The sequence below is a fragment of the Sapajus apella genome, unplaced genomic scaffold, assembly GCF_009761245.1.
Source record: "Sapajus apella isolate SASKATOON/1434 unplaced genomic scaffold, GSC_monkey_1.0 scaffold22, whole genome shotgun sequence".
NCBI classification, from domain to species: domain Eukaryota; kingdom Metazoa; phylum Chordata; class Mammalia; order Primates; family Cebidae; genus Sapajus; species Sapajus apella.
The window spans coordinates 4,507,762-4,620,401 of NW_022436962.1; the positions used below are offsets into that span (position 1 = coordinate 4,507,762).

The window sequence follows — 112,640 nt, forward strand, 5'->3', positions numbered from 1 at the left end:
ATTTCCTGGGGAGAATGGCCCAGTGCCTACATTTTACCACTGGGCCTGGTCCAGTCTTCACTGATGCCAAGAAAGGTCAGCACCAAGGAAGATCAGAGTGTGGCCGGTCATGAGAGAGGGAATGCAGGGGAGGCAGAGCCAGGCTGGCCCTAACTCCTTCCTCCTGAGGTAGGGGACAAGGAGATGGGGGAGTGCCCCCAGGGAGCCGAGCTGGCACTGTGGCAGTCTGTTCTGGACCCTCCCTGTCTCTTCACTTGTCAGACGGTCCAGGCCTTAGATGACATGTTGCAAGCTCTTGTGATGGACGACATGAGGCCCAACATGCTCATACTGCAAAACTTCCTGGAGGTAAGTGCCCGTGGAAACTGAAAACTGGGAAACTGATCAGGGAAACTGAAACTCCATGTTAATTCCAGCATGTTTGGGAGGAAAGGCAAAGAAGGTCAGGGTAGCCTGGGTGTCACTCTAGTCCAAAGACCACTGGTTCTCAAGCCTCAGCGTGCATAAGCATCACTTGAAAACAAATTTCTGTGTCTCCCATGATATATTGTTTCGAGGATCACATTTTGGAAGCCCAGCCAATTAAGCTGAGGACCCATTTCCCCCCAGAACTTGGACATACTAGGGCTTCAGAGGTAATAACATTTATATCCATGTCAGACTTTAATCTTCAAAGTATTTTCCCCTGTGGCAGAGCCTGCCGTTGCTCTGTGATAGAAATTTCAGTGCTTCACCATCCAGGCTACTGTTATATCCCTTAATGTAATCCCCACCAGAGACTCGAGGTACTTCCTTAACAGTCTTTAGAGATTTAAAGCGTTTCAAATATTCTTAGTTACAACAAATTGTTATCCCTTGAGAGTAGTTTGAGTTGGGAAACAGCCAACAGTCACTTGAAACCGACTTTCATGAACAGGATGGTAGTCAATTAGGGTAATACAATTTTGCATAAAACATTAGGTGTGACTGCAAATAAGGAGACAGGGTTGCCGAGGCATCTTCTAAAAAGACCTTGACAAGGGCTTTAGCTGGAGGGAGATTTGTCCACATTTGGATGAGTGACACAGTTCTTTTGGAATGTGCCATCCCTGGTATGTTTGTTGAGAAGGATTTTTGTGCTTTTTAGTCAACCTTGCTATAAATGTAAGAACAAATGTTCTTCTGTTGTACTTGGAGTCTGTGGGGAACAGAGATGCAAAACTTTGGTCCTGGTCAGGGTAGAGTCTTCAAGAGATTCATTACTAAGGTTCTCATTATCCAAAGATAAACGGTGCCCTGCAAAAGTACCACCCAAAACAGGTTCCAACATTTTGTAGGAGGAATCAATTTATCTTGATAAATAAAATAGAAAGTATAAAAATGAGTTATTTTTATGTGTAATAAAATTATATTTGCTCTGGACGCCGTGGCTCACACCTGTAATCCTGGCACTTTGGGAGGCCAAGGCAGGGAGATCACAAGGTCAAGAGTTTGAGACCAGCCTGGCCCATATGGTGAAACCCCGTCTCTACTAAAAATACAGAAGTTAGCCAGGCGTGGTGGCAGACAGCTGTAGTCCCAGCTACTCAGGAGGCTGAGGCAGGAGAATAGCTTGAACCCAGGAGGTGGAGGTTGCAGTGAGCTGAGATCATGCCATTGTACTCCAGCCTGGGTGACAGAGCCAGACTCTGTCTCAAAAAATTAATTAAAATTTATATTTGCCCCAGATGCTGTGGCTCATGCCTATAATCCCAGCACTTTGGGAGGCTCAGATGGGCAGATCTCGAGGTCAGGAGTTCGAGACCAGCCTGACCAACATGGTGAAACCCCCGTCTCTACTAAAAAATCAAATTAGTCAGGCATGGCAGCACACACCTATAATCCCAGCTGCTCAGGAGGCTGAGGCAGGAGAATCCCTTCAACCCGGGAGGTGGAGCTTGCAGTGAGCCAAGATCACACCACTGTACTCCAGCCTGGGTGACAGAATGAGACTCTGTCTCAAAAAAAAGAAAAAAATTATATTTGCTGTCTTGAGATAATTCTCAGTCAAGTGTGTATACTTTAGACATGTTTTTTCCTACAAGATGATATGATAGCATAATACAGCATCATTTATTTCACATTTGACTTTGCATAGCTGGATCAGAAAGGTCAAATTTGAGGGCTATATGTTTTCTTAAGGGACCTCCTTTTCTTTTGTCATCTTTTCTTTTTTCTTTTTTTGGGGGGAGGGATGGAGTCTCGCTCTGTCGCTAGGCTAGAGTGCAGTGGTGCGATCTTGGCTCACTGCAACCTCTGCCTCCCGGGTTCACGTGATTCTCCTGCCTGAAGCGATTCTCCTGCCTCAGCCTCCTGAGTAGCTGGGATTACAGGTGTGCGACACCATGCCCAGCTAATTTTTGTATTTTTTAGTAGAGACGGGGTTTCACCATGTTGGCAAGGCTGGTCTCAATCTCCTGACCTTGTGATCCACCCACCTTGGCCTCCCAAAGTGCTGGGATTACAGGTGTGAGCCACTGCACCCGGTTTTGTTTTCCATTTTTAAATTAAGGTATAATTTCCATATGGTATAATTCAGCTTTTAGTGTGTAGACCTGTGGGATTTGACAAATGCATGCAGTCCCGTAACTATAGCCACGATGAAACTATAGAGCAGTTCTATCACTCCCCAAATTCCCCCATAACTCTTTATGGTCAGCCCCTTCCCCATTCCCTACCCCAGGCAATGGCTGATTGGTTTCCTGTCCCTATATCGTCTAGGTGCAGTGGTTCATGCCTATGGTCCCAGCACTTTGGGAGGGTGAGGTAGGCGGATCATCTGAACCCAGGAGTTTGAGACCAGCCTGGGCAACATATGAGACCCCACCTCTACTAAAAATAAAAAAATACATATTAGCTGGGCATGGTGGTGTGCACCTGTTGTCACGGCTACTGGGGAGACTGAGCTGGGTGATTGCCTGAGGCCCGGATACTGAGGCTGCAGTGAGCTGTGACAGTGCTGCTGCACTCCAGCCCGGGCAACAAAGCTAGACCCTGTCTCAAAAGTAAATAAATAAATAAGAGAATCAAAATATTATCTAAGGCCGAGTACTCCAGGCAACAAATTGAGACCCTGTCTCAAAAATAAATAAATAAAAGAATTAAAATGTTATCTAAGTCTGGGTACAGTGGCTCATACCTGTAATTCCAGCACTTTGGGAGGATCTCTTGAGCCCAGGAGATCAAGACCAGCCTGGGTAACAGAGACTCCATCTCTACAAATAATAAAAAAGTCATCTGGGCATGGTGTTGTGTGCCTGTGGCCCCAGCTGCTTGGGAGGCTGAGGTGGGAGGATCACCTGAGCCAAGGAGGTCGAGGCCGCAGTGAGCTGTGATCATGCCACTGTACTCCAGCCTGGACAACAGAGGGAGACCTTGTCTCAAATTAAAAAAAAAAAAAAAAAAGTCATCTAAATGGAGTTATCTAGTAGACAGTCTCTGGAGTCTGCTTTCATTTAGCAGAATGAATCTGAGATTTATTCACGTTGTTATGTGTGTCAGTACTTTGTTTCTCTTTATTTTTTAATTGGGTAGACAGATCACAGTTTGTACATTCATTTTGCAGTTGAGGAACTTTTCGGTTGTTTCCAGACTGGGACCATTACAAATACAGCTGCTATAAATCTTTGTGTACAGACTTTTACATGAACATAGGTTTTTATTTCCCTTGGGTAAATCTCTTGGAGTGAGATTGTTATGTTGTATGGCATGTGGGTGTTTGACTTTATAAGATTCCTCCTCCAGGCTGTGCACGGTGGCTCATGCCTGTAATCCCAGCAGTTTGGGAGGCCAAGGTGGGCAGATCACCTGAGGTTGGGAGTTTGAGACCAGTGTGAACAACATGGAGAAACCCTGTCTCTACTAAAAATACAAAATTAGCTGGGCGTGGTAGTGCATGCCTGTAATCCCAGCTACTCGGGAGGCTGAGGCAGGAGAATTGCTTGAACCTGGGAGGCAGAGGCTGCGGTAAACTGAGATCATGCCATTACACTTTAGCCTGAGCTAAAACTTTAGCCTGAACAAAACTCCACCAAAAAAAAAAAAAAAAATACTTCCAAAGTGTTTTCCCAAGTGGCCATACCATTTCCATTCCCACTAGCAATGTGTGAGAGTTCCGGTTGCTCTGCATCCACGCCAGCATGTGGTATTGTTAGGTTTCCCTGTAGTCATTCTTACAGATGTGTAGTGGTATCTCTTTGTGGTTTTCACTTGCATTTCCTAGTGACTTATGTTGGGTACCTTTTCATAGACTTACTTGCCAGCCGTCTACTTGTGTGCTTTGATGAAGTGTCTGTTTAAATCTTTTGCCCATTTTTTTTTGTTTGTTTTGAGATGGAGTTTTGTTCTTGTTGCCCAGGCTGGAGTACAATGGCATGATCTCTGCTCACCGTAACCTCTGCCTCCCAGGTTCAAGCGATTCTTCTGCCTCAGTCCCCCAAATACCTGGGATTACAGGCACCCACCACCATGCCTGGCTAATTTTGTAATTTTTTTAGTAGAGACAGGGTTTCTCCATGTTGGTCAGGCTGGTCTCGAGCTCCCAACCCCAGGTGATCCGTTGGCCTCAGCCTCCCAAAGTGCTGGGATTACAGGCATGAGCTAACACACCCAGCCTGTCCTTTTTTTTTTTTTTTTTTTTTTTCTTTAAGGTTATTTGCTTATTTGGGGATTTGAGAGCTCTTTATTTTATTTTATTTGAGATAGGGTCTTACTCTTGCCCAGGCTGGAGAGTAGTGATACCATCACTGATCACTGCAGCCTCAAACCTCCCCGAGAGACATTCCCACCTCAGCCTCTTGAGTAGCTAGGACCATAGGTGTGTGCCACCATGCTCCACTAATTTTTGAATTTTATGGACCAGGCACAGTGGCTCACACCTGTAATCCCACCACTTTGAGAAACTGAAGCCAGCGGATCACTTGAGGTCAGGAGTTCAAAACCAGCCTGGCCAAGTGGCAAAACCCCGTTTCTACTAAAAATATAAAAATTAGCCAGGCATGGTGCCATGTGCCTGTAATCTCAGCTACTGGGGTGGCTGAGGCAGGAAAATCTCTTGAACCTGGGAGAAGAGGGTTGCAGTGAGCCAAGATCACACCACTGCACTCCAGCCTGAGCAACAGAATGAGACTTCGTCTCAAAAAAAATAAAAAAATAGGAGGCTGAGGCAGGAGAATTGCCTGAACCCAGGAGGCGGAGGTTGCGGTGAGCTGAGATCGGGCCATTGCACTCCAGCCTGGGTAACAAGAGTGAAACTCCGTCTCAAAATAAATAAATAAATAAATATATAAAATAAATAAATTATGTAGAGATAGGGTCTCCCTATGTTGCCCATGCTGGTCTTGAGCTCCTGGGCTCAAGCAATCCTCCTGCCTTGACCTCCCAAAGTGCTGGGATTACAAGTGTGAGCTACCATCCCCAGCCTTAAAAGCTCTTTGTATATTTTGGATATAAATCTTTTGTCAGATATATGATTTGCAGACATTTTCTCCCATTTTGTGGCCTGACTTTATATAGCGTCTTTTTTTTTTTTTTGAAATGAAGTGTCACTCTGTCAGCCAGGCTGGAGTGCAGTGGCGCGATCTCAGCTCATTAATCTTCCATGTTCAAGCAATTCTTCTGCCTCAGCCTCCCCAGTAGCTGGGATTACAGGCACACGCCAGCATACCCAGCTAATTTTTGTATTTTTAGTAGAGACAGGGCTTCACCATTCTGACCAGGCATTTATTGAAAGCCGACAACATATTGAACTCCCGACTTCGGGTGACCCACCCGCCTTAGCCTCCCAAAGTTCTGGGATTACAGGCGTGAGCCACCACACCTGGCCCTGTGTGTTAAGATACCCATCTTAACGGTATCTTTTGAAGAGCAGGTAGTTATTCATTTTGATAAAGTCCAAATTATTATTTTTATAGTTATACTTTCTTTGTATTATGTAGGAATTTTTGCCTTCCTTAAGTATTTTCTCCTTTTCTTCTAGAGTCTCATCGTTTTAGATTTTAAGTCTGTGGTCAATTCTGAATTCACTTTTGTATTGGATGGTTAGGTATACATTGTGGTTCATTTTCCTTTTTTTGGCACATGGCTGTCCGTGACGGGGTTCAATGCCTTGGGAGAAAGACTACCCTGAAGGACACCTGTCCAGCAGCTGTGATACAGGACACACTTTTCCAAAAGTTTGCAGCAAGCAGGGCACAGGCCTCTCTTACCTGGTGGGACCTCAACCTGGTGTAGTAATATAATGCTTACAGGGTTTCTGGGAGGATAGAGTGAGTTATTCTATTCAGAATACTTACCTGTGTCACGATTATCATTAACCTCCAGAAATGAACGGCTCTGAATCTCATCCTTCAGAGGCCACTTTACCCCTTCCTCTGGCCTAGCAGGTAGGGGTTTGTATGGACATGCTGTCAAGAGAGCCCTGTCTCCCCACCTTATCGCATTCCTGCTTGTCCATTGCCTTGTAATTCTACATCTAAGGCACAGCACTGTCTGTCAGAAGAGACCCAGAAGGTAGCAGGTGAAGCCCCAGAGACTTTTTTTTTGAGATGGAGTTTCACTCTTGTTGCCCAGGCTGGAGTGCAATGGCATGATCTCGGCTCACCACAACCTCTGCCTCCTGGGCTCAAGCGATTCTCCTACCTCAGCCTCCTGAGTAGCTGGGACTACAGGCATGTGCTACCACACCCAGCTAATTTTGTATTTTTAGTAGAGACAGCGTTTCTCCATGTTGGTCAGGCTGATCTTGAACTCCTGACCTCAGGTGATCCGCCTGCCTCAGCCTCCCAAACTGCTGGGATTACAGGCATGAGTCACTGTGCCCGGTCAGCCCCGGAGACTCTTAAACACACCTTTGCTTTGCCAAGTTCATGGGCTGTGCACTCTGGCGCCTGCCATGACTTCCTCCTTTTTGTCTTTCTGACAGTCAGGAATGTGGAATCAAGAGAAGGAAGGGAGCAGCACTCCCACAGCAGGTGTCACAAGGTCTCTTTGCTCCTTTTCCAGATCATCTTGCCTTGGTCATTACTGTCAGACAAAGTGCACGAACAGACGCGGGCCTTGGGCACTATTTCCCGGCTGCTGAGGTTTATTTGCAATTTCCCTGAACTGTCAGTGAGTGCTTGGAGTGGGGGAAAAGGCTGACCCAGTGGGCCCTGCTTCTCTGCACATGGGGTATCTGAGAGCCTATGGCTCCGCAGAGGGTTACTGGGGGGTGGGTGATCACAGTGTCCCTCTTTTTTTTTGCATTAGTGCCTTTTCTGTTCCTATGGGGTATGAGGCTTAACTTGTTTGCTTGCTCTGCCCTTGGCCAAGTGAGTTCCCATTGGCTGGACACATCTCAGCCTTGTTGGGGAACCTGGGCCTAAACAGCTGGGTTGGGTCCACAGCTTCCCATTGGCTACATGTTTCAGGGATCTGCCTGCTCATTTCCCTGGGTGCTGCTTTGAAAAGTTTTTCTTGGCCAGGGAGAGTGTGGAGCTGGTGAGGTGAGGCGATGCATGCAGGCAAATGATTTAGTGGTGTGGAGGGGCAGAGAGGTTGAACAGAGGTGGTGGCCACAGTGCAGGGAAGTCCCTTTTGGGATGGTGGGGAGTTAACCAGTTTCCTCTTCCGGGCAGCACATGGAGAAATTCGCGATGAGTGGGAAACTGATGAGCATCTTGGGCCTCTTCTGCATGGACTGCAACCAAGAGATCAGCATAGAGGCATCAGAGGCATTGCATTACCTGTTCAAAATCCTTGTGCTGCAGAGAAGTAAGCACTATGAGCCTGGGTGGCCATTGGGCTGCAGCCGTGGGGATCCATGAATAGCAAAAGCATATACGCACTATTCACTGAATGCTCGCATTGTGTCAGGCACATGATAAAGGGCAGTTTCTTCTCACGAGGGCACTGGAGTAAATATGCTAAGATGCCCCAAGATGAGGGAGCCCCGTTACAAGTAGATCTGGAAACTGTCTGGATGAGCTACACCCCCTTGGCTGATGCCATGCCCTCTTGTATGAGATTCTCGGGGAAAAGTGGAGTTAGGCTTGCAGCCACCTATGGAACCAACTTGGACACTCGGTGTTTTCCAGTGGTCCCAGCCTTACTGCTAGGCCTAAGACTGAGAAAATGAACATATTTTCTTAGGGAATAAATTGAGCCCGTCTTTGCTCAAGGAAAACAAAAAATACAAATAGCCATACATGCTTACAGAGGTGCCAGGAGGATTTGCAAATATCCTTAAAAGGAGTTTCAGAAACTCTGACTTCTCATGGTTCCATAGGGCATACTTCTCATGAGGGCATTTGCTCAGCACTCGTAGGTAGAACAGCGCAGGGGCAGCTGCACGGATCAGACTGAGTCCCCAGCCACATTCTCCCTCCACCCATTGGCTGGTGCTGGGGAACCCTCCCCAATCTGTTGAGCAAATGTTATTTCACCCATTTCACTCTGTTGATCTTCTCTGAGGTTTGGAGCAGAAATAAAGAAGGGTGTGTTCCTTTTTCCCTGTTAAGGCCCTGCCCCTTAATTGTTGTTTTTGGATTGTAGGTGAGAAACAGAAGACAGAGACTATCCTGAAGGATTTACAGAAACATTTCCGTGGGGAATGGCTTGCTAGCCTGCAGGATCTAACACTGGTAACCCTCACTCTCCACAGTGCATGAAACACCCAAATGGGGACCTATGGCAGGGAAGAAGGAGAGCTGGGGTGGGGAGATTGTAGAGGGCCTGGGTGGGACCACAGAGGAGTAATCCTTCACCCAGGGGAGTGTCTCCAAAGCTCAAGGTCTCCTGGACAGCAGGCTGGAGGGGTAAGGCCCATCCTCTAGCTGCACTTGAGTTGACTGAGGCTTGAGGTCACTGAGAGAGCTCTTTTTTGAGACGGAGCTTTGCTCTTGTTGCCAGGCTGGAGTGCAGTGGCATGATCTCGGCTCACTGCAACGTCTGCTTCCCAGGTTTAAGCAGTTCTCTTGCCTCAGCCTCCTGAGTAGCTGGGATTACAGGCCTGTGACATCATGCCTGGCTAATTTTTTGTATTTTTAGTAGAGATGGGGTTTCACCATGCTGGCCAGGATGGTCTTGAACTCCTGAGTGATCTACCTGCCTTGGCCTCCCAAAGTGCCGGATTACAGGCATGAGCCACCGTGCCTGGCCGAGAGTTCTTTAAAAGAAGTATAGTCGGCCCTATTCTCCTCCTACAGATTGTGTCCTTGTGCCTTGTTTATAGCCTGGCCTTAATTTTGTTCATTCAGTAAAGATGTATTGGTGGTCTTAGATATGGCATCTTCAGGCTCAGTCAACTCAAATCGCTCCATTCAGGAGTCCTCCCTTGCTCTCTCCTCTCCCTCACTCTCCACATCCAGTTGAACGCCAGGTTTGTTCGTTCTGCCCTCTGGATATCTCTTCCTGCTCCAGCCATACTGTAGGGCCCCCAGCGTCTCTTGCCTGGGTCACTGCAGCAGCCCCTTACTGATCATCCTGTTTCCGACTATGCGTCTTGTCACAGCATTTTCCATGCCACAGTCAGAGAACTGCGCTTCTAAAATTTATTATTTTTAATAATATTATTTAAAATAATAAATAAAACTATAATAAATACATAATGAAAATTATTATTCCCCTTCAGACTTTGCACTGACTTCCCACCGTCCTCAATCTAAAGTGCAAACTTGGCCAGGCATGGTGGCTCACGCCTGTAATCCAAGCACTTTGGAGGCCAAGGCGGGCTGATCACCTGAGGTCGGGAATTCAAGGCCAGCCTGACCAACATGGTGAAACCCCGTCTTTATTTAAAAAAAAAAAAAAAGTGCAAACTTGCTCACTTGACCCACAAGCCCCTTCATGACCTGGTCTCTGCTGTAACTGTCCTGCCTCATCTTGTCTCAGCCTCTCTTTTCCACTGGCCCAGGTCTCCCTTGCAGGATTCAGTAGTGAGGCTGAACTTTCCTCCACTCCAGGCCTTTGCACATTCTGTGCCCTCTGCCTGGAACTCTGTCCTTCTTTTTCCTGGGGTCTGAATCATGGCAGAAGGGGAGGCAAACACATCCTTCTTCACATGGTGGCAGGAAGGAGAAGTGCTGAGCAAAGGAGAAAAGCCCCTTATAAAACCATCAGATCTTGTGAGAACTCACTCACTGTCACGAGAATAGCACGAGGGTAACTGCCCTGACCCACGGGGATTATGGGAACTACAATTCAAGATGAGATTTGGGTAGGAACACAGCCAAACTGTATCACTCATATGGCACTATAACTGCCTGTTTACTTGCCCGTACTTGATGGTAAATTCCTTGAGGGTAAAGGCATTGTATGTCTTAGTCGCAGTTGTCACCAGTTCCCAGCAATAGAACCAGGCACAGAGCTCGGCCTGTATATTGTTTGAGGGAATGAGCTCACGTGGATATGTAGGTGTGCACTCAGAGGCGTGAGGCATGTCTGCTGTACATAACAGCAATCCTACTTGCATGGAATGCTGCAAGCTCACTAAACATCAGAACTCATTTCTAATGTACTCACTTACTTGCATTCCAAATCAAAGAGGAAATGGCTTTTGCATTGTCCTCTGGACCACTGCTCCTTCCTGGAGACTTTGGAGCTGGTGGCACTCTGAAGCTTGGCTCACACCATGGAATAGCCAGATGCTGGCCAGGGACCGCCTCCACTGGCCCCTGGTTCATTGGTCTCTTTGGAGACCAGAGCCTTTGGGGCAGACCTAAGTTGGGATGCTGGCATTGTGGAGACAGCTGTTCTTCTTTCTCCAGTTCTTCGGGAAATACCTGACCCCTGAGGAGAGAGCGGATGTGATCATGGTGACCATGGAGGCCATGACCAACACCACCAGGCATGACATCTCCGCAGCTTCCAAGATGTTAAAGATGATCCTGAAGTACATGATTCCAGAGATTGGGAAGGTAGCAGCTCTGGGGACCTAGTGGGTCAAGGTCAATTTAGGAATTCTTCCTTTCTGTTCTCTTTTGGGTCTTGTTCTATCTCCTACCAGTTTGGAGTTTAAAGAATCACCATGCTTCAACCCACAGGAGAAAAGGTTGAATGAGGAGTTGTTTGTGATTGTGGAAAAGACTCTTCTGTGGGAAAGGGTGACCATCTGGCCTCCATCTCCACCAGGATGGGAAGAAGAATTGAGTCAATGCTATAGCAGACTGCTAGGGGCTCCTAGGACCAGGCAAGACCTCAGTCATCCTTCCTGGGTCCAGACAGTATTTGATATGTTAGATCTATAGGTGCCTTCTTCTTTATTCAGGAGGGAAGATTCAGGGGTGTATAGATATTTATATTTGTACATATATATATATATGTGTGTGTGTGTGTGCGTGCGTGCGTGTGTGTGTGTGTGTTTACATACACAGCCATAAACTCATGAGACTCTAATGTAAGTAGAGATGAAATACAGAGACTCCTTTATGACAGCTGGGACTGGCTCTCAGTAAAATGAAGACTGCATAGGGCTAGGCAAGTGGCTTACACCTGTAATCCTAACACTTTGGGAGGCAGAGGCAGGTGGATCACGAGGTCAGGAGTTCCAGATCAGCCTGGCCAACATGGTGAAACCCCATCTCTACTAAAATACAAAAAATTAGCCAGGTATGGTGGCAGGCGCCTGTAATCCCAGCTACTCAGGAGGCTGAGGCAGGAGAATCGCTTAAACCCATAAGGCGGAGGTTGCAGTGAACCAAGACCGTGCCGTAGCACTCTAGCCTGAACAACGGAGCAAGACTCCATCTCAAATACTAATAATAATAATAATCAAGTTAAGACAGCACAGTTTAGCTGTCCTTTTTATTACAGTGTTTTAAAAGATCTTATGGGATGATGGAGTCCCTCTCATTTCAATGGCCTAACCCACTTCTCTACCTCCCTTACCTCTCCACAATAGGCCCTATTAGCAGTTCAGGAATCTTACACTTTCCACTTCTCTGGCCTGGATTTCCATTTGATTGAATACCTCAGAGCAGACCACAGATAAGCTCCTAGAGTTGAAGGGGACCCCAGAGGTCGACTCTAACTCCCCACTTGATGCTTGCAATCTCTTTTGAATGTTTCAAATCTATTTTGTATGGAATGCTTCACGAATCTGCATGTCATCCTTGTGCAGGGGCCATGCTAATCTTCTCTGACTAAAAATCATCCAATTATAGCGTATGTAAAGCACGCACAATGCTTGTAATCTCTTGGAGAGCACCCCAGACCACTGGACAGCCAGACTGTGCTGAAAGCAACCTTGAGGTGTTCACCACCTTAAACCATAGCTCATTTGTATTTGTAAACTATTTGCTTTTTTTATAAAAAAAATAATTTTTAATTTACAAAAAGGATATATATTTATGGCATACAACATGATGTTTTGAAATATCTATACATTGTGAGATGGTTGAGCCAAGCTAATTAACATACCCATTAATTCACATGCTTATTTTTTTGTAGTGAGAACATTGAACACCTACCATCTTCGCAATTTTCTTATACAGTAGATCTGAACTTATTTCTCCTGTTTAAATGAAATTTTGTATCCTTTGACCAATATCTCCCCAATCCTCCTAACCTCCAGCTCCTGATAACCACCATTCTACTCTCTGCTTCTATTAATTTGACTTTTTTAGATTCCACATCTAAGTAAGATCACCCAGTATCTGTCTTTCTATACCTGGCTTGTTTCGCTTTTCATAATGTCCTTCAGGTTCATGTATATTATTACAAATGACAGGGTTTTCTTTTTTTTTTATTTTGAGATGAAGTCCCGTTCTTGTCCTCCAGGCTGGAGAGCAACGGTGCAATCTCAGCTCACTGCAACCTCTACCTCCCGGGTTCAATCGATTCTCCTGCCTCAGCCTCTTGAGTAGCTGGGATTACAGGTTCCTGCCACCACGCCCAGCTAATTTTTGTATTTTTAGTAGAGACAGGGTTTCATCATGTTGGCCAGGATGATCTTGAACTCCTGACTTCAGGTGATCTGCCTGCCTCAGCCTCTCAAAGTGCTAAGATTACAGGTGTGAGCCACTGGGCCCAGCCTCCTTCATTTTTAAGGGTGAATAGCATTCCATTGCATATAAGTCACATTTTCTTTATCCATTCATCTGTTATTGGAAGCTTAGGTCCTTTCTTTATCGTGGCTATTACAAAAAATGCTGCAATAAACTGGGGAGTGCAGATATCTCTTCATTTTCTTTGGCTATATACTTATAAGTGATATTGGTAGTTTTAGCTTTTCGAGTAACCTCCATAATGTTGGAAGTTTCCTTTTTATTTTTTCTTTGAGATGGAGTCTTGCTCTGTTGCCCAGGTTGGAGTGCAGTGGCTCAATCTCAGCTCATTGCAACCTCTGCCTACCGGGTTCAAGCGATTCTCCTGCCTCAGCCTCCTGAGCAGCTGGGACTACAGTCATGTGCCACCATGCTTGGCTAATTTTTTGTATTTTTTTTTTTTTTTGAGACGGCGTTTTGCTCTTGTTACCCAGGCTGGAGTGCAATGGCGCGATCTCGGCTCACCGCAACCTCCGCCTCCTGGGTTCAGGCAATTCTCCTGCCTCAGCCTCCTGAGTAGCTGGGATTACAGGCATGTGCCACCATGCCCAGCTAATTTTTTGTATTTTTAGTAGAGACAGGGTTTCACCGTGTTGACCAGGATGGTCTCGATCTCTTGACCTCGTGATCCACCCGCCTCGGCCTCCCAAAGTGCTGGGATTACAGGCTTGAGCCACCGCGCCCGGCGTATTTTTTTTTTTTTTTTTAGCAGAGATGAGGTTTCACCATGTTAGACAGGATGATCTTGATCTCCTGACCTAGTGATGCACCCACCTCTGCCTCCCAAAGTGCTGGGATACAGGTGTGAGCCACACGCCCAGCAGGAATTTTCCATAATGGTTATGCTAATTTACATTCCATCAACAGTGTGTAAGGGTGAACCACTTTCTTTACCTAAAAGTTCTAACTTACAGAGCACTGAAATCCGCATCCCTATAGTTTCTAGTCCCTGGCTCGAGTTTGTCTTCTGGGGTTATGCAGAACACAGTTAATATTCAAGTGTTCCTAATGCTAGGTGTTATATACTATGCTAACTTCTTTTATGTTCTTTTATTAAGTTCTTACATGTTCTTTTATTAAGTTCTTACAACGTATCTGTTGTAATTATTATTTTCTCTTTAGAAATGAGAAGGCCCAATACAGTGTCTCACACTTGTAATCCCAGAACTTTGGGAGGCCCAGGCAGTAGGATCGCTTGAGTTTAGGAGTTTAAGACCAGCCTGGGTAATAGAGCAAGACCTCATTTCTACTAAAAATCAAAATAATTACTTGTGCATGGTGGTGTGCACTTGTAAGCCCAGCTACTAGGGAGGCTGAGGTGAGAGGATTGCATGAACCCAGGAGATGGAGGCTTTGCAGGAGCTATCATTGCGCCACTGCACTCCAGCTGGGGCAACAGAGCTAGACCCTGTCTCAAAAGAAAAACAAAATGAGAAAAGGCTCAAAGAGGTGACGAGCCTTAATTACTGAAGTTCTTGAGCAGTTATTATGTGACAGACACTGCTCCAACCAATTCAGATGCATTAACTCAGAACTGTTGATGTAAGTAAAATTGTCCTCATGTTTTGCTGGAGGAAATAGAACACAGAGGGGATGAAAAGCTTTTCCAAACTTGCACAGTGAGTAAGTGGGGAAGTAAAATTCACATCCAGGGAATGTGACTTCAGAGTTCATGCTGTCCACCACCTGCTGCCTCCAGCCCACGTGGACAGTAAACAGCAAGGACTGACTCTTCCCTCCCTCCATAATAGTCTTGAGACCCCTTGGAGGCAGCAATTCTATGCCCTCTGTCTTCCTTTCTCTAAGTTACTCATCCTCAGATTCTTCCTTCATTCTTCATGACATGTTTTCCAGACATGGTTCTGGTCTCCCCCGACTGCTCTCTATTTTGTCCCTCTTAAAATACGGGGGCTGTTCTGTGGTGGGCAGGTCTGTATGAAGCTACCCTTAAAGTCCAAGGAAGCTGAGAGGTCAAAGAAAGAGGTTGATTAATCCAGTTTCTGAGAAACATTTAATACTGACTTAAAAGCAGAAGCCATGCCGGGTACAGTGGCTCACGCCTGTGATCCCAGCACTTTGGGAGGCCGAGGTGGGCGGATCACTTGAGGTCAGGAGTTTGAGACCAGCCTGACCTACGTGGCGAAACCCTGTCTCTACTAAAAATACAAAAATTAGCTGGGCATGGTGGCATGTGCCTGTAGTCCCAGCTACTCAGGAGGCTGAGGCAGGAGAATAGCTTGAACCTGGTGGGCAGAAGTTGCAGTGAGCTGAGATTGTGCTGCTGTACTCCAGCCTGGTGACAAAGTCAGACCAAAACAAAACAAAACAAAACGGAAGCCATGTCCACCATGAGATGGTGGACCCAGCCACCACCCATCACGGCCCAAGGCTTCTGCGCAATAGGAGTTGGGCATGGTGGGTGTCCCCTCGTCCCAGCTACTGGGAGGCTGAGGTGTAAGCCCAGGACTTCAAGGCTGCAGTGAGCTCTGAGCATGCCACTACCCTGTCTCTAAGAAACAAACAAACAAACAAACAAATATGCCTTAGAGAAGGAATGTGTAGGACAATTAAAACCAACCCCTCAGGAAAAAGCAAGAAGGCTATGCAAATCTGCCGTAAGGGCAGGATTTATGGTTAAGATTGTTTTGACCTAAGGACAGGATTTACAATAGACAAAGTAGAAATCTTAGAGGCATTCTGGGAACAAAGCTTAATCAGAAGTCAGTATGGTGGCCAAAACGAAAAGAACAGAACAAAATAAAACAAAAAGAAAAAAAAAAGCCAATATGGTGGGCCAGGCGCTGGGGCTCACGCCTGTGACCCTAGCACTTTGAGAGGCTGAGGCAGGTGGATTGCCTGAGCTCAGGAGTTCCAGACCAGCCTGGGCAACATGGCAAAACCCTGTCTCTAATAAAAATACAGGCTGGTCGAGGTGGCTCACGCCTGTAATCCCAGCACTTTTGGAAACTGAGGTAGGTGGATCATGAGGTAATGAGTTTGAGACCATCCTGACCAACATGGTGAAACCCTGTCTCTACTAAAAATACAAAAATTAGCCAGACTTTGTGATGAATGCCTGTAATCCCAGCCTCTCAGGAGGCTGAGGCAGGAGAAGTGCTTGAACCTGGGAGGCAGAGGTTGCAGTGAGCCAAGAGCATGCCATTGTACTCCAACCTGGGCGACAGAGTGAGACTCTGCCTGAAAACAAAACAAAACAAAAATTAGCCAGACATGATGGCATGCACCTGTGTTCCTAGCTACTCAGGAGGCTGAGGCAGGATAATCACTTGAACCCGGGAGGTGGAGGTTGCAGTGAGCCGAGTGAGCTGAGATGGCGCCACTGCCCTCTAGCTCCGAGGGCGACAGAGCGAGACTGTCTCAAAAAAAAAAAAAAAAGTCAATATGGTAGATTAGCATCCAATCTGGAGTTTCTTCAGGCCCCATAGGGTCCAAGACAGTCCACAGTCCCGAGGGTGTGGCCTGACCAGGGCAAAGTGCAGTGGGACGGTGACTTCTTTGGTCTGGACATGCTATGTAAGCATTGTGTGCAGCCCTACAAGCGAAGCGGGTGCCTAGTTATGTGAATGCTGGTGAGCTGATGCTGAGTGTCTGGAAAGAACCTCCTTTTCCCTCATTTCAGGTGCCGGAAATCATCCAGTACATTTACTACCACATGAACAGCATTACGGAAACCACGGCCCTAAAGACCGTCAGGAAGATCCTGTATCTGCTGTCCCAGTCCTATACTGATGAAGTTATCCTGACACTATTTAAGATAGAAGATCAGTCACAAAAGTAGGTGACTTTCAATTCCACACGTACATGCCCCCAGTAGTTTATTTGCTTCTTTTTAACACATACTCAGGCCGGGCGCGGTGGCTCATGTCTGTAATCCCAGCACTTTGGGAGGCCACGGCGGGTGGATCACTTGAGGTCAGGAGTTCGAGACCAGCCTGGCCAACATGATGAAACCCCATCTCTACTTAAAATCCAAAAATAAGCGGAGCGTGGTGGTGAGCGCCTGTAGTCACAGCTACTTGGGAGGCTGAGGCAGGAGAATCGCTTGAACCTGGGAAGCGGAGGTTGCAGTGAGTCAAGATGGCACCACTGCACTCACTCCAACCTGGGAGACAGCGTGAGACTGTCTCAAAAAAAAAAAAGTAGCTATTCTAACAAGTGTGGGGTAGCCTCTCATTGTGATTTTAATTTGCATCTCCCTAATTCAATTGCAACTAAGGAAGATGGGCATCATTTCATGTCTTTCTTTGCTGTTCATATGTCTTCTTTGTCAAGCATTCAAGTCTTTTACCCATTTCATGGTTGGGTTGTTTGTTTTCTTATTGGTGAGTTTTGAGAGGTCTTTATATATTCTATACACAAGTCTTTTGCCAGATGTTTGATTTTCATGTATATCTCCCATTTTGTGGACCATCTTTTCATTCTCTTAAGAGTTCAAAAGTTTTTAATTTGATGAAATCCAACATTTTGTTTCTTATGGATCATATTTAGGGTCATAGGTATTTCTTTCCATGTTTTCTTCTAGAAGCTTCAGCTTTTGTGTTTTATATTTATGTTTATATTTCATTTTTGCTTAACTTTTTGGAAAGTGTGAGGAATGGGTCAAGGTTCAGTTTGTTGCACATAGAAGTCTCATTGTTCCAGCACCATTTGTTGCAGAGATTATCATTTCTCCACTGAATTGTCTTTGCACATGTATCAAATATCAATTGATGGCTGGGCGTGGTGGCTCACACCTGTAATCCCAGCACTTTCAGAGGCCAAGGTGGGCGGATCACTTGAGTTCAGGAGTTGGAGACCACTCTGGCCAAGATGGCGAAACCCCATCTCTACTAAAAATACAAAAATTAGCTGGGCATGGTGGCTTGCACCTGTTATCCCAGCTACTTGGGAGGCCAAGGCATGAGAATCACTTGAACCAGGGAGGCGGAGCTTGAGGCCAGCCAAGATTGCACCATTGCACTCCAGGCTGGGTGGCAGAGACGCTGTCTCAAAATAAAAAACAAACCAACAACGAAATCAATTGACAATATTCGTGTGCCTCTAATTATGGGCTCTCTTCTGATCTATATATCAATTCTTTAATCAATATCATACTGTCTCTAATAGTGTAGTTTTATATTAAGCATTGGAATCAGGTAGGATGAGTTCTTCAATTTTATTACTTTTTCTTTTTTTTGAGACAGGGTCTCACTGTCACCCAGGCTGGAGTGCAGTGGCGCAATCATAGTTCACTGCAGCCTCGAACTTTTGGACTGAAGCAATCTTCTCACTTCCTCCTGTGTAGCTGGAATCACAGGAACCTGCTACCTCACCTGGCCGTTTTTTTTTTTTTTTTTTTTGTAGAAACGGGGTCTTGCAGTGTTGCACAACTGGTCTCAAACTCCTGAGCTCAGCTGATCCTCCTGCCTCGGCCTCCCAAAGTGCTGGTTTTACAGGTGTAAGGCACTGCACCTGGCCTATAACTCTTTCTCAAAATTGTTTTGCCTATTTTATTTTCTTTGCTTTTCCATATAAATTTTATAATTTATATAGTTATTTCTTTTAAAATATTCTGCTGGTATTTTTGTTGGGATTATGTTGCATCTGCAGATAAGCATAAGGAGAATTGACTTCACAATACTGAGTTTCTGGTCCATGAACATGGCATATTTCTTTATTTATTTAGGTCTTTAATTTCTTTCATCAATCTTTTGTATTTTTCAGTACACAAATACTGCAAATATTTAGTTAGTTTTTTGTATTTTTAGCAGAGATGGGGTTTCACCATCTTGGCCAGGCTGGTGTTGAACTCCCGACCTCGTGATCCACTCTCCTCGGCCTCCCAAAGTGCGGGGATTACAGGCATGAGCCACCGTGCCTGGCTGAATATTCAACTTTTTAATGGAGTCCTATAAATTCCTGAAGTTCTGCTAATTTTTTTCTAATTTCTTAGTTCTTTAGATTGTATAATTTTTATTGATTTGTCTGCAAGTTCATGAACTCTTCTATTTATAATCTTCATTTTCCTCTTGATCTCATCCAGTGAATTTTTGTTTTAGATACCATATTTTTCAGTCCTAAAATTTCCATTTTGTTTTAAAATAGCTTATTTCTCAGCTGAGAACATTCATTTTTCTATTTCTTTCTTTGCTTTTCTCTCTCTCTCTCTCTCTCTCTCTCTCTCTCTCTCTCTCCCCCCTCTCTCTCTCTCTCTTTTCTTTCTTTCTTTTTTGACAGGGTCTTGCTCTGTTGCCCCAGGTGGGGTGCAGTGGCATGATGCTAGCTTACTGCAGACTCAACCTCCCAGGTTAAAGTTATCCTCGCATCTCAGCCTCTTGAGTAGCTGAGACCACAGATGTGTGCCACCATACCTAGCTAATTTTTTAACTTTTTGTAGAGACAGGGTCTCTCTATGTTGCCCAGGCTGGTCTTGAACTCCTGGGTTCAAGCGATCTCCCACCTCAGCCTCGCAAAGTGCTGGGATTACAGGTGTGATCCACCATGCCCAGCCTTTCTACTTATTTCAGTTATGTACATCTTCACCTCATGGAGCATGGTTAAAATGCCTATTTAAAGTCTTTTTTTTCTTTTTTTTTTGAGGCAGGGTCATGCTCTGTTACCCAGGCCAGAGTGCAGTAACATGATCATAGCTTACTGCAACCTAGAACTCCTGGGCTCAAGTGATCCTTCTGCCTCAGCCCTCAAGTAGCTAGGACTGCAGGCATGGTCACCATGGCCCTATATTTTTTAATTTTTTTTTGAGATGAAGTCTCACTTTGTTGTCCAAGCTGGATGCAGTGGCAGGATCCTGACTCACTGTAACCTCTGCCTCCCAGGTTTAAGCTATTCTCCTGCCTCAGCCTCCTGAGTAACTGGGACTACAGGCATTTTTGTATTTTTAGTAGAGATGGGGTTTTGCTATGTTTGCCAGGCTGGTCTTGAACTCTTGACCTTGTGATCCTCCTGTCTCGGCCTCCCAAAGTGCTGGATTACAGGCATGAGCCACTGTGCCCGGCCTTAAATTTATTTTTTAGAGAATGAATTTCACTGTATTGCTTAGGCTGGTCTTGAACTCCTGGCCTCAAGGGATCCTCCTGCCTTGGCCTTCCAAAGTGCTGGATTATGGGTGTGAGCCAGTGTACCTGGCCATCTCTTAAGAGTTTTAGCTGCCTGTGCTGCTACAACTACACTACTGGATCTGGCTCCAGGGTGATGAAGTGAGGAAAGGAGAGAGAAAAAAAAATAGCACTTCCCCCACCCCTACACGCACTGGGCCACGGTGCCCTGTGTTAGGCGGTTGTGTCACCGCCCAAACTACTTCTACTGTGCAGCTGTGCATCTGGAGTCACTCTTGGGACAGAGCTGGGAGAGAAAAATGACAAAGAAAGAAACAGATTCCACCCACACTTCTCCAGCTCACAAGGACCCGCTTTCCCAGTCCTCTGGCCAGAGAGACAGAGTTTTACTCAGAGATTTTGTTGCCTGTGCCTGCTGCACAGTTCAGTACTCCGGTCACTTTCGGTCAAAGCTGGGGAACAATAGAGAAAAAAGAATTCTGGGAAACTCACTGAAATGCTGTTTTTTCCAGTGTTGGGAGGTAGTTGCTTTTTGTATTTGTCCAGTACTTTTAGTTTTAACTGGTGTAAGAACTAGGCTGGAGTGGGTTTGCTCTGTCCTAGCAGATTGTGAGGGGAATTAGGATTGCTTGTTGTTAATTTCCTTTATCATGAGAAGGAAGTGCCTATCTATTCTATATCTGCTGAGTTTTTTTTTTTTTTTTCACTGATGTGGAATTATTTTTTAAAAAAGGTTTATATCATTAGAGTGTGTTTTTTTGTGGGCGAAGGGCAGTTTGAGATGGAGTCTCTCGCTGTAGCCCAGGCTGGAGTGTAGTGGTGCAGTCTTGGCTCACTGCAACCTCTGCCTTCTGGGTTCAAGCAATTTGCCTGCCTCAGCCTCCTGAGTAGCTGGGATTACAAGTGTGTGCCGCCATGCCTGGCTAATTTTTGTGTTTTTAATAGAGATGAGGTTTCATCATTTTAGCCAGGCTGGTCTCAAACTCCTGACCTCAGGTGAGCTGCCCGCCTTGGCCTCCCAAAGTGCTGGGATTACCGGCGTGAACCACTGCACCCAACTGGACAAACAAAGTTATAATATAATAGGAAGAATAAGTCCTGGCACAGGAGAGTGACTGTGATCAACAGTAAGGTATCATATATTACAAAGCAGCCAGAGGAGAGGCTTTTGAAAGCTTTCAACACAAAGAAATGGTAAAATCTGCTGAGTTTTTCAAAAAATAAATAACAGACTTTGAAATATACTGAATGCCAGTACAACATCTAATGACATATTTATTCAAATTTATACAGATTTCCTTCTTTAATATTTAATTTCCAAGTGTTTAGGTATTTTGATAAACTTTTTCTAGTTTTATTGGATGATAATTAGAGAACATGATGTAAATATCTTCTCCTTTAGAGAATGTGTCGAGGGGTTCTTTTGTGTGCATACTCCAGGGAGATTAATGTTAACAATTTTACTACATGTTTAATGGATATTTGAAATAATATTCTCTACTACATGCAAAGTCATCTATTAGACCAGGCTTATTTGTTTGTTTGCTTATTTTGAGATGGAATCTCGCTCTGTCTCCCAGGCTGCAGTGCAATGGCACAATCTCGGCTCACTGCAACCTCCGCCTCCTGGGTTCAAGTGATTCTCTTCCTAAGCCGCCCGATTAGCTGGGATTACAGGTGTCTGCCACCACATCCAGATAATTTTTTTTTGTTTTGTATTTTTAGTAGAGATGGGGTTTGGCCATGTTGACCAGGCTGGTCTCAAACTCCTGACCTCAGATGATCCACCTGCCTCAGCCTCCCAAAGTGCTGGGATTGCAGGTGTGAGCCACCTCACCCAGTGGGACCAGGCTTATTTAATTGTTTCATATCTCATTTTATGATTATTACAAGCTTACTTTACTCATTCTTTTTTAAATGACTATTTGTTGTTTCCAGCTTCCTGTTATTTTTAACAGTGCTGTTATGCTGTTATGCACATTCTTACTCTAATATTGTGTTTAGATTTATAGGTATATTTACCATTCTATTTGCTCACCACCCTTTGCACCTCGAACTTTCTTTAGGAAATTATTTTTCTTTTCCCTAAAGGGGAAAGAAAAAAACAATACTCCTAAAGGTATTATTTAGAAGTTTATCCTCTAGTGTAACTCTATTAAATCAAACCATTTATTTTTGCTTATCTGTAAAGCAAATCTGCATTAAATGATAGATTTGCTGGGAACTTGTGGGTTTATTCCACTGTCTTCTGCTTTCCACTGTTTCTGTGGAGAAGTTGGCTATCAGTCTCATTGCCATTCTTTCATTGACAGCCCATTTTTCCCCTCTTGTCTTTGTCCCCAGAGCATGCTGTGAAAGTCTGTCTTCACCTTTTATCTCACCTTTACTTCCTCATTGCTTCCTCCTGTTTCAAAAAGGCCATGACTTCTTGAGGACACTAAGCAGATTTTCCTAACATTTTATGTTATTTGTAGCAAATGCTTTTCAGATATGTACTTTTCTTCTGAGTGTCATTTTGCCAGGTAAAGGTGAGTGGGGAGACATGCCAGGCAAAGGGAATGGCATGTGTCTGATGATAGAGGAGAGTGAGTGGGTGCATGAGATGAGGCATGGGTGCTGTGCAGGGCTGGTGGTCAGAGCCAGCCTGAAGAGGAGTGTGGTCATGCTGAGTATTAAGGACGACAGGGGAAAGCCTGGAAGACAGATGCAGTGGTCTGAGGGTGGGTGGGTTCTCAGAGCTTGGACGGGCCAGAGAGAAGGGACCCACGGGTTGCTCTTCTGACCAATCTGACACATTCAAGTGTGGCCAACAAGCTTTGACCTCAGGTACTTTCTCAAACCAGGTTCACAGAGCAAGGGAACATTTCCAGATTTGTGTGAGATGACAGGGAACAGGGAGGTCTGGAGGTGATGGCAAGATGAAAGGGACAGAAGGAGAAAAAGAGAAGGGTAATGAAGAGAGAGGCAAGAAAGAAGGAAGAAACCAGGGGACCTAGGGGCCTAGTGTCACCTCCCCTGGAAGCACTGTGGGACCTGTGGAGAGTGGGCTACCTGAAGCGGGTAACTGTGTTGGTGGGTTTCTGACTCTGCAGAGGGGTTTGCAAGCCCTGGGAAATCCTGGCATCCTTCCCCAAAGGCTACGAAATGATCATGGAATATCTGCTCCAGAGGCTGACTCCACACCAGAGATCAAAGGACCAGGAGCCCAGCCACGAGGGAACAGATATCTCACCATTGATTGTATGGAAAGGTCAACGGGGGGCCCGGGGTAGGGAAGGGGACTCCCTGCGTCCTGTCCTCGGCTGTCACGGCTGTCACGGGCTCTTTGGGCCTTGACCTTTTAGGTATCAGTGTTTGGTGGAACAGTCTAATGGCAGTCTTGGAGTTGGGTTGCAGGGAGGGTTTTCCAGTTGACTTTGCTTTGTCAGGGAGATAGAAGAACTGGATTCCCCAGCTCCTCTAACTCTCAAAATGATAAGAGACTAAAATAACCACCATGATTAGAAGAGCGCTTTTAAAACAACGACATTCTAGAAATTGCCCTTGATTTTTCTGGCTCACACTAATTTAATCTGCACCTGCTCTAGCAGCATGGGTTTTACTGGGCAAATCTGTCATGGTGATGGGTTGTGGAAAGAGGTTTTCTGGTGACAGGATCTATGAGTCGAAGATATGGTAATGGCTGACTCTCCTCCTCCCTCCCAGGCCACCAGGGCCGTCCATGAGCTCCTGCAGGTACCCAGTCGGCGGATGGAGGTGCAGTCCTTCTTCTCCTCCTTGTTCCTGGCCCTGCTGTTCCAGATCTCCTTTTTTGTGCTTGAAGGGGGCGCTGAAATAAGCCAGGATCAGCAACACATAGCTGAATGGGTGGACCCGATAAGGTACCTTTGGCATTTGCTAGTGATTACGCTCCAGGGGCCATCAGCTTAGCACCTTCGCCCGACTTGTTATCAGCCTGCTGGGCCTGAATACCCTTTGTACACGCTCCTGCCAGGGCACTTAACCTGTTCCCCACACTTCGTATGAAGAAGTCTTCCTGGATTAAAAAAAATTCTATTTTATTATTTTATTTTTTTAGAGACAGGGTCTTGCTATTTTCCCCAAGCTGGCCTTGAACTCCTGGCCTCAAACCTTCCTCTTCTCTCAGCCTCCTGTGTTGCTGGGATTACAGGTGGGAGTCCAGCTTTCTGGACTTTTTAGGAAAGGCTCCTTCTTTAAACCTGGCATACTAGGCTGATGCACAGATTCGGTACCAAAGTGAGATCAATACCGTAGATAAAACACACATTTGAGTCCACAGACCTGGACTGCATTCCCTACCCTTCTGCTGGCTCACTGTGTCACCTTGCAGCTGTCACATCTCTCTTGGTCTCAGTTGCTTCACTTGTAAAATATTAACTGGGTCTCTGGGGGCTGTCCGACCACCAGCAGGTCATGATCCCCAGAAAGCTTTGGAAGTCAGGCAGGTGGCTGGTGAGGGAGAGGAGCGCAGATGGTGAATGACTTCTGTTTTCTGCTCTTTCTCCAGTTCTACCGTGGAGGCCCTGAAGACCTTGATGCAAAGTTGTGGTTATGGGGACCATGTGTCTTCTATTCAGAGACATGGGGGCTGGGGGCTGCTCGTCAATCCTGAAAGACACTATGATGGAGTCACTCTTCTGGCCAGGTGAGCTGCACCTGGGTCCCCGGCTGGAGGGCCCTCCATTCACTTGGCCCTCTCCTGCAGCCCAGACCTCACCTGAACACTGTTCTCTTGTCGGTAGGTCCCTGGTCGTCAATAACTGTTGGCACAACCGCCCGCTCTTTGGCTCCATCATCAGGCTCCTCCAGGACCCAGACTGCAAGAATCACTTGACAGCCCTTGTGCTCCTGACAGAGGTGACTGGCTCTTGGTGGGAGGGGAACAGGTGAGGGTGATCCCTCTGTAAGACAGCCATGCCCAACAGACACCTCCCAGGAAGGCCACCGACTCACTGTTACGAAGGGTTGGGGGACATGGCTAATGGCATTTGATTTGGTTACCTTGAGTTGGGGGCTTTGGTGCCTCCTTAAATCTCTTGGCAGTTTGACTCTGCCCTGACCTTACGGAACAACACAGCTCTCTCCTTCAACCACCTCAGCCTTGAGCAGCCTTTTAAAATTAATCTTTGCTTAGGGCCCCTGATTGACTCAATATAATTCAGCTACCCGCAGAAAAAAAAAATAGGAAATTTCAAAAATATGGAAAAGTATATCAAAAATTATAAAACCATTGCTAAGCATAACCCCCAGAGGAAACCACATTCATTCAGGTTTTTGCCTGTATAGAGGTGTGTATGTGTGTGCTGGTTGAAATCATTTTCTTTCTTCTTTTTTTTTTTTTTTTTTTTTTTTAGATGGAGTCTCCCTCTGTCGCCCAGGCTGGAATGCAGTAGTGCAATCTCAGCTTACTGCAACCTCTGCCTCCTGGGCTCAAGCGATTCTCCTGTTTTAGCCTCCCAAGTAGCTGGGACTACAGGTGCACAACACCACGCCTGGCTAATTTTTGTAATTTTAGAATTTTAGTAGAGATGGGGTTTCACCATATTGGTCAGGCTGGTCTCGAACTCCTGACCTCAGGTGATCCACCCACCTCAGCTCCTAAAATGCTGGGATTACAGGTGTGAGCCACTGCATTAGTAGAAATCATTTTCTACTAATATTCTGTATCCTGCTCTATTCAAATATCTGTCTATGTCATTACATGTTCTTTGTAACATACATTTTTCTTTTTTGAGAGAGAGTCTTGCTCTGTCGCCCAGGCTGGAGTGCAGTGGCATGATCTTGGCTCACTGCAACCTCTGCCTCCTGGGTTCAAGCAATTCCTTGCCTCAGCCTCCTGATTAGCTGAGATTACAGGTACATACCATCATGCCCGCTAATTTTTGTATTTTTAGTAGAGATGGGGTTTCACCATCTTGGCCAGGCTGGTCTTGAACTCCTGACCTCATGATCCACCCACCTCGGCCTCCCAAAGTGCTGGGATTACAGGTGTGAGCTACCACACCCAGCCTGTAACATACATTTTAAAATTTTGTTTTATTTTTTGAGACAGAGTCTCACTCTGTTGACCCAGGTTTAAAGGTATGTTCTACACTGGAGTGCAGTGCTGTGATCATGGCTCACTGCAGCCTCCATCTCCTGGGCTCAAGTGATCCTCCCACCTCAGCCTTCTGAGAATCGAGGTCTACAGGCATGTACCACCCTGCTTGGCTAATTTAAATTTTTTTTTTTAAATGTAGAGAAGGAGGTCTCATTATACTGCTCCGGCTGGTCTTGAACTCCTGGGCTCAAGTGATCCTCCCACCTGGGCCTCCCAGAGTGCTGGGATTACAGTTGTACGCCACCATGCCTGGCCTATAAATATAAATGTTAGTGGTGATACAATGTTTCATCACAAAGATGATCTATAATTTATTCGACATTCTGTTTCCAATTTTACACAATTATAAATAACATTGGAATGAACATCTCTGTCAAAAGGTTTTGCCCATATTCCAGATTATTTCCTTAACTGTTGAATATAATAATTGGAATTATTAGACCAAAAAGTGTGAACGTCTTCTATGAATTTTAACAATAATGACGAATTGCTTTCTGGTAGAGCTGTACCACTTTAGACTTCCACCAATAGTATTTGAGAGAATTTCAGAGTTTCTGAGCCGCTACAGCCTTAAATGGGATCCTTTTAAAATTCAAGCCACATGAATTTTTTTTTTTTTTTTCCGAGATGGAGTCTTGCTCTGTTGCCAGGCTGGAGTGCAATGGCGTGATCTCGGCTCACTGCAATCTCTGCCTCCTGAGTTCAAGCAATTCTCCTGCCTCAACCTCCTGAGTAGCTGGGATTATAGACGCGTGTCACCACACCAAGCTAATTTTTGTATTTTTAGTAGAGACGGGGTTTCACTATGTTGGCCAGGATGGTCTCGAACTCCCAACCTGAGGTGATCCACTCGCCTCAGCCTCCCAAACTGTTGGGATTACAGGCATGAGCCACTGCGCCCAGCGGAAGTCTTCATTTTCTAGAAGTACTCCAGTGGTGGTTGTGCCACAGGTAGTCCTTGGACCTAGCTTGGAGAAACAGTACAAGGCACAAGCCCGAGTGGGCAGGAGGCCACCATGAGATGGCTGCCTCTCTCTTTAGAGCAGTAATTCTGAACCCTGCTGCATATCAGAATCCTCCTGGGAGGTTTCAAAAATGCTAATGCCAAGCCTCCACCCTGCTCCTCACTCTCTGTCTAGTTTTTCTATTTGAATTGATCTGGCATGGGTCCAGGCATCAGTTTATTTTAGAAGCTCCCAGGATTAAAGATATATTCTAGAAATATAGCTTGGATTGAGAATCACTCTAGAGGTTTCCCCAAGTGTCTGATACCCAACTGAAACAAGGGGCACATGATACAGTGTTTGCTCATCTGCCACCCTGATTGGGGTTTTGGGCTGACAATGGGGAGGGAAGGTCAGCATGTTGGGGAGAGGCTGGAAGGAGCACCGCAGTAGGGGGACGGGTGAACCCCATTTTCAGCAACCAGAGAGAGAAGCAGTAGATTCTAAAGTGGAAAGCCAATGGGGTTTTAGGTACCAGGTAAGTAAGTAGGTCAAAATCTGTAAGTGAGAGAGCATAGCCTTTGTCGCTCCGTTTGTTGGTTGCTTCGTTATCTTTATTTTTTTTTTTATACAGATGGGGTTTCACCATGTTGATCAGGCTGGTCTTGAACTCCTGACCTCAGGTGATCTGCCCACCTAGGCCTCCAAAGTGCTGGGATTACAGGTGTGAACCACAGCGACTGGCTGTTGCTTCGTTATCTTTATTAATTTCCTTGAGATGATCACAAATAGAAATATTTAAAACAGAAAGGCTTGTGTGCTTTTCTTCAGTGTACTCAAGAAACAACAGAGCTCTGTTATTTTAATTCTCTCTAATTCTGTGAAAAGGGTGTTATTTACCTCTATTTTGTGAGAATGAAAGTAAGGCAGAGATTCACTCTCTAGCTTACTTAGCTAGAGAGTAAATGAGGGTGGATCTGCTTGACAGCCAATCAAAGTCAGATGAAAACTGCTGAGATGTTAATGAAGACTTCTTTGCCATTAGTTACATGTAAATGTACATTCATATGTGCATGCATACATGCATGCTAAAGCAAGTACATATATTTTAAATGTATCCGATTGACTTTTGGCTTTTTAAATGTCATTTTATTATTTAAAATATATTTTCTATATCGCAAGTCATCAAAATATATTTTCTTTTTAAATATATTTTCTTTTTAAATATATTTAAATATATCAAAATATATTTTCTTTTTAAATGTCATTTTATTATTTAAAATGTATTTTCTATATCACAAGTCATCAAAATATATTTTCTATATCATAAGTCATCAAGCAAAAATGTTATTTAAAATAATCTTTTTTTTTTTTTTTTGAGACAGAGTCTTGTTCTGTTGCCAGGCTAGAGTACAGTGGTGCAATCTCAGCTCACTGCAACCTCTGCCTCCCAGGCTCAAGCGATTCACCTGCCTCAGCCTCCCAAGTAGCTGGGACTATGGGTGTGCACCACCATGACCAGCTAATTTTTGTGTTTTTAGTGGAGACAGGGTTTCACCATGTTGGCCAGGATGATCTCTCTCTCTCTTTTTTTTTTTTTTCTTTTTTGAGACAGACTCTTACTCTGCCACCAGGCTGGAGTACATGCAGTGGTGCAATCTCGGCCCACTGCAACCTCTGCCTCCGGGGTTCAAGTGATTTTTTAAATTTTTTTGAGACATCGCTCTTGTTGCCCAGGCTGGAGTGCAATGGCGTCATCTCGGCTCACTGCAACCTCCTCCTCCCAGGTTGAAACAATTCCTCTGCTTCAGCCTCCCAAGTAGCTAGGATACAGGCATGAGCCACTACACCCAGCTAATTTTGTATTTTTAATAGAGACTGGGTTTCTCCATGCTGGTCAGGCTGGTCTCTAACTTCCGACCTCAGGTGATCCCCCACTTGGCCTCCCAAAGTGCTGGGATCGCGGACGTGAGCCACCGTGCCTGGCTGACAGTGATTTCTTAATAATTCTCCTTTCCCCCTCTCCCTTTTAAAAAGGATTATTCCAGGGGACTTTGACTTTTCTCTTTTGCCTTTTTCAGCAGGTCAGTAAATCTGACCATTATGTGCTTTGCAATGTTCCTCAGAGTCATCCTTTCTCCATTCCTACTACCTGGCCTCGTCCAGACCCTTATTACCTGTGCTTGAAGCAACTTTATTTTTTTTTTTAGAGACAGGGAGTCTCGCTATGTTGCCCAGGCTGGTCTCCAATTCCTGGCTTCAGGTGATTGTCCTGCCTCAAACTCCAGAGTAGTTGGGATTACAGGTGTGAGCCACCACACCCAGCTGGAGCAACTCCAGAAGATGACATGCTGGTATCTTTCCTCCTAGGACCTTCGGTCAACCCAACACATTTTCCACGTCCAACACTCCTCACCAATGGGATCCTCTGGAGCGGGGTCAGCACCCATTGCCCTTCCCTCAACTATGTTACACTTATTCCCTACATTTTTCTCGTTTTGCCATACCCACCTTTTCCCGTTAAACACACACATGCGCATGCGCACACACACACACACCCCCCTATGTTCTCCTCCCATCTGCTCACTGAAGTTCTCTTTATTCAAGTTCAGCTCCAGTTCTACCTCTTTCATAAACCTTTCCTAGATAGAGCAATACCTGTTTATGATAACTTTTTACTTGCTTTGAATTTGTGTAGTATTGTTATTGCCTTGAATGTTCAATAGGTGGTTCATGTACCTAAGTCTTGACTCTCTAGCTGAATTTCTAGGATCTTTGAGGGCAGAGTGCATTTCTTACTTTTATCTCCTACAGTTTCCCTTATCAAGAATGCTTAAGGGGGCCGGGTGTGGTGGCTCATGCCTGTAATCTCAGCACTTTGGGAAGTGAGGTGGGGGTATCATCTGAGGTCAGGAGCTCGAGATCAGCCAGACCAACATGGTGAAACCTGTCTCTACTCAAAATACAAAATTAGCAGGGTAGGGTGGCACATGCCTGTAATCCCAGCTACTGGGGAGGCTGAGGGAGGAGAATAGCTTGAACCTGGGAGGTGGAGGTTGCAGTGAGCCAAGATTGTGCCACTGCACTCCAGCCTGGGTGACAGAGGGAGACTGTCTCAAAAAAAAAAAAAAATGTTTAAGGGGCCAGGTGCAGTGGCTCATGCCTATAATCCCAGCACTTTGGGAGGCCATATGGGTGGATCACCTGAGGTCAGGAGTTCGAGACCAGCCTGGTCAACATGGTAAAACCTCATCTCTACTAAAAGATACAAAAATTAGCTGAGTGTGGTGGCACACGCCTGTAGTCCCAGCTACTCAGGAGGCTGAGGCACGAGAATTGCTTGAACCCAGGAGGCAGAGGTCGCAGTGAGCCGAGATCACACCACTGCACTCCAGCCTGGGCAACAGAGCAAGACTCCTTCTTGAAAAAAAAAAAAAAGCTTAAGGAAAACTTGGGGAATGAATATATGACTTCTGGAATGACAGGTACGAATTCAGCCTTTAGCTAGGCTTTGGCCTCTCTACCAATTCTAAACCCCTCAGAACATTTCCCTACGAATGAGTAGGAACCTAGATCCGAAGTCACTGAGGACTGCTTTTTCTCCTTGTCCGCCTGTCTTTCTTGGTCTCCCTGCCGCAGCTGCTCCAGTGCCCCGATGTGGCAGCCGTAGTGGATGACATCACCACCCGCATTCTTGCAAACTGGTTCAGGAGTGAGGAGCCAGCCACGGTGAAGCTGTTGCTGCAGATGCTGGAGGTGTTCGTGAAGCATGGAAACATGGTGAAGTGGGGCAGGGGCCAAGGGTGTGCTCTCAGGAGATGCTGTCACCAGGGCAAGGGACATCTGGTGTGTCCAGTTATAGACAGGGTGGGACACACTCTTGTGATCAAAGAGAGCAAATCCTCATGAGGCCAGTGCACCACAGACAGGAGTTGGGGCTGGAGCCAGTCACGATTTCTCCCTCCCAGGAAAGGTCTCCTGAGGAAGTTTTCCCATGGGCCATTTCAGAGAACAGGCCAAGCTAACCCCAGGATCTCACACGTGTCATCCAGGTCCCTTGGAGATTGCTGTTGTCATCAGGGATGAGAAAGGCAGCGGAGATGAAACTTATGGTGTAGTGGGAGGAGGGGGCCTCCTCTGTCTTCTCCCCTTTTCTCATGATGGGCACAAGGTATCTCCCCAACTGTCCTCCTGGGCAGCTCATTCCAACTGCTACCCAGACGCTGGACAAGTCCCAGCTCCAGAATGAAAAAGCAGAAGAATGCGGTGTTCATTTGTGGGGCTGAATTGACTTGAAATGAGAATTCCCTGGCTTGGCAGGGGTCATCTCCTCAGCTCCCCGTTCCCTGAGCAGCTGTTGCCCACAGGTCAGACGGCTCCGCATCCTCCAGCCCTACGTGCTGAACTGCTGCTACTCCTCGAACGGTGACATCGTGCTGGAGACTCTGCGGGTGCTGAAGACTCTCCTGAGCCACCTCACCTGGCAGCACTCGTCCTCCTTCCTTATCCAGCTCACCTTCACGCTGGCGCCCTTCTTTGAGGAGGTGAAGGCCTCTCGGGGTCATTTTCTTTCTCTAGGCATCTGTAAAATAAGAAAGTCGGCTGGGTGTGGTGGCGCACACCTATAATCACAGCACTTTGGGAGGCCAAGGCAGGTGGCTCATGTGAGGCCAGGAGTTTAAGACCAGCCTGGGCAACATAGTGAGACCCTGTTCTAACAACAGCAACACATTAGCTGAGTGTGGTGGTGGGTGCTTGTGACCCCAGCTATTTGGGAGGCTGAGGCAGGAGGATTGCTTTAGCCCAGGAGGTCAAGGCTGCAGTGAGCTGTGACCATGCCATGCACTCCAGCCTGGGCAACAGACTGAGACCTTGTCTCAAAAAAAATAACAACAACAAAGCCGGGCGCGGTGGCTCACACCTGTAATCCCAGTACTGTGGGAGGCTGAGGCGGGTGGATCACAAGGTCAAGAGATCGAGACCATCCTGGTCAACATGGTGAAACACTGTCTCTACTAAAGATACAAAAAATTAGCTGGGCATGGTGGCGCGTGCCTATAATCCCAGCTACTCAGGAGGCTGAGGCAGGAGAATTGCCTGAACCCAGGAGGCGGAGGTTGCAGTGAGCCGAGATCATGCCATTGCACTCCAGCCTGGGTAACAAGAGTGAAACCCTTGAAACTCCGTCTCAAAAAAAAAAAAAACAACAACAAAAAAACCCACACGGAGTTGGCAGAATGATTCAAGGCCCTTAACCTTGAATATGACACCATTCTGAAGGGGCCTGGTAGCTTCTGCCCTCTGTGTCTTTCTGAAGAGTAAGATGGAGTGAGAAAGCAGACCACAGCCGGCAGGGGTCAGAGCAGGTCATGTGGGGAGGGATGCACACAGGAGTGTGGGGTCGGGGGGGTGGAGCTCGGGACCCCTGACCCTGGGTGGCCGGGTGAAAAGACAGACACAGAGGCGTCTTCCCCACACAGGTGTCAGAGCATCTGCGGTTGGCAGCCTTTGAGATCTATGGGAGTGTCTTGGCCAAGGTCAAGAAGAGGAGCCTTGTCTTTCCCTTGAAGCATCAGATCCTCAACTTGCTAGTCGCCCTAGTGCTCCACCTGCAGGACGTGAATTCCGACGTGGCTCTGGTGAGAGGCCAGGCCGTGGAGCCTGGTCTTCAGTCCCTGTTTTCATGGGAGGTAAATGCTGAACATGTTGAGTGCTCAGGCAGGGCTGTGGCAGGACTGGATGGTGCTGAAGGAGTCAAGTAGTCCCGGTCCTTGCAGAGTTTCACTAAGAGACTAGAGAGTGACAGATGCTTGCACTGAAGTTTTCCCCAGCTTCCGGCTCCATCCGATTGGCCACTGACTCCCAGTGGTGTTACTCCCAGGAGAGTCTCATCGACAGGCACCAGTCCCTCTCTCTGCTTCCCTGCCTGTGGCTCCAGCGGCCTCCTCTCCACGCTGCTGTTTGCATACTCTCTGCCTGTGAATGGAGACAGGGCTCCCTGGGCCGGGAAGCCCCCGTGGGAGGCAGTGTGGTGGGCAGAACAGAGACGGCCTAGAACTGGCCTTCTTTCCGGAATGAATGAGTCCAGCTTTGAGGCCAGGAGCCCCAGGAACGTGAACTGCAGCTTGAACACTTGAAGACTGGCTGACTTAGTGACAGGACACCTTGTTTCCACAGAGCAGCCTACTTTGTCGTCACTGAGGCCTCTTAGGCGCATCTGAGGCCGGCTGGGCAAGCGATTGAATGGGGATATTATCTTTGTGTGGGAGAGCCCCACCAGTGGATTCCGCCGTGGTTTCCCAACACAGCCAGCCCTGATTTAGAACAGCGACCACCCAGTTGGGGGATTAAGACTTTGGGGAAATTTGTTTTCAGAAAGACTGTTTTGTGGGGTGGAGTGGGGGCAAGGGTGGGGGCGTGGGAAGCCATGTGGCCAGTGAATAAGGCTCTGAGCTGGATAGTTCCAGTGCTCTGGGTCTCCGTGTCACACCACAGCAACTGGGAAAATGTTAGAACTGTAATTTTTAAACTTCTCATTAGTGGGAAAAGGAGCGTGTAAGTAGAGTCACGCTGCCTGGACCCCTGCCTTTTCCCTAAGCCCTGGGTCCCTGTCGATTCACCAGCATTTCCATCCCATTGAGGCTGGATGTGATGCTGCTTGTCTCTGCTCTTTGCACCCTCCGTGTCCCTGCCCAGACCCACTCCCCAGCTCCTCATGCTGAGCCTCCTTCTCTCCCAGATCTGCCGGTCTGCCCTCTGCCACACAGCTGCTGTGCTGGGCTGGTCAAAGCTGAAAGCAGTATTTGCAGAGAAAGATGTGTGGAACATTCTCAGAGCCCTGGTAAGCCAGCAACTTGCTCACCTTCTGCCCCTATGCAAGGGAGGGCGGCATCCCCAGCAGTCTGGGTCCTTTTCCTGCAGCTCCGGGGTTTGCAGCAGTAGTGGCAGTGGCAGCAGCAACAGTTCAACGATGAGATACTCATTAAGCACCTACTTTGTGCTCGACACCTAGATATGGTTCCTGCTCTCCCCTTGCTTCCTGTCTGAATTGGGGAGCTAGGCACACAAGCAGAGAATCTCAGCATGCCTTGGGAAGGGCAAAGAAGGGGTACCCAGCACAGTCTGGGAGTCGAAGGAAGGCTTCCTGGAAGAGGTGTCATCTTCAGAAGGAGAAATGGAAGGCAGGGTAACACTTAGGCGAAGGGAAGGAATCAAGAGTGCACGCCAAGGTGAGGCTGTGCCCAGGGATGTGGAGCAAAGCACTCACTCTGTTCCAGGGACCTTGCATACATTATCTGGTATGATATGATCCTCACAACCATGCTGAGAAATAAGGGCAGAAAGGCCTGGTGTGTGGGGAGCTATTAACATCAGTGCTTTGGAATCATTAGAGCAGGGCAGAAAAGGCAAATGCTGGCTGGGTGCGGTGGCTTATGCCTGTAATCTCAGCACTTTGGGAGGCCAAGGTGGGTGAATCACAAGGTCAGGTGTTCGAGACCAGCCTGGCCAACATGGTGAAACCCCATCTCTACTAAAAATACAAAAATTAGCTGGGTGTGGTGGCAGGCGTCTGTAATCCCAGCTACTCAGGAGGCTGAGGCAGAGAATTGCTTAAACCTGGGAGACGGAGGCTGCAGTGAATCAAGATTGTGCCACTGCATTCCAGCCTGGGTGACAGAGTAAGACTCCATCTCAGAAAACAAACAAACAAAAAGGCAAATGCCTGCAAGGCCATGCAGGAAACACCAACCAGAGATCAGAGTGGGTGGCCCGGAAGAGAACGTTAGGCCCTGAGGCCCAGCGCAAGCAGCCTTCTCAGCATGACCAGGCACCCCGTCACAGCACACATTCAGTGGCACCGCCTTTACTCTCCTAAAGGGAAATTCATAAATAATGTCCTCTACCTTTGCGTATTTCCAAAATAAGTAATATAATGCCCTAACTCCAAAGGAGAAATAAAAGTAATCTACAACAAAATAATCTGTATGAATATATGGAACACAATGCAGCATAACACAACATAATAATAGAACATAAATACTACATGTAAATGTTTGGGCCCAGTTACTTTATTTTGTGTGTGTGTGTTTTTTTTTTTTCAAGACGGAGTCCTGAAACCCAGGCTGGAGTGCAGTGGCACGATCTCGGCTCACTGCAACCTCCACCTCCTCCTGGGTTCAAGCGATTCTCCTGTCTCAGACTCCTGGGTAGCTGGGATTACAGGTGCTTGCCACCAGGCCTGGCTAATTTTTGTATTTTTAGTGGAGATGGGGGTTTCCTCATACTGGCCAGGCTGGTCTCGAACTCCTGACCTCAGATGATGCAGCTGCCTCAGCATCCCGAAGTTCTGGGATTATAGGCTCAAGCCACTGTGCCCTGCCAGGGCCTAGTTACTTAAGAACAATGATATACATGAATCCTTGCCCCTCTTCAGGGAATCACTGTGAACGGATCTGCTACAAATGCAGAATGATATAGGAGCATTGTGTGGGAGACTCAGACATCACCAGAAGGGTTGCCGTTGGTGATGGGACTTCCAAAACGATGAATCATTTCTTGTGACTTTCTGAACAAGATGAACTATAGTCTTTGATGTCTATTGCAGATGCATTCCTAGAAAATCCAGTATGTAGCTGAACTGTGAAAAAATACTCCATTGGCTGGGCGCAGTGGCTCATGCCTGTAATCCCAGCACTTTGGGGGGCTGAGGCAGGCGGATCACGAGGTCAAGAGATCGAGACCATCCTGGCCAACATGGTGAAACCCTGTTTCTACTAAAAATACAAAAATTAGCTGGGCATGGTGGCATGTGCCTGTAGTCCCAGCTACTCAGGAGGCTGAGGCAGGAAAATTGCTTGAACCTGGGAGGTGGAGGTTGCAGTGAGTCAAAATTGCGCCACTGCACTCCAGCCTGGGCAACAGAGCCAGATTCTGCGTCAAAAAAAAAAAAAAAAAAGTACTCTATTGTCTAAAAAAGCCAAGTTCTAGGCATGGATTATTATAAGTAGGGTTTTGATAGACATAAATGTATAATGGGATATTAGAAACTGGTGTACCCCATCATCATTTTGAAAACCATAAACATCTCCCAGTTTCGTAATTCCCTCCACATAGTACAGTCCCCAGTTGAGAACTCACCAATTGTTTCTAGGAGAGAAAGTGGCTCAGGGTTAAGAGAAGCAGGAAATCCATGCCAGGTGCTGTGGCTCACATGTGTAATCCCAGCACTTTGGGAGGCCAAGGTGGGTGGGTCACTTGAGGCCAGGAGTTTGAAACCAGCCTGGCCAACATGGGGAAACCCTGTCTCTACTAAAAATACAAAAATTAACCAGGCGAGGTGGCAGGCACCTGTAATCCCAGCTACTCAGGAGGCTGAGGCAGAGAATTGCTTGAACCCGGGAGGTGGAGGTTGCAATGAGCCGAGATTATGTCACTGCGCTCTAGCCTGGATGACAGAGCAAAAGTCTGTCTCAAAAAATAAATTTTTTTATTTTAAAAAAAGAAGCAGGAAATCCTGATTTGGGGTGAAATTTCCTGCATTAATGTTTGCAAATAATTTAAAATGTAAACCATTATGTAGATCAAACAAAAAAAAAATATATCTTTAGGCTGCTTTTGCTCATAGACTGCCAGCGTGCTGTCCAGGCAGCAGACACCAAGCAGGAGGCAGGAGGCTGGGCCACACTGTGCTGTGGAGGTTTGGGCCCAGTGAGGACTGGGACTTGCGGCTGTAGGCAAGGGAAGTCGTTGAAGCATTTTGAGCAAGCAGGTAGTATGGTCAGAGAGCTGTGCATTTCACACAAATCACGGAAGCTACAAATCAGAGAAACGTCCCCAAGGGAGGGAGTTGGAGGCTGTGCTGAGAGTGTCTGGGGAAAGATGGAGCCAGGAAGACAAAGACACGGCCGGACTAGCTAGTTGTGGAGATGGATACGATGTGAATTGTGGAAGTACAAGTCGCTCTTGGCTTCTGATGTGGATACACGCTGGTGTCCCAGACTGAGGTCAGAAATACAGAGGGAGGAACAGGTGTGGAGGGGAGGGTGGTGGTGTGGTTTTGTGCGTGGAGACCTTGTAAAATCAGTGAGAACACTAAGTGGACCTATTCCGTTGGAAGGTAGATAGGTGTCACTGAAGCTTGGAGGACAGGGCTGTTTGGTGAGCGCCGAGCAGCCTGCCGGGTGGTAGATGGACACTGTGGCCCTGAGCACAGATGTGCTCTCCTAAGGACACCGTGGTGGGAGCAGCATAGGAGTCAACATTGAGATCCCAGGAGACATCAGTTCCAAGGATCCCACGGAGAAGACGAGGAAAGGAAATCTGGCAGAAAGTCAAAGGAGGGTAACAAGAGAGGAGGGTCATGGTCACCTAGGAAGGACCATGACCAGTTTCAGGAAGCAATCAAGGGTGCAAAAACCCCCATGGTTTCTTGGGTAACTTCAAAAGACTGGAGAGAAGAGCAGGCAGGCTAGGCTCAGCCTTCCCACCTCCTTCAACCCAGCAGAGCCCTTCTTCTTTTTCCTCTTCCTCTTCTTCTCATTTTCCTTCTCTTCCTCCTCCTCCTCCTACTTGTCACCCAAGCTGGAGTGCAGTGGCTCGATCTCCGCTCACTGCAACCTCTGCCTCCGGGGTTCAAGCCATTCTCCTGCCTCAGCCTCTTAAGTAGCTGGGACTACAGGTGCGTGCCACCATGTCTGGCTGATTTTCGTATTTTCAGTAGAGACAGGCTTTCACCATGTTGGCCAGGATGGTCTTGATCTGAAGCCCAGGCTGGAGTGCAGTGGCGCGATCTCAGCTCACCGCAACCTCCACCTCCCAGGTTCAAGAGATCCCCTCCCCCCCCCCCCCCCCCCCCCCTCCCTCTCCCTCCCCCACTCCATCCCTCCTTCCGTCCGTCCCTCCCTCCCTTCCTTCTTCTTCCTCCTCCTCCTTCTCCTCCTCCCCCTCCCCCTTCTCCCCCTCCCCCTCCCCCTTCTCCTCCTCCTCCTTCCCTTTCTCCTCCTCCCCTTTCTCCTCCTCCTCCTCCCCTTTCTCCTCCTCCTCCTTCTTCTTCTCCACTACCCCCCTCCTGTTTCTTCTCCTTCTCCCCACTCCCTCCTTTTCCTCCTCCTCCTCCTTTTTCTGCCACTTCCGCTTCCTCTTCCTCTTCTTCTCCCCCCTCTTCCTCTTCTTCTTTCTTCTCCTGCTCCTCCTCTTCCTCCTCCGCTTCCTCCTCCTTCTCCTTTTTCTTTCTTCTTTCTTCTCAGGGTCTTGCCATGTTGCTGCGGCTATAACTCCTGAGCTCAAGTGATCCTCCTGCCTTGGCTTTCCAAAGTGCTGGGTTTACGGGTTTGGGATATTGGGTTTCCAGTTAAGATTTCTACTTGAAGAAAAGATCCTGACAAAAGAAGTTGGGGCAAACCATGGATGTAGCCTTCTGTTTTAAGAACCGACTGCAGAGGGAAAAAGGAGGGTTAGGATGGGAGCTAGGAAGGAGATGCAGGAGACGGGCTTGGGTTAGCGGCTGATGCAAAGGGAAGGACACATCATCCTTTGAACCTTCAAGGGTGGAAGTCTGATGAACGCAGAAGGGGCTGCATTCTTAGGCAGGTGATGGAAGGTGTGAAAACATGGAATTATAGGCAGCACGGCTAGGCTCTGTTTATTTTTATTTATTTTAAGTATTTTATTTTATTTTACGTATTTTTTTGGAGACAGGGTCTGGCTCTGTTACTCAGGCTGGAGTGCAGTGGTGCCACGTCAGCTCACTGCAACGTCTACTTCCTGGGTTCAAGCGATCCTCCCGCCTCAGCCTCCTGAGTAACTAGGTGTATAGGGATGTGCCACCAGGCCTAGCTAACTTCTGTATTTTTGTAGACGTAGGGTTTCACTCTGTTGCCCAGACTGGTCTCGAACTCCCAAGCTCAGGCGATCCGCCTGCTTTGGCCTCTGAAAGTGCTGGGATTACAGGCGTGAGCCACTGTGTCTGGCCTGTTTTAAAAATTTTAGATTTGGGGGTATGGGTGCAGGTTTGTTCCATGGGTATACTGTGTGATGCTGAGGTTTGTGCTTCTAACATTTCCATCCCCAAGGAGTGAACGTAGTCCATAGGTAGTTCTTCAATCCTTGCCCCACTCCTTCCCTCCCCCCTCCTCTTTTTTGGAATTCTCAGTATTCATTGTTCCCATCTTTGTGTTCATGTGACTAAGGCTCCGCTTAAACAGAATTCTGTAGGCATGATCTTCTGCAACCTAAAGCACATGACCTGGAGATTGAAGGTTTAAGATAAGATAGAAATAAACGGGATTTCAGCAATAGGCTTCACTCCTCTATTATTAGGAGAGAAAAAAATGTCTGAGCCAAACACTGGGGCCAGTCTATGAGTTTCACACTCAAACTGGGTCAAGGCCAGGGAATGTGATCCCTGCGGCATGGCTGGTCCAGGAAGGCTTCATGAAAGAAAGACGATTTCAGGAGCTGGGGTAGGAGGGGATGGAGATGGCGAAGGTTTTGACGGATTTTTGCACTCAGGGGATGATGGCTCCAGTGTAATCTGAAAACTGCCCGAGGGTCCCTTCCACAATCTGACCCCTCTTGTTACAGCTGGAGCAGGAGACGGACAAAGCCCTCTGGTTTCTGAAGCAGTGTGTGGTGCGCTTCAGCAGCCCCCAGGTTCCCGTCCGCCGGGCAGCTGTGTGGTTTGCAGGTATGGCCTTTCGTCTTCTGGGAGCCCCTTTCTCCTTGTTGTAGGGTCCCTTAAGCAGACTGAGCACCCAGGACATGAGGAGAGACAGAACCCATGGGGATTTCGTTGTGGGGTGGGAGTGGAGGTGGGAGTGCCTACCTGGGCCTCCTGCTCCCTCCGCTGTAGGAAGCTCCTGGTCGGGTTGGGTGGTCACCTTCCTACAGCAGAAAGTGCCAAGTCCTAGGAGCCCAGTCAGCAGAGAGCCAAAGGGTGGAGCATCGGGGTCTGGGAGCTACCCAGTGGGGGCAGTGCAGAGGTAGGTGGGGGACTGCCTCGGATCACCCCAGGGAAGAGCTCTTCCGGGAGAGGCGCATCCACTCCTTCACCCAGCCCAATTTGCTTAGAATCCTTCAGAGAAGCAAGGGAACACAAGTTCAACTTCATGGGAAAAGTCCAAACCTGAGGCTGGTGGCCAAGGGAGGGGAAGGCAAGAAAAAGGAGGGAATGGTGAGTGTTTTGGGAAGGGGGACAAGAGTACCTGCAGCCAGGGCCCCACTGATTCCTTGTGGGGCTCTGAGGTGCCTCTGTGTGCCCCTGTAGGCCAGATTCTCCAAACTCTTGACTTGGAAGAGATGGATGACATTGACGAGGCGCACGCAGGTGAGTGGCAGCCCAGTCTCCTCCTCCTTGGGTCTTTTGGCAGCACCAGTGTTGGAGAGGAATGCTCAGAAGTTAGGAACAATGGGCAGATGGCCTCACAAAAATGATCATCCAGAAGAGTGGAGAGACAGACATCCCCAGGATGCTTCAGTTTTGAGGGGCCGGTCAGAGCCTCCTGCCCCATGTTCACTTACAACCTCGCCACCATGGAGCCCATCCAGCAGCCAGGAGGGTCCCTTAGGCTTCTCGTGGGAGAGACAGCATTGGGCCCCCATGTGTGGCTGAGTCCCTGGCTGCAGAAGACTTCATGCACAGCTATTCTATGGGGAAGAGGGGACGCAGGGCCAGGGAGGGCCAGTGGAGAGGAGTGAGCGGTTGGTAATGGGGGCAGGGTGAGGAGCACGTGGGCCCTGCATCTCCCTGTGTGCACGGCGGCTATGTGGTCTTGCTTGTGACGGAGCACTGTGGACTCCCAGAAGAAGCTCTTGCTCATAGTTTCAAATCCGCCAGTCCTGACACCATGGCCTGGTACCTCTCTGCCTAGGCCCTCCTGCCCAGCCCGCTAGCCTTTCTGTCTTTGTTGCAGCCCTAAGACACATGCAGAGAGACTCTGACCCCACGGTCAGCTGCCTCACCACGCAGACTTTCTATATCCTGGACGCCAGGAAGAAGCTGCTACTGGCTCAGCAACCCCCATCCTGCTTCTCCAGGAGACCCCGAAGGCGCCACTTCTGAACCTGCATCCTTGAGTCTCAGATGCAGGCCTGGCCATTAGACCCTGTGACAATGGGGCCAGATTCCTGGGTCCTGTACTAGAAATGGAGGTGTAGCCCTGCAGAATCTTCATCATAAAAGGAAAGAGCATGCACCTTTGTGAAAATAGCTATCATGTTGTCTTTCCAGTCAATTCTTGGCCTTCTGGGGTAGAGCCACTTGTGAGCTGCCTTCTCTCCAACAAACATCTGGGTCTGGGCTGACCTCTCCTGCTCTGCCTCTCTGTTCCCTTCTCCTATTCAGACACATTGTCTGAGGCCAGAGCAAGCAGTTTCTTTTGAACCAACTACAACTATGAGCCGTGGGGAAAGTAATGTCGGCACGCATGAGGTGTTCTAGAATGCAGTTGTGAGAGTAAGCAAGAGTCCACTCTGGTTGGTTGAAGCAGGAAAGTGATTTATTAAAGCGTTGTCAGTGAGCTCACAAAACATCTCGGAAAATCAGAGAGTTTGGGTACCACAGGGCCAGGGACAGTGCTGCTCAATACAAAACCACCATGGCCGGCCCTGGCACAGCCCAAACGATTCCCCAAGTGTCTACAGTCAGGCCTGATGCTTGCCCTGCAGTGCCTCGCCTCTGCCAGGGCAGTTTTGCTTTGTTACAAGCAATGATAAAAGGTAGTTCTTAGGCCGGGCGCGGTGGCTCACGCCTGTAATCCCAGCACTTTGGGAGGCCCAGGCGGGTGGATCACGAGGTCAAGAGATCGAGACCATCCTGGTCAACATGGTGAAACCCCGTCTCTACTAAAAATACAAAAAAATTAGCTGGGCATGGTGGCGCGTGCCTGTAATCCCAGCTACTCAGGAGGCTGAGGCAGGAGAATTGCCTGAACCCAGGAGGCGGAGGTTGCGGTGAGCTGAGATCGGGCCATTGCACTCCAGCCTGGGTAACAAGAGTGAAACTCCGTCTCAAAAAAAAAAAAAAAAAAAACAAAACAAACAACAAAAAAAAGGTAGCTCTTATTCAAAACCTATTAGCAGGTCAAGCGCATTGGGGTGAAGCCCACCTCATAGACCGTTCTGACACCCTCATGAGCCATCCCCTCACTTTGGTCCCGCATAACGTAACAAATACGAGGTAATGAATGCATGGAAAGTAGTGGATTCCAAGGCCATCCATCTCTGTCCCAGGATGATTTTGGCCAACTCCGTTGGCCTCTCTGGGCTTTCATTCTGTAAAACGTAAATGTGTAAACTGAGAGAGTTGGAAAACGTCTTTGTTTTTAAAACTCAACTTCGCTGGGTGCGGTGGCTCACGCCTGTAATCCCAGCACTTTGGGAGGCTCAGGCGGGAGGATCACAAAATCAGGAGTTTGAGACCAGCCTGACCAACAAGGTAAAACCCTGTCTCTACAAAAAATTAGCCAGGCGTGATGGCATGCACCTGTAGTCCCAGCTACTCAGGAAGCTGAGGCAGGAGGATCGCTTGAGCCTGGGAGGTGGAGGTTTCAGTGAGCCGAGATTGCACCACTGCACTCCAGCCTGGCGACACAGTGAGACTCCGTCTCAAAAAAAGAAAAAGAGAAAAAAACCTCAACTTCAGTGGCTGAGGAAAAATCGCCTTTTAAGATGCCATCTAGTTCTGACAATGAACGGCTCTTACCAAATTCTGAGGTGCTATTCCCTTGTGCCTGGGAAAGCTGCCCCACAGCTTATATCCTAAATGGGATTTTTCTTGACAATTTCTTGTTTTCCAAATTTTCTGAAGTAAGTAGATATTATGCATGTAACCTGGAAACAAAACAATACCCCACATTAAAAGAAGAGTCTCTTAATCCTCTGTTCCTGTCTCCCACCGCCCCCTGCAAGAGCCTTGGCATCCTCGAGAGGCAGAGTGACCTGCATTTGGAAAAATTACCTTGTGCTGTGAAACTTCTTAGGGGGTATGGGGAGGAGCGCAGTGGCAGGGAGGAACCAGCTGGCTGGAGTCCACTCCAAGGCCGGCCCCTGACCAGTTCCCCAGCGGCCGGTCTCTGGGTCTCGCCCACACACCCTGCCCAGCCTGCAGCTGGCTGTGGCCAGGTGTCACTCCCTGCAGTTCACAGTGGACTCTGTCCTACTGTCAGGCAGCATCCCATGTAAAATATGGGCCTGTGGGGATCGAGGGTGGAGCGGGGAGTGGCACGGGTAATGCCAGGTCAGCCAGCCAAAACAGCTACCCGCAAGAAGCCACCCTGCTCCCAGGGCAGGCAGCTCTGTGCCCACCAGCAGGGCTGGCAAGTCAGGGCAACTCTGCCCACTGTGTCTCCTTCCATGGCTCAGGGTTGTGTCTCCCTCCATGGCTCAGGGTCCCTCTCTCACTCGCCAAGGCCCTTCTGTTTGAGGACTGGAAGCCTCTCTGGAGGAAACCTTCCCCAGGAAGCCCTTGTCCTCCCACCCACTGTGACTTCTGCCTCCTACAGACTCCAGGAATTCCCTGGCCAGAGCACCCGTCCCAGCCATAAGTCTGGACACGCAGCGGGGGACTGGTGCAGGCTGAGGAAGGAAGCAATTTGGTTTTATATTTGGGTAACAAAGCAAAGAGAGACCCTATTGTATTTCTGACACAAAAATCAGAAGCTTTTTTTTTTTTTTTTTTTTTTTTTTGTAGACAGAGCGTTGCTCTGTTGCCCAGGTTGGAGTGCAGTGGTACAATCTCAGCTCACTGCAACCTCTGCCTCCCGGGTTCAAGTGATTCTCCGGCCTCAGCCTCCCGAGTAGCTGGGACAACAGGTGCATGCCATCACGCCTGGCTAATTTTTTGTATTTTTTTATAGAGACGAGGTTTCACCGTGTTAGCCAGGATGGTCTCGATCTCCTGACCTCGTGATCCTCCTGCCTCAGTCTCCCAAAGTGCTGGGATTACAGGCGTGAGCCACCGTGCCTGGTCAGAAGTTAAGCTTTTTAATCAGTCACGGGCTGTGATGAAGATGTGGATTCTCCCCGAGGGGCCTCTCTGCCAAGGGGATGGGCTGGAATCTCTGGGAGTTGGTGAAACAATTCATGGTTATCAAAAGGGAATATGGGTTCTTAGACTGAAAAGCACTGATCTAGAAAAAAAATCCTGGCCAGGCATGGCGGCTCACTCTTGTAATCCCGGCACTTTGGGAGGCTGAGATGGGAGGAGGGCCTGAGCCCAGGAGTTGAGACCAGTGTGGGCAACATAGTGAGACCCCATCTCTATTAAATAATAACAATGACCTTTGTGGAGCTGTTTTCTCCTATGATCTTTTTATAGTCTTGCCTTCTTTCCATAAGTGGCAAGGGACTGAGACATGTCTGCCTGCACCACAGCGCAGCGCAGGCCTAGGGAGGCATGTGTTACATTAGCCAAAGGCAAAGGCTACTGTGGCCAGGCAGCTCTAGACGCAGATCCTGGCTCTGTCCTTACCAGCTGTGATGCTGGGTAAATCACTTCCATCCTGAGACTTTCTCATTTCATAAAATGATACTGTTACCTGTCACAGAGGGCAGTGAAGACACAATGAAAACTGCTCTGAACAGTGCCTAGAATAGAGTAGGTGGGCCACAAATGCTGCTGCCCACTCTCCTGGCTGCTGCACCAGTCCCCGGAGGCAGTATCAGGAGCTTGGGGGAGAATGTGACACTCTCAAAGCTCTCCGCTTCCTAACTGGTGAAGCCCCAAACTCACAGCTCAGGAAGTTCTCATCAGGCTGGGCCCAGCCCCAGCGGCCTGCTGTACCCACTCACCCCGCCACCCCGCCACCCACTCACCCTGCCACCCCGCAACCCACTCACCTCGCCACTCCACAACCCACTCCCTCTCCAGAGGCCCCAGCCAAAAGTCAGCAGACCCCCAGAGGGGGCTCCACAGACATTGGTCATTCAAGTTTTATTTATGACAACTTAGAACATTCACATCCAATCTAGGAACAGAAATGTACAACATGAGGCTTAAATAAGTTTCATACACTATGTACAGCCATCGGCAGAGGTACAAAACATATATACACCTTGTGCCAGCCACATCTTGGGGGACGGCAGGAGCCGGATGAAACCCTGAAGCCTGGGCAGGGCGCGATTACTGGAAGAGCTGGTGGCAGGGCAGGGCCCCAATTCATCTCAGGGGTCTTCTCTGACCCTCGGCTCTTTGTGGAGCAGTTTCTACTTCCTATTATTTCCCTGCAAGGCCCTCAGGACACAGTTCACAGGACTCAACTAGGGTGTGGTGGGGGCTTCAAGATCATGAGTCCTGGGGATGGGGCAGGGGGCAAAACAAAGATATCAAAGAAGAAACAGAGCTTTCCCTGTACAATCTGTCCTCGCACATGAGGGCAGGGAAGGATCTGGGAGTCGGGAGAGGAGGGCCAGGCCCAGGAAGGCCTGTGGGGCAGCGGCCGCTGACCAGGAGGCTATGCCAAGGGAAGAGAGCAGCACAGCTGCCTGTTTGGGATGGCAAAGCGACACACCCCACAGGTCCGGGACAGCCTGTGAGGAGAAACACACTGCTCCTGCAGGGTGGCCTCTGCCCACACACACACAATGGCGAACAGACTGGGCACAAGCAATAGCCAGGGGCTATGCCTGCTCCCAGCCCGGACATCGGGGATGCGGAGAGCTGGCAGGGCAAAGTGGCGTGAGGTTCCCTAACTTCACCACATCAGGCACAGGAGAAAGTCCCAGCGGCCTCGCCTTTCCCCCATGCGGTTTTGTGCTTTAAACTGCCCTCTGCCCAGGCCACACAGCCCCAGACTGGCAGCAGGGCTGGACAGCTGAGGGTGAACGGTTTCCTAGGCTGGGTCTGGGGTGAGGCCGCTCCCGGACCCACAGCTGTCCCTTCCCAAGGGGCTGACCACCTCGAAGGCTCAGGTGTGCCAGCCTCCTCCTCCCAGCCTTTCCTCCTTCCTGGGAAATCTTGCAGGGCAACTCCAGGTGCTGCCTTTGAGAGTTCCGGCTGCCTCAGAGGAGTTAGTCACTCACAGGAAAGCAAATACTGATGTGGCTGATGGTGAGGATGGGGCCCTGGCACAGGACTGTGCTGAAGAGGCCCGAGGGCAGAGAGGATGAAGACACCTTCTATCCGGGGAACCCGCTCAGAAGCTTCACAAGCACGGAGCGGGGCTTGACCCAGGAGACAGGGAATCTGAGTCTAAGCTCTTTAGGCTCACTAGGGCTAGGGCTCAGCCTGAACTCAGGCAGTCAGAGATTTGGGGGGCGGGGTTTAGAGAGGACTTTACTCCTGCTCCCACGGCGTAAAGATGTGGCTGGGCCTGACGGGGCTCAGCCTCGAGTCTTAAGATGGGCACAGAAGGGCACGAAGTAAGGTGACGAATCCCAGAATTAGGACAAGCCATGGGCCAAGGCCTGGTCTGAGCAAGGACAGACCCCTGTCCCAGACATGGCCGTCCCCAACCTCACTTTGGACAGAGCCAGGCTGGGAGGAGCCTCCCGAGTGTGCCTGCAGGACCCTGCCGTTGTGCTCACGTCACGACCATTTTGTGCTTCCAACACTTGGGTGCTTATGCAGTGAGTGGAGCTGGGGGCCTGCCCCCTAACTATGGACCTTGGACATCCCTGAGTGGGCAGAGACTCCAACTCTCATGGAGCACAACTCGGGGTGTCTCAGGGATGTTGGGCTCAGGGCTCCCGAAGGACTTCAAGTTTAGAGAGTCAATGACACTTGGCAGGACAGCAGAGTCCGCCCCGCTGTGAGGTAGCTGACCCATGGGAAACAGCAGAAAATGGGCAATGATGATGAGCACCTCTCGCGGGGCCAAAAGATCACACGGGGTGCAAGGCCAGGCCTTGCAACTACAGTGCAGTCACCCCGGGGGGGGCGTCCCCGGCCCGTGCGGGAGCTCAGGGGACAGAGTCTTATGTGTTTCTATAGCTTGTAAACAGTCATGCGGACGGATTCTTTCTTACAGGTTGCAAGGTCAAAACTTTCTGTTCAGGTGGGGAAGGATGGAGAGGAGTGGGAAGAGATTTGCGGCCACATCTCGGAGCTAAAGGGGTCGCCCAGCACCTCCGGGGTGGCCAGTGGAAGAAGGATTTCCAGTCATTGCAGACAGACTGTGCAGGTCCCGGGAGACCAGCCTCCGAGGGGGTCTCCTTCCTGCCATCAGCTGCCCCAGACTTCAATACCACATCCAGCAGGGCCAGCGCCAGCAGGTCAGCCTTCTTCGCCTCTGTGGCCGCTCGGAGGAGGGCACGGGGAAGCGACCAGGCCTCACACAGCTTCCACTGGGCCTGCCTCCCCCCAACACTGGGCACTACATAGAGAGGGCTCCAGGTTCCCTGGCCCAAGACGGAGAGGAGCTATGGGCGAAAACACAGAGCCACCTCCTGAGAGCTCAAACATCACTGCGTCCTCTGAAGGGAGTGGGGGCTTGCTCCTGACTCCCAGACTGAAGCCAGGAAGCACAAGACCAGTGAAGCAACGGAAAAACAGGGTGGGTGGCTTTGGGTGGGGGTGGGGCAGGGGAGAGGGATGGAGCTTAGTCCCTCCCAAGGCCCACTCCTGTAATTCCAGAGTTTCCCCAACAGGGGGTGCCTGAACACTGATTTAGCAACCTCCCTGGAGCTCAGCGTTTCCAGCCCTGTGGCAGAGAAACTCTGCCAACTCCCTCTTCCTCGATCATCTCCTGCAAGGGAGGGCCTGCGCTCCATGCCATCTTTAAGGCTGAGAATGTGTCTCCTGAATAACCAGAGAGAGAGAAGCTGGGGAGACTTCCTCCTCCCCTGCCTAGCGCAGTGCCCAGCACATGTGCCTGGCCCAGTGGGGGAATGGAGGGCCGGGGAGGACAGGGACCAGAGTGCTGGGCCATCCTCCCCATCTGAGCTGCCTCCCAGCAGACACAGCCCCCATGCTGCTTCCTACATGGCCCACGCAGGACTCTGGGGCAGAACCCTGGGGCCTGGGCTATGGGGTGAGCGTCCCCGCCTTCCCCGGGGGGCGCTGGGCACAAGATGTTGAGAGTGAGAAGACACATGTGGTGCCATGGGCATGGCTGGTGTAAGGCTGCCCAGTATGGGTGCCAGGCCCCGGGACGGAGGAAGGCACTGAGCGTCAGGCGGCCTAGAGGCCAAGGGTAAGCTAGAAGGCTCCCTGGGGGCTGTGTTGGGGGCTGCAGAGTCGAAGGAACCGTTCCCTTCTCCGCAAAGCAGAGGAGGTGGCCCTGGAGGGCCGGGGCAGCGGACTCCCTTCGGGATTTCCGGCCCCCAAGAGCTGAGGGAAAGAATATGTGGGAAGAAACTTCAAGTCAGTTTCCAGGAGGCAACAGCAAAAAACGAAAATAAAAAAAAATAAATAACTGAAGTATTTCTGACCATCTCCCCAAAGGAATCGTTCTAGCAGCTCCACCTTGGCCCCCTCTGAAGGGATGTTGGGAACTGCTGGGCCAGCTGGGACTCTCTGTGGGTGGCCAGAGGTTAAGGGTTAGTTGCAAGGCCCAGCCGCCCACACCTGGCTTCCTTAGCTACCTGAGGACTATCTTTTTGGGCTCAGAGGCAGGTGCAGTGACTCTAGAGGCTGGGCTGGGAGATGCGGGGAGGCCAGCTCCTCGGAGGGCGGGATGGGGCCCGGCTGCTGCGCCTCCACACCGGGCCCCACCTCTGGGCCAAAGGCCTGGAAAGGGGGCAGAGCCGGTTCAGCAGGAGACAATGTGGCCAGGACTGCAGGGAGAGGAACAAGGAGAGATAACGCCCTTTGGCTTCACAGCTTAATTTCCACCCCAGCCTCTCTCTCACCCCGAGGCTCCTGAGAAGCAGGGGAGGGACGGAGGGAACAGTGTCCTGTGGGAAGGCCAAGGGAGAGGGAGGAGGGCAGGAGTGGGGGCCACGCCCTCTGTCCCCAGGGCAGCCGGCCCCATCGGCCAGGTCACAGCTTCCCTTCCATGCTGTCCAGGCTGCTGGGGTCGAGGGTCCAGGGGCATCCCTCTGACCTCACTCCTAGGGTGGGATGCTGTGCGGTAACCGCCGGACACTCCAGAGCTTCACCGTCAGGTCACTGGGGTGGAGGACAAAGTTGGGGGGTGTGGGTCAGCTCTTGTAGTGGGCTTGGCTGTCTGCCCCCAAAAGTAGAGGATGAACTGGATTCCCCAAACTCCCAAATGTGGCTGGGGCTGGGAGGCAAGCATCGCTTATGGGGAGGTGGGCTGCAGGTGGTGGGGCGCTGGGCAGATGGAGAGGCCAGTGCACTCAGAGGCCCTCGGGGGAGCCTTGTCATGGGTTTTCTTTTTTTTTTTTTTTGGTGTTTTGTTTTGTCCAGGCCTGAAGGCTCCCTGCTCTGCTCCCTGCTCCCTGGCACCCATCTCCTGGGGCCTGTCCCACTGTTCATGCTCGAGGGAGGATAGTGGGAGCAGGAGGGACGGGTGGGGCACCTCTCTGGGCCAGGCAGGACAGGAAGGGAGAGGAAGAAGGAGGAGTAAAATAATCTCATACCGTTAAGAAGCAGCTCAGATCGAAGTGGGGAAAGAGAGGGAAAAGGAAAGAGGGGAAGAGTGAGAGAAGAGACGGGGAGAGATGGGGAGGGTCAGGGCATGGTGGTGGCGCGGCCCTTTATGGCCAGGACTCGGCGAGGAAGGCAGGGGGTGAGTCCAGGGACGTAATTCCACAACTTTACCCGGCAGTCACTGTGGGCGGAGAGAGGCGAGGACAGAGCGGGAGGCAGGAGGAGATAAGAAGGGGAAGGGAGAGAAGGGAAAAAGTCGGAACAAGAAAGAAAGCCGTCTGAGCAGCACCCCATGGGACAGAGGGCCTGGTGCTCCCCACGCAGGGGCGAGCTGGGGGTGTAAGAGGCCTGGTCTGAGGGCTGGCAGGGCTGCTCTGTGCTCTGAGAGATACCTGGACCAGGAAGACAGCCAGGGCAGGTGGGAGGGTAGGAAAGGCTTGGAGACAAGTGGGCAAGGCCTGGCCCAGGGCCCAGTACCTTCCTCCTCCCCTGCCTAGCACAACGCCCAGCACATGGTGGGCATCCAGTGAAGGCTGGCACGGGCTAGGTATGCAGACGAGGCCACCGTGGAATCTGCTCTGTGAACTGAGCCTGTGGGGACAGCTGCAGGGCCCTGAGCCTCCCAGCCTCCCCTGCCCACACCAGGAGATGAGGGGGAGCAGAGGCAGACCTCTCTGTCCAGCACCCACCTGGAGGCTGTGAAGATGTGCTTGGCATTGGTGCAGATGGCATTGATGGGGCTGTCGTGGCCCTTGATCTCACCGATGGGCGTGAAGTTGTCCACGTTCCAGACCTTGATGACGCCTGCACGGCAGGCGCTCAGCAGCATGGGGCGGCCTGGGACGAAGGCCAGGGCGCACACCCAGTCCTTGTGCGCGTTGGGGATTTGCTGCGGGAGGATCGGGGCTGGTGAGGGCTGGGGGGCTGCGAGGGAGAGGACCTGCCCCAGGGCCCTTCTTGCTAGTAGTAGAGCTATTTCCAGGCTCACCCAGCCTGTAGACCTGCCAAAGGCAGGCGACACTGGTTCCAGGAGCCATGCTGGGCTGGCCTGTACTGTGGGCTTCAGGGGACCAGAGATGGGTCCCTTTGCTCTGCTTTCCAGGTTCAAGCCTGAGATCCTGCCCTGGCAGAGAACCTTCAGCCCTCACGTGGGTCAGGCTAAAACACAAACGCTCCCAGGAAAGGAACGGGGTAACTGAGCTTCACTTTCAAACCCAAGAGCTGAGGGCAAAGGCTTTTCTGAACGCAGGCTGCCTGAGGGGGAGATGGGGCATCAGGAGAGGCCGAGGGTAGGCAAGGGAGGATGGAGACAGAGGAGGAAGAGGAAGAACAGGAGGGCTTGGGGAGCTCTGAAAGCCATCTGGGCTGGGGATCTGTGAGTCCGGCCCCAGGGTCTCCAAGGCCCTGCCTGGGCTCAGGAACCACCCACCCGAGTGTGCCCGAGACCCTCCTCCCTACCTGGATGAGCTCCTGCTGCTCCAGGTCCCACTTCTTGATGCCGTTATCTCGGGAGCCGCTGAACAGGACGTCTCCCTGGATGGCCAGACACTCAATGCCGTCGTAGTGCGGGGGCTCAAAGTTGTGAGTGGGGCCGATGGTGCCCGTCACACACTCGCCCAGCTCGAACAGCTGCGGGAGGAGGGGCCAGGAGGGAGGAGGGAAGGCAGGGCCGGCAGCACTGCGGACCCAGAGGCCTGAAGACCCAGGAGTCTGGCTAGGGTGGCAGCCACTGCCCTCTGGGGAGAGGCGCTTCCCCGAAGGCTAGGGCTCTGGAGGTGGGGCTGCTGCTTCCAAGGGACTGGGAACACTGAAGGTTCAGGTCATGACCCTTCCCATGGACACTCGGGCAGGGGTGGGAGGAGACCAACTCAAGTGACGCAGGGGTGAATCAGCTCATCACGCTGAGACCACACAGCCGAACAGGCAGCTGCTAAGGCAGGTTCGGGGTGTGAGCCTCCCTCTAGAATTCTTTCATTTTTTAGTAAAATATTCATCACAGTCCCACCACCCCTGAAAACCCTGCTTCCTTCCAGTTTCTTTTTTGTTGGAGACAGAGTCTCCCTCTGTTGCCCAGGCTAGAGTATAGTGGCGCGATCTCAGCTCACTGCAACCTCTGTCTCCCAGGCTCATGATTCTCCTGCCTCAACCTCCCAAGTAGCTGGGACTACAGGCATGCGTCACCACGCCTGGCCAATGTTTCATATTTTAGTAGAGAGAGGGTTTCACCATGTTGGCCAGGCTGGTCTCAAACTCCTGACCTCAAGTGATCCTCCCACCTTGGCCTCCCAAAGTGCTGGGATTACAGGCGTCAGCCGCTGCGCCTGGCCGGCTTCCTGCGTTTCTGACTGGATCTGGACAGTTTTCCATGGCATCATCAGAGCGCAAACAAATGAGTGTTGCTTGTACACTTCATGTTTGGTTGAGTATTTATCATCTTAATAGCTGCAGTGCATCCCATTAGGTGGATTTTCCATCCTTTGATGGTTATTCTACCCTTCACCATCTAAGTTATTACGAATTTTTCACCAGTTACAAAATAATGCCGCCATCTATAACTTTCTGCACACAAATTCTTGCCTCCTTTGGGGTGATTTCTTCAGCAGACATCCCCCGAAGTCTTACAATTTTTCATGAGTACCCCCAAGGAAATAGAGGGCAAAGACTGGGGAGAGTGGAAGACAAGCCCCCGCCCGGCCTCAGAGCCGAGGCAGCCCCAGATACCTTAACGTAGTGGTCCTTGGAGCCAGTAACCACGAGGTCGTGCTGGCTGGCCGTCTGGGTGACTGTCAGGCACATCACAGGGCCGATGTGGCCAGTCAGCTTGCCAACAGGCTGGAACCTGCAGCGGGAAGAGGCCCAGCCGGGGATTGGTGAATTAGAGGGGACTCTGGGTTGGGGTGGGGGGTCTGCCCCAGAACAAACAGACCTCCCCTCCAGCTCAAGGCAAGATCGTGAATCTAGACATGAGCTGCCCTGCATCCCAGCAGTCTCACTGGAAGGGCACAGGCCCAGCAGCATGGGGGAGTAAAGGTGTTGCTGAGGTCCTATCTGCCCCAGGGTAGGTCCCCCCAAGCCGAGACCTGGGGACCTTGCCTGGGCATGCCAAGCCCTCCTCCTTGCCCAGGTATCATGCTGACCTGCTAAGCTCCCAGATTCGAACGGCGTTGCCCGAGGCGGCGTACAGCATGGTGCCTGAAGGGCTGAGGGCGATCTGGTTGATCTGATGCTCCCCCTGGGCGCTGGTGATGGCACGGGTGGATGTGGAGGCACAGGCGTCCCCTGAGGTCACCTGGCCCGAAGACCTGCCCAAGAAGGAGAAAGGCAAGGCCAGAGGTCAAAATTATCCATGTGCACAGTCCAGGAAACCAATAAAACCTCACTAAGACCAGCCCACGTAGCCCACTTCTCCACTTCTTCCGGGAAGGCTTTTGTTTTTCTTCTGAGACCCTGTCTCGCTCTGTTGCCCAGGCTGGAGTGCAGCGGTACAATCTTGGCTCACTGCAGCCTGTGCCTCCCAGGTTCAAGTGAGTCTCCTGCCTCAGCCTCCTGAATAGCTGGGATTACAGGCACCTGTCCATGCCTGGCTAAATTTTGTATTTTAAGTAGAGACAGGGTTTCACCATGTTGGTCAGGCTGGTCTCGAACTCCTGATCTCCTCATTTCACCCGCCTCAGCTTCCCAAAGTACTGGGATTACAGGTGTGGGCCACCATGCCCAGCCCAGGAAGTCTTTGTTGACTGACAGAGAAGAGCAACAACTTCTCCTATAAGTGAGCCCCGGGGGAGAGCTCCACTCCAGTCCTGGTGAGTCAACTCCCCACAAGGCCTGCCTGTGTGCCTGGTCACTGGCTTGGAAAGATGGTAAGGCTCAGTCATGAGACTGGGCGTGAACCTGGATCTTCCAGAAATCAACCTCCCTCAGTCTCAGTTTCCTCATCAGCTAAAAGACGTGATTATACCCATTCTGTTTATTTTATTTTATTTGAGATGGAGTTTCACTCGTGTTGTCCAGGCTGGAGTGCAGTGGTGTGATTTCGGCTCACTGCAAACTCCGCCTCCTGGATTCAAGCGATTCTCCTGCCTCAGCCTCCCGAGTAGCTGGGATTACAGGCACGCACCACTATGCCCAGCTAATTATATATTTTTAGTAGAGATAGGATCTCGAACTCCTGATCTCAGGTGACCTGCCAACCTCAGCCTCCTAAACTGCCGGGATTACAGATATAAGCCACTGTGCCCAGCCTTGTTTACTTTTTTTTTTTAAAGATTTTGTTTTTTTTAGACCAGTGTTAGGCTCCCAGCAAAACAGTATAAGATACAGAGATTCCTCGCGTGCCGGAACCCCCCGACAGGCATGGCCTCCCCGTTATCAACATCCCCCACCAAAAGCTGCCTCTGTCTCGGCTGGGAACCCATGCTGACACACGGTTATTGCCCAAGTCCACGGTTTACGTTCGGGTTCACTCTTGGTGTTGCACATTCTGTGGGTTTGAACAAATGTATAATGACGGGCATCCACAATTACAGCATCATACAGAAAAATTTCACTGCCCTAAAAATCCTGTTTCCTTTATTGATTGATTGATTGAGACAGGGTCTTGTTCTGTTGCCCGGGCTGGAGTGCAGTGGCACAAAAATGGCTCATTGCAGCCTCAACCTCCTGGGCTCAAGCGACCCTCCCACCTCAGTCTCCCGAGTAGCTGGGATTACAGGCAGGTACCACCATGCTCGGTTAATTTGAAAATTTTTTTTGTAGAGACAGGGTCTCCTTATGTTGCTGAGGCTGGTCTCGCAGTCCTGGCCTCAAGTGATCCTCCTGCTTTGGCCTCCAAAATACCTGGGATTCTAGGCATGAGCCACTGTGCCCAGCCTGTTTACTTTTTTTTTTTTTTTGAGACAGAATCTTGCCCTGTCACCCAGGCAGAAGTGAACAGCTCACTGTAACCTCTGCCTCCCGTGTTCAAGCGATTCTCCTGCCTCAGCCTCCCGAGTAGCCAGGATTACAGGTGTATGCCACCACGCGTGGCTAATTTTTTGTATCTTTAGTGGAGATGGGGTTTCACTGTGTTGGCCAGGCTGGTTTCGAACTCCTGACTTTGTGATCCACCCACTTCGGCCTCCTAAAGTGCTGGGATTACAGGTGTGAGCCACTGCGCCCGGCCAGCCTGGTTACTTTTTAAGGATCAAATTAGCAGGCTGTGGCTTACAATGTTCATGTGAGAACGTAGTGTGACTTTTGCTAAAAATCCACTTGTGCCACAAGCTCTTGGTCTCAGTTCTGCCTCCCCTGCCCTGTGTCTGTGTCTGAGGCTGTCGGGACAGGGCTCAGGGCCGTGGCTGGGTGGTAACCCACACAGGCAGTGCCCAGCGCGGCTTTAGGAGCTCGCCCTGTGTCCTCAGCTCCCCTTTCGGACTCCTAGCATGATATCTAACACACTTCAAGAGGCGGGGCTTGGGGCACTGGGCAGTGGGTGGAGGCCAGGCAGGCCAAAAACGCCTCTAGTGGTCCCGCCCCCACACGCTGTCCCCCAAACTCGTACCCCAGGGTCAAGCCAAGTTCATAGGCTGCGAATGGCTTTTGTGCCCATGTAGCCGGGCTGTGCTGTGCTGAGTAGGTCCCGGGCTGGGAGCATCGGCACCCCACCAGGCCTGCTGCAGCCCACCACTGTGATGTACGCGGCGGGTACTCACGTGAGGGTGCGAATGCACTTGGCCGAGTCCCGGATGTCCCACACCTTGATGTAGGAGGTGGACACGGAGAACACAAGCCCTGAGTGGCTGCAGTACTTGATGGAGACCACGTTGTTGGGGTGGCCCTTTAGAGCCGCGATCTCCTGCCCCGTAACCAAGTTCCACATCTTGCAGCTTCGGTCTGTGAAAGATGGGAGGAAGCCACAGGGAGGGGTGGGAAGTCAGCCACTAGGGGGCGTAGCTTGCCTCTGCAGGGGCTGCCAGGGTAGGGGAAAGGGACCCAGAGAGCTCCAGAGGACGGAGCTCCGGGTCCGAAAGAAACATGCACACGTGTGCTCACTGGCATGTATGTGTGCTCGTAAAAAACTCAGGGGAGAGAGAATTCTCTAAGAACTTCAGACCAGGGTTCCTCAATCACACTTCCCACCAACACCAGAGTTCTGTGAGCCACCCTGCTAAGGTGTCCAGGGCTAAAACAAAATTCTTAAGCCTTTATGGTGCCTGTTCCTCCACACGCTAATTGCTGACACACTAAATGAACCAGTACAAGCAAATGTTATGGGAAAACGTGGAATCAATCAATCACACTTAGATTGACAGCTGTCTATATTGCCGTAGAGAGCTATTTATGCTTGTGTTTCTAGTATGCATGTCTATGACAGACTAGTTCTTTCTGCTGGTAAAAGAATGAACGAATGAATGAAAAGTAAATAAATAATTTATTTATATATTTACTTATTGAGATAGGGTCTTGCTCTGTTGCCCAGGCTGGAGGGCGATCGCACAAACATAGCTCACGGCAGCCTTGACCTCCTGGACTCATCAAACAATCCTCCCGCCTCAGCCTCCCGAGTAGCTGGGGCTACAGGCCCATGTCACTGTGACTAATTTTTTATTTTTCGTAGTGACAGGGTCTCACTATGTTGCCCACCCAGGTAGTCTCAAACTCCTGGGTTCAAGCGATTCTCCCGCCTCATCCTCCCAAAGTGCTGCCATTACAGGTCTGAGCCACTATGTCCGGCCTGTCTGCTGGTAAAATGTTTGACATTGTTGCTGTAATTAGGTGAATGTGGCTTTGTGGAGTGCTGCTGCTGAGATGATAGGGAGTGCTTAGCTGTATGAGCTGGGGTGATGTCAGGAGCGCAAGTACAGGCGGGGTACCCAAGAAGCTTCCTGAAGTTTCCCTGGGAGGTCTGGATGGAGCCGCCAGGTCAGGTGTGAGGGAAGGCTTGGCCAAGGATGCAAGGGATGGGGGCCTTGAGCCAAGGTAAGAAACAAGGGTAGCAAGCAAATCAACCCCCATATCCTCAACTCCTGGGAGGATACGTTTTTATCTCCTTCACAGACCACTCTGACAACGGAAGCAGAGGTGAGCAGGAGACCCTGACCCTACCTTGCTAGTTGGGGTTCCACGCACCTTTGGACCCTGTGAACAGCAACTCATCTGTAGCATCCAGGCAGAGGATGGGCTTGGTGTGGCCTTCAGCCATGGAGACACACTGCAGCGGGGCCGTCCGTGCACCCTTGGCTCCTCCAACCGGGGAGATGATGCCCCTTCCCGAGAGAGAGGGAGAGAGGGCACGCTTGTCAGCCAGGGAGTCTATGGCCAGGCTGATCGAGGCACGTGCGTGGGACGGGGTCAGGGCAGCGAGGGGATGAGGGCCTAATAACAGAGGCTTCAAGGACTCTAGCCAAATTCCATCAAGGTCTGAGAGCCGGGAACGGGCTACAGAGTAGAGACAGCCTGTCTTAATCAGCAGTCTGTCAGCTGCCATGCTGAGCACTTCTGGGGAAGCAAACCCTGTGTGAGGCACAGCTAGAAGGTGCAGGAGGTATGGGCTCTGTTCTCAGAGTTCCCGCCTGACGCTGCCTGACCCGATCCTGAGACGTGAATGCACCTGGCCCAGTTGGGCAGGGCAGAGGCCCAGGGGCTGGAACAGGGCCCTGTAGCTCTCACCAGAAGCTGCATGCTACTTCAGTGAACAAGTGCGAGGGAGGGCTGCAGAGACGGAGGGGTGCTCAGGCCACCATCCCCATGCACCCTGATCCCAATAAGCCCTTCTGCCAGTGACTGCCTCTGGGCCTGGCATCTTCCAAGCAGAGAGCCATGTGCATACACACACACCCCTTTTGGACCAACAGGGACAAACCTGTGACTGGAATTTATAAAGGGCTAAATCCCTTAGGAGCTGGCTTGGCTTCAGGGCAGGTTTGGAACTCTCTGGAATGGGGCTGCATGGACCTGGCACGGCACCTCCTTGCTCCCCTGATACTGGGGGAGCAGGAATGAGGCTGGCGCAAGCATGAAGATTTTGCCACATCCAGCTTCCTGAGGTTCTGAGGATGATTTTTTTCTCAGTGAGGGACTTCTGGGATGAGACCCTGGCTCATTTTCAGAAATATATGTCTGAAAATATATCCCAGCTGTGTTTTTCCCCAGAGAACGCTGCTTCTGACCGTGACTCTGTGGCCAAGGATCTACTGAAATGATCAGGGTTCTGCCCATGGCGCTTCTCACACAGCTCCCGCCGACTCTGCCAGGCCCGCCCTTGAAGATGGTGGTCAGATACATCTAGCTGCCAGCTGGGTGCCACACATGCACAAATAGCTCCCCAAGCTGCCCTGGTGCCCGTTCTGACCCTGGTTTGGCCTCACTGCATGGCCATGGAACTGCGTCAAAGGGACCACGCCCCCCTGCTGACAGCCTGGCCAGCTGGCTAACGTCTGGCGGCGGTAAAGCCTCATGACCCGCAGTAAACCTGATGTCAACACCCAGGGCTAGAGGCTCACGGAGTGGAGACAGCCTGCCAGGAGAGCCGAGGAAGCTCTCAGCCCATGAGGGGCCCCTGGCTTGTCAGGGGCTAGGGCCCCAGGTCCTGAGTCTTGCTCCTCATTGTGGGGTGTTGTGCTGGGCCGGCTAAGAGAACTGGCCTCCAGCCAACCCATAGGCTGCAGGGAGGGGAGGAACCCACACATCTGTGTGCACCAAGGGGTGTGGGCAAGGGGCGCTGCCCCCTTCATGCCCCTCCCAGAGCCAATGTCTGAAGAGCTCACCCGCAGCACAAGCTGAGGTAATCAAAGGACCCAGAGCACACCACCGGCACTCGCAAAAGGAGCGGCCCTAGCATTTCCCCTGCCTTCCAGTCGTGGAGCACTCAGCCCAGCCCAGCATCACCCAGCCTCCGTGCTGCACCCCCTCCCTGCCCAGGTGAGGAGGGAAAAGAGAATAGGGCTTGCGACAAGCAACTGTGCGCCCTCCCCAAGCCCCCAGCTCCAGCCGGCGCAGTCCAAGGCCTTGTGGCCACCCTGAGAGGGAGGAACCATGGGGTGGGGACAGGGACAGGTCTGGAGAGCGGTTCGGCGGGGAGGGGAGTGGAGGGGCTGCATGCTGAGGACACGGGTGTCAGGCGGGAGGGGTGCTGCAAGAGGCAGAGAAGAGAGGGTGCCGAGAGCAAGAGTGGGGAGCAAACACGAGAGACGTTCTGTGTGTACCTCAGGACCTCCGACAAAGAGGAGTCGCTGTCATCAGACCTGGGGAGGGCAGAAAATTAGCTGGATTAGGGGGTGAGAGGAGACGCACACACAGGGACGCAAAGGCGGCAGCAGCGTGGGGAGGTCAGAGGGCAGGTTATTCTCTTCCAGGGGAGTGGAGAGAGGCAGAGGAGTGAGGGCCTCAGGAGAGCAAGGGAGGAGGCAGGGGGACTGGCCTGGGACCTGGGACTCTCCCCCAGGAGTGGGCCACCAGGGTCTCTTGGCTGGCAGGGGAGGAGCGAGGAGGGGGCCATGGGGAGACGTGGGAGCACCAGCTCCACATGTGGGGAGACGGCTCCGGGGCTGTTTGCTGGTTCCAAGCTCTCTGGCTGCCCCATTGCACAAGCTGGGGGCACCCACCCCACCCCAGCAATGCTCGTACCTGCCCAAGGCTGAAGGAAGCCATGCCTGATTCTACCCCTCCCTGGGAGCTGGCTTCTTCCAGCAATTCCTCAGGGGCTCACTTATTTAAAAAGCCCACTGTCCCCCGGGGGCCCACTGGGCAGTGCCTAGAAGTTGGCTCGGCGTCATGCACAGGCTCTAAGACCTGGACCGCCGGATAAGACCAAGGCTTCCAGAAGACCACCAAGCTGGGATGGGCAGTCCTACCCCAATCCTTCCAAAACGGGGACCTGTTGATTCTAACAACATGGAGATGGGCTAGGCGTGGTCCCTGGCGCCCCCTACAGTAGGCTGAACCAAGATGGGTTTGGAGAAGGAGGTGTCTGGGGTGCTAGGTCTGCAGGGCTCTGCCTCCTGGGCTCAGCATTCATCGAGTAGTATTTTGACCCAGGAAGGGGCATTTCTGTGGGAAGGTGAGGAGGGTAAGTGTCAGGCACTAGGTACAAGGACAAGTATTTTCTAGTCTGAATCTCCCCTGAATGACACAGCACTGTCACCCTGGGTAGGGAAGCTTTCAGTAATCTAAGAGAGGAGCCCTCTTGGGGGCTGGAGAGAGCAAAGTAGGGCCAGGGTAAGCCCAGCAATGCTGGAAAGCCCAGAGCAGGACATGGAGAACAGGGTCCTCCCCTGTCCTGAGGCACAGCAGGCAGGAGCTGGAAGTCCCGGGCTGTGAGTGCAATCCTGCCACTTTCTAGGTGAACGTCCCTGGCTCCCTCTTCAAGCCTCGTTCCCTCTTGTGTGAACTAGGGAAGACAATTCGCGTTGTTGTTTCTTAGCCTAATGAAGTCACATATATGAAAGCAGGTTGTAAAGCACAGGGCGAGTGCCTTCTAGATGCAGCGGCGGCTAACACAGACCACAGCGTTAGTCATCAGAGCCTCGTATCAGGATCTGTGAATACAGGTGGACCTGCGCCTGCCTTAGGAAGGCAGTCTGGGGGTCTGGTCTGGTCTCTTTCTTCTGGGAGAGTGCACAGAGTGGAGTGGTTGAAGCTGAAGGAAGGGGCTTCAGAGCAGACTCAACGCAGAGCAGAGGTGATTAAAGGGCAGCTCTGGAGAGCCCTCGGGCACCTGCCCCACGCGGCTAGCCTGCCTAACTGCCCAGCCCTAATCCCTGAGGCCTCCTTCTTGCCCTCTCCTGAGGGCCCAGCACGCTGAGGGGAGGAGAGCGGCTCCTGGTCAGTACAGGAAGGAGAGAAATGCCAGGAGAGGGCATCAGGGCATTTCTCTGGTGCCCTCTCCTGGTGTTTCTCTGGGAGGGGCTAGAACTTCAGGCTGGGGTCGGCTTGGCCGCCTGAGCCCCCCTCCAGCAAGCAGTGTCTACGCGCTCCCCACTGCCACCTCGGTGCCCTCCCTCCTCACCCCTCTTCCCTGCTTACTTGTCCAGCGCCGACCCCTGGCTCTGATTACTGGTGAGACGAGAGAAGACATTGCGGTCATTGCGGGGCCGAGTGGGAGGGGACGACGGGGGTGTGAATCCCACATCTGTGGACCTGGTGAGTCAGGACGGAGGGCAGCCTGTTAGTGACCATCCCTGTCCACAGGCCCGCACTTGGTGCTGGGCTTCCACCTTCTGTCAGGGCTGTGAGGCCCGCGGGGCAGGGCCGGCTGTGCAGTATTCTCAGAGCTCAACCCCCAGCTAAGCTCCTGGATGCTGTCTTTAAGCATCGATCCTCATCATTCACAGATTCCATATTTGGGAAGTCACCTATTCGTTAAAATGTACTTGTGGCCAGGTGCGGTGGCTCATGCCTGTAATCCCAGTAAATTGAAAGGCCTTGGTGGGAGGATTGCTTGAACTTAGGAGTTCGAGACCAGCCTGGGCAACAAGGTGAGACCTCAATTCCACAAGTAAAGTAATTATGCAGGCATGGTGGTGTATACCTGTAGTCCCAGCTATTTGAGAGGCTGAAACAGGAGGATCGCTTGAGCCTGGGAGGCGGAGACTGCAGTGACATGATCAGGGTCACTGCACTCCAGCCTGGGTGATGGAGTGAGACCCTATCTCCAAAAAGAAAACAATCCTCCTGCCCCCCACTAAGGCAGGTGGCAAGAGACCATCTATAGCCCTTGCTTTCCCACTATCTAGCTGCACGCCACCAAACTTCTTGCTCTGTGGGCCTGGCCCGCATGCAGGTGACCAGCTGGGGACTTCCCTGCCATTCTGCATTGATCTCTTTTTTCCTTGGAATTTCTAATCTCCTCTCACACAATAAGGCCTTAAAAAGACCTGAAAGCTCCCCAGAACCCATGGTCATGAAAAAGGGCTGAAGCACATCAGTGTAATGACCAATCCAAGCCACTCCAAAGCCCTCTGTGTTGGGTGCACAGCAGCCGTTTCCAGCATCTGGCTTGGCTATGCGGTTTGCGGTATGTTACAGAGATTACATTTCTTTTTCTTTTCTTTTTTCTTTCTTTCGGAGACAGAGTCTCTGTCACCCAGGCTGCAGTGCAGTGGCACAATCTCGGCTCACAGCAATCTCTGCCTCCCAGGTTCAAATCATTCTCATGCCTCAGTCTCCCGAGTAGCTGGGATTACAAGCATGCACCACTATGCCTGGACAATTTCTATATTTTTAGTAGAGATGATGGTTCACCATATTGGCCAGGCTGGTCTTGAACTCCTAGGCACAAGTGATCTGGCCATCTCAGCCTCCCAAAGTGCTAGGATTACAGGTGTGGGCCTTCATGCCTGGCCCATTTCTTGAGTCCACACCTGACAGGGTGGGGAAGGGACCACTGGGTGAAGCCGAATGGTTCAGGCAAGCTGGCCCAGCTTACACCACACAAGGTAATCTACAGAGCAGAACATCACAGCCTCTCATGTACCCAAGGACTAGACTGGTGGTGACTCCAGAGCGGATTCTAGAACATGTTCTCACCTAATGGGCTGCCCTCGGTCGTAGGACTTCCTTCTCGTCAGCGGGGATGTCTCTGTGCCTCGAGACTGCCTGGGGCTGGAACAGAAGAGTCCAGTGAGGCCCAGACGCAAATCTACCCCCACCCCAATCCACATTCCTGCTCCCGTCCTTACAAAGTGCTGCCCCGGGTAGGCAGGCTGACAGTGCGAGACACCTTGTCCCGGTAATAAGGGTCTCGGACGGAGAAGCCCACGCCATCCTCTTTGATCTCCACAAGGGAGGCCAGGGACTTGGTGATGTTCTTGGTGGAGATATCCAGTGGGGGCCCCAGGCACTCGGCCGACACAGCTTTCATTTGGGCAGACAGCTTGGGCTCGCTCTGGGAAAGAAAGAACAGAGTGGATCCACTTGCCCAAATGGCACGGCACATAAAGGGAAGCCAGGGGAAATCCTACTTTTTTTTTTTTTTTGAGACAGGGCCTTAAAAAAAGTGGAGTACAGTGGTGCAAAATGGGTCACTGCGGCCTCAACTTCCCAGGCTCATGTTATCCCTCCACCTTAGCCTCCCCAGCAGCTGAGACTACAGGCACGTGCCACCACCCCTGGCTAATTTTAAATTTTTTTCTGTAGAGATGGGGTCTCGCCATGTTGTCCAGGCTAGTCTTGAAATCCTGGGCTCACAAAATCCTCTTGCCTCAGACTCCCAAAGTGCCAGGATGACAGGGTAAGCCACTGCACCCGGCCCGCCCAGAAATTCTAACAAGATAAATGGTGCTATCTTGGCCTAAGGTAGGGGACCCGATGGAAGGACCCAGGCAGACATCACCTGTGCTCCACGGCGAAACTCTCAGGGTCTTTGGAGCATCCAGAGAAACTGAAATTGTTTCACTGCCCTTAGTTGGATTACGTAAACACAGAATGCCCAGCCTGACTTCTCTGCTGCTCACCAGCTCATCAGTTTACCCCAAAACCATGCATAATTTGCTATTCCCAGTCTGCAGTGTTCTCCCTCCTTGTCTCCTTAATAAGCCCTATGTCTTGGTTCAGTCTAGTGAAACTGATCCCTTGATGTTAGGTAAACTTCCTCATTGCTGATTCTCCTATGGTTGAATCAACTGTGTGTATGTAAGGTAACCAGACATTTCGAGTTAGGTTTTGACCGAGCGTGTGGGGCAGAATTGCTGGGGGGTGGGGGGAGGTGATGTTTTTGAATGCAGGGACCCTGGTTCTGGTGCTGTTGCTGGCAGGGTGGCCACAGAGGCTAGCGGTGACTCCAGCCACTTCCCCCTCCTTCCACCCACCTCAGAAGAAATGGGCTGTAACAAGTTACATATCTGAACAACCCTGAATTCCAGGCTAAATTTTCTTGGCACCTCCAACCCAGCTGGGGACAATCTTGTGTTGTGGCTGAGGGTGGAGCAGTGCCACAGTAAGTGGGAAACGGGCTGTGGGGAGGCGGGCCCTGCTGCATCCACTGCCTGCTTGCCTGCCGGCGGGGCTCACCTTGAACTTGAAATCATCATGGCTGGTAGAGCCTTTCATGGTGAACGACTGGGAGAAGCTGAGGAAGAAGCAGAGAGAGTTCAGGAGGTTCAGCCCTGGGACCTATGGCAACTCCTCCCACCAGCCCCAGGCACCTGCTGTGAGCCAGCCTCTCACTGCCAGCTCGCAAACTCACCTCCCCTCAGAGAACTCTGAGATCTCCTCATCTGTGCTGGCATAGCCGTTTTCTGTGGGAAGGAAGGAGGGAGAGAAAGAGGGTGAGAGGCCCCGTTCAAGAGTGGGAGAGGGAAGATGTCTCCCTCCCGCATGTCACCCGCTGCAATCAGACCGGGGCTCCTGGTAGGGGCTGGGGGTGGTTCTGGGGAAGTGAGGGCCTCCTGGGGGTCCGAGCCCAAGAGCACTGGAATGCCGAGGAGCTGGCAGCGTCCGCCCACCCTTACCCATACCCTGCTGCACGTTGTAGATGAGGGCCTGCAGCTCGGGGTGCGCCTCGGCCTTCTCACGCAGGGCGTCCAGGAGCAGGTGGTTCTGGGAGGACCCCGCCATGTCTGTCTGCCTCAGTCGGCCCTCCAGCAGCCGGATCTGGGCTTCCTTTTGTGCCACCTGCAGCCCCTGGGGGCAGGGAACAAAGCCTGGAGTTACCCCTCCTGGTCTGGGATTGGGGGTTCTCCATGTTGCATAACCTCTACCCCTCAAGATACCTTGGAGGGCTCCCTTCCAGCTCCCAGCATCACCCATGTACCTGGCACACACCTGAGAGAACTCCCAGCCCCCTCAGCTCCCACATACACACATCAGGGAAGCTCACCTCAGGACACACCCTATTATGGGCCAGGTTATGTCCCCCCAAAACTCATATTCGAAGCCCTAGCCCCATTACCTCAGAATATGACTATTTGCAGATAGGGCCTTTAAAGAGGTGACTGGGGTCATACAGGTGGGCCCTACTTCAATATGACATCCTCATAAGAAGGGGAGATTTGGACACAGACAGGCACAGAGCGAAGACCATATGAGGATGCAGGGAGAAGACAGGCCCCAGGAGAAACCATCCCTGCCAACACCTTGACCTTGGGCTTCCCACCCTCCAGAACCATGACAAAATAAACCTCTTGTTTGAGGCTCCCAGACCGGTACTTCGTTATGGTGGTCCTGGCAAACTCAGAGAGTCCCCAGACATGAAGCAGAGCTGGAAGAAGCTCAGTGGAGCCGGGGGAGGGGTCAGGTGGCAGAGTCTCCCACCTCCTTCCAGCCTTACACAGATGCATGCCATGTAGGGCCTGTCCCCAGAGACCACAGGCCCCAGGAGGCAAGGAGGCACATCCTCTGGTTAGCTCTCTGTCAAGGAGAGAGGAGAGGAGCCCAAGAAACGCCAAGGAACACCTGACACTCTGCTGTGAGCCCCCAGGTGGGATGTGGTCTATCTGTCTGTCCTTCTCCTGCTCCCACATACACACACTTTTCCCTCTACCTCCAACGGAACCAAGCCCAGCACGGCTTTGAACACCTGTGCCAGACACCCCAGGTCAACTCTAACAGAGGCTCTGCTGTGTGTCAGGTGCCAGGCCACGTGCCCCTCCACCCCCCAGCATCTCATTCAAGCCACGCCACAAGCTACAAGCTTGGTATGGTCATCTTCTCAGCTTCACAGCTGTGGTGTGGGCGGTGAGGAGGTTGGGCGGCTTGTCCCAGCCTGTGAGTGATGCAGGTGAGGAGGAGCCAGGCCCCCGGGCTTCACACTAGGGTATGCCACGGGCATCTGTGCCCATGGAGCTTCCAGCTTACCTTGTCAATGGATGCCTTGAGGAAGTTGTCTAGCAGGAGGCGGGCTTCGGCCAGGGAGCAGGAGCTGATGACCACGGATGTGTCTGTGGAGTCCAGCTCCTCCTAGGACCGGGAGGCAGAGAGCCCTGTCACCTGGGGCTGCCCCTGCCACCCACCCCGCCCGCTTCCGCCCACCAGGCCCAGCCCTGCGGACACCTTGGTCTCCTCCAGCTGCACGATGGTGGCCTGGCAGTCAGTGATGCTGTCGTTGATGTAGTCGATGTTGGCTGCCAGCACCTCGATCTCCTCGGCCAGCTCCTGCAGCCCCTTCTCCTCCTCGGGGCTCTCAGCCTGCAGCCGCTCCCGCTTCCTCCTCAGGGCCTCCTGCAGGAGGAACAGCTCCTCCCTTTTCTGGGGTCAGGAGATGATTGCGATGGAGGAGTGGTCTCAGGTAGCTGCCTAGCCCTGCCCACAGCTCCCACCACAGGCTGGTCCGTGAGGTTCCCCCAGCACCTCTGAATTCCAGGCACAATGAGCAGAGGGAGTCGGGGACGGGGAAAGGTCTGAAGAGCCGGAGAAGTTGGAGGTGACAGAGGACAGGCAGAATGGTGGGATGGGAGAGAAGGGGGAGGAGGGCTCACCTTGATGAGCCGCTCCATGTCGGCCTCCAGGTTGACAATGGTCATTCTCTGCATGACAATGTCAATGATCCGCCGCTCTAGGGACTGCCACTTGAGCCTCGCCGCCTTACTGAAGCTCTGGCTGGCCCCCTTCTTCTGGAACTTCTTTCTGAAAGATATAGGCAAAGGGGATTGGATGGGACTCCTTTTAACCTCTGCAGCACCACTGAGCTCCCTCCCTGGAGTTGACAGTCATGGGAACCCGGAGCACTCTCCAGAGCTTCCCTCTCCCTCACCCAGGTCCTGCTGCATATTCTCACCCCCTCTGCCTGCACAGGCCAGGGTACTGCCAGTCCACCTTACCGGGCAGGACGGGTGCCATTGACACTAGGCACAGGGTGGTCCCCCAAGAAGTGGTTGATTTTGCGGTTCCACTGGCGCACGATGCTGGAGACAGAGCGGGCCCCTGATTCAGCCTCAGATGAGGTGGTGCTGGCCGACACCTCGGCCCCAGAGTCCAACATGGGTGGCTTCAGTCCTGCACGCCCTGCCACCCGCTCAGACATGGGCTTGGCCAGGCGCCTCAGTGCAGAAACCTGGGGCAGCGGGGAGAAAAGAGGGAGCTGGTGAGCAGGGTGGCCTGGAGCCACACAGAAGGGCCCAGGTTGGGGTACCAGGCAGCAAGAACACAGAGGCTGCTCTGTGCTGGCCCGGGCTTGGGCTGCAAAAGGGCCAAGGGGTCTCTGTGTGATGTGACATGAACACAAAAGAGGCTGTCACCTTCTTTTTTTTTTTAATGCACAGCTCAGGCATTTGGGAACGAAGCCTGCAGTCTACCCTGCAGCCTGAGCTCTTGTTGAGAAAAGTCCATCTAATAGGCTGGACACAATCTGGACACCGACTATGCCTGCTGAATGGAGGGAGGGAGAGCCAGGGTCACAGGCAGGGCTTGCTTCCCCTCCCTGCCAGCTCTGGCAGAACTGGGAAATACCACCTTTATTCCACTGCCAGGAAGTCGGAGGCATAAAAAAGAAGGCAAGCAACGTACGCACGCACACCCACATGTGCAGGAGCAGGGCCTCACCAGCCCACGAGTAAGCTCACCTCCTGGGTCTTCCTCCTTAGGACCATCTCCTGCTGCCGCTTCTGGGACTCCAGAGCTCGAATCTGAAACTGTGGGAGACAGAAGAGGGCTAGAGTCCATGCTCAGGCACCTTGGCCCCCTCTGTCTGTACATGGGCTGGCCAGCTCTGTAGTTAAAAGCCTGGGCTTCAGGGTGATTTTCATGTAGCCAAACTCTTGATAAAGTGGGACCCAGAGTTGAGCTGCCCTCCCCAGTGGTTGCAGTGAAGTCTCCTTTCTCCACAAGGGCAATTTCCTTAGCCTCTTCTTCCCTCCAGTGGGGAGGAATCCTGGCATGGAGGGCTTGGCCCTATTGGGCTTCTCTGCAGGGCCTGAAGCTGCAAATTTCTGGCTTGCTGGTCACCTTGGGCAAGCTCCAGGGCTCAAGTCCCTCCTCTTAATATGTGGGGGTAGGGCCGGAAGCCACAGGGTCTGCTCTTCCTGACAGGCAGCACTGTCCTCCAAGCACGGCCATTACCACTTAGGACAGTGGAGACTGAGGCCTGCTTGGTCAGGAGGGGCAACCAGCTGTACCAGGAGGCTGGGAGAGCTAGGGCCAAAGGCTCCTGGGAGGCCCAAGGGCCACCCCTCACCTCCTGTCGCCGCTGCTCCTTCTTGAGCTGCGCGATCTCCCGGTTCCTCTTGGTCTCCACTAGCCGCCGCCGCTGCTGCTCCTCACGCATCTGCTTCATCAGGGCCACCTGGGATGGACAGAGGTGCTGGTGCTGAGACAGGGCTAGGAAGCAGCTGGCCCACACTCTCCAGGGAGGGGCCAGCTCTGAGGACAGGGGCAGGGATAGTGGTGAGCCAGGCAACACTGGCTCAGGGCTGGGGTTCTGAAGTGAGGGGTTCCACCTCCCACTCCTCCATAGGAGCTGAAGCCACCTGGGCGACCTGCCAAAAGGAGTGGCCTCAGAGCCAGCCTGGCAGTGCAGGTGCCCGCTCTGCAGGACCCAACCATGGCTCTCCCTGCTCAGAATGCCACAGCCCCTGGTGGCCCCCACCCACAGCCACTGTCCTGTGTCTGGCCATTCCAGAACTGGCCTGGGTTGCTGGAGGCAGGTAATCCTCTCCCCTCCTGAAGGCAGAGCTGCAGACAGGCCTGAAGTGAAGGTCAGGGCCCCCATGGCCAGGCTCACAGTGACAGAAATAAAAACCACCACTATTTACTGAGATCTGGCTGCATGCCAGGCACCCTCCTCATGACAATCATAAGAGAGGCATTATCGTTCCTGTTTTATAAACAAGGAAATGAGCCTCAGAGAGACAAAGGGACTTACGGTCATAAAACTAGTAATGGATGGCCGTATTCCGATAACAAATCATTGCTTCTCAATCTGGCTCTTCCTGCAGTCCCAAGGATGGCTCCATGGGAGGTCAGCAAAGCTAGGGACCCCAGAGTTGTTGGAAATGTAGCCAAAGGCGCAGACAGCACCATTAGTGTGGCCGGGGGTGACCCAATGTGCTGGGGAGCCACTGACGTGGGGCCCTGTGGCATCCGTTCCCTATTCCTGGTGCCCAGAACATAGAAGTGTAATGAACACAGGGCTTTGGACACCTTCCAAGAGACAGGGGCATGAGAAACAAACGACAGTCAATCCTTCCTCTGCCACTGAAGCCTCGGACACTACCAGGAATGTCACCAATCTGCCCTGACCTCAGAACAGTCAAGAAAGGAAATAGGCCAAGCACAGTGGCTCACACCTGTAACCCCAGCACAAGCACTTTGGAGGCTGAGGTGGAAGGACTGCTTGATTCTAGGAGATCAAGATCAGTCTGGGCAACACAGTGAGACTCTGTCTCCACCAAAAACAATGCAAAAACTAGCCCGGTATGGTGGTGTGTGCCCATAGTCCCAGCTACTCAGGAGGCTGAGGTGGGAGGACTGCTTAAGTCCAGGAGGTTGGGGCTGCAATGAGCTATGTTAATGCCACTGCACTCCAGCCAGGGCAACAGAGCAAGACTGTCTTTTTTTAAAAAAAAAAAAAAAAAAAAAAAAAAGAAAGAGGAAATGGCATGAGAGAGCAGGGCTAATGGCTAGCAGGGTTGGCTTCTCTCTGGGAGGGTAGGAGGGCAGGCAGGGTCTGTTGGGGTGGATATGCAGAGAAGAGGAGGGATTGCCTGCTGCTGGGGCTTTGGGGTCCAGAATGTGTGTTCTCTGACAGGACTGGAAGAACAAGTCAGTTCTTGTTCCCTGGCTAAAAGTGGACCTGAAAACTCCAGCATCCCAGGAGCTGTGTGCAAACCCAAGGTGTCACGTATCTTCCGGGGTCAGGAGCTTAAGGCTTCCTGGGGAGGTGTTATGTCTTCCTGGTCAAAGTTCCATCCACATGACTTTGCATGTGTGGTCAAGCTCCATGGTGGCTACCACAGAGGCAAAGGTCTCAGAACAGATGAGCACATTCTAGGCACACGACAAGCAGAAACAGGCCAGAGTGCCCAAGACCCGCATTCTCTGCAGGTTTAGGGTGGAAGGCATTGTGGCCTCTCCCTGGGAGACCCTGTGGCTTCAGGCCCCACCCTGGTTCCATTCTGTGAATCGCTGGGGCCCTGCAGCTGAACAGCCATGGGAGGACTCTGGGGCACTGGCTCTCATGGCTTCTGGTTTGAATCCTCGGCTCTGTCCCTCCAACAGAAAACCTGGGCCCCTCCTGGGATGACCCAAGGGTGTTCCTTTCTGCTTCTAGCTCTGGGTTCATAAGAGCAAAGTCATGTGGACAGAGCCGGGCACCTGGCTGAAGGAGCTCAGCAATCCGGAGACGGAAATACAGGTCTACACATGAGCCTTCTGTCTGTCAGATGCATCTTGGCATTATATTATCTGTCAGGCTTCAGAGCCATAGGGATCTTCCCTCATGAGGCTCTACAGGGCCTCCGCAGCTGAGATGTGAGCTGGCCAGGACAGGGTGGGATACCCTGCAGAGACATGAGCCGGAAACCGCCAGAAGACAGAGTGGGGTTGCACACAGGTGAACCCAAAAGTGCTACAGAAGCTGCTGCAGAATGTGCAGGCCCCTGGCGGGAGTGCTGCTTCAGCCCGGGGATAACCAAGGCCCATCAGTCCCTCCCTCTAAACCATCAGCGGGTGTCTGGGGCCCTGGTGATCTGGGTATTTGAGTCCATACTTGAATCTCAAGTCCCCACAGGGTGTATACACTGAAGGAAATGGTAAAAATGGGCTCTCTGGGACCAGCCCAGGCCAAGCAGGTCTGAGCATAGCAAGGCAGGGCCTTCTCTACTCTGCTCAGGTTGATGAAGCCTCTGGACCTACAGCTCAGGCTTGGGGACAGAGCCTGCCCAGGTGAGGTGGCTGGGCCTCAGTGACAGCTGTGGGTCCACCTCTTCTCAGAATTGACATCACTGCACTGCCTCTCTCCTCTGCACACGGAGTCAGCCATGAGGGTGTGGCTACCAACGGCTCCTAGATGCCCCATCAGCCCCAAGCACTGGGGAGCACCCCTTTCCTACATCTCTGTCCCCAAGGCCGGTCCTTCACAGCATGCTGCGGCTGCCACCAGTGCCCAGGGCCTAGCCCAGGGCTGTGGAGAGCAGGGCTCCACTGATGGCTGAGGGTCAGAGCAGGCAAGAATGTAGGATTGTGAGGGCCCAGGGGGAGGGAGGACTGAAAGGGAGCAGGGATCTGCTGAGCCCCAGGCAGGAGCCAGAACACACCAGACACTGAAACACAAGACCTGAGTCCCCGAAGCCAGAAGCTCAGGGGCCGACCCCGGGCCCCAGAGACTAGAGCACTCTGAGTGGTGGCAAAGTAGAAAAGGGAGGCCTTGTGCCACCCGAAACACATAGTGGTTAGGAGGCAGAGAACCAAGTTCAAATCCCAGTGCTATCTCTTGGGAGCTGGGATTAGCTTCTCTGAGCCTCACTTTCTCATTCACAAAGGAAGAATAATAGGACTCCTCTCATGAGGCTCTTCTAGGGACTGAATGTGATCCTGTGTGTGAGATGACTAGCCCGGAGCCTGGCCATAGTAAACGTTCAAACGATGGTAACTGTTACTAATATCATTCGGGGCCAGGGGTGCCCCACGTGAGGGGCCTCATGTGCGCTTCGTGCAGACCCGAAGCGAGTGTGCCGCGGCCTCCCCTATAGGAGGCAGCACCGAGTGGGGTCCCCGAGATCCTCGCCTGCCTGAACACAACCCCATGCAGCCCCCATCTCTGCACACTGGCCCCACTACTGGGTGGGTTGTTTCACCTTGGACGATGCTCTCAGCTAAGAGGACCATATCCAGGGCCAAGACGGGGTGAAACTAGGCAATGCTGTGTGCCGAGAAGAGAATCCACACTTGATGGCAATGATTATTTTTACCACGGTGAGTGGATTCCAAGGTGTCACATGCACTCCAGCCCGCACTCCTCGCACCCTCAGCCCCTACCTTGGCCTTCTTCATCTCAGCCACCTCAGCCTGCAGCTTCTTCAGCTCCCTCTCGTAGCGTGACTGGTTCTTGAGCAGCCGGGCGTGCTCCTTCTGGGCAGCCTGCAGCTTCTGCAGGTCCCGGTTCATCTCCCGCAGCCTCTTCTCATAGTCTGCCTTGATCTTGTTGGCCTTCTCCTCCGTGTAGCACTCCATGGTGCCTGAGAGCAACCAGAGGCAGCTGTTGGTGCTGGGTCCCCAAGGGCTCCCACTAAACATAGGGTCATCAAGGGGGAATGTAGGAGCCTCTGTTCCAGTCTCACTGCATGACCTCGGGCAAGTCACACCCTCTGAGCCTGTTGCCTCATTTGAATGATGCCCAAGGCCCCTTCCTGCTCTGACATCCTATTGGAATGTGCAGGGGTGTTTTTGTGTTGAGATCTCCGAGCCCCTGGTCCCCAGCTTCCCACGAGGGTCCTGTAGTTCACTCATCCTGGCTGGTTCTGACCCATGATCCAGTATTGGAGGAAAGGGCTGGGGCCCGTGGGAAGAGGAAAGAGTTGGCAAGAGAAGACAGAGTGGTGTGGGCCAGGGCAGAAGGAATAAGCTGATTCTCCACTCTCACCCTCTCCTTCCTGAACTACCAACAGACATCTCCAACTTACAGGTACAAGACCCAACTCCTCATTTCCACCCCTGCCCCACCTCAGTACACAGCATCACCTCCTTCCAGAAGCTCACACCCTGAGGCGTCCTTGGCTCCCCTCTCCCCCACACACACCTCCCAGCAATCAGCAAAGCCTTCTACCTCAACCTGCAAAATACACCCAGAGTCTGATTTCTCACCGCCCCCTGACTTCTCACCACCTCTCCTACGGTCTTGGTAACCGTTTCCTAAGTGGTCTTCAGCTTCCACTTTCATCCCCCCAGTGCAGCAGCCGGGGTCATCTTTTAAAAACGCTTTGACATTCTGCATCACGTAGCTCTCTTGAAACGACACACATCCCATCTCCCTCAGAGTATAAGGCAATGTACTCCCTCAGTGTACAATGATATGATGTGGCCCCACGTGTCTTCTCTGGCCTGTCCCCTCTCACTGTGCTCCAGCCATCCTGGGCCCCTCGTCATTCTGCCAACATGCCAGGCACATGGCAGCTTTATGGCCTTGGCATCTTCTGTTCCCTCTGCCTGGGACGCGCTTCCCCTGGCTGGTTCAGCTCCAGCACTCTCTCGCCTCCTGCAAGTCTTTGCTCAAATGTCACCTTCCCAGTGAAGTCTTCCACGACCATCTTTAAAAAACACCAACTCGCTCTTCAGCAGTTCCTGTTCCCCTTCCTGGCTACATTTTTTTCATACTTATCGCCATCGAACATGCTATAGAGTCTGCTTTTTTGGTTATGCCCGTCTTTCCCCACTAGAATGTACGCTCCATGAGAGCGGGGATTTTGCCCACTCCAATACCTCTAGTACTAGAAAAATGTCTGCACTATTAGACATATTCAACATGTGATTGCTGAGTAAGTAAATCAATGAACGAACAAATAGAAAATGGAATGAATGGGCTGAAGAGCAGCATGAGGAAGGTACAATGGGAGAAGGTTTATAAACAGGTCCAAAGAAAAAGACTCAAGGAACTGAATGCAGGAGGAAAGGCTGCGAGTGTCACGTTCCCGTGCCTAGGTATATGAAGAATCCTGGCCGGACGCAGTGGCTCATACTTGTAATCCCAGCACTTTGGGAGGCCAAGGAGGGTGGATCATGAGGTCAGGAGTTTGAGACCATCTTGGCCAACGTGGTGAAACCCCCGTTTCTACTAAAAAATACAAAAACTAGCCAGGTGTGATGGCGCATGCTGGTAGTCCCAGCTACTCGGGAGGCTGAGGCGGGAGAATCACTTGAACCTGGGAGGCGGAGGTTGCAGTGAGCTAAGATTGTGCCACTGCACTCCAGGCTGGGTGACAGACAAAAAAAAAAAAAAGAGGGGGAAAAAGAGAGAAACCCATAAATCGGTAAAAAAAAAAAAAAAAAAAAAAAAAAAAAAATCAATTATGTTTCATAGGAACTAGGCTCGCAAGTCCCTTGCCTAGAAGGCCAGGACAGCCCCAACAAGCCAGTTGCTGTTGACAGAGGAGGGGCTCATGGGAAAGGGAGGGAATGGATGGGGTGGGGGTGTGGCGCTGGCCTTACTGAGGTTCTGCAGCACGCGGTCTCGCTCCAGCTGCGTATCCCGGATCTTGTTCTGCAGCAGAATCAGCTTTTCCTCGTACTGGTGCTTGAGCGTCTGTAGCCGCCGCTGGCTGTTCTCCAGCTCGTCGATGAGCTTCTGCTTGATCTCGATTTCGCACGTCAGGTCGGCCAGGTCCGCCTGGAAGTTCACCTCTACGGGGGCACAGCCAGGCTCAGCCCAGCAACAGGGCAAGGGGCAAAATGGGGGGCAGATGCGCCAGTCCTGGGCGCTGGGACTCTCCTTTGGTCAGCCATGACCAATCAGTGACCAGAGGCTGGGCAAAATGATAAATCCCAACGCAGGTAGAATGTGGCCAGAAGGAGCAACACATGTAAAGAGCAGTCCCCGAAAGACAAGGCGGGGCTCAGGAGCTAGTGGGGGTCTACATATCCTTCCCAGCCCAGCCGCGCCCAAGGCCAACATTCACCTGCCGTAGATGACATGGGACCAGCTTGGGTGGAGGAAGGTGGGGCGACTAAGAGCACTTTGCGCGCCCAGGGCTAGCGCTGGCAGCAGGCAGGGCTTAAGGGGCAGCGTCTCCATTTAGAGGAGAGGGCTTTGGCACCAGTCAGGCCTACGTTCACGTTCGCTCTGCATGGACCGCACTGGGAAGGTCACTAAACCCCTGTGAGCTGTTCTTCGGTGGTAATATAGGGACGCTCATCACACCTATGCACACAGTTGCAGTGAAGACTGAAAGAACCAACCCATGCCAAGGGTTAAGGTGAGCCCAGTGCATGGCACCTATGAATGACCAGGAAGGGTTTACTGCCATCACCATGATGACTGCTGTTGTCATTGTTTCATGCCTGGGAGTTCTGGGGCTTGGACACCATTATCTTAGAGAGCTCTAGCAGGGCCTGACCCACCCCCAGGCACTGGCGGCCAGGCATTGCATTCCCCACAGCCCACAGCCCAGGCCCACACACCCTTCTCCTCGGGGTCTGAGTCTGAGTCCACCAGGCTCTCTTCACTGCCCGAGTCCTCATCTTCATCCTCGCGCCCTTCCTCCTCCTCACAGCCACTCTCGTCTCGCTCTTCCTCCTCCTGGGCACCAAGCACCATTGAAGTGGGCGTGGCCTCAGAGAGGGGAGCCCAGAAGCAGAGGTGCGTCCTGACACAGTGCCTCAGGTGTGTCAGGAGGGTGGGGATTGGGACAGGCCACAGCAGAGCCCCCTGCCCACCCCCCGACTCCTGGAAGAGCACCACCTCCCCCAACACCCTGGAGGAATTCCTCTGGGAGGGCCTCCCTGCCTACATCATCCATTTGGGATGAGGTGGGGGCCTAGGGGAGGGAGATCACCATGGTAACCAGTCAGTGATATAAGGAAGTACAAGGATCAACTGGATGCAGACCCAGCCACCTCCCTCACTCTGTACAAGGATGTGGGGGGGGTCCCCCAACCCCAGCAGCCGTGCTCCTTACCTCCTCTGCCTCATTCTCATCCGTCTCCTCACTGTTGTCCTGATGGAGTTTTGCCCTCTTCTTGAATGCTTCCTTCTCAGGGCTGCTCAGGGAGCACGGGGAGGCTGGATTAGGAAGGCTACCCTGCCTTGGGTACACATGCGGGGCAGGAGCACAGGAAGGCTCTCACCAGAGGGCGGGGAGGGCGCTAGCGCCTACTCTGCAGAGAACCCCACTACTCTTCCCCAGGGCCACCCAGAACTGACCTTGGCTCAGCTCAGTCTTTCCTCTCCTTGGGGGAAAGCATATGGCATGGGAGAATGTGGGGGAAGAGGGCTGTCCAAAAGGCTGAGCAAGTCTGAGCCATGAATTCCCAAGCAATACTGAGGCAGCCCCTGGGGCTGGGGGAGTGGGGGTTCCCTCCTAAACACGGGTGGGCAGCAGTCCTCCTGGGGGCTGGGCAGTGTCCACCGGGGCGGTCTGAGGGCTCTCGGGGACGGGGACTGCACTCCACTAACCTCTTCCTCCGCTGCCTGACCTCCTTCTTCTTTAGCCGCTCCAGGTCCTGCTTGGCCCTGCGGATCACCTCCGAGGCATCCTCCATGGAGCTGGCCGGGCTGCCCCCAAGGGTCGGGGCAGCCGGAGAAGCACCCAGGGAGTACGGGCTCCGAGCGGAGGCCCGTGAGAGGCTGCGGCGCAGCGACTCGTTCATGGCTTCACTCTCCAGGAGCTTCGTCCTGCGCAGGAAGAGCGAGTGGGCGGGGCCGGGTAAGCCACCAATGCCCTTGGCCTCACCTTTGCGGGGTGGGGGCAGGCTGCACACCTGCCGCAGCTCACTCACCGCAGCTCCTCGATCTCCCGGATGTAGTTCTGGATGAGTGCACCAATGGCCTCATTGCCGTCGCCTGGAGTGGGAGGCGGGGAAGGAGGGTGCGATAAAGACAGACAGACCGGGTACGGTGGCTCACACCTGTGATCCCAGCACTTTGGGAGGCTGAGGTGGGCGGATCACCTGAGGTCAGGAGTTCGAGACCAGCCTGACCAACATGGAAAAACCCTGTCTCTACTAAAAATACAAAATTAGCCAGGTGTGGCGATGCATGCCTGTAATCCCAGCTACTTGGGAGGCTGAGGCAGGGGAATCGCTTGAACCCGGGAGGCGGAGGCCGCAGAGAACCAAGATCACACCATTGCACTCCAGCCTGGGCAACAAGAGCAAAACTCCATCTCAAAAAAAAAAAAAAAAAAAAAAAGAAGAAGAAAGATAAATAGCAAGGGCCTTCACCTCTGGACTACTGCTCTTATATCTGTGCCTGTAATAGGGTAGCTCATGTGAGCCTTTTCCAAAAAGGAATCTATATCAAAAAATACTTTGCACAGAGGTATACAAGCACTGTCGGCAACAGCAGGAAACTGCAAACAACCTGAATGCCCATCACTAGAAGCCTGTGATAATAAATTTATTCATCATTATCACATATGGGACACCACGGCAGAAGATGAAGAGAAGTCGGTTTTGTTGTTTGTTTTTTTAATTTTAATTTTTTGGTTAGAGCCAAGGTCTGGCTCTGTCACCCAGGCTAGTGTCACAGCTGACTACAGCCTCGACCTCCTGAGCTCAGGCAATCCTTCTATCTCAGGCTCCCAAGTAATAGGAACTACAGACATGTGCCATCACACCTGGCTGATCTTTGTATTTTTTTGCAGAGACTAGGTGTCCCTGTGTTGCCCAGGCTGGTCTCAAACTCCTGGGCTCAAGCAATTCTCCTGCCTTGGCCTTGCAAGTTGCTGGGGTTACAGGCGTGAACCCAAAGTAGGTTTACTATGGAAAGATTTCTAAAACAGAATGCTAAATGTAAAAGGAAAGTCTTGGAGCAATATATATAATCTCATACATAGAAAAAGTAGTCTATATAGTACGCACATTAAGAATATATATGAATACATATTCATACTTGAAACAAATACTGAGAACGGTGTGGGAAAATACACACCAAGCTGCTCACGGAGGTTCCTTCTGAGAACTAGAGCGGGCCTGGGGTGGAGGGTTCAGGGAGAGGCAATTTTAACCTTTCACTTCATTTAGTGATGGATTGTTTGCATGTTGAACAAGCAGGAAGTGTTCATGTATTACTTGTGCCATACAAAGATGTTTTAAAATCAAGTGAAAAAAATGCATGAATGAGCTGAACTGTGAATTGACTGGCTGGCTTAGCCCACCCGATGCTCTAGGGTGGGTGTGGGGAGAGGGGGTCCTAGCTCGTTGGTGCTCTGAGCTGCCCTGGCACACCCCAACTCACCGGCCTTGGCCAGCAACAGGTTGGCCTCCTGGCTCATGAGCTGGGTGACGCGGTTGTTGATGGCGTCAATGGCCTCCTGCATGGCTTTCACCCGGAGCCGCAGAGCCCCATTCTCCTTCTGCAGCATGGCATTCTCCCGGAACAGGTCACTGTAGCCCTCGGCACCATCCTCCCCGATCACTCGCTTGCCCTGGGAGCAGGGGTGACGGAGAGCGGTCAGGCAGCAGAGCTCGCAGGCGGGGGAAGGGGCTGACGACGCCCGTCCCTCTGCCAGCGCCCTGGCCTTCCCCTGGAGATGGCAGCACCACCATTCTCCCCTGCCACAGGTTTCCTAAAACACAGCTCCTGGCCCCCAGTGCTCAAAAACCTTACACAGTTCTCCTTGACAATAAACAGTCCAACTTTTGTAAGCAGCCACCCAAGGCCTCTCACGATCTTACTTGATCTACCTTTCCACGGTGTACTTTCATGTATCTCCATAAACACTAGTCCAAGGGTCAAAACCCTCTCTGCAGGCAGCTGGCACAAATGAGTCAGGCTGGGTGCGAGACAATAGGGAGTGGTAGAGACTGGAGCTCAGAGTCCCAGACTCAGTATACAAGGCGCAGCAGCCCCTATGCCACTCCAGCCAACTCAGTACCAGAAGTAGTTCCAGCAAATCTGAAACTCTCTGACTTTCAGAAAGGTTGACAACTAAGTTGTCTTCTTTTAAAACAAGTGCAAGCCAAACCAAAACTCATCTATGTGCCAGATTCAGGCCATGGACTACCAGCTGGTGACTTCTGCCTTAGTCACATGGAATTAGACACGCCCCCAAAGGACCCATTTTCTCCCACTCTGTTTCTCTGTGCATGGCTTGTCCCTTACCTAGAATGCCTGTCCCATCTCATTTTGTTGTTATCTCATTCATTCTGCAAAATCCATATAAAAGGTCCCTTTTTCCGTGAGGCCCTCCCCGACCGTCCAAGCAGATAAGGCCAACTCTCTCCTCTGCAGCACACTGAAATACTCCTGCGGTCCCTTCTACCAACGATTCTGTGCCAGTCTAGCAGTCTCATCTGTTCCCACACAACACGTTCAGCAGACATGAAAACTCCCTGGAGAGTGTCTTCCGTGTCCAATAAGATCCATGCAACAAAAGCCGGGGAGCCCTTCTTCCTCCAACTTAATATTCTAAAATCCTGAGGGCTCAGACTGTGCGTGATTCACCTGGGTGAGTCCCTAATAGTGAGCATCATGTCTGGCACACAACCGATGCTCAAGAGTCACGTCCAAAGTGGATGGTGGGTGACAGGGAGGTGAGAGTCAGGGTGAAGCTGGGGGAGAGGGCACACTAGCTCCAAGGAGGAGTGCTGGGCAATGCCCAGGAGCATGCTCACCGCCTTATACTCCATCAGCTCCATCTGCAGCCGGGCAATCTCAGCCCGCAGTGCACTGATCTGCTGGCTGGTCTTGTCCTGGTTCACTACCACCTTATTCTTGATGTTGCGGGCCCGATTGGCATATTTGAGTGTGTTGAGGGTCTCCATGAAGTCTCGGTCTGAGGGGCTCACACAGGCGATCATGATGGTCTGGCTGGGGGTGCAGAAAGGCTGGTGTGAGGGTGAGGGACCCAGCCAGTCTCCAGAGCATTGCCTCAGAGCAGAGGTCCTGCTCCCATCCCATTCCCCCACTGCCTTAATGCCCAAAGGACCTGGGCATTCAGGAGGACAGACCCTGGGATGTGGGCATCTGGACCACCTGGCTGGGAGTTTCCACGGCAACAGCAGGTAACCACAGCAAAGGCAGCTACCAAGGCTAAGGATGCAGTGATACTCAATTGCCAGAGTCCTTTGCTTGGTGATGAGGATGAGCCACAGCCCTGCATTTTCCTTTTATTCTTTTCTTTTTTATTATTTTTTTAAGACAGGGTTTCACCATGTTGGCCAGGCTGGTCTTGAACTCCTAACCTCAGGTGATCTATCCTCCTCGGCCTCCTAAAGTGCTGAGATTACAGGCGAGAGCCACCACGCCCGGCCAGCTCTGCATTTTCTAGCATTTCCCATCTATCGTCTCATCTGGGCCACAGGGCTTTCCTTAGGAACATCTCCCCCTATTTTACTGATAAGGAAACTGCATCTGACCATAGCTGTCTAAAGGTCATGAAGCACCTCAAGGTTCCTACCTCCCAAACCTGCAGCCTAGGATGGGGCGGCCTCCTCCTCCGGGCAGGCATGTACACCCACACACCAGTATCTTCCAGGAATCTCCCTGCCTCCCCATCCCCTTCCTGGGTGTTGTCACCAGATACCTGTTGCCCCCCAGCGAGTCCTGGAGGAGCCGAGTGAGCTTGGAGTCCCTGTAGGGAACGTGCACCACCTTCTTGCTCTGGTCCCCTAAGGCGCTGATCACATTGCCCAAGGCCAGCTGCGGGAGACAGACCCTGGCACTCAAGAGTCACCCAGGGAGTGGAGGGAGGAAGGGAGGGACAAGACAATCCCCAAGTCATCTGTACTGCCTCTCTGGCCCCAGCAGCTCTCTTGCTCTCTGGGTGGGTTTACAGGCAGATGGATACGCTGGTGAAATCGGGAAGTTGGGGGCAGGGGTGAGGTCTGGGAGTGAAGGGCTAACCGGCAAGATGTCCAAGGAGGACTCAGCAGGCATGGGATCGCGGGGCCTTGGAGGGGTCTGAGACTGAGCTGTGTGAGTGGTGGGTGCTGGGGCTGATGACCCGCCATGTGCCTACCAGGCCACAGTTGATGGAGATGCCCTCCTTGGCCCGCTCGCCGGTGGCCCCTGTCCGCTTCAGCCGCTCTGAGCCGGCCAGGTCCACAAAGTGAAACTTAGCGGTGAGTGTCTCATACTCACTGGAGGGAGGGGTACCATCAGGAAGCCCGGTCACCGCCTCATTCACCTGCAGCAGAAGTCAGTTCTGACTCACCCAGCCCTCGCCCACCTCGCTGGCTTCCCTGCTCACAGTACTGCCGACTGGGAGAGGCAGGGCAGACGGCCGAATGTGTTACACTGTCCTCCACACATGCGCAGCGTCTGACAGTGTGCACAGTACTTGCACAAGCCTGATTTCCATTTAATCCTCACAATACCACGATAGAGAGATCATTAACCCATTTTACAAATAGGGCAGTTGAGGCTCAAGAAAAATACATAAAAATCAACAAATGGCAGAGGCTAGCCTCAATCTTGTTTGCTGTCTCTGGATCTGTGGCTCCTCATTGTGCCCTTCCTGGGATGCCCCTATAGCAAGCTGGCTCCCGGACCCCCCGCAGGCTCCTCACCAGGTCGGGCTGGGTGCACACGCGCATCTGGCACAGGTGGATGGTGAAGATGGCGTGGGAGCGTGAGCTCTGTACGTTCATCTGGGTGCTCGCTGTGGTGCGCGACAGGGCCCCCTGCTTCAGGCACTGGATCAGCTGGAAACGGAGGCAGAATTGAGGGCTCGGGACTACCGTGGTGCCAGCCCCTGCCCTTTTGGGATGCCCCGGGCCTGTTCCAGACCTCCAGCAGATGCTCACCTCCTCCTGGGAGTGGATGAGGCGAGAGGTGACGCCGGTGGTATAGATGCCACCGTTCGCGTCCTCGTGGATCTTGATGTTGGACCTGCGGTGGCGGGCGTCAGGGTCACGGGTGCTGTCAAACAGGTCAAGGATCTCCTCATTGTAGAGCTGTGAGGAAGGAAACAGCTGAATGCATATGGCATGCAGTGGGGCCCCAGGTGGCTGCCACATGCCTGTAAACCATCTCTGTTTTATAGATGTGCAAACTGAGGCTCTGGGTCCCCTCTGGGTTCTGAATCCCACGGCCTTTCTGAAGGATAGGGGCAGGAGGCAGCTGGGACCTGAGGCTGCACACTGCTCCTGACTCCCCAAGGAACCAGCAGCCAGCAGCTCGGTCCCAGCAGGGGCTAAGGACAGACGGAGGACAAAGGGATGGGGCTCTAAGATGCAGGAGACGAGGAAGAGGTGGCCACAGTTTGAGCAGATCCTGTTGTATTCCTGGAGTGGGAAAGAGCGGGTGGGGATGTGACTCCAGGTGAGGGAGAGCAGAGACAGAGCTCAGTGGAGACCAGGGGAGCTGTGCCCTGACCCTGCGGTCTCTGAGGTGACAACAAGCTCTTGAGGGGAGGAACATGCCTGTGTGCCTTGCCCTATGCTAGGCAGCAGGTGGGCATGGAGAGCACGCCACCGGCGTCCTGGAGAGGGCTGGTGAGACCATCGTGGTGAGGGGGCCTGGCCTGGAGCAGTCACCCCATTTCAGACGGTCTCAGCCAAGAAAACTCCTGTGTTTGGAACTGCTGGCAGGGCAAGTGTCACCTGCTGAAATCTGGGATGCTCAGCAGGTAGGGAGTGAGGGCTGGGGAGTGGAATAGGGATGGGGCAGACAGGGCAGCAGCCAAGAAAATGCTGTGGGGCTCGGGGGAGGCTGCAGCTCTTGGACATCCAAGCTTTGACAGCCCTGAAGAGACTGAAATATCCCACATGAATGGGAAGGAGGAGATGGAAAGGATGGTGCAGATGGGGGCCCACAGTGTCTGACTGTCTGTCTGTCTGTCTGTGTTGGGGCAGACACACTGCATCACTTGTGGTTCACCGTATGGAACTGATTTTCCAGGAACCTGCTCTCTGGGGCTTCTCCACAGCAACAGGATAGGGGAGGGACGAAAACAAAGAGATGTGAGAGAGACGCTTATTGAGACACACAAGCAGCAGGACACAGACATGGACATGAACACAGACACACACGTACACACACACATAGACACAGACGCGCACACAGAGACATAGACACACGTGCACAGACACAGACACACACACACACACAGACACACACACAGACACAGATGCGCACACACAGAGACACAGACACACATGCACAGACACAGACATGAACACAGACACACAGACACAGATGCGCACACAGAGACACAGACACACATGCACAGACACGGACACACACAGACACAAACGCGCACACACAGAGACACATAGACACACATGCACAGACACGGACATGAACACAGACACACACACACACACACAGACACAGACGCACACACACAGAGACACATGCACAGACACGGACATGAACACAGACACACATAGACACACACACAGACACAGATGCGCAGACACAGAGCCACAGACACACATGCACAGACATGGACACACACACATAGACACACAGACACAGACACGGATATACACACACACACAGACACACAGATACACAGACACAGACACAAACATGAATATACACACACAGACACATAGATACACAGACACAAATGCACACACACAGAGACACATACACACATGCACAGACACAGACACACACACACACATAGACACAGACACAAATGCACACACACAGACACATAGACACACGCAGACACGGACACACACACACAGACACATAGACACACAGACACAAAAGCACACACACAGACACATAGACACAAAAGCACACACACAGAGACACATAGACACACATGCACAGACACAAACACACACACACACACATAGACAGACACAAACGCACACACAGAGACACACAAACACACATACACAGACATGCACACACAGACATATAGACACATATACACAGATACACACGTACACAGATGTGCACACAAACATGCACACACAGAGACACATAGACACCCACACGTGCACACAGACACAGACACACATAAACAGACATGCACACACAGAGACATATGACATATACACAGACACACATACACAGATGTGCACACACAGAAACAGACGCAAAGACAGAGACACATAGACACACACACACAGAGACACGTAGACACACAGATTGGCACACACAGAGACACAGACACACATACACAGACACACACACAAAGACTTGCACACACAGACACACAGATACACATACATAGACACAGACACGCAGAGACATATAGACACATCCACACAATGAGCACACACAGAGACACAGAGTTACACAGAGAGACACATAGACACAGACACAGAGGCACACACAGAGACACAGAGACACACATACACAGACACACACACACAGACGCACAAGACACAGAGACACACAGACATACAGACATAGACACACAGACAACCTACACGCACAGATAGGAGCACAGTCACACACCACATAGTCAGTTCATTTATTAGAAGCGAAAGTCCAGAGGAACTAAGAAAACCTCCAAATTCTAAAATGCAGGGTACCCTAGAGGGCAAGCCACCACCTGTGTGCCCAGGAGGGGAAGTTGTATTGTAATAGGCAGAGGCTGGGGTTGGGGAAGGCCTGGAGAGGGCCAAGGCCACATGCTTCCCTCAGAGGGCAACCTGGATACAATCAGAGCTCCGGGGTTTATGGGTAGGCGCCCTTACTGGGTGGGGATCAAGATGAGACCCCCTGCTTCCCACTAAAAGCCCCTCCCCAGCTGCCAGTCTGGGCCTGACATTGTCCCAGAGACAGGAAGAGTGGGTGCACAGAAAGACCTTTCCTGGAGGACCTTCCTGCCTGGGGTCAGAGAAGACTCAGGGGGCAGGAAGCACCTGAGCCAGAGGGGCAGGATAGGCTGCCCTGAGGCTAAGGGGGGACACAGAGAAGGCCAGTATCACCCCATTTTGCAGATGAGGCTCAGTGTGGTAAAATGACTAGCTCAAGGTCACAAGGGTAATCAGTGTCAGAGCTGAAACCAGTCAGGTGTGAAGGGATCAAACAGGTCATCAACTCAAGCTCCATCTGACGCAGGAACCCCTTTTAAGTGTCCCACCAAGTAGTCCTCCACCCTTGCTTGGATTCTTTCAGTAGCAGGGAACTCATCACCTGGAGATGCCTCCATGATTCCCTGGGCTCATTCCACTGCACTGGAGGAAGGCCCAGCTTCCATGGTCCCCCAAGCCTCCCACCTGTCCGCCCTATGAGGCCATAGTACCTCCAGAAACTGGGCGCTGACTTTGAACTCAGGTCCAGCCACACCCTGCTCCTGCGCCCGACGCTTGCGCTCGGCAATGCCCCCAAAGAGGTGTGCGATGGCCCTCGGGATGATGCCCTGCTCCTCCTCCGTTGTTGCCATGTCGAAGCCAGTACCCATGGTGTACGTCTTCCCGGCCCCCGTCTGCATTGGCAAAGATAGGGGAGTGTAACTCCACACCCTTTGGGGGCACCAGCAAACCCTGGGCCTGGGCCAAATCCCCTTAGCTCATCCACCTCCCAGCCTGGTTCCCCGGCTGCTTTCTTGGTCCTGCAGCCACGCTCTGGGGAAGTCTCTGACTGACAGCCCTCCCTCTGCTAACCAGCGGTGCAGCAGCATCCTTAGACAACAGACAAAACCCTGAAGCTGTGTCTCAGCTGCTGTGAAGGTGGGGCCTTCTCATTGGATGCAGGGAGACCAAGGCTGGGGCAGCCATAGGTGGGTGTGAAGATGGCTTACCTGCCCATAGGCCAGCACCGTGGCATTATAGCCCTCAAAGCAGCCCTCGACGAGCTTGCTCACACAGGTGGAATAGATCTGTTCTTGCCAGGTGTCCAGGTCGAAGACAAAGTCATAGGTGAAAGCCTTGTCCTTCCCCAGCAGGACCTGGGGCTCTCCTGGGGTAACGGATGTACAGATGTGGCAGCCCTCAATCTTCTCCTTTGACAGCTGGGGCCGGATCCTGTCCAGGATGGAGAGAGCCCTGGGTCAGGCAGCTGGAAGGGGGCTCCCGCAGGTCCCTGTCTCACACTGATTGCCAAGCTGCCACTACCCCCGTGAGCCAGAGGAAAAGGAGGGATGCTTATGTGCCCCTAGAGGACATGGGCAACTTCTTTTTCCCCTGAGATGGAATCTTGCTCTGTTGCCCAGGTTGGAGTACCTTGGCGCCATCTCAGCTCACTACAACCTCCGCCTCCTGGGTTCAAGCAATTCTCCTGCCTCAGCCTCCTGGGTAGCTGGGATTACAGATACACACCACCACACCCAGCTAATTTTAGTATTTTTAGTAGAGATGGGGTTTCACCATGTTGGCCAGGCTGGTCTCAAACTCCTGACCTTGTGATCCATCCACCTTGACCTCCCAAAGTGCTGGGATTACAGGCGTGAGCCACCATACCCAGCCAACTTTTGTAATACAATAGTAATAACAATATCAACATCATCAAAACAGCAGTTGTTAACATTTATTGAGCACTCAGCATATATCAGATCTATGTTCAAAGTACTTTCCATAAATTAATTCATGTGTGCTTCACTATAAACCTGTGAGGTGCCTATTATTTGCCTAATTTTACAGACGAGAAAACTGAAGCTGAGAGAGTTTAAATGACTTGCCCAAGGGTATATTATGGAAAGTGATGGTGCCATATCCAGGTCTGTGTGACACAAACGCACACACTCCCGATTGGATCGGAAGCCCTAGAAATCAGCATCTCGCCAGGGGAGAGAAGACAGCTTGCCCACTGCTGGGGAGGCAAAGCGCAGGGCCAGGGTGGGGAAGAGAAGGAACTGGATGCTCCCACAGCTCTGGGCCACATTCCCAGAGCCAGGACTAAGCTCTAGAGGGGGCCAGAGCCTCTGCCAATGCCTACGGGGGCTGCATGCAGGAGGCTAAGAGCTCCCCTCCCTGATGCCAGACCAGGAGCTCCCTTCCCTGATGCCAGACCAGGAGCTCCCCTCCCTGATGCCAGACCAGGAGCTCCCTTCCCTGATGCCAGACCAGGAGCTCCCCTCCCTGATGCCAGACCAGGAGCTCCCCTCCCTGATGCCAGACCAGGAGCCCCCTTCCCTGATGCCAGACCAGGAGCTCCCCTCCCTGATGCCAGACCAGGAGCCCCCTTCCCAGATGCCAGGGCCTGGTGGACATTCTCAGGCCCCAGCTCTTCTTCCTTTCTAGGAGTGGAGGGGCCAGACCACGCACAACTAGGGCTGACCAGGTCAAGTCCCAGGTTCCCTTGCGAAGGGCAAGGGCCTCTAGAAAGGACACCAGGCCGCCCAGGGTGTGCTCCCAAGCCAGATCCTGGCAGGCTTCCCTGTAAAGAGGAAGAAAAGCGGCACCAGGACTGAGTGAGGAACCCGCCATAGACAGAACTATCTCTATCCAGCCACCCCTTCCTCTCTCTCCCAAGCAGCCATCACTATGACAAGGTTCCCATGGCAACCAAGAAGGAGTCAGCAAGCATGCGTGTGCAGGGATTGGCAGAAAGCACCGCCCCCACCCCAACCCCCTAAAGTAAAAGGGGATGGGGGTTAGGCTCTCATGCCCATGGGCTCACACAAGCCAGCCCATCAGCAGGCACTCACAATGAGCTGCTTGTCAGGCCTCCTCTCCCCAAGCCAACACTTACCAAGAGAAGAAAGGATGCCAGGGGCCAGGCCAGCACCCATCCTGGGCCCAGACGTGCCTAGCGACAGAGTCTAGGGCCTCCAAGTCGCCGTCCTGTCTCTGTCCCCAGCTGCCCCAGCTCCCAAGGCCCATTCAGAGCTGTAGGCTGGGGAAGGTGCTCACCTGAGCCTGCTGCCTACATTTCCACTGCAAGGGAATAAAGGAGACTGGGGAGGCGGGGAAAGCCTGGCAGGGATGGATTGGGGGTGAGCTACACCAGGCCCAGTGCCGACCCACAGACAGGGGTCTGGGCCTTCTTCAGAAGTGTTTCCGAGGTGTGGACAGACCCTCACAGGTCAGTGGCTCTCCTCTAAAAGGAATGGAAGCCCAAAAGAAGTCACCACATTTATCCAGCTGTCTGGCCCAGGCTGGAAGGGAAGTCCCGCTTCTCCATTTTCCACCTGAATTGCCTTCTGCCTGGGAAGAGAATGGCTGATTCTTGCTCATCCTTCTGGACCTCCAGACCAGAAACCTGAGGCTCCAGTAAGAGCTCAGGGTCAGCAAGGCTCTACTTCTACCACTACTGCTAATGATGGCAGTGAACATACACTGAGTACTCACTCTGTGCCAGGCAGCATCTAAACACTGCTATGGATTCACTTTTGGTCCTCAAGACACTGGGAGGTGAGGACTAGACCCTCATGTATGAATGAGGAAGCTGAGATGGCACACAGCCAGAGTCACAGGTCACAGTCAGGAGCAGAGCCAGGGCTTGAACCTGTGCAGTCTGCATACATTGCCCTTTCAATGGTCTTACGCTACCCTGTCTCCAAGGACCAGGGCTCAGAGTGCCAGGGGGAAAAAACATCTTACATATGCAGGGAGAGAGAGTAGGAACAATCTTGGAAGGAGGGGTGTGGCATTGCACACAGGTACTAAAGAGGAATCTGGCTCTCAGACCTGGCTCTGCCCCTGGGCTCCTGGGATCCAAGACTAAGCACTTCCTCCCAGGGCACCCAGGCATTCCTAGGTAAACCAACGGCCTGGCGTGGGCAGCCTCTGAGGACCCTCCAGCTCTGCTGGCTAGCACCAGCTCCTGAAGACGGCCTCCCTACCACGTGGCTGCCTGCAGTGGGATTTCTGGATTCAGTTCAAATACCATTTAATTACTGTAGGCAGATGGCAATGCTGGCGATTGGAGGAAATCAAATCACCATCCCTGGAGACAGTGGAGCAGGGGAGGAGGGGGGCAACAGCCCTGCTTGTCAGAGCCCTTCAATGAGGGGAGCAGCTTCTGCTTCAGCAATCAGCCCCTGGACCACCTGGGGAGCCTGCCCGCCAGGATCAAGAGAGTGGGCAGAACAACAGTCTGGGAGAGAGGATGTAGGGAGGAGATCCCAGAGTTTTAGGGTCCAGGAGTTGTGGGGTCAGCTGGGCACTCACTCTGGGACCCTTTGTTGACCCAACACATTCTGTGGTCAGAAAGAGACATTCAGCCCAATACTGATGTACACTTAGCACCAGACTGCTTTGTCGGGGTGCAGGTGAGCATGCGTGAGCAGTGTCACCCAGAGAAACAGATATTGTCTGGGAGACAGGGGGCATGGACCCTGGATGAGTCACCAATTCCCAAAGCAACTCACCTGGAAGAGGGAGAGAGTGTTGGACAGAATGAGTAAGTGGAAATGGAGGCAAAGGAGAACTAAGCTGCCAGGGATGCTCTCCATGTGCTCATGCTGGGTCAGGCACTGTCCACAGATCACCTCGTTTAAGTGATGCTATGACCTAGGGATTTTAATCCCCATTCTCCAGCAAGGAAGGTTGAGGCTTGAAGTGGTTAAGCCACACACACAGTAAATACAGTGAAGCTGGGCATCGACCCCGACCTGGCTATGAATGCCCCTCCACTCCTCTGGCTGCTTTCTGTCAGAAAATTTACTTATTTATTTATTATTTTTGTTTTTGAGACAAAGTCTCACTCTGTTGCCCCAGGGTGGAATACAGTGGCACAACCATGGCCTTGGCCTCCTGGGCTCAGGTGATTCTCCCACCTCAGACTCCAAAGTGCTGGGATTATAGGTATGAGCTCCCATGCCCAGCTGAAAACTCTTAATCCTAAAATTGCTAAATAAACTTCATCCCACACCACCTGCATCAGAGCCAGGAAGGTTCTCCAGAAGGATCCCCGAATATCTGTTTACATATGTGCAGGGCTGGGCACCAGGCTTGCCCTGCCTTTGAGGGCTCACAGTCCCTGGTGGCAGACACTGTTTCAGTCATCCTGGGCTTACTCTTCACCACACCCTGCCTGGTGGCAAATTCAAACTGACACCCCACAGGTAGGAGACAAGAGGGCTGGGAGACAAGCGACCAGGGTCCTTGTCAGCTCTGCCTTGGCTCTTTAGTGGTTCACGAGCCTACTTCCTCTTAGGCTATCTAGAAGGTCTTTTTCCACTTTCGACTTTCTAAGAACTCCATCACCCACCCCGCAGCAGCCTCTTCTCCTGGCCCCACCCTTGGTGAGGTCTCCTCTTTGGGCTGCCCTCAAAGTGGCAGTGGCCCACTTGACCCCAGATAAGCGGAAGGAAGAAGCAGGGTGGCAAGGATGGGCACCACTAACAGTCCTTTTCCTCCCTGGGGGCATGGGAGGGGGATCAGGGATCTCTAGGGTTTGCAGAGACAGGGTCTCGCTATATTGCCCAGGCTTGTCTCAAACCCTTGCGCTTCAGTGATCCTCCTGCCTCAGCTTTGAGAAGTGCCGGGATTACAGGCATGAGCCCCCGCATGTGGCCTGCAGGGACTTCCAGCTAAAGCACAGGCCCTAGAGGCTGTGGACCAGAGCCAGGACCAGGGTGAGGCCAGGGAGGCATTCACCCTCAGTTCAAAATTTAAGGAGGCAAGGAAAAAATTCAGTAATCAAGATAAATTACAACTTAGTGTAATATCTTAAAAATCAAATTAGCAAATTGTGGCCCACGACAGACCAGCTGCCGGTTTCTGCCAGTAAAGTTTTGTGGCCCAAACATCCAGTGTCATTTCTACCCAGGGTACCCGGGGCATCTCAGCCCAGGCCCCACCCCTCCAATCTTCCTTCCATCCCTTCTCGAGGCTCTGCCGGGAGGGAGGACCGGCTGGACAGCCCCACTCAGAAAGGCCCCCGAAATCTCCCAGAACAGAGCCGGGCCTATTTGCCACTTGGCAACCCGGAGGCTGAGCAGCGGGTAGAGCGGGCGCGGGCGCGGGGAGAAAGGGCCTGGAGCTTTTCAGAGGCAGGATCTGGCTCAGGCAGGGAGGCTGCCGAGCTTCCTCTGTTCACAATTGAGCAGGAGCGGGTGTGATGTGGGAAGCCGTCCCCCACCCCCGGAGAAACGCGCACGCGGAGGCCAGGGACGTGCAGGCGGCTGGGGAGCCCCCATCCTCGCAGGCTGACCCCCACCCCCTGCCCCCGACCCGCTGGGTGCCCGCGGTGGCAGCGGGACAAAGGCTGCAAGCCCGGGGCGCAGAGCTGCGGGAAGAGCTGAGCTCAGCGGATCCTCGGCTCTTAGGGGAGCCAGGGGGACGCGGCGGAAGGGGAGGGCAGAGGAGACAGGGAGGAGGTAGCCCCGGGGTCTGCTGAGAGATTGCCAAGGAGAGAAAACTGCAAAGGGTACCGACCGGACACATCCGGCCACGTGCCGGGAGCCCCGCACCCTAACCCGTGGCTTAGGAGGGGAAGGAAGGCGCTAGCCCGCTCTCATCCCCAGCCTCGTCCTTAGTGACATCACACAAAGCCCGCCAATCAGCCCTCCCAGGAGCTCTGCCCAGTGACCTTGGGCTCCTAGGGGTTGGCTCAGCTTCTTAGGTGAAGTCAGTCCCACCCAATCAGCTGGCTAGGGTCCCTCCCTCGCTTCCTAACTCACCTGCCCCCAAATCTTTACACTGAGGTCCCCAGTGGTGCAGTCCCAGGCTCTTTCCACTTGAAAGGTCTGTCTTCTCACTGATGAGAGGTCACAGGCTACCATACTAAAACAGCTAACCAGAATCCAAGAAATTCTTACAACTATGGTGCAAGATCTGTGATTCCTGATGCCTTTTCCTTGCCAGTAATGGTAACACCGTCACACTTGCCTGACTGACTTCCTCAGTTGGTAACCACCAACACATCTACAGAGCCAGGACTGCCTCTCATAGACACTATCTAGGATGCTTTGCACGTGTTAGGCTATTACATTCTATCATTTTAGTTCTAAGGTGGGTATTTTTGCTGTTAATTTACAAATGAGGGCTCAGAGAGAAACTGGTTAACTCAGCTCAAGGTCACATAGCTGATATGCAAAAAGGTTTTCATCTTTCTTACCATCAGCCCTGAAGATTCAATCCAGAGGCGATCTGGTGAGAGCTGGGATGCTTGCAGCTGCCACTTGTGTGTCATTTGGTCTTCAGGGACTTTTAGGCTGGCAGACACCGTCTTCCCTACCTCAAAGGCTTTGAGAAGAACCAGAGACCCGGACTAGAATCACCCTTCAGATGGCCAAAATGACTAGTCCCTTCAGAAAAAGCCCCAAAAGCCCCAGAGGGCTAAAAGCCTATCTGCTCTTTTCTCCTTTAAGAAAGGCATTAGGGACTAATGCCTTTCTGGAGTCTTGAAAAGGAGCCCTAGAAGCTGGTGAGATAGCCCAGGGAGGGACTGCAAAGTCAGGAAGCTCATCGCCCTGTCTCTGGGTGTGCAGCACCCAAGCCTAAGGGGAAAAGCAATGTCTGTCCTGATTCCATGACCTCTGCTTGCGCCCAGCCTCCAGTTGGCATGCCTGGCTCCAGCCCGGGCAGTGGGGCAGAGCAGAGCCAAGCTGCTGTATCCTCCGTGGCGGATGTGTGAGTATAGGGAGGGGACACAGAGAGAAGCCCGGTGATGGCTAGTCTGCCTGGCACACAGGGGTCACTTAGCCATGCGGTGACCTCCAGACACCAGCGCTTCCTCATCAGTGACAGGGCAAGATCAAAAGGGAAATCAGCTGTAGCAGGAGAGACTTAGATAAGCTAGCAAAAAGAACTTCCTGCCTGCAAAGATGATTAAGCCTGGGAGAGGAGAGCCTGGAGGGGTCTGTGGAGTCTTCCTCCTCAGAAATCATTGAGATCCCTCTTGCCTTGTTCTACGTGTTCTTCACCACCTAGGACTTGTCTGATGAGGACACACATTACTTAATGCTTTTTCAGAGCCTATGTGCCAAACCCCTTTATGTACATGAACACATGTCATGTGTTAAGACAACCCTCTGAAGCCAGGGATATGTGCCCCGTGTCACCGAGGCTCAGCAGGTGAAATTTAACAAGCTCAAAGTCACACAATTTGTAATGGTGGAGATGAAATCCGAACCAAACCTGCCTGTGCCCAGTCCTGAAGCATTCACCAAGCAGCTCTGCACCAGGGCGGGAAAGAGGTCGGCTTGGAGAAAAATGATCCTTTCAGAGACTCTCCCGGACTGATCCTGAGACAGCTGCCAGCAGTGCCACGAGCTGTCTGCTGGGAAAGCGTTTTCCCCGTTTCATTCTTAAGAAAGCTGAAGCCTGGAGCAGGGAGAAGTACAGAGTCGGGAACCCAGGAGGCTGCTTCCCTGTCAGAGGAAGGTGGCTCTCCTCTGTGGCAGAAAGAGGACGTCCACACCCCCACTTTAATGAGCATCCTCTCCTCCTCCCCATGGCAGCCCGCCAGCTCTGGGGAAGGCGGCTGGAAGTAAAATCCCTGCTCTCAGGGGAGTCTGGCTCCCAGACACCCGGGGGCTTTTAGCTGACTTCGCCCAGACAAAGCATCTTCCCAGAGAGGCTAGTCTTCTATAAAACGAGGTGGCAAGATCCAATCTGGGGTGCTTGCCCTTTTAGCTGCAGGGGTAAGGTGGGGGGAGAGCCCAGCAATATTGGGGGCAGAGTCATGAGAGCCCTGCAGCAGCCAGAGGGTCTCCCATTTGTCCCTCTCCTGGTCTCCAGACCATGGAGGCCAGCCCTCCTGAGACTGCCCTCGGGACTCTGAACCCCCAAACAAGAAGGCTTTGTATTGTGGGGCCAAAGGGCATGGGTTTAGGAGGCCTTGGCCGGCATGGTGCAAGGGATCTGTTAACCCTCTCTGCCTGTCCTGGGTGTGATACTCCAGGAAAACCTACAGGAGGCCTTAGGGTGTCAGCTTGGGATGCTTGGAGTTCAGGACTCTGACCCCACCCCCTCCTCTTGAGTGTCCTTGACCTAACTCTTTCAGTTCATCCTAGGGTCTTGGCCACTGGCTTCTCAATAATGCCAAGGGTCAGGCAGGCTAACAGGGGAGGGGTGCCTGGCATGAGGCACCTTGTGAGTCCGATGGTCTATGGCCTTCCAGGGCATCAGGATCTCAGCTGTGCGGAGGAATCAGGCCAGCAAGGAGACTGGGGTGAGCTGTCAGAAGCCAGGGAGCAGGGGTGTGCAGGAAAAATGGAGAGAAGGAGCCAGTCCCTGTCCTGAGTTGGATATATCCCTAGCCTGCCATCAGCCACACAAGCCTGGCTGTCAGCAGAGGCCAGGAACTTCCTGGGCCAGGGTCAGACTCCTCCATCTCTGGGGCCTGGGAAGAGGGGTAAGCCCAGCCTAGGGAAGTGCTGCTCAGCTGTGCTGCAGTACTACGTTCCCTGTCCCACCCCCATCTCGGGGCATCTGGCAGGGGTTTCCCATGACCTCCCCAGAGACAGGAGACGCTGCAGAGTCAGGCTTCGCCCAGAGCCCAGAGCTGTGACGGCATCGGCATCTGCATCTGGTGAGGGGACAGCCAGTGGGGACTGGGCCCTGGGGACGCTCCCCTGCTGAGGAATGCAGAGCAACAGGAGGCTGGCTGGAGAGGGCAGCGAGCCTCTCCCTCCACACTGGCTCTGACCCCCTGCCCACACTGCATATGGCCAGTTCTCCTCGGCGCACCTTAAGTCAGCCTGTGGTTGGACCAGCCCAGCCTTCGTAAAGGACATGGGGCTTCACCTCAGGAAGGCAAAGGGATAGAGGAATAGACACTCGGGCATTTGGGGATAGGATGGCAGCATGACCTCCTTTCCATACCCTAGAGCAGCTGGAGGTGAAAGAGAAAGTCCTCCAGAAACAGGACACTGCAGCCAACACTGTTGCCACCTGCCCTGGGGCTTCACATAGGGATTGAGGGGCGGATCTCTGGGGCCAAGGAAGAGCCAGCGTTCCAGTCCAGCTTCCCGCATGGCAGGGAAGCAACCTCTAATCCCCACCCAGCCCAAGGCCCTCTCAGTGCCCCTCTGGTTGTTCTAATGGGAGGGGCGCAGAAGACACTGCTTTCCTCCTCAATGTTCTCAACACTTTCTAGAGGGTGAAATGAAATATTAGGAAACCCAGCACACGTGGGGGTCTGCCCTTTGGTGTGTGTGAGGTGGGAGGCCAGCAAAAGCCTTGGCTGCCCCCAGGACATCCTTCCTGAGAGAGTGCCACAGTGGAATCCAGGCAGGAAGACGAATGCCAGGGATGGCTGCAGTGATCTAAGAAAGGGAGAATGTGGAGGGGAAGCTCCCCTAACACAAATGATAACAGCATGGATTTAGGAGCCAGGACCACGGTGGTGCCAGGCAGCCCCATGCTGCTAAGCAATCCCATACAGGAGAATCTGGACAGCCTCAGCCTTGCCACACAGCTGCACAGCACCATGTGCCTTCCCACCTTCACTTTCCCATGTTCAATTTCATGGCCACTGTGTATAGTAAAGCATTTGAAGAAACTGAGGCATAGAGACTCCAAGCACACAGCTAATCAGCAGCTGAAGTAGGAGGCAGCTTAGAGTGGCATGAAGAGCACGTGCTCGCAACTGAGAACACCCTGGGTTCCAGTCCAGCCTCCTCCATTTACTGCCTGTGTTTATGCGTCTATACGATGGGAATAACAGCAGTCACCTGGCCAACTGAATGGGATGCTGCAGGCACAGAGGGTTTGGTACATTCTGGTGCTTAGCCACATCCTGGTTCACTCTCCTTTCATCACACTGTGCATTCTGCTGTAAATTAGTAGACTAATCAACAGATCGTAGGTGAATTCAATTTACTAAATAGTTCACTAAAGCTTAAACTACAAAGACATCTCTTAGGCACACTTATATTAGGACCTATTTTTAAAAACACTTGATTTATATTCAGCTCCTCAGGAATCTACTCTTCATTTTGTTCCCTCCAAAGATTTTCATGCCTTCATCTTCCTCCAAGCTGCTGTTCTTCACAAATAAACAAACCAGAACAAAGCAGCTGTTCCCATTTTCCAGTGGGTAAAACTGAGGCCCAGAAAGACAAACAGGGAAGGTGCCCCATGATGTAGCCAGTGGATGAACTGCATCAGCTCCTTTTGCCCCCAGGGTTGTAAAAATAAGCATGCCAGGCATGTATCACCTCTGCCACCTCCCTGCTCCGGGCCTGGGCCCCACCCCACCTCCACTTGGAGGTTTTCAAAAGCTGAGATCCAATCAGGCAGGCAGGCCGGGTGGTGGAGGGGGAGGTTTCCGGGGCCTGTGGTTACTACACTCCACTTCCTTGTGATGACATAAACCCTATTTCTGCAGCAGGAGGCTACCACCAAGATTCTCAGGTCTCCACACAGCCCCCAGGGCCTATAAGGTCCCTCTATGGGCCTCGGTTCCCCAGAGCTGTAAACTGGACACAGGTGGCATTGATTGGCACTGACTGGCTTTGGGACTTGGAAGGTACCCCAAATACCTGCCCCCACCCCCACAGTTTCTTCTGTCGGTTTCAGTCTTTCTCTCTCAAACCACCACTGCTCTTGGTTCAAAATTCAGTCATTGACCAAGATTTCAGAGTAGTCTAGAACTAGGGAAATAACTGCAGCTCGAGAACCCAAATGGGAGAGGGCAGGGGTGCAATCAAACACTGTCCCTTGGATCCCCCAAGCCCCTCCCTATCCGCTACTTAACCCTGTAGTCTCAACAGATGGATGCCGGCCTGGCCAAGGCACCACCAAACTAAAGGAAGGAAGCTTAGAGAAGCCAGGCAGAGATAAGAGGGGAGGGGGCTCGGCAACACGGAGGGCTCCCCTCACCGTGAGGGCTCAGAGCTGGGGACTTGAAAGGGTCTTAAACAAACTCGCCATGTGAGTTGGCTTCCTTCCCCAATTTCAACTTTGCCAACTTGCATTTCTTAACAGCCCTCCCTTTCTCCCCCGATTTGTCAGGCTTGTATTTCTGCAGCCTGGGGCAGGTCAGAGCGCTGCCCCACCTCTCACTAGCCTTTCTGCACGCCTCCTCCCCCAGGTAACGGCCAGTTCTAGTCCAGCTCAGGAAGCTGAGAACTTTACAGTACAAGGGGATTAATGGATGAAGGGATCACAGGGCAGGCTGGAGAGGCTGGCCTGGGAATCCCTTAGTGCAAAGCCGACTAGCCTGGGTTCAGGGACAGATGGGCCCGACTCCATCCAGCTGGGGAGGCCACAAGGTGGGGCCGTGGGGGTCTGCTCACCCGTGGACCTTCTTCCCTTACCCTGAGCCCCAGATCCTGAAAGTTTCCTCTTCTGGCTCTCCAGGAGGCCAGGCCTTCACTGAAGCACTCCACAGCCAGCCAGCTTCCATCTCCTCATCCCAAACAGATTGCAGGAACAAGAGCCCTGGGCCTGGCACTTCTCACCTAATCTAACAGCCTTGGGGCCTCTCTCCTCTATACACACACACACACACACACACACACACACACACACACACCCCAGACCACTTCCTGGCCCTCCTTGTCTGAAGAGCTGGAGTCCAGGCTCACTACAAGTTATTCTCATGGAAATTCAGAAAACACTCCAGTTGGATACAAGAAAGGACTTCCAGAAAGTCAAAAAGACAGCTGAACCTGGCAGGAGGTAGTCAGCCCTGGGGCTGGACCAGGCCCTGGACAAGCCTTGCCTTTCCCATAAATGCTCTACTCTAGTGCAGCCCACCACCCAGTCTTTCAGGTGAGAGAAGTGATTTCTGGGAGTGCTACAGGGGAGGAGGGGTAGAAGAGGATCTAAAAGCAAGGAGAACTCCCCCTACAGCCCGTCACTGGCACCATCTGCTCTCCTTCCCAGTCCGGCCCAGCCCCAGCCCAGTCCTAAGCTCTCTGATTAGAAACTGGGTTCTGTCCAGGCATTGTCTGCCTTCCACGGCCGGCTGCCCATTGAGGTCTGGCGTGTGCCGGGGCTGGGCGCTCATGCTGGGGTGGGAGAAGAGGAGTGGGCGGGGCCCTCATCTTCCCGGAGACCCTGAAAGCCTGATTCTGATGCTCAATCCCCCACCCTCTATCCACATCAGCAGCTCAAAGGCAAGGTGTGGGGCACCCGGACCCCACTTAGGGCAATCTGACTGGGAACCAGAGATGACACACATCCCCCTGAACTGGGTGTGGAGGGCAGGCATGATCCCTTCTCTGTGGAAAGGGGCCCGGGAAGCTTCTGGTGGCAGCAGTGGGAAGAGAACACCAGCTTCTCCTCACTGTGCCAATTCCATGAGGCTCCCCGGGCGGGCGCCCTACATCTTTTCAGCCCCAGTCCAGCCTGGGGACCCTGAACAGAGGTAGGGGGTCTTTGTTTAGCTCTCTCCAGCAAGATGGAGTCTAAAGGAAAGCCCCCTGTGGAAAGGGCACCCAAGCCCCTTCCTTCCCAGCCCTCGTTCACAGTGGGTGGGGGCCAGAGCTTCATTTCCCTTTTATGGTGTTCTCGGACTCTCTCAATCTGCTGCAGATGCCATATTTACATTTCTCACTCCCACCCCCCAGCCATGCACCCCCTCCCTCGACCTCCACAGGATCCTGCTGCAATGTCAGCCCCAGCAGCAGCTTGGCCCCGCCCCAGCCAGCCCACCAGGCACCTGCGGGCTCCTCTTTGTCTCTCTGGCTGCTTAGGGCCAGGAAAGCTGTACTCAAGTGGTTCTTGAGTGCTGCCTGGGGTGTATGGGGGGGGTGCCTCAATCTCCTTCCCTCAACCCCAGCACTGATCAGTGTCAACTCCTCTTTGGGCTGCAGAGGGCTGGCAAGGTGGCCAGGGCGAGGGGCATCTGCCCTGGGGCAGGAAGAGAAAAGCTTTTTCATTGCCATCTCTGACTCTGTCTAGGAGCAACCCCCCAGGACCCCTGGAATCTGGGTCACATATGACCCAAGGGATCTAGAGACCAAGAGACCTACCCTAGACCTGGACAATCCCCTCTGCCCCCATCATACAGAGCTGGAGGAGAGATAGATGTTCTTTCCACATCCCTACCTTGATGAGCAGCCCCGGATTGGCACTCTGCCGCCAATACACCCCTCTCAAAGAGAAAAACCCAAAGCAAAAACTGGGAGAGATGGTGAGGTGTAAAGCGTCTCCGCCCAGCACAAAGAACACAGATGGCTCAATTTCACAGCATTTCCTGCCCCTGCACCTTTGTGTACCCCTCTCAATAGAACCCACCCAGCCATGTCCTCTCCCTGTCTCATTTCTGCCGGCTCAAGTCCCAGAGCTGTTGAGAATGGAACCCCAGATAAGTCTAGGTAACCCTCCCCTGCTCGATTTTATCTGAATGCCCGAGGATGGGCGTCAGCATCACATCCTCCTGCCCTCTCAGAGGGTAGCATCTCAGATACACCTCTTCCCCTTCCCAGCCCCACCTCCTCTTGGGACAGGACTGGCAGGATTCTCCCTGAAAGCCAGTGACTTCCCACAGAAGGCCAAGGCATCATCCCCGCTTTTCCGTTGGTGCCCGCTCCGGATCTTTGTCTGCAGATCTGGCTCCCAGGGCGGGTGTGCTGCCTTTGCTAACTGGACCAAGAGCACAGAACTAGCTGACTCGCGTGGATGAGGGGGAAATTTCCTCCCTCTGGTAGCCCCGTATGAGACAGCAGCCTCGTGGGGAGGCGAAGAGGAAACGCACAGACGCTCTGGCCTGGGCCAGGGCTGGGTGTGAAATACCGGATTTCCTTGTTTATTCGATTTTCTGATCATTAAGGGCTCCCAAGAGGGGCCCAAAATTACCACCCAAACAAAGCCACCTTCTAGTAGTCCGCGGGGTCGCCGCTCCCCTGCGGCGGCCCGGCCAGCGCGCGGCGCCCTGCAGCCGGTCCCACGCCGGCCCCTCCTCCGGGAGTGCGGGCTTCAGCCCGATCGGCGCCCGGCCCCCCGCCCAGAGCCCACGCGAGACAAAGCCCGAGCCCCCTCCGCGCGCCCCCTTCCCCGCCGCGGGTCCTACCTGACGGCCACCTTGACGCAGCAGTCCCCCTGGCCGGCCATGGCCCTTTGGCGCTAGGGTCTGGGCGTGGATCAGAGGCGGGGGTCTGGGGGCCAATGCCCGAGGCAGCGGCTGCGGCTGCGGGAGGCGGGGGCGCGGCTGGCGGCGGCTGCGGCTGGAGGTGACATGCTCGCGGGCGGCAGGCCGGGGGGCTCACCCGCGGCCGGCCTCCCGGGGCTGGGCCCGCGCGCCTCCTCGCGCCATCGGGCGGCGGCGCGGAGCTAGCTGACAGCCGGCGGCGCGACCCGCCGCTCCCTACGGCGCGGCACACGCGCACACACCTCCCACCCGGCCGCCACCTCCCGCCGCAGCGCGAACAAAGGGGGCGGGGGCCGACCCGGCCCCGAGCCCGCCCCGAGCCCGCGCCGGGCCCCGCCCCACCCGGGAGCCGCCAATCGAAGGCCCGAATGAGCAGCGGGGGCGGGACTCGCGCCTTTAAAGGGACCTCTTGGCTCGCGGCCACGGGGTGGCTGGGGGCAGGGGGCGGGTTTGGAGGATGGGGGTGGGGGCGCGGGACGCAGTCCACGTTAGAACCTAAGCTCCTGGAGTAGCAGAACCTCGGCTTCAATGGGACTCTCATTTCATAAATGAGGAAGCTGAGACTCAAAGAGGGGAACTACCCAAGGTGGCAGACTGAGTTCGTGGGGAAGCATGGTAAGAACCCTGGTCTCCCCGGCATCCCACAGCGACTGACGGTTTATAGTTCGAAAGAGCCAGGAAAGCTTCCCTTCTGCATTTATTCCAGTAAATGTGCCAACCCTTCTTGAAGGGAGTTCTTGCTAGCCCCTAACTAAAATTCCCCCCACCTCCACCCTGCAGCATTTTAAAGCTCGTGTTTTAGTTGATTCCTGGCCAGGCTCCTAGCACAAGACTAGCCCCTCCCTACTGCTAGACGACTGTCCCATTGACCTTTATGACCCACAGATGACCCCACTGGACCCAGCTCACACTCTGCTTGTTGTGGCAGTGGGGCCAGAGGGTCAGTGTGGGAGGCCTGAGCTGCCCTGGGGGAGAGGAGGGAACAAAGGGGGCACTCAGTTCCAAGCACCTGGGTAGAGAGGCTGGGCGGTGAAGTGGGTGGGGAAGGGAAGATGGAGGGCAGCTGCCTGCAGAAATGGGTATAAAGGACAAGGAGGACCATGGAGACTTCAGCACTGGGCCTGGATGGAGGAGACCAGTGCTGCAAAGCCACAGTTCCCTTCCCAGTCCACCTCCCTCTGAGCCCAGATGCCTCTTCCCTGCCCCCTGCCTCCCAACATTGCAGCCATTCACAGGGCCCCTCACCAGCTGCCCTCACTTCACCCAGCTCCCTCCCCTGGAAAGGGCCCAAGAGGAGGACCCAGCTGCAGCTCCAGATGTGGATGGGGATCTCTGGGGGAGGGGAGGAAGGGGAGCCTGACTCCAAGCCTCTTACATCACCCTCCGATGATGAAACCCTGTCAGAGATTTTGGCAAGGGTGTGAACTGGGGGTCTGAGGATGCATCTGTTGCTGCCATCTTCCTCCCTTCCCTCCTTCACTCCTCCCCCCAACCCCCCAACCCCCACCCCACACTGCTCCATCTAGTAGCTCGGATTCCTGTTTGGCTTGACCTATTAAGGTCAAATCAGAACCAAAGATAATTTCAGTGGCAAATTTCAAGAGCCAATCAACGTATCCTTTTCATCCTGGTGGCAAATGGGAGGAGCACCACCAGCAGTGCCCCTGGGTGGGGGCTGGAGAGGAGGTCTTAGTGGGATCCTGGACCTTTCATTACCATTTATTAGCATTTGAATGTAGAGGAAGCTCTCCCTAGGGCCAGGGGATCACCTCTCCTGGAGCCAGAGGCTAGCAGAATGTTGCAGTCAGATCCTGGACAATTCCTCCCCATCTTCCAACCAAAATAAGATGTGAAGAGGAGACTAACACATATGGACCCCTACATGAGGTACTTTATGCACATATTCTCATTTTATTCCTGTAACCTTGTGAGCTGGGCCTTTTTATTCTTTTTAAATTTTGCAGATGGGGAAACTGAGCCTCACATATATGCGTTCCAGCATATAAGCAACAGAGTCTGGATTTGAACTTGTGTATCTGCTTCCAGACTTCCCAGATGACCTCCAAGTAACTGCCCAGGCAGAAGGGAGCTGGGCTGGCTCAGGCTTTTCCTGCAGGCCCAGTGGGCTCCGGGTTCAACCCTCCCAGATGGTAGCATTCTGAAGAGCTACTTTCCCGCCAAATCATTTCTGGACCTTTCTGGGACCCAACTCTGGTTTCCTGCCTGCAGGAGGTCCCCTCTGACTTCCGACAATGGGTGACCCTCTGACTCACACTTCTGCTGCTGGGAAATGCCTCCAGAGCCGCTGCCCGCCCCCTCTGCATCCCTCCAGGCCACTGGGTGTCGAATCAGGGGAAGCAGGGAGGCACATGGGCAGGAAACGCCTCAGGACTTTGGCTGTTTGGAAGTAGCTCCCTTCTGGGCCACCAGGGCAGCCAGTGTCCAGACCTGACTCCTGGGCTCTGCTACTCAGAGGCCAGATGGGGGCCAAGGTGGGAAAGAGGCTTAACCCACAGCGTGGGGGGATTTAGGTTAGATGGGTCAGAGGATGTCTAGGATAAGCCTTGCCCTTTTCTGTCACTGTCCAGCTTCAGCACAGCCACTGCGTCTTCTCTTTGGCTTTTTCCCATCCCCCTCTCTGCCACCACCTCTATCCCCTTCCAACTTTTCTTCTTTCTTCTCTCCTTCCCCAAACCCAAAGTTTCTCGGGATTAGTGGCCCATGTGCGTATCTCTCCCACCCCCAATGTGTTCCTCACTGCCTCACAGAAACAGACACACACACCCCACGATGAGCTGGCCCCGAGAGTCCGCTGACTGGGCTAGGGTTTGAGCCCGGCTCCTGTCCTGAGCTGAGGCCCTCCCCCCACGCATCTCGGGGCTTCCATCATTTCTCTTGACAGGAGCTGTGGGCGTCTGGGCAGATGGAAACCTGGGGGAGGTGTGGGGAGCCCTCTCTGAGGCAGGAAGCTCCCACGCTACTGTAGTTAAAATACTCCGGCAGCAACTTGGGGCAGCCATCTGGGATGCCCAGATCTCCCAGGACACCCAGCTCTCAACAACCTCCATATCAGAACAAATTAAAAACCCAAGAGATACTTACAGACCCTGAAAATGTCTCCCAAAGTGGCCTGAACTTGAGCCCTGTTTCCTTTTGTCTTCTTCAGGGTTAGCACTGGGCATTTGGCATTTGCAAAAACTCTCGGAGCATTAAGCAAAAGTTCTAGGAATGGAAGATACAGCGTTCTGGACCTCCAGCCCTAACACCGAGCCACACCCCAGCAGCTATGCATGGTTCCATGCGAGAACAGGCATAGCCCATCCTGCTAGCCTATGGCCCAGCCACTTCCAATGCCCACCTGGAGACTCAGCCCAGTTCCGCCCAGCAACAGGAGCTCAGAACTCTAGAGAGGCTCCCCTGGGCTGCAGACTCAGGAGACCTTAGCTGAGGAGCAGGCTCAGCCTGACTTCCTCTTTTATAGGAGGAGACAGACTTAGTTACAGAGGAAACTAGAGTTTGTTATAAATAGCAAGGAAGGGAGAAAACTGCTACGGATTACAAACGTGCCATCAATCTTCAAACAAACTATTTTTAGTTTCAAATAATAATGAGAGTCTAATTAATGCTCTGTATAACTTCAAATATGGGATCTTTATCTACCTTTCTACTTTGTGATGCTTTCTAATACAGTATTAGGGCTAAAGGCAGGAAGAGATGTGGGGAATTCTCAATGTTACCAAATCCTAGATATGGAAAGAACCTAAGAAAGTTAGTCCAGCCCCTTTATTTTCAGTGAAGAAACTGAGGCCCAGAAAGGTAAAAGGACTTGTCCAAAGTTGCACAGTAAGGTAGGGAGTGAGCAGTGACTGAAAGCCTGGTCCTGGTGCTTCAGAAGCAGGGCAGTTTCCACAACAACACAATAGAACCCAAAGGCTAAACATCTGTGATTGGGCTGTTGGTGAGTTTATGGGCCTGGATAAAAGTTAGTCTGGACCAGGCGCAGAGGCTCACGCCTGTAATCTCAACACTTCGGGAGGCGGAGGTGGGTGGATCATTTGAGGCCAGGAGTTCAAGACCAACCTGGCCCACGTGGGAAAACGTCATCTCTACTGATAAATACAAAAATTGGACACATGTAGTGGCACATGCCTGTAATCCCAGGTACCGGGGAGGATGAGGCACGATGGTCGCTTGAATCCGGGAGGTGGAGATTTCAGTGAGCTGAGATCGCACCACTGTACTCCAATCTGGGGACAGAGCAAGACTCTGTCTCAAAAAAAGAAAAGAAAAGAAAAGAAAAAAGTCTGAATGAAATAGGAAAAGACAGCCCAGAAGCTAAGGTGTGGTCTTCTGAGTCACGGAGTTTGTGTTCAAATCCTAGCTCTGCCACTGACTAGCTGTGTAACCCTGGGCTGGTGTGTAACTACTCCAAGCAACAGCTCCCACACCTCAAAATGAGGATCACCACATTCTCTTTATTACAGGACTATTATGAGGTTTAAATGAGGTAACGTGGGTCAAGCATCCAGCATAGTGCTCAGCAAAAAATAGATGTTAATTTCCTTCACATTTACCTCGGATTCTGTAACGCTTCTTCAGTGGACTCCTATCCTCTAACTGGACAGAAGGGCAGATTTGTCATAAAGCAGTCACGTGAGGGATAGGAAGTCTCAGATGATTGTGAATGAGGCTGGGGGTGGGGGGACATTTTATGGCAATGAAGTTTTGCCTGACCTAGGTGGTCACTGTCAGATCCTAGGGTGAGAGAAGACAGATTTGCGGAAAATTATCCATCCTCTGCTCACCGCTCAGCGACGGGGCCTCAGGATCCAGGGTCAGTGTTTGCAGGGGAAGAGGAAGGCTTGGCATGCTGGGTCCTCATTGTACACAAATACCCCGGGCCTCAACCTCACCCGTGTGCCACACTGTGCCAAGGGTGTTACATAACTTTTCTCTTTTAATCCTCACAACAATCTCTGAGGCAAATACTGTTCTCGTCCCCATTTTGCAGAGGAGGAAATGAGCTCAAAGGTCACTTGGCTAGTGTAGTGGTCATTAGTGCTGTCTCCAAATATTTCCGGCTCTCTGCGTTCTGGCACAAGGTAGGATTGCATGTCCTCATTCTTCTTTGATGCTAGCTGTGGACATGTGACCAACTTTAACCAATAAAACATGGCAGAACTGATGGGCGTCATCTCTAGCGGAAGCTTTAGGACTCTGGCACCCTCACACCTATGTTGTTCATAGAGTGTAAATGAGAAATAAACTTTTACTGTGTTAAATTACTGAACTTACAAGTTGTGTGTTGCCATGGCAAGCCTGGCTTACCCTGACACAGTTGATAAGGGGCAGAGCCACAGTTCAGAGGCCTGGTTTGTAAAGATGCCAGAGGGCATAAGTGCCTTCCAGAGATCGACCTGCTTGCCCAAGACACACAGAAGCCCCCTTTTGGGCTACTTGGAGCACTGTGGGGCGGGGGGGTGGGGTAGACATCCTCCCTACCCCTATCTCTTTACCCTCCTGGTTTGACCGTGATTTTGCGGGGTTTCCAGGTTGCTGAGCCCTGCGAACTCACTAAATGCGTATGGTTTTGTATGAACCATTGGAGGTCTCATAGTCTTTCTGGTTGGCTGTGCTGAGCTACTTCTCAGGGTTCTCCAGGAGACACTCTGAGAAATAATTGGAAAATTCCAACTTCCTCTCTGCTTATCACCCAACTAGGAAATAGTTGGGTATCAGGACACGTCTGCATTCACTCCCAAATCAGAGATCAGCCCTACTCAAGTCACCCTGGCTTTAGGACCCAGTTACTCCTCTGTGAAATGCTTGGAGATTCTGGAGGAAGCCCATTCTGGATTGTGTAGATCTTCTCAGAGGTGCCTGCAAATAAGAAACAGCTACTATTTCTGAACCTCGTGCTGGGCATTGCACTAAATGCTTCTGATACATACAGTCATGGAATGCTCACACAACCCAGGGAGGTAGGAACATAAAACCAGGACACCAAGAGGCACACAAGGTCGCACCGCACGTGGTGGGCAGGGTTCAAACTCAAGCATGCTGCTGCCGGTTTCATCCTTCACTGACTTACAGGGAAGAAAAAGGATGAATGTGGCCATGGCAGCTGCTGAGCTGCCAAGAAAGTGAGCGCAGCCCCCTAAGAAGTGAGCACAGCCCCCTAAGAAGTTGTCAGCTTCACGTGTCTACATGTGCACGAAGGACACCGGCAGCTTTGTCATAGGCCAAAACTGGAAACCCCATAAATGTCCATCAACAGGGGAATGGATTAGGAATCTGTGGTATATCATATGGTGGAATACTATTTAGTAACAAGAAGGAATGAACTATCGATAAATGATACAATGTGGATGAATCCCCAAATTAATTATGCTCAGTGAAAGAAGCCAGACCAAAAAGAGCACAGGCTGTGCAATTCCATTGATACACAAGTTCTAGAAATGTAAACTGTAGTGTCAGAAAGCAGATCAGTGGTTGCCTGGCAAGGGGATGGATCCTGGGAAGGGTAAGAGGGCATGAGAAACAATTTGAGGTGGTGGGTATATTTATTCTATTTATTCTTTATTCTTTATTCTTTTTTTTTTTTTTTTTTTGAGACAAGGCCTTGCTCTGTCGCCCAGGCTGGAGTACAGTGGTGCAATCATGGCTCACTGCAGCCTCGAGCTCCCCGGGCCCAAGGGATCCTCCCACCTTGGCCTCCGCAGTAGCTGGGACCACAGGTACGCACCGCACCACCATGCCTGACTAATTTTTGTGTATTTGTAGAGACGGTTTCACCATGTTGCCCAGGCTGGTCTTGAACTCCTTCGCTCAAGTAGTCTGTCAGCCTCGGCCTCCCAAGGTGCTGGGATCACAGGCATGAGCCACTGCACCTGGCATACTCATTGTCCTGATGGTGGTGATGCTTCCCTGGGTGTGTGCCAATACATTTGTCCGACTAATCAAATTACACACTTTGAATATGTGCAGATTATTATACGTTAATAATATTAAATACCTCAATAGAGCTGTTGAAAAATAACTTGTCCCGACTTCTTTGTTCAAACAGAGGTGCGGAGTGGGTGGTGACTTCTCCTGGGTCATGGGGACAGCCAGTTAAAGTCCTGGCTACCTCTCCCTGAGACCACATGGCCTATGGCCTCATCGAAGGTCCCACCTCCCAAGCAGGTGCTAGTGGCAGGGAAGTCGAGAAACACAGACAGAAAGGTGGCATAAAATAGGAGAGGGGCTGGGCATGGTGGCTCAAGCATGTAATCCCAGCACTTTGGGAGGCCGAGGTGGGCGAATCACCTGAGGTCAGGAGTTCAAGACCAGCCTGGCCAACATGGCAAAACCCTGTCTCTACTAAAAATATAAAAATTAGCCAGGCATGGTGGCATGTGCTTGTAATCCCAGCTACACAGGAGGCTGAGGCAGGAGAATTGCTGGAACCCAGGAGGCAGAGGTTGCAGTGAGCCGAGATTGCGCCACTGCACTCCAGCCTGGGCGACAGAGCAAGACTCCATCTCAAAACAAAAACAAACAAACAGGAGAGGGGACACTGGAGAGAGGCTGGCAAGAGGCCAAGCTGGGGACGTCAGAGAAGAGAAAAACAGAGATGAAGCCTCAGGTCTGGGGACAAGGGAAGAGGAGAGACAGGAGATGGGACCCCTTCCCACCCCTGGGGATGAGGAGGAGGCTCTGAGCAGTCCTAGCCAAACCCCAGAGGAGACATTTCCCTCCTTTGTCAGATGCCACCCATGTACGCCCCTGCCCCTGATGAAGTCAGCAAATCTCCACTACCACCCTGCCCTGCCCTGGGAGCCGTTGATGCTCAGTCCCCAGGATGTGTCATTTTCTTGGATTTTAATAGATAGTTGCCTCAGCCAGACCCTGCAGAGCTAATTGCCAGCAAATATACATTTAACACTTTAAAAATCGAGGGGAAGAGGAGAGGGCTTGGAGGCAGCATGGGGGGAGAGGTCAACCTCTAAAGTGCCAGCTCTCCAGAAATGCAACCAGACTGAGGGTTTGCAGGGACGGCTGTGAGTGCCAGCACTCCAGGCAGTGTGCATGCTGAATCTCATGGGTGGTTTTAGGAGCACTTCAAAGGCCTTTTTGGCCAAGATAGTCACGTTGGCCTGAGGTGAAACAATTCCTGTGTCCGCCCTGCGACCCTAGTATTGACTCTTGTGTCAGTATACAGAGGAGACCGTTTGCCTTAAGGAGAATTTGGGAATTAGGATCTAGTGAGGACGCGGAGAAGTAGAAAAAGGCTGTTTTTTTCTCTTTAACTTCCAAACTCAGAGGATCCAAACGGCAGGCCAGGACTGGGTGGAGCAAAGACTTTAAGTCATAACCAAAATTAAAAAGATCGTAGAAGAAGAGGCCCTTTTCTCCCACCGTCCAGTGATGAGGCAGGAAGAGCTCTGGGGAATTTTCAGTGTCTCTCACCCCCCAGCAGTGAGGGTCCCTTGGGCTAGAAAAGGGGAAAGAAGAGACAGGGACCAGGCCTTGAAGGAGGTCTGACCCCAAGACAAGAGGATCAGACTTGGGGTGCTGTGAGAGGCAAGAGAGGTCTTCCTGGAGAGGCAGTCAAGCTCTGACGGTGGCTGGTGCTGGGGTGGCTGGGCCCCCACCTGCAGACTCCACATCATCGCTGAGTCAGCCTTCACCTCCCCGCTCAGAGGGGACTCAGAGGTGGACCTCTCAAGGTGGTCTCCATGAGAAGAGGTACAGAAAGCCCCCATCAATTTCAGTCTACACTGCCCAAGAACTACCCCATAGGGTGCCCACCTTGGTAAGCTCCCATCCTAAGCATTTTGTGTGGTCAAGACACATGTAAATTGTCCCAAAACAAAAGACAGGGACTAACAGAGGGTGAGTGGGGGTATTTGGGCGGGTCTGGCTAGTGGGGAAACCCACCCTCATTACACTAAGTAAAATATAATTTACCGTTTTACAGACAAGAAGGTGCAGAATATTGGCAGTTTCAAATGATACCGTGTACTATGTTCTATGTAGCAGTCTCTTGCATTTGTCCACCTTTCCTCCCTCTCTCCTCCCTTCCTGCCTTCCTTTTTCTCTTCCTTCCATTTTTTCCTTGCCAGGAATACAACGTTGATAAAGATTCAGTGTCTGCCCTTGAGAAACTCACAGGATGCTTGGAAAAAACAAACTGCTACTCCTAATTAGGATGCAGTGTCATAAATGCCATAGTGAGAGTTAGCAGGTGCTCCAGGAGCACTAAGGAAGCAGTAACTAAGTTTACTGGGGGGATCAGAGAACACGTGAGAGAGGCACTGTCAGGCTGAGACCCAAGGAGGAGTTCGTTGGGTGCAGGGACACTGTCGTGGGAGCCTGAGAGCGCGTGGCCTGGGCAAGGGGGAGTTGTTGAGTTGCGTGTGGTTGGGCTGGTGCTTGGCAGGGTGTGCAAAGGGTTTCAGGCCAGATTAGTGGAGGCTGAGTGGGGATCGGAGGGTAGGGGTGGATTGTCATGTGAGCCTCACAAGAATACAAGAAGTAAGAGGCTGAAGAATAGTGGCCAGGCTCCTGCTAGACACCTGGCTTCACCATCTCAGGGCCAAGTGACTGCAACTAATTCACTCAGCCTTTCTGAACCTCTGTCTTTTCATCATCAAATGGGATTAATAGTTTTATCTATTTTATGTGTCCCAGTGATCGCATGGGATAGGAAAGGCAAAATGATTAATGCATCAGGCTCAATATATGTTACAGCCCTTATTGTTCTGCAGCTGAGGAAACCAAAGGGCAGAAACATTTTTAGAAGAGCACACAAGTGGAAATGGGAATGGGTGCTCTGCGAGTCCAGGGCCTCACTCTGCTGCACGCTGAGCGTTTCAGCGCAGCCTTTCCAAAGCTTGCTTGAGGGAGCCTGGGGTCTCTTCCAGGCTCTTCTTGTGGACTTAGTGATGAGAGGTACGTGGGGTTTTTCCTTCTCTGGGTCTTTGTTTCCCTTCTCTCCACCATGGAATCTCCTCTTTCTTCATTTGACTTTAATTTTTAATTTTTATTTATTTATTTATTTTTTTTGAGACGGAGTCTCGCTCTGTTGTTCTGGGACAAAAATAAACAAGCAGTTACAACACAGTTACAATCCCTACTGTAACTCCAGGCTGGAGTGCAGTAGCGCGATCTCGGCCCGCTGCAACCCCCGCCTCCCGGGTTCAAGGATTCTCCTGCCTCAGCTTCCCGAGTAGCTGGGACTACAGGCGCGCACCACACACCCAGCAAATTTTTGTATTTTTAGTAGAGAGAGGGTTTCACCACGTTGGCCAGGATGGTCTCGATCTCCTGACCTTGTGATCCACCTGACTCTGCCTCCCAAAGTGCTGGGATTATAGGCATGACCCACCGCGCCTGGCTTATTGTTATTTATTTTTTGATGTAGGGTCTCACTCTGTTGGCGGGGCAGGAGTGTAGTGGTGCAACCACGGCTCACTGCAGCCTCGATCTCCCAGGCTCAAGGGATCCTCGCACCTCGGCCTCCCATGTAGCTGGGACGGCAGGCACACACCGCCATGCCTGGATAATTTTCATTTGACTTTAAAGCAACACCCATAAAGTCTGCCTCCACCGAATCTTTCAAACTCCAGTGTCTGTCTTACCAAGGTATGTGACACCATAGCATTTTCAGCAGACACTCCATACCAAAATCGTCGCTTGTCCCTTGTATTTGTGGCCAATTTCTTTTAAAAATGCTTCTGTGCTTTGGTTTCCTCAACTGGGCTTTAAGTTCCATTGAGAGACACAGTTGTGTGCCATGGGGGAAAGGAGCAATGGAATTAGAAGGCTTAAGGGCATATCCCAGCTCTGTCACTTACCAGCTATGAGACCTTCCCTCTTGGTGGCCTCATCAGTAAAGTGGCCGGAGGATGCCCTGCGGTGAGGTTGGCACTGTGAACTGTCAGCCCAAGGCTTGGGGTCACATGGTACTAGGGACCAGATGCCAGAAGAGTGGAGGCAAGACTTTGTGAAATAGGAGCTGGCGTTAAGGTCAGCCTTGGGTTGGCAGTGCCTCCTCTAGTGGTCTGGGGCAGGGACAGGCCTCTACAGCCATGCCAGTTGGTGAGAGCTGGCAGGGCCTTTAGAAGGACGAGGCCTGGTGCTGAGGGGTGTGGGCTGCCTGTTGCTGCCACCCCGCAGCCCCTAAAGTTCCTGGGAACCCCGAAATTCGGCTTTTTCCTGTCTGACAGGTCTGACCCCATCACTAGCCAGCATCTGACAGAATCAAATGGCAGCGTCCCTTCCTGCCCGCGCTAGGTCCTTCCACCGTGACATTCACACCTCACAGCAACCCTAGGAGTGGGAATGACTTTCCCATTAGACAGAGGGAGGAGCAGAGACTTCAGAGGGTTATGTGAACTGCCTGACCATCACTCAACACGGACACAGGGGAACGGGATTCGGGCACCCTACTGCCATAAGCAGCCAGGAGAGGCAACTCGGCCGGAGTTCTTCAGGCCAGGGAGCTCCTCCCCATTCTGAAGACGGACTGGAACTGGGGCCCACCCTTTTCCCTCCAGCTGAGCTCTGGGCCCCCCAGATGGAGGGGTCCCTCAGTCTCCACAGCCCCAGCATGGGGCTTTGTGTCTACCCCTCCTGCCAGCCACAACCTGTCCGTCTGGCAGAACCCCTTATCCAGCAGCTGGGCCCCATGTCTGCAGGGAACTGTCAGGGAGAAGACAGGGGTCTGGCAGACACTGTCCCTGGCCAGTGCCCCCAGGTGACAGAAGGGGGCCCACCTGCTCCTAGGGGTGCACTGTCTCTGTCAGGGAGTCCTACCAAGGGGCGTCTGTCTTCTCTGTATCTGCCCCCTTCTCCTCCCTCCCACCTCAGCCCGCATCCTGCCAGTTTATTCCCTTTAGGCTTTATCTGAGCAGCCTGGCAGCCCTATAAGGGGAAACCCACCTATTACTTCAAGTGAAGGGGGTGCAGAGGTAGGATTTTGTGCATTCTGATAAATTACAGCATCTTATATGTTGCAAAGGAAAATGCCTGAACTTTTCCATAGGGTGAAGACCTAATAGGAAAGTTTCTCAGAGCCTGTGTTTACACATGTATCTGTTAGTTAGGCCAGGAGGGACAGCATAGATTTGCCGAATGGTGCACAGTCAAGGACATGGAATTTGACGCTAAACTGCCTGGGTTTGACTCCCACCTTGGCTCTCTTACAAGCCGTGTGGCTTTAGGCAAGTTACCTTTGTTCTGTCTTTTTTTTTTTTTTTGAGGAGGAGGAGTTTTGCAGTTGTCGCCCAGGCTGGAGTGCAGTGGTGTGAACTTGGCTTGCTGCAATCTCTGCCTTCTCAGTTCAAGCGATTCTCCTGCCTCAGTCTCCCAAGTAGCTGGAATTACACGTGTGCCATCATGCTCGGCTAATTTTTTTGTATTTTCAGTAGAGATGGGGTTTCACCATGTTGGCCAGGCTGGTCTTGAACTCCTGAGCTCACGTGATCCACCTGCCTTGGCCTCCCAAAATGCTGAGATTACAGGCATGAGCCAATGCACCAGGCCCTCTCTGTGTCATTTTTGCAAAGTGAGGATGATGACACCTTTCTTAATTGTTAACAGGATTAAATAAATTAATATATGCAAAACCCTTGGAAGAGGGCCTGCCATATAGTTAGCTTTTTTTTCAGAGGCAGGGTCTCATTTTGTCACTCAGGCTGGAGTAAATAGCAGTGTCTGTCATCCTAACCTCCCAAGTAGCTAGGGCTTTCAGATCGTGCAACCATGCGGTGTGTGTGTGTGTGTTTGTGTGTAGAGACAGGAATCTTGCTACATTTCCCAGGCTGGTCTCGAACTCCTGGCCTCAAACAATCCTCCCACCTCTGCCTCCCAAAGTGCTGGGATTGCAGATGTGAGCCACTGCGTATAGCCCTAGTTAGCATCCTATATGTGGTAGGCATTAATTTAAGATATTCAGGTCCCTCATAAATAAGAATGTCCTTTTCTAGAACTTTACAACATGCCCTTATGTTCCATATTATCTTGTCTCCCATGGAGATGAGTCAATTGAGCAGGAGACAGTGCGCGTAGCTGTGGGGTGTGGAGTGCTCCCTCCTGCCTGTAGGAGCTGCACCGTGGAGTCCAGCTGGTCACCCTCCTGAGGCAGAGCCCCTCCCCGCTGCCTCCTTTTGGTATAGATGGGACAGCCACGGCAGCTGAGGCTGCAGAGCTGAGCAGAGAGCCTGCTGCAGGCAGGGTCCACACCCCATAGCTCTTTCCTGCATTTATTTAACAAGCAACATACAGCCAGCAATCTCTGTTGAAAAGTGCTCAGCCCCAGAGAGAGAACTGTGAGCAAGGTGGACACAGCTCCTGCTTTGTGGAGCTTGGTGTCTGGCTGGGATAAAAGTAAACAAGCAGCTACGACACAGTTACAATCCCCACTGTAACAATCCCCACTGTAACAATCCCTACAGTTACAATCCCCACTGTAACAATCCCCACTGTAACAATCCCTACAGTTACAATCCCCACTGTAACAATCCCCACTGTAACAATCCCCACTGTAACAATCCCCACTGTAACAATCCCTACTGTAACAATCCCTACAGTTACAATCCCCACTGTAACAATCCCCACTGTAACAATCCCCACTG

At 52.1% G+C, this 112,640-nt stretch overlaps 2 protein-coding genes and 1 non-coding gene across 7 annotated transcripts; 1 reads left to right on the top strand and 2 right to left on the bottom strand.

Moving 5' to 3' along the window:
- Window positions 1-264: 264 nt before the first annotated feature.
- LOC116558671 (maestro heat-like repeat-containing protein family member 7) lies at window positions 265-41,741 on the top strand. The gene is made up of 17 exons (XM_032288677.1): window positions 265-348; window positions 7,021-7,128; window positions 7,635-7,770; window positions 8,551-8,639; window positions 10,764-10,913; window positions 16,681-16,835; window positions 23,209-23,356; window positions 23,822-23,997; window positions 24,645-24,782; window positions 24,880-24,994; window positions 30,821-30,961; window positions 31,549-31,725; window positions 32,662-32,820; window positions 33,921-34,022; window positions 39,764-39,866; window positions 40,446-40,505; window positions 41,092-41,741. The coding sequence occupies exons 1-17, from the start codon at window positions 283-285 to the stop codon at window positions 41,238-41,240; spliced, it is 2,172 nt and encodes a 723-aa protein (XP_032144568.1). The 5' UTR covers window positions 265-282; the 3' UTR covers window positions 41,241-41,741.
- On the bottom strand, window positions 12,071-12,176 carry LOC116559137. Its single transcript, XR_004272333.1, has one exon. It is a non-coding gene; the product is annotated as a U6 spliceosomal RNA (small nuclear RNA).
- Window positions 41,742-45,091: 3,350 nt separating the features above from the next.
- KIF21B (kinesin family member 21B) lies at window positions 45,092-99,278 on the bottom strand. Of its 5 annotated transcripts, none has more exons than XM_032288681.1 (35): window positions 98,941-99,278; window positions 84,887-85,109; window positions 84,389-84,571; window positions 80,979-81,128; window positions 80,742-80,876; window positions 80,192-80,359; window positions 79,757-79,872; window positions 78,846-79,041; window positions 77,467-77,656; window positions 76,008-76,071; window positions 75,685-75,903; window positions 75,188-75,269; window positions 74,691-74,808; window positions 73,722-73,913; window positions 71,556-71,755; window positions 67,756-67,863; window positions 67,145-67,213; window positions 66,404-66,636; window positions 66,062-66,209; window positions 65,637-65,831; window positions 65,442-65,543; window positions 64,103-64,268; window positions 63,832-63,883; window positions 63,657-63,714; window positions 62,327-62,532; window positions 62,175-62,249; window positions 60,672-60,785; window positions 58,853-58,891; window positions 56,778-56,914; window positions 55,361-55,541; window positions 52,808-52,972; window positions 52,392-52,509; window positions 51,129-51,299; window positions 50,360-50,559; window positions 45,092-49,226 (listed from the first exon to the last, which is right to left on the bottom strand). In XM_032288681.1, exons 1-35 carry the CDS (start codon window positions 98,979-98,981, stop codon window positions 49,169-49,171), a joined length of 4,872 nt encoding a protein of 1,623 aa, XP_032144572.1. In that variant the 5' UTR covers window positions 98,982-99,278; the 3' UTR covers window positions 45,092-49,168. The 5 variants fall into 5 exon arrangements, with proteins under 5 accessions (XP_032144572.1, XP_032144569.1, XP_032144570.1 ...); XM_032288678.1 differs by having other exon boundaries at window positions 45,092-49,851; XM_032288679.1 differs by having other exon boundaries at window positions 74,691-74,841.
- Window positions 99,279-112,640: the final 13,362 nt, after the last annotated feature.

Bases quoted from the DNA above. Each gene is read 5' to 3' on its own strand.
- LOC116558671 (XM_032288677.1), top strand. From the start codon at position 283: ATGTTGCAAGCTCTTGTGATGGACGACATGAGGCCCAACATGCTCATA. The intron at 24,995-30,820 runs GTGACTGGCTCT...TCCCTGCCGCAG, and splicing joins CCCTTGTGCTCCTGACAGAG to CTGCTCCAGTGCCCCGATGT. The intron at 31,726-32,661 runs GTGAAGGCCTCT...TTCCCCACACAG, and splicing joins TGGCGCCCTTCTTTGAGGAG to GTGTCAGAGCATCTGCGGTT.
- KIF21B (XM_032288678.1), bottom strand. From the start codon at position 98,981: ATGGCCGGCCAGGGGGACTGCTGCGTCAAGGTGGCCGTCAG. The intron at 64,269-65,441 runs GTAAGCTGGAAG...CCCTGCCCCCAG, and splicing joins TCAAGGCATCCATTGACAAG to GGGCTGCAGGTGGCACAAAA. The intron at 52,973-55,360 runs GTGAGTACCCGC...CTTCTTGGGCAG, and splicing joins AAGTGCATTCGCACCCTCAC to GTCTTCGGGCCAGGTGACCT.